This window comes from Peromyscus maniculatus, chromosome 5 (genome assembly GCF_049852395.1).
Source record: "Peromyscus maniculatus bairdii isolate BWxNUB_F1_BW_parent chromosome 5, HU_Pman_BW_mat_3.1, whole genome shotgun sequence".
Classification (NCBI taxonomy): Eukaryota; Metazoa; Chordata; class Mammalia; order Rodentia; family Cricetidae; genus Peromyscus; species Peromyscus maniculatus.
In genome coordinates this window covers 26,809,152-26,926,606 of record NC_134856.1, presented here as the reverse complement: position 1 = coordinate 26,926,606, position 117,455 = coordinate 26,809,152, and the positions used below count along the sequence as shown (strand labels likewise).

At 45.4% G+C, this 117,455-nt stretch overlaps 1 protein-coding gene and 1 pseudogene across 6 annotated transcripts; both read right to left on the bottom strand.

The window, feature by feature from the left end:
- Positions 1-27,237: 27,237 nt before the first annotated feature.
- On the bottom strand, positions 27,238-93,809 carry Smad1 (SMAD family member 1). Of its 6 annotated transcripts, XM_076571947.1 has the most exons (9): positions 93,421-93,809; positions 93,179-93,314; positions 92,701-92,754; positions 65,422-66,000; positions 46,252-46,509; positions 43,548-43,664; positions 39,876-40,097; positions 34,210-34,466; positions 27,238-28,629 (listed from the first exon to the last, which is right to left on the bottom strand). In XM_076571947.1, the coding sequence occupies exons 4-9, from the start codon at positions 65,819-65,821 to the stop codon at positions 28,486-28,488; spliced, it is 1,398 nt and encodes a 465-aa protein (XP_076428062.1). In that variant the 5' UTR covers positions 65,822-66,000; positions 92,701-92,754; positions 93,179-93,314; positions 93,421-93,809; the 3' UTR covers positions 27,238-28,485. The 6 variants fall into 6 exon arrangements, with proteins under 6 accessions (XP_076428062.1, XP_076428063.1, XP_076428065.1 ...); XM_076571948.1 differs by lacking the exon at positions 93,421-93,809 and having other exon boundaries at positions 93,179-93,323; XM_076571950.1 differs by lacking the exons at positions 92,701-92,754; positions 93,179-93,314; positions 93,421-93,809 and adding exons at positions 70,917-70,979; positions 90,868-91,095.
- LOC102928068 (mitochondrial import inner membrane translocase subunit TIM16 pseudogene) lies at positions 50,342-55,580 on the bottom strand (annotated as a pseudogene).
- Positions 93,810-117,455: the final 23,646 nt, after the last annotated feature.

The window sequence follows — 117,455 nt, the reverse complement described above, 5'->3', positions numbered from 1 at the left end:
GTATATTTCATGAGAGGATCTCATCAACCCTTCCCATCCCTCAATGACTCTATCTTTGCTAATTAGATGTGGCCACAGTTGATGGATGCTATATATAGTGATAACACATTGGCTTGTCTTTTTAGTAAGATATATTTATTTTTATTTTATGTGTATGAGAATTTTGCTACTAGTATGTCTGTGCATCCCATATATGCAATAACCTCAGAGGCCAGAGTAGGACATCAGATCCCCTGGAACTAGAATTACATGTGGTTGTGAGCCACCATATGGGCCCTGGGAACTGAACCCAGGTCCTCTAGAAGAGCAGCCAGTGCTCTTAACTGCTGAGCTATCTCTCCAGCCCCACTCCTTGGCTTTATAGAATAATTCTTTGAGGAATAATTAAAAAAGACTCATTTGTGAGACATCTCCTAGCAGTTGACATGACTTTATTCGAGCAGATTGTTGTCTCGTTGTACATTGAACTGCAAATGGTAATTGGCAGCTGTCTTAGTTTGGGTTTCCATTGCTGTGAAGAGACACCATGACCACAGCAACTCGTATAAAGAAAGCATTTAGTTAGGGCTCACTTACAGTTTCAGAGGTTCAGTCCATTATCATCATGTCAGGGAGCATGGCAGTGTGCAGGCAGACATGGTGCTGGAGTATTAGCTGAAGAGTTCTACATCTTGCAGGCAACAGGAAGTCAACTGAGACACTGGGTGGTATCCTGAGCATAGGAAACCTCAAAGCCCACCCCTACAGTGACACCCTTCCTCCAACAAGGCCACACCCACTTCCGCAAGGCCACATGTCCTAATTGTGCCACTCCCTATGAGATTATGGGGGCCAGTTACATTCAAAATGCCACATCAGCTGACACGCAAAGCTCAAGACAAGGAATTGGAAAACAAAACAAGACACACATTGTAGTAGTTGGGATGAGAACGCCTCATAGGCTCAGGCATTTGAATGCTTGGTCTCCAGTTGGTGGTGCTGTCCGGGGAGGTTTAGATGGTGCATCCTGCTGGAGGAAGTGCATTATTGGGGGTGGACTTTGAGATTAAAAGCCTGGAGGCACTTCCAGTGTGCACTCTCTGTTCAGCACTTATGGTTGAGGGTGTGGACACTGAGCTTCCTGCTCCTGCTGTGGTCGAGGGTGTGGACACTCAGCTTCCAGCTCCTGCCACCATTCTTGCTGCTTCCCTGCCACGATGGACTCACCCACCTAGAACCATAAGCTCAAATAAACCCTTCCTTCTGTAGCTGCCTTGGTCATAACTAATGCACACCAAGGAACTGGGCCTCTGAATTGAGATGTGCAAAGAGCACCATTTTCTAAGGACCATCCTGTCTAAATACTTCCATGTACACTTCAAACTCCATTTGCAATTCTGCTCACATGTCAGAGGTCCCTGGGAGAGCCAAAGAGATATAGGACCTCCCTCCACTGGAGGAGCCATTGCTTCCCAGGCAGGAAGGAATGTGGGCTGTAAGAGAGGGAACATCCAGCCCTGTTCCAGGGCTTGTCCCTGCCACCCCTCCGGGGTGTTTCCACTTAAAGGAACCAGCAGAGTCACATCTTCTATGGACTTCAGCTAAAGCACAACAGGTCGTGACAGGTCAGTCGGCCTCCCTGCTGGGGGAAACAATGGACTTACTTAAAATACATGGCCACGTGAGTCACTAACTTGAAACTCCTGAAGAGAGAGGGTTTAGTACCAGTGAGGAATTAAATTATGAGGGGCTAGGAGCACAGCGTTGTGGCAGAGTGCTGGCCTAGTAGGCAAGAGGCCCCTCGGCTTGATCCCAGTACCACAAACAAAATATTAAGAAAAAAACAAAGTATGGATATAACCAAAGACATCTTGAGAATATCTAAGAAGACAAAAGTGTATATCTTCACTTAAAAGTACATGGATAATTAATCTATTCAAAGCTCTGTCTCCAAACGGTGCGTATTACTAATGCAGGGTGAGGAACATTGTACTTAGTTTTTGTTTGTTTTTTTCACTCTTTACTCTTTTGGGGTGCTTGTTACCCAGCTCCCAAATAAATACACACAGAGGTTTATTCTTTCTTATAAATGGCCAACCTTTTAGCTTGGCTTATTTCTAGCCTGCTTTCCTTAACTTAAATGATCCAGTCTACCTTTAGCCTCTGGGCTTTTACCTTTCTCTTACTTCTGTAAATCTTACTTTTATTCTTACTCTGTGGCTGGCTGTGTGGTTGGGTAGCTGGCCCCTGGCATCCTCCTCTCCTGTTTTCTTCTTCTTTCTTCTCCTCCCAGATTTCCCCTTCTATTTATTCTCTGTGCCTTCTAGTCCTGCCTATCCTTTCTCTTGCCTCACTGTTCAGCTCTTTGTTAGACCAAAGAGGTATTTTAGACAGGCATAAACAAATGTGACACATCTTAAAACAATATTCACAGGCTGGGCGGTGGTGGCGCACGCCTTTAATCCCAGCACTCCAGAGGCAGAGGCAGGCGGATCTCTGTGAGTTTGAGGCCAGCCTGGGCTACCAAGTGAGTCCCAGGAAAGGTGCAAAGCTACACAGAGAAACCCTGTCTCAAAAAATCAAAAAAAAAAAAAAAAATCACAACATTTCCCCCTTTTGTCTAAAAAAAAAAAAGGTTTTAACTTTAACGTAATAAAACTATACACAACAAAAACAGTTATCAAGTAAGAATTACATTTACAATATTCAGTCTATTTGTATTCAGCATATTCAGAGAAAATAATGCATTATCTATCCCATCTTAGTGAATCCAAAGTTTTACACCCAATTTACTTTCTTTCATAACTAAGGAAAACTATAACTATCTAGTTGTCAACTCCATCAAAGACCCTCAGAAGGATGTAATATTACCTGAGTAAACAGGAAGTGCAGTGCAAGCCACTTCCAATACTCTAGAAATGACAGAGATATCTGACTGCCTGGACACTCACCCAAAGTTCCTTTGCAACACTGGGGCATCCATCTTCAGCCTACAGGTCTAGAGTATCTGGCAGACTTGTCAGTGAAACAGGAAATTTTAAGGACTGTCCCACCTTGTATCAGCAAAGTTCAGCAGTCACTTTCCTGTGTGTCCTGCATGTCCAGTCTACACAGCACACTGTCAGCAATCAAAGGCAAGAGCAGTTTCTTTGCCCAGGGGCTAACTAAATAAGGAGTTTCCTCAATGCTCATCTTCTCTGAAGTAAATTGGTGCTGCCAAGAACAGATTGTTTCAGTCATGAAAAACCTTATGTTAACAAAACATTTTAAATGTCATATTCTCTAGGTCTTTGAAGTGTTTGAAAACCATTTATCTATCTAAAATATATCTCTATATTATCTTGAAAACATGCCTAATATATCTACAAATTTGATTGTGATAGATAACTAACTACTAACCTATGTTTCTTGATTATCCTAAATAGTTTATAATAATAACTTTAAAAACTAGAATTTTACCTTACATTTTAAAATGAACTGTATAAGTACAATATCTTAAACAAGAGTAGAAACATATATATATATATATATTATATATAATAACAAAATAACTTTAAATTTGTATCAAAAATACTATATTCCCATAAATGATAACAAATATCCATAACCCACCAAATAACCAACAGCCTCCCACACCCCTCTTGGGAATGTAGGCATTGTGTTCTCCAAACTGCTTCCTGCTGTCTGTGGGCAAAGGCATTTTAGGGGTTCCTGAGAAAAATGGAGATAATGGCCAAGTCCTGGGGAGACCAGCAATAACCTTTGTTGAGATATATATATATATATATATATATATATATATATGACATATATATATATATATGTCACCTGTCAAGATTCAGGAGGTTTCCACCAATCAAACATAATCCATATTAATCTGTAAGGAAACCACAGCCTCTCATTTCCTGTGAAAACAAAAGCAAAACCTCTTCTTTAAAGCAATGAATCTTTTAAGTTCCATTTTACAGATACATTTTTTTGACTTCCTCTTTAAAGTTAAGGCATTTCTAAAGTATATAGGCTGGTTTATTTCAATAGTCTCTCTTTCAATTCCATGTCTCTTAGCAGCTGTCCTTTGCTTATCAGCAATCAAAATCAACACAGCAACATACAGGCTCCAGACTCCCTGTGTATTTCCCATCATACATGGCTTTTGTCTTTTATGTTAATTTTATTCTCTTTAAAGACTTTATTTTATTGTTTTCAAACTACTTATTTCTTTCTGCAACCGTTTATATCCATTTTCTTTTCTTTTTTAAGCCTACACACATTGTAAAACACATTGGAACCTGTTTAGAGTTTTTTTTTTCATCTGTATGTCATTTACTGCATATCTCTAATCTTTTTTGTCTGCTAAGTGATAAGGCCAGGACCTTCCCCTTGCTAAATCAAAGCATACTGCACAGCCAAGTGCAGACACTTCCAAACACCTGTTAACCACACCGTGGTCAAATCATCCCCTTGTGCAGCCCTGTTGGGTACAGCAAGCTCAGATGCTCAGACCCTGAGTAAGTTCTCCCTGGGAAGCCTCTGAGGGTCTCACAGCTGCCCTGCTGGCTGAGCAGCAGCACCTCTTAAAGGAGCCACGTCCTTTGACTTCGCTGTCAGCTTTCTCAGACTCTACATGGAAATGTAAGTGCCTCATGTGGGTATGCCAAAATGTGGTTGGTTTTTTTCCTCTTTACTCTTTTGGGGGGGCCCACCACCCAGCTACCAAATAAACACACACAGAGGCTATTTTTTCTTATAAATGCCTGGCCTTAGCTTGGCTTATTTCTATCCTGCTTTATTTAACTTAAATTATCCAATCTACCTTTTGCTTCTAGGCTTCTACCTTTCTCTTACTTCTGTAAATCTTACTTTCACTCTTATTCCGTGGCTGGCTATGGGGCTGTGTGGCTGTGTGGTTGGCCCTTCGAGTCCTCCTGTCTTTGTCCTTACTCCTTGATCCTCTTTCTCTCTCTTTCTCCTCCTATTTATCCTGTCTGCCTGCCAGCCCTGCCTATCCTTTCTCCTGTCTTGCTATTGGCCGTTCAGTTCTTTATTAGACCATCAGGTGTTTTAGACAGGCACAGTAACATGGCTTCACAGAGTTAAATAAATGCAACATAAAGGAATACAACACATCTTTGCATCATTAAACAAATGTTCCACAGCATAAACAAATGTAACACATCTTAAAATAATATTCCACAGCAGAAGACTCACCAAAGAACAAAGGGTCAAAAATCATACAGCTAGTCCATTTCTACAAGTGGATTTTATATGTTGTTGATTTTGCAGCTCTAGGGTTCAAACCCAGGGTCTGGTGCTCTACCTCAGCTCTTGTTGCAGTCTGTTGATCAAGACAATTTTTTTTTCAATTTGTCAGATCATCTGGACAATCTAAGTCACAATTTCTGAGGACTGAACAGAAAATCATCTTATAATTCCCAAAGAGTCTTTTGTTGCTGAAAGCAGCATGCACAGACTCATCCAGCAATGTTTCCACAGGAAGGGTTAGCACTGTCATCTTAATACATTAGACACTTTCAAGTTTGGAATAAACCCAGGATCCCAAGTACTAGGGGAATATTTCATGCCTAAAAACTAATCAAAATAACTTCTAGAAAGAATGAATATGTGTTTGCTCATGTCAAGTCATTTTTAGTGAAAAGGGAAATTATTTTTATTTTATATGTACATGCTTAACTGTTCTCTCTCTTCCCACCTGTGTATAAGGAAACGTGTATACATATGAATAAATAATGGTCAAAATGTTTTTCAAAGAAACTGTATTTTAGAACAGAAAGTACATGTATGTGTGTATACATAAATACATACATACATATATATATATATACATACATACAGAGAGACATACAATGCAAATTTGACTTTTAATGCACACATACATATTTTGAAAGGTAGCTTTATATCTGAAAATTGCCTAACAGATCATTCACTCAGCTTCTTTATTTTACAGAAAAAATAAAATAAAATAAAATAAAATAAAATAAAATAAAATAAAATAAAATAAAATAAAATAAAATATTCCTCCTACCCCTCCAAAGAGCTGAGTAGAACTGCCTGGGCTCACATGGGCTTGGTGTTCAGAGCTGACTGAAAAGACCCCCAACCTCCAGGCTTCCTGATTGTGCCTCTGGTATACTCCTGATCAGGCCTACCTTGTGCAACAATGACATGTACACACATAAAATATACAGTAGCATTAGCTGATATATGCTCTTCTTAAGTCCAGTCACACAGATACATTCTTCTCCACTCGAGTCTGGGCCAGCACTCCCTCTCACCCCAGGCTCCTGCAAAGCACTGACCAGTGATGCTGTTTTCCAGAGGTTCATTCGATTGCAGGGGGAGGTGCAAGGAATCTGTCTGTTTGCTTCAGAAAATAACGTAAGTGGGTTCCAGAGAATAGGTATAGAAGACTCAAAAGATCAGAAAACCATAGGTGCTCTACAGTGGTAGAGGGAAAATGCATCCATTAAGGTTTACAGAAAAAGAAAGAACCAATATGAGATGATGAAAGACTGGGATGGCAAGTAGAAAACCAGGAGATAAGTAGACAGACGACAGTCAGACAGACAGATAATAGAGGACAGACACATAAGGATAAGGTAGAAGACCAATGATTGAGAGGTGGTAGACAGACAGACAGACAGACAGACAGATAGGTTTAAGGCAAGGAAGTAGCTAATGTGATGGTGGCTAGCAATACAGGTCTACTATCCTCAGGCTGGGTGTCTGAGAACGGAAGCTCATGGCCAGTGAGAAATGACGACACATGCTGGAGCCACTGTTCACAGAGGCAAAGTCCTTTTGTCTCTTAGAGAAGCTTTCTCTCTTTCTTAAAGGATTGAGTCAGTTTCCTTTATTTAGAATCAGTTGACTAGAGACTTTACACTCTTCCTGTATGAATAACTGAGGACTCTACATTAGCCAAGATGACAAATCAAAAGAGCCATCATATGAGAGAAAGAAGGGAATCAGAAACGGAGTGTAGTGGTATTCCCTTATAATTCCAGCGTCATGGAAACTGAAGCAGGAGGCTGGTTGGAGGTCAGCCTGGATTACCTACTGAGACTGTCCGAGGCAAACAAAGGAAATGAATTAAAAAAGGGATCTAGAACTGCATGGGGAATCCCATCATCAGTAAGTTACAGTTTATTGATGTTTCATTTCATTTACTAATTAATTAATTAATTTTATTACATTTATTTGTGGCTCTGTGTTTAAGCATTTGCATGTGTGCATGCACACTACAGTACACATGTGTGGTGGTATTCTAATTGTACTGAAATGTGATTTCGATTGTATGTTAATAAATAAAGTTGCCCGGGGGTCAGAGCTATTAGAGCCATAGACAGAGTGTGGCGGTGGTGGCACACGCCTTTAATCCCATAGATCTCTATGTGTTCAGGGATACAGCCAGCATTGGAGACATATGCCTTTAAGACCTAGGGGGCTGTACATTCAGACAGTGACGAGGCAGTCACGTGTTTGGGTTTACAACCAATGAGGAGGCAGAATGACTGGAAAATGGATTTACAGACAGGAAGTAGCTCTCTTTCGGGAAGCTGGGACACCGCAGGCGGAAGGGTGAGATTTTAGCTCTGAGCTCTGACCTCTCAGCTTTCTCCTTTACATTGTTTCTGTGTTTCTTATTTAATAAGATGGTTAGTTACATCTACACACATGTGAAGGTCAGGGGATGACTTACAGGGGTCAGTCCCCCTTTCCACTTTGTGGGTCTTTAGGAATTAAAAGCAGGCTGTCAGGCTTGGTGGCAAGAACCCTTACTGAGCCATTTTTCCATTGGTTGTATTTGAGGCAGGGTTTAAGCAGCCCAGGCCATCTTCCAACTTACTAGATAATCAAACCGACCTTTGTTGTAGAATATTATTTTCAGATGTGTTACATTTATTTTTGCTGTGGAACATTTGTTTAAGATGTTTTGCATTCTTTTATGTTGCATTTGTTTAACTCTGTGAAGCTGTGATTCTTTGCCTGTCTAAAACACCTGATGGTCTAACAAAGAGCTGAATGGCCAATAGCAAGGCTAGAGAGAGAAATAGGTGGAGCTGGTAGGCAGAGAGGATAAATAGGAGGAGAAAGAGAGAGAGAAAGGAATTGAAGAGTGAGAAAAGGAGGAAGACTCCAGGGGTCAGCCACCCAGCTACTCAGCAAGATGTGGAATAAGAAGTAAAGAAAGGTATACAGAAATAGAGAAAGACAAAAGTCCAGAGGCAAAAGATAGATGGGATAATTTGTTAAGAAAAGCTGGCTAGAGAAAAGCCAAACTAAGGCTGGGCATTCATAAGTAAGAATAAGCCTCTGTGTGTGTATTTATTTGGTAGCTGGGTGGTGGGCCGCTCCAAAAGAGCAAAGAGCCAAAAAAGTAAAATAATAATAATAATAATAATAATAATAATAATAATAATAATAATAAAATAACCAGCAGACCTTGAGCTCTGGATCCTCTTGCCTCCACTTCTGAAGTGCTAGGATTACAGGTGTGTCCCTGTCAGGCATTGTGGTCTGAATACAGACTAAACTGAAATGACAATATGAAAAAGTATTTGAACTCAGCTTTGGAAACATTTTTCCATTAAAGGGTTCAGCGGGTGGATCTTGGAGCCAGAGAGGAGAAGGGAGAGTTACCTAGAGCTCACTGCCTGGCCCCAGATGGGCATTTGACATAACTAGAACAACATAAATATTATTTATTGCCTTGGGAGTCTTAGTGTCCACCTGTGGACAAATAACTGAGAATTGGCTTAATAAAAGGAAGGTGGAGAAAATGCCATCAGCCTGGACACCACACATGTAGAAGTCCTGGTACCCGGGCCAGGCATGAACTTTGTATCTTCGTCCCCCAGTGGGGCCAGGCGAAAGAAGCCACCTACAGTGGGTGGTAGGGAAAAGGGTACATTACAGTTGGAGACAGGAAGACAGGGAGGCCAGGAAGGAAAGGAGAACCAAGGAGCAAGCAGGAAGAGGATGTGGGGGAAGTAAGCTAAGTCCCCTGTCACAGGAGGAAATCAGTAAATAAGGTCTGGAGTTAATAAACCAGAAATAGATGGAGAAGCTTATTATCTAGAGCCGAGGAGTTAGAAACCCAGAGGAAAACAATAACAAAGCCGGCCATGGCTCACCCTCGGGAAGCAAAGTTTAACTAGGGGGCAATGGAGCCCAGGATTGTACAGAAATACGTCTTTCTGTAATAATTGGTTGCTAATTAGTCAAACGAATGTCACACCAATACAATTTTTAAATAAATGTATTTTAAAAACTAAAAAGTACTAAACAAAACCAGAGCCACTCGTGATGTGTCAATGATGAAGCGAGGCTCAAGAGCATGTGGGACGATTATCTGGTTACCAAGGACGTCTGTGGTGGTCATTCGGCTTCCTTCCTCACTACATCGGCAGCGAAACTCCCAAGGGTGGTGTCTGGAGACCGGTGGAGCAGGTCAGTGCGGCATGACCCAGCAGGCCTGGACCCTGGGAAGGATGCTGGTAGCTATGCTAGGATCAGGCGATAATAAAGAGGCATTTGACCCCGAGCCGGGGCCATCTGTGCCCTTCACCACTTCCCCTACAGCTTGACAGATGTGTGAGGAACCCTGAGTGAATGGAATCATTTTACCAGGGACCCTGCTTCTGAATATGACCACACGCTGCAGGTGACCGAGGCTCTTGCTGGACTTCTTCCAGGCTTTCCTCCCTCCCTGTAATTTCCTGGCAGCCCTGCACCAATGTTAAATGAAACCTTTCCTCTTGGCAGGGGGTCTCGGTGTGGGTGCACCAAAGAAACACTTGTACATGGAAGAGATAAGGAGAAGAGGCCTCTTCTCTTCTCCCAGGCTTCCCATAGCCTCAATCCCTGCCCCCCATTCCCTCCTCCCCCATCTCTTCTGGGTTGGGGTTTTGCCTGACCGTCCCTGGCCAAGTCCTCTGCTTCTTCTGCATTTGCAATTTGCATGCATTTGTCCCTTATATATGTACAATGCTAATGTTTTATTTTACCACATTTGCATAATGTTCAGATCCATTTTTCTTCTGGCTTTTGTTTCTTCAAAATCTTTTGCATAAAGAATTCTTGGGAAGGGGAATGATTGCTTCTCCCCCCTGCCCCTCGACTTCTTCATAAGAACAGAACTCTCCCCCCCCCCCCCGGCTTTTCATAATAACAGAACTCTTCAGAAGTTGGGCACTTTCTCTCCCTCCCTTGCCCCGTCCGAGTAAGTTTTCAGCAATAAGCCAGCTGTGAGTAGAACTGAGGCAGGCTGGCCAGAATCAACATGACCACTCAAACATTGAAAATCAAGACTACCAACCAGCTGGGACCAGATGCCCCACCAAGATGATCCACAGCCAAATGTTCTTTGTTCCACACTCAGGGCATCTCCATATTGTCAGAACTGGACATTTCCATCATGCATCTGAGGCCACAACTACCCACAAACCCCACACAGGGACAGAGAGGAAAACAAACTCTGTCCTGCACAGATTTGACTCTTCCCAAAATTCCTCAACCTGTCCCCACTTTAGTTCATAAATAATCCTTCCATCATTAAGACTGCCTGTGAGATAGATGCTCCATTTCCCAGGGAAGGCTACTTTCTCTCAGAATGCCAACTTTTGCCGTCAGCAGACATACAGCCCTTTTGCAGTTCCACGTCTCAGAGAAGAAAGAATTAAAGAACGGATTCTGAGAGGAACCGGAGGACTTCCTTGGGGGCTGGGGAGAGAAATCAGCAGCACAAGCTGGAGATTCCAGCAGCTTCCTGGATGAGAGAGATGGCAAAGGGAGAGAAGGAACGCTCTCCGAGCTGGAGGTCAATACAGCCGGCAGGTACATAAATACAAGTCTGCGCGTCTCACTGCACGGTGAGACAGCCTTTGGAGAGCGTGAGGGAGCCCAGCATGCCAGGAAGCCTCAGGCGAGCAGGCACAGGATATTGGCTAGTGTCAGAAGGGAATGAGGAGGAAGAGAAACGCTTTCTAAGCTAGAACTCAGAATTCAAGGTTTTGCAGTTGATTTGCTTGCAATGGCCCGGGGCGGGGCGGGGCGGGGGGGGGGGGGGCGGGGGGGGGGGGGCTTCTGGAGTGTATAAGCCCATACCTACTTAAGGGGTTACTTACACATCCTGTTTTCTTGTCACGTCTGCAGGTGCATCATGTTTCTTTCCAATTCTTTCCAAATTTTGGCTCTAAGCTGGTCATAGGTTGTAAAACAGGATTTGTTTCTTACCAAAGGTCTGGCCAAGGGAAGCACCTGCTGCCCACATCAAAAGGGTATTCTCGGGCCACTAACCAGGCCATTTGGAAAGGGGTTTCTGATCATCCACTAGGCTATTCAAGCCAGAGGATGTTGATGTTCCACTGTCCCCAAGGGGCCCCAATGTGGGAGGCACTTGCTGCCTACATCAGGAAGGATGTTAACAGCCATGGTTCATGCTGTTTGTACCAGAGGGAGCTGACGTAGATACTCATGTGTCCCAAATGGTGCTGGGAAGCAGCTGGCTGCAAATGGCCTTCTCATGCTCCTCTCCCTGCCTAGGATTCCCTATTGCACTTTCACTCTGTGATGAAACTTCCTCCCGATTTCTTACTTTGTTTCTGAATTCTTTCTTCGGCAAGAGCCTAAAATATTAGGCAAGGCAAATATTTTTTAATATTTGCCTTAATCTGAACCATCCCCACCTCTCTCTCTGTTCCTGCCCTAGCTTTTAAAACAGGCCACAGCTTCACTGCAGAGAGGTGCATACCCTGGGAAGAACTTTCTATTATCCTACAGTATGATTCAAAAGCCAAAAAAATAGGGCCGAGGGATGGTTTAGTCAGGAAAGTGCTTGCTGCATAGCCTGAGAACCTGAGTTCAGATCCCCAGTACCCATGTAAGAAGTTAGGTACTACAGTGTTTGCTTGCAATCCCAGCCCTGGGGAGATGAGGAAGGAAGCTTTGTGGGACTCAGCGGCCAACTGGTCCTGTCAAATCAATAATCAATGAGTTCCAGGTTAAGTGGGGAAACCCGGCACAGGTGGAGGGGGCTGAAAAATTTAAGAAGTTACTGAGAAAGGCATGCAATGTCAACCTCTAGCCTCCATACAATGCATGCACATACACACCAACACATACACACATACATAAATGCCATGACGACAGATCACTGGATGGTGGGCCATGTTAGTCACTCTCTTCAGCAAGTGTACCAAGTCATGGCACTAAAGAGACTACATTCGCCATCAACATAATCACACAGCTTCCTCTTTTCTGTATTAGACTAAAACACAAACATGGGACACTGCAACAAGAATCTTCCAAGAACTTTGGATTGTCATTTTCTACCATGCCAACCAATAATAAAATGCATAGACCCTTTAGGAGTTAAAATGGCTTGGCTGGTGCATAAATAAAGCAAGTCATATTTATTTTGGAAACTAAGAGCCTATGAAACAATGATTTTAAAAGCTCAAATACAGCCCAGTAATTTCATTACACATTTTGCATTTTGACAATGTAAGTGGAATTGGAAAGAGTACCCACAGCATTGTGGGGGAAGAAAAATCAAAGTATTATAGTGCAGTTACATTATCTGGTGTGAAATGGGCATCAAATGTAATAAGCATATTGTTTACCCCTGTTTTAAATATTATATTTAATTTAGGATACATAGAACACTGCCAACAATTTACGAAGTAGTTGTGATTTGAATATAAACTGCCCTCCATAGATTCATGTGTTTAATGACTTGTCTCCAGCTAGTGGCACTATTTTTGGAGGTTGTGGAATCGTTGGGAAGTGGGGACCTATCTGGAGGAAGTGAGTCTCTGGGGATAGAGTCTTAAGATTTATGGCCCCACTCTCTCTGCTGAGATCTAGAAACGCAGCCAAGTTCCTGCCGCTGCAGCCCCGGCTGCTCCTGCCACACCATCCACTTCCCTCCGTGACAGGCTGCACCCTCCAAGCTGAGCCATGGGATCCTTCCCACTCACTGTAAGTGCTTTGTCAGGTACATGGTTGCAACGATAGGAAAGTAGCAAATATAGACTACTGGTACTGAGAAATAGGGCTGTTTCTGTGATATGCTGACCATGTTCTACTCAGACCTTTAGAACTGGCTTATGGGAGGAATATGGAACAGTTAGAGGTGTTGTCTTACAGAATATTGTAAGCAAAGCTGAACAGCCAAACAGTGGGAGTGTGGAAAACCAGACTGCCTAGGGAATGTGGATAGTGTCATGGAATATTATTTTAAGGTGTGTTACTTTTGTTTATGTTGCGTTTGTTTAACTCTGTGAAGCTGTGTTAGTGTGCCTGTCTAAAACACCTGATGGTCTAATAAAAAGCTGGATGGCCAATGACAAGGCAGGAGAAAGGACAGGCAGGGCAGGGCAGGCAGAGAGAATATACAGAAGGAGAAATCTGGGAGGAAAAAAAAGAAGTAGACAAAGAAGGAGGAGAGGCCAGCCACCCAGCTACACAGCAAGTCATGGAGTAAGATTTATAGGAAAAGCACAAAGGTAGATGGGATAAGTTAAGCTAAGGAAAGCTGGAAAGAAATAAGCCAAGCGAAGGCTGGGCATTTATAATTAAGAATAAGCTTTCATGTGTGATTATTTGGGAGCTGGGTGGCAGGACTCCCAAAAGAGTAAAAAAAAAGAAAAAATCCAACAACAGGATAGTAAGCAGGGGACTCGTGAGGCTTCAGAGTGAACAGAGCTAGCTGTTTTGTTACTTTCCACTCACATCTTACTGCTGGGGGACGGTCTATATGTCAAATTGCTCTGATTGGTCAATAAATAAAACACTGATTGGCCAGTGGCCAGGCAGGAAGTATAGGCGGGACTAACAGAGAGGAGAAAAGAAAGAACAGGAAGGCAGAAGGGGTCACTGCCAGCCGCCGCCATGACAAGCAGCATGTGAAGATGCCGGTAAGCCACGAGCCATGTGGCAAGGTATAGACTTATGGAAATGGATTAATTTAAGCTATAAGAACAGTTAGCAAGAAGCCTGCCACAGCCATACAGTTTGTAAGCAATATAAGTCTCTGTGTTTACTTGGTTGGGTCTGAGATTTGTCCTGACTGTGGGCAAGGCAGGAAAACTCTAGCTACATCTTACTAGTGTCCTGAGAACTGTAGTGAGGTTGAATCAACAGTGACAGACTAATTTGTTTAGCAGAGTAAATTTCCAGATAGCATAGCAAGCAGGCTGTGGCGTGGTTTTCGTCACAGCCTCTAGTCGGTGTTACTTATGAATTCTAAGCAGAAACAGCACAAAAAGATCCAAATGTGGTGGGTGAGGCCAGGAGCAAGAGCAGCTTGAAGTTACAGAGAAGATGCTGAGCACAAGGCGCCTGTCACTGAAGGGCAATCAACTCTCACAAGTGCTGAGGCGCTCAGGGGCTCGGGCAAACACCGATTGTTTAGGCTCCATTTGTCCACTAAGAAAGAGGATGGGAAGAGGACGACAGTTAGGACAGAGTGTGAGCTTTTATCAGCCGTAGATGGTTTTGAGAATCTAATGAAAGCAAGGGGCCTATCTGCCCCACCTTTTCGGGGAAAATGCACAGTGGTACTTACACAAAACACTGTCTAATCAACTTCTGAGTTGGCTAACACTGCCTGTAGACTATCTAAGGACTGACAGGATGCATCATCTGCCTGGTCCCTCAAGCTTTCCTGTGCCCAAAGCTGTCTCAGCTTAATTGTGAACCAGGTGGGGCAACATCATTACAATTGTATGCTCACAATTATCTTCAATAAAATCTTGCTGTTTTTAATTGCATGCTCTTTACATGCCTTCACATCTCCATGGTTTTATCAAATAGCACTGAAGAGAGAGAGCCCAATGATCCAAAGGAAGGTTAAAGCTGTGTGTTCAAGCTGCATAAGCCCTGTCTGTAGAAAAGGGAGTAATGTTCATCTTTACAAACAGGCCAGAAGGCAGCACCAGATCCAGGAGCTGGGCATCCATGGGTTATGAACTTCCTGACGTTTGTTTGGTGCTAGGAACTGAACTTGGGTCCTCTGGACGAGCAGTAAAGACCCTTAACCACTGAGCCATCTCTCTAGCTCCATGGTCAACTTCTAAAAGATAAAAGATCAGTCTTAATGTAGTAATGTTCAATTGTCATAGATATTTTCCTCAGTGCTGTGGCCAAAATCCTGACAAGGAGCAACGTAGGGAAAGAAGGGTCACTGGGCTCAGGGTCTGCAGCTGCAGGTTCCCGGTGGCTGGGAAGCAGGGCGGCAGGAACGGTTACAGCCAGCAAGCGGGAGATCCGGGCAGCTGCTCACACCGCTCACAGGTAGCGGGAAGAGTGATGGACGCCAGTGCTCAGCCCCTCTTTGGCTTTTTGCTTTTTCCTTCTGCTGACCATAGTTTGGGGATATTCATATTCACGAAGGGACTTCGTGTCTCAGTTGAACCCCTCTGGAAATCCCCTCACAGACTCATCTAGAGTTGCATTTTGTAGGTGATTCCAAGTCCAGCTGAGCTGACATAGAGGTTAACCGTCACAGTGAGTTCCTCTGTGGAAAGCACTGTTGAGCACTGGCTGGTTCATCTGTCTGTTCACACAAGCATTTATGGAGAGGGCTTGTCATCTTCAGGCTCTGGATCCCTGATGGAAGTGAGGTATGGTCTTTCATTCAAACTATAACTAGTAGAGTTGGGGGCTGGGACTAGGAAATCACACTAGGCATATTTATTTCCTGAGATAGTGTTATGTTCTGTTATGATTAATTTTGGTTGTGACTTGATTGGATCAACTAAGAGATTCACCTCTGGGTGGGTCGGGAAGGGTATGTCCTGGAAGGGTTAACAGAGGAAAGACTCTCCTCCAGAGATGGGGACACCTTCTAATGAAGGCATAGATATAAAGAGGTCCAAGGCAAAAGCTATTGGTTTTTGCTTGCCTCCCTTTTCTCCCTATTGGAGAGTGCATCTACTCTGATGCTGTTGCTGCTGCTGTCAGTTTCTCTGGCCTTCCAACATGCACTAAAGACCCACAATTCTCCAGGAATCCTCTTAGGGTTTATCACCAGATTGAGAATGCTGAGCCATCTGGCTTCATGGACTGAACAGATAACAAGTTTCCCATCTCCCTCCAGCATATAATTGGCTATTTAGGGAGAACCAGTGAGTGAGTGTGTGTGTGTGTGTGTGTGTGTGTGTGTGTGTGTGTGTGTGTGTGTGTTTGCGTGTGTATATGCATTTTGATAGTGAATGAGACAGTTTGTGGCTTCTGTAAAGGGGGAGTGATTTTCTGAAATGGAAACTAGACAGAGTTCAGAATAAAACTGAGGATACCTATTTCTACATGGACACAGTATTTGAATCTCTGAAGATCGTATGTTAGTGCCTTTGCTATAAAACACTGAGCAGGGCCCAGGCTTTCCCAGTGATCAACAGGCAGAACAGAGGGTCATCCTGCAGGTGAGGGACAACACTCAGCATTCTTTACTGTGTCTGCTAAATGCTAGGAGCACACCTGTCCCACCCCACCCCACCCCACCCCACCCCACCCCATCTCAATCATGATCCTCCTAGGAAATGCTCCCATAGATTTTGTTCTCTTCCTAGGAATGAGAAGCTCTGGGGGAAGGCTCTATGCACCTTAGGAAAGAGTCTGGAATTTTGTTCTAAGTGCCCTGGAAAGTCACAGAAAGCCTTTATTCTGGAAAGCAAAATAGATGATTTGTTTCCCTTTTCTTCACTTTGTGTGCGTGTGTGCGTGTGCGTGTGCGTGTGTGCATGCGCGTGTGCGTGTGCGTGTGCGTGTGTGTGTGTATGTATGTGTGTGTGTATGTGTGTACATGTATGTGTGTGATGTGTATGTGTGTTTGTGTGTGTATATATGTATGTATGTGTGGCAGGCTTTTTCTTTTGGGCCATCAACCAGCTCCCAAATCATGACATGAAGACTTATTAATGGTTATGAATGCTTGGCCTTAGCTTAGGCTCGTTTCTGGCTAGCTCTTTTAACTTGACCTGTTTCTCTTCATCTACATATTTGCCTCAGGGCTTTTTACCTTTCTTTCCTTCTCTGTGTCCTACTTTTCCTGCTTCTCATGTCTGGCTGGAGGCTGCCTGGCTTCTGGCTCCAAGTGTGTCCCTCTCTACCCTCCCCCCCTTCTCTCAAGCCCAGATTTCTCCTCCTTAGTCTCTCTGTCCACCAGCACTGCCTATCCCTTCTCTTCCTAGCTATTGGCTGCTCGGCGTTTTATTAGACCAATCAGGTGCCTTAGGCAGGCAAGGTGAAACAAATGCAACACATCTTTACATAGTTAAACACATATCCTTACATTGTTAAACAAATGCAGCATAAACAAATGCAACAAAGCTTTACACGGTTAAAGTACTATTCTGCAGCATAAACAAATGTAACACATCTTTCCCTAGCTATAGTAATATTCCACATGTGTGTATGTGTACATGTGTATGTTTGTGTGTGTGTATGCATGTGTGTTTGTGTGTGTATGTATATGGTGTGTATGTGCTGTGTGTATGTGCACACGTGTGGTGCATGCTCAGTGACCAGAAGTTGACATTTACTCTGAATCACTTTTCCATCTCTTTATCAAACTCAAAGCTCACCAAAACACTGATCTCACTAGCCAGCTTGTTTTAGGGAGCCCTTGTCTTCCTACACTGAAGATTCTGGCCAGCTACCTCACGCACCCAGCACTGTTACGGGATTGGAGGACATGAACTCCCATCCACACTTTAGAGCTGTAATCACTGCTGAGCCATCCCCAAGCCCCAATTAACACTGTCACATTGCCCAGGAGATTATGTAAAGAGTTTGCTTGTTTTGAGACAGGGTCTTACTGTGTAGCTCTGATTGTCCTGGAACTCACTCTGTAGACCAGGCTGGCCTTGAACTCAGAGATCTGCCTGCCTCTGTGTCCTGAGTGCTGCATTAAAAGTGTGCACCACACACTGGTTTCATGTGAAGATTTAAGTGTAGTTGAGGGAAGCACACAGGGAGGCAGCCTAGATTCCAGTGAAGATTTAGGCCAGGCTTTCAACTGTTCTGCCTACATCCTTAGCACCTGAGAAATTTTCATGGTCCTCTAGGTAAGCAGGTATATGAAATAAGGCCTGCAAATCAAATATTTACTGATAAAAGAAATTCATTTTAAAACCATTCTTTAGTGTCCCTATTTTTACTGTTTATTGATGACAAAAGCAAATTTGCATACTAATGAGAAATGTGCTTATTTATTTTTACATAAAGAATTAAATCTGGCAGAATATTTGGCATTGTTGGATGTGGAACATCTTCAAAGGTTTTCAATTTTGCTTTTATAATAGCCAAGTCTGAGAACCACTTTGCATAAATACGTAGTACAAGACAGAGGAATATATTTAGAGCATTCTGGTATTTGTACATCCCGTCATAATCTCAAGCCAAAATTTATTGAACGATTATTTCTATGGGACTTAGCATCTCAAACAGCAATTTTAAAATCAAACATTCTTATACAATGCACACACACACACACACACACACACACACACACACATTTGTTCAATACTTTCATTGGAATGCCAATAGGAAAACGTTTAGCACTTGTTTTCTGTAATTAAACCATTATGTTTCTTAAGAGCAGAAAACCGTAGAGCAAAAGCAAAGGTAATAACACTGCACAAACGTCTTGAATCTGAGCTTAGGGGTTTCGGGTCTGTTGGCAGCAGCACTATGGCACGTACTGTGCGAAGTGTGAGTGTTTTGTGATCTGAACCAAGGTTGCAGTGAAGTTACATGATGCAGCAGGGGTGAGCACCACCAGGAACGCCTCGGACTCATTACGCATTCCACTTGGAACTGATTTTTGGTCATTGCACATTTACAAACCCTTTATTGATGCCGATTTTTTGTAACCTCTCCCATTCAGTCATGTGACCACCTATATGGTAGAGACCCACAATTTAAGAAGCTATGGCGGGGTGAGAGATGCTTCCACCTTAGCCAGGGTGGGAGAGGGACATCTGAAAAGACATGGAGGCACTGAGGATGGGTTAAGGGTGGAGGCAGAGGGACTTTCTGATGGTTTTGATGTGGGATGAGTTTCTATATCAACTGCGTAAATGACACTGATTAATAGTGGCAGAGAAAGGGAAGATCACGCTGTGGGTGACAGAGTGATATAGGACTCAAGACTTCAGCAGTACTCAAGTTAAGTTTGAGGTGACACAGGTCAGGAGAGAAACGTCAAGTTAGAGCTACAAGTTCCTGAAAGGTGCCCAGCTGGAGACTCCACCAAGGAGCAGCAGTACATGGGAGGCATTGCAAGCCCCGGGATTGACTGAAGATTGCAGGTCACATTGGGAGAGCGGGTGAATGGCGTGGAGAAGGGCAGTCAGGACAGAGCCTTGGGGACCCTATAATATTAAACAAAGCACTTCTCTATTAATTATTCCATTAAGAGGAACACTGACATTTCACACATTAATTTTAATGGGAATATTTAATGATTGATGACACTAGTTTTGGCTTATGGGTAAAAATTTTGGAACTAATTATACTCATTTATCAAAGCACGAGGATGTATTCCTTTATGTATTTCCAACTACTTCCCAATGCAGAGTATGGATATCACAATAATAGTATGCTATAAAAGTAGTAATTAATGTTTGCATTAAGGGCAGCCTGCAGAAAGGCAGTCTTGGGCTCATGTTCTCCTGAAAAGTGGCAGCTGAGGTTCAGTAATCAATATTTATTCGTCACTTGCAGCACAGGACTGGAGTTTCTCAATTTAAAAGTCACTTTCATGTTTTCTAAGGAATTTTACGGATTCCATTTCGTAAGTCAGAGAAAATCCACAAACTTAAATCTAAGTATAACTTCCACACTGTACACACAACCTTAATATCTGAACTTGAAAGCAATTATAGTAAATTTCCAAACACACACACACACACACACACACAGAGAGAGAGAGAGAGAGAGAGAGAGAGAGAGAGAGAGAGAGAGAGAGAGAGAGAGAGAGAGAGAGTCTTTTACCATACCAGCATAACCAAACATAATAATATGGCTACTATTTAATAGCTACTGAACAGGTACTAGGCATGGACAACAGGATTAATTATTCCTAATCTCTACAACATTCATGAAGGGTAGCTCCCCGCCTTTCCTATAGAAAACACAGTTGCAATAGATCTGGAGAACTTTCCAGACAGTCCTCAGGAGGAAGTGCAGGAGCCCAGATCTGATGCAGGTCTCAGTCCTCAAGCCTTTCCTCCTCCCTTACACATTCTGCTCAGTCTCCTAACAGATGGAAGCTGGAGTCTGGAATACATATAGAGCCTTCCCCCACTCTGAAGATAGATTAATGCCACAATTCATCAATACTAGAGTCATGCGGGTTTGAACTTTAAAGCACTCTACTGTCATACATAGATTAGCTTTAAAGAAATGTCTGAGTGATGTTACACTTAATGCTTACACTAAAGCAGAATTACACAGCCTAGAAACGTTAAATCCACTTATGTTGTCTCCTTCCTCCAAGAAAGCATGACCTACGCTGACTTAAGTTTCTAACTCTGTTTAGGCAAGAGCCACGTCCACAATGGGATATGAGCATTGGTAGGGACAAGTTAATGGATCTCACTAGGTACACGTGGTTATTTATATATGATGACCGGTGACAGAAGAGCGTGCTGTGTATTTAGGCGCTCACCCATGGCAAAGCGGCTGCCAGATCACCTAGTTACGGATCCTACACTTCCAGGAGTAGAAGACTTCCACTTCCTGGCCAGAGGAGGTCGGATTACACAACCAAAATAAACCCTTGCCTACAAAGGGAGAGTGAGAAGTTGGGCCGCAGACCTGCAGGGGAATGACGGGCTTAAGGAATGGTGGAGGTGATACACAGGCTGTAAACTGCAAGTCCAGTGAGGTGAGGAAATGAGTGGGAGCCCGAGAGGCTTCGGTTCTGTGCGCGTGGCTGGTTGACTCCGAAGCTGATCGTGAGGGTTGGGAGTACAGGGTCTGGAGTGCCCATCAAGACAGAACACAGCCCGGGAATCCTCCCTAGCATTCTCAAGGCCAGACTTTCATCCCCTAAACCATAAAAACAGGGAACGGTGGCACACATCTGTAACCCCAGCATTTGGAAGGTGGAGACAGGAGGATCGGAAGTTCAAGGTCATCTTTAGCCACACAGTGAGTTTGTGGCTAGTCTTCTGCAATATATAACCCACTGTTTAAAAAAAAATTATTTTGGGAGTTGTACTTAATCTTTACTTTCAACTTAGATTTAGAATCACCATGGCAACAAACCTCTGTGCATGCATGTGAAGGAAGTAGGAAGACCCACCTTAAATGTGGACAGCAGCATTCCATGGGCTGCAGCGCTCAGCTGAACAAGGAGAAAGCCAGCAGAGCATGGCACTCAGGGCTCTCTGCCTTCTGACTGCAGATGCGGTGTGAGCAGCCGCCTCAGGCTCCTGCCACCGCCCCTTCCCATACCACACGGTGGTGGTAGACTGTGACTTGCAGCCGTGAGCCCACACCCGTCCTTTCTCAAGCTGCTTTCCGCAGGTTTTGACCACAGCAATGAGCCGAGTGACTGAGACAGGCACGGTCACGGCAGATGAAGAGAAGCAGCACAGCCGTGCAGGCATCACCCCATGGTGTCCTTGTTGGCTAGCGTTCCCCAGGACTGCTTCATCAACTTCAGCTCTAGGAACTTGACCACACTCTTGTCCTCTGGCTGTTTCAGCTGTGGAAACGGAGCAACAGCAGGCCTACTGCCCACCTCAGCGATGCACGCAACACTTCCTGAGGGGCCTGGTTGGTTAACCGGTGGCTACCTGCCTCTCACTGCAGCTGCTCTGACTTTCCCACCTCAGCCCAGACACAGCCCTTCCTGTGACGACTCACCGGGGAGACAGGTGTCTCACAGCTGTGCTCACACCTCCTGTCCCAGCACAGCCTTCCTTCCTGTGGACGATGCACCGGGGAGACAGGTGTCTCACAGCTGTGCTCACACCTCCTGTCCCAGCACAGCCTTCCTTCCTGTGGACGACACACCGGGGAGACAGGTGTCTCACAGCTGTGCTCACACCTCCTGTCCCAGCACAACCCTCCTTCCTGTGGACGACACACCGGGGAGACAGGTGTCTCACAGCTGTGCTCACACCTCCTGTCCCAGCACAGCCCTCCTTCCTGTGACCACTCACCGGGGAGACAGGTGTCTCACAGCTGTGCTCACACCTCCTGTCCCAGCACAGCCCTCCTTCCTGTGACCACTCACCGGGGAGACAGGTGTCTCACAGCTGTGCTCACACCTCCTGTCCCAGCACAGCCTTCCTTCCTGTTTTCCAGCTGTTCTCTAACTTTGTCTCCTCCTCAGCAGAAGACTTTTCTAGAACTCAAATAGACCGCTTCCACTCCTACTCAGACTTCCAAACCTTCGCCTGTTGGCTGTGTGTCCCGCCGCTGCCCTGTCCCCAATGGTTAGCTGTCAACCTCATAAAATCTAAAACCACCTGGGAGATGGGCACATGAGCATGCCTGTGGAGGATTATGTTGATTGTGATCTTTGAGGCAGGAAGACACGCCCACTGTGGGCGGCTTCATTCCCTGGCTGAGCTCCTGGGTTGTATAAATGGGAGCCACAGAATCGCATAGATTGCCCTCTGTTCCTGACTGTGGATGCCATGTGACCAGCAGCTACAAGCTCCGGCCTTGACTTCCTCAAAATGATGGATTCCTTGGACTGAGTTAAAATAAGATCTTTCTTCCATGTTATTTTGTCAGCAATGGGAAAAGAAGCAAACGTACCCCCAGAACACAGGTCAGCGATGGCTTTGTAATTCCTGTCTATTCTCAGGCCTCGCTCGCCCTTCTGTCTTGTGTCGGCCCTTCTGTAAATCAAACCTTGCTCACAGAAACCCTGCTTTCTGTGATTCTTCTCTCTTCCTTTCTGGTATCCTTCACGGAGCTGCATCGTGGTGCATGTTCGATCCTCAAGTGATCAAGTCAATCAAGGGGCTATAATCTCAGGAGGAAAACCCCCATCCTTTGGTCGAATGTACCCAAGGTTGTCAATGGTGTGACTCTGTCTAACTCCCTACACTTACCCGGAGCTCCTGCTTGTACCTTTCCATTGTTTGCCTTGTACACATACTTCCCCTCACCAGTCTTTCGTCGGTATAGTCTCTAGTCAGCATGCAGACACTGCAGAAGCATCATCTCCAAGGACTGGGTGTATTCTCAGAGGTCAAGCCAAACAATAGGCATGCCACAGGTACTTTTCATCCAATGCTTCTACCTAGACACTTCTCCAGTTATCCAAATGTTCAACCTTAAACGCCACTTCATCTGTAAAACCTTTATCCATGGCCCTTCAACAAAATCCAACATGATTTCTTCTCTTGCTGTTTTCTCCGTATTTTGCAGTGTTTATGTTTATACTAAGCGACCTTGGACAAGATAGCTTCTGGGCTGATTTATTTATATTCAAAATGATCTAGAGTTTTGATCTTAAACATCACTGTTGTATGACTCTTTCCCGGGGAGGTGAGCACACAAGTCTCCTTACCTCCACTAGGGAACCAAAGACAGGCAAAATGATTGTAGCCACATCAGGTCTGGTGAAGCGATGAGTCACTGTGCTTACTTACAGAAGAGTGAGAAGTTACTGAGAGAAGCATGGGTAACCAGCAAACAGCCGCATCACTGACGCCTCACCCCAGGGTGGATGACTCCCGTGGCTGTGCAGATGAGGTCACTCTACCTCAGTTAGCCTGCCACACTCTATCCCTACTCAAGCAGTAACCAAGACCACATGCACCTTGGGCAGAATTGCCTAGGGCTAGACTCTCAGGAGAGGGTCGAGGACTCTTCCCTCCCTAGCAGAGAACACAGACCTGACTGCGAGTTTCTTGCAGGCAATCTGGGCTGTTCTGCTTAAGGTGGTAACAGCTGTTATCCGACAGCATTTCAGAATGGTCACTCAGTGCTCTGTTGTTTTAAAGGCTTAGCTTGCAGAATCGTGCTATCAGGAGATGGGGAAGTCTTTCAGAGGTGGGAATTAGTTGGAGGTCTTTGGGCCATTGGGGCATGCTCTCAAAGGGGACAGTGGGAGACACCAACCTCACATCCCCCTTGCTGCTCAGCCACGAGGTGAGCAGTTAGTTCTTTTCTGCCCCATGCTCCTGTAATGATGCGCTGCCCCCTTTGTCCCTTACAGAGGTCTGAAAGCAATGGGTCTGCCTCATCAAGTCTCGAATTACCTCCACACTGTGAGCTCAGAACAAACTGTTTCTCTTTATACACGGCCATCGTAATCATTTCGGCAAGGGATAACAAGGGCTGGGGATGGGGTAGGAAGTGTCTCCTGTGTTGTTGTAGGGAAGAGGGAAATGATGTGGGGAAGCTGCTGGCTCGGCGCCGACGGCAGAGACCTGGGCATTCACAGACCACTCTCCCGCAGTCCACAAGCTTCTGTGGACGGGATCTGACCGCGTATGCCCGTGAAGGCAAGAGTCTTCTCCAAATGCAGCTGAGTCAAAGCCCTTTCCCAGGCAGACTTAACCAGATTTAACCACTTATCGAGTTCTATGTGCTTTGCATCCCTACGTGACCCCGTGAGGTTAGCTTTATCATCTCCATTTCACAGACGAGGGGACATGTGCAAGAAACGCAGGGAATTTGCTGGTGAGGTCAGGGCCAGAGTTCCAGTTCTGTCAAACGCCAGGCAGTAGGGCCAGGACTCTCCATTTCTAGTCATCCGGCTACTGTCTCAGACAACAGTCCATATCACCTTTGCCATTTTCTTGAGCTTCGTTTGTTTTCTTGTTATCTAGACAAATAGTTGCTTTGATTTGTCTCATTCCTTTAACAGAATGGTCCCCAAAGACTTGCTCATTAACCTCCCATAGCAGAGGAGAATGCGTTTTCATTAATATTTTACTAGAATTCCATGTAATTGCCCTTAAGCACAAAGGCCTTTTTACACACCACGTGGCACACCCCAGGGATTCCATCTAGTAGGTCTCAATGGGTGGGATGATCTTTGTGTTTTATCTAGCACATCTCCAAGGCATTAATAGTGCCATACCCAACTCACTAACTGCCCAGCAACCAACAAAGAACTCAAGAACAGCAAAAGCAGTTTTCCACCAGGAAAGGGGAGAACGACTGACCTGAGCTTTTTATTTTTAGACAATCTCCAGTTATACGTTATTCTTAATGGTAATTCTATTTATTCCCATTTGTCGTTTCCATGGGTGTATGGTGTCTGTGTGTGTGCATGCATGAGGAGGCCCAAAGTTGATGTCAGGAATCATTTTTGATGGCTCCTCTCCCTTAATCTTTGAGGCAGGGTCTCTCAGTCAAACCTAGAGCTCATGTTTATGGCTCGTCTCTACAGCCAACGTGCTCAGGGCAATCCTGCCTCTACCTTCTCAGGCTGGAATTGCAGGTGGGCCGCCACACCCACCCACTTATGCGGGTTGTAGGGTGTAAACTCTGATCTTCACACTCACCCTTTACCTGCTGCACCCTGTCCCCACTCCAGTTTTAGTAATAATAAAAGCAAACCAGAAAACTGTCTTACCTGTCACCCACTGATCCTGCTCACTGGCACAAGGAATGATACAGGTTGATGGAAAACAGACTACAGAAGGTTCAAGAAAGGCGGCTCCTGTGTCTGTGACACATTTCTAGGGCACTCAAAACCTTAGCTGAATGATCCCCGACAAGTGTGCGATGACGTCATCTCCACTTACTCAGTGAGCATGGAGAGGTCCATGGGATCTAAGTGGCCCAGCAAAGATGGACAGGAGACTGTCACAGTGCAGGTCTCCTGGCCCAGGCTTTCTCTGCTGGCCATTGATGTTTCTGGAGGCAACAATAAACAGCAGAAATTTGGGTCTGGTCATTGTTTATATGGGGATTCATTGTGTGGTTTCAGTGGGTAGGGAGTAAGACATAGTTTTCTTTCAAAGTGGATTTCCAGTGGTGGGGGGCCGTAGATCCTTAAATTTTGTGGTTGTGTGTAGACAGATGTTTCTCCGGTCCCACCCAGCCCCACAGTCCTGCAGCCACTTGTAAATTAATTGCAAATTCTATAGCCTATCAGGTTTCTTGCTAGCTAGCTCTTACAACTTATCTCAGCCCATTTCTACTAATCTATGCATTGCCACGTGGCCACATGGCTTCGTGGCTTCCCAGTACTTTCACATCTTGCTTCTCCCGGTGGCAGCTCGCAGGTCTGCCCCACTCTCCTTTCTTCTCCTCTCTCTCCAGATGGAATGTCCTTCCTAACCTTCTTCTGCCTCACTGTTGGCCAAACAGCTTTATTTATCAACCAATCAGAGCAACACATGTTCACAGCGTACAGAAAGACATCCCACAGCGGCTGTGTACCAAGTCCAGGAAAGAATATGAGGCAAAACAGTGGCATTTATGACCTCACATTGTTTCTTTTTCAAACAAATTAAAAAAAATCCCCTTGGTGGGAAAGGAGAGATCATCCCCATCCCAATAAAACCCACATAATGGTCATCATTTCCTCCGGGGCGGTCGCAGGTCTCGGCCCACATTGGCTACATTCTCCCATGGTTACCCTATGCATACAACTTCAGTTTGGGAATCTATGCTTCCGGTTAACTACGGGCATCCACCGGTAACTATGCTGCCCAAGTTCCTCACAGTAAAATGTCTCCACATCTGTGGGCTGGCGAGAGGGCTCAGTGGGTAATGGTGCTTGCCGCCAAGCCTGATGACCTGTTTGATCTTTGAAACTCACATCGTGGAGGGACCAGCTAACCTGTACAGGTGCACCATGGTACACGCTCCCCCTCAAAAAATTGTTTAAGTTTACACATTTAAATTTTACTATTTTTCTGGCCGGGCAGCGGTGGCACACACCTTTAATCCCACACTTGGGAGGCAGAGCCAAGTGGATCTCTGTGAGTCTGAGGCCAGGCTGGTCTACAGTGAGATCCAGTACAGGCACCAAAACTACACAGAGAAACCCTGTCTTGAAAAATCAAAACAAAACAAAAACAAACAAACAAACAAAACCCTATTTTTTTCTTAATCCCCCCCCCCCCAGTTTTATGGATCCTTTCTCTTCTGATTTTAAATCACTCTGTTCTTTTAGCAAGTCAGGTTCCATGTCTTTGTTTTACTAATTGAGCTTTTTGTATCTGGTAGAGAGTACTCAAAAGAGCACCCTATCTTACTGATCCAAAATTTTAACATGCAAAGAAAGAAAATGACACATTTTTAATCAAAGTAAGCAATGATGACAGGTTTATTTAAAATTTTCCAGTAGAGAAAACCTGCTAGTGTTGGAATAAAAGTATTCAATGTATAAGAGCAGAAGAGAATAGAAAAAATTAACAGAAGAAAACAAAACCAAACAGTACAAAAAACAAAACAAAATAAAAATGTTTGAATGGCGTCCAATCAGGATCTTCTTTAAACCTGTGAATGATGGGCAGAGCTGCTAGGTGTGGCAAACAAGTTACTTGGGATTTAAAGCCTGTGCCTGTATTGTAAACTCCATAAAAACTGCTCAGGAAATTCAAGCTTTCCGTATGCTGGGCACTGAAACACAAAGCCAGTCGATTTGCAAAGAAGAGGAATTAGTCATTTGCTCACAGTTACAGGAATTAACCAGCTGCTTAACTGCCTTGTAGAGTGGATGAGATAGAAGAAAAGAAAGGGAAAAAGTCAGATAAAACTCTAAAAAACTGAAACACAGCAAATTCAGACACCAGCTTGTTCACTTAAGGCAGCAAACTGAACTTTATGGTACAGTCTCCGTTTGCGGTTTCACCTCCTTCCCCCACCCCGCCCTCAGATACTTCCTAGATCCACTAGCCAGTTAGACTATTCATAACCTCCAAATATTCTCCAGTAGATACATATTTAGCAGAGCATATGCCTGACGTCATTCTGACGGCGGTACAGCCAGCATACAGTTCTAGAAAGGTTACTATGTCTGTCATAAAGATGAACCTTTACTTTGAAAACAAACAAAAAACCCCATTCATTTCTAAACAAACAGTTTTAAAATATTATGAACACCCATGAGAAGATGATTCAGTGTGGCTCGGAACCTGATGAGAAGCACACTTGGATAGACTGTTAACGTAACACTCTGCCAAACACTCCAGGCAAAAGGATTGCTTAGGATCATTCTTTTTCTTTTTCTTTTTTTTCTTCTTTTTCTTCTAATAGATAATTTGTCCCTGGCTTGGCCATCTCTTTTTTTAACTATACACAAAAGTCCTGCTAAAAGTTAGCATTTTAGTTGATTATACAACAGAATGTCACAATGTAAACTAAACAGGTTCTTGATATCAACAGCATGTTACCAAGGTTTGTCAATTTCTCAATCCAACAGTTGGTCACAGAGGTCAAGTATTATCAAGACTCCTTTGTCAGACCTCATCTTGTCTGACACATCCATCCTTCAAGTACATGCAAGGCTCACCGGTGTGCAAGAGACCGAAGCCTGGCCCTTTACGACACCGATGAAATAGGATTGTGGGGCGAACCCATCTGGGTGAGGACTTTATCCAGCCACTGCAGCGGGCCATGCAGATGTATCTCAATCCAGCAGGGGGTGCTGGTAACATCCTGCCTGTGGTACTCAGCTCCCCAGCCCTAGGAAAAAAGAAAAAATGGAGTCATTTAACTCTCTCATCTCGGAGACCCAGCCTCCTAAACAAAAAGATCACACCATCAGTTCATATCGTTGTTTGGACTTGTGGCTATGTCCCGCAAGAAAGACAAACACACCACAAATGCATGGGATATTTGGTGGGTAACTTTTGGGGATGGACACTGGTCACTGAAAGTCCATCCAAGGACCCCAGATCACCTATTTTGTCTGGTGTGGTGGTACACGTCTTTAATCCCAGCATTTGGGAGGCAGGAGCAGGCACAATTGTGTGAGTTCCAGGCCAGTAGGTACAGAATGAGACCTTGTTTCAAAGAAAATAAAAATTACTAGTCTTGGATAATTAAAGTTTTAAAATACATTCAATAGTTGTTTGAATAAAGATATTTTAAATATTTATTTCCCATTACATTATTGTTATGTTAAAACTTTATTTACATTTTATTTTTTAAGACATGTTCTTACTATGTAGTCCTGGCTGGCCTGAACTCCCTATTTAGACCAGACTAGCCTTGAACTCAGAGCTTACCCGTCTTATCCCTGAACACTGGAATTAAAAACATGTGCCATCAAGCCTAGCTTTATTTATTTTTTAATATTTTATTTTTAAAAATCATGTATATATGTATGTGTTTCAGTATGGATTTATCTATGAATGTCATGCCTGTCGAGTCCTGAAGGTGTTGGGTCCTGGAGCTGAAGTTACAGGCTTTTGTGAGCCACCCCAGCTGGATGCTGGGAACTGAACCCAGGACCTCTGTAAGAGCACTAAACCCTTAACTGAGCAATCCTTTGCCCCTTTATCTGTGTGCCCATGCCCGGAGAGGACACAGATCAACACTGGCTGTCTTCTTCAATTGCACTCCACTGTATTTTTTGAGATGAGCTCTCTTGCTGAACCTGGGGCTTTTTGCCAATCAGGCTACCTGTCTCCTATGCAGAAATTACACACATCACTGCACCCAGCTTTTTGTTGTTGTTGCATTTTTGTATGTGCATGCACCACAACGTGCATGTGGAGCTCAGAGAACAGCTCTGTGAAGTCAGCTTTCTCTTTTCACCTTTACACATGTTGTGTAGCAATTTCTTCAAAGATAAAACCTTCCATCTTAGAGGGAAGCTCCTTAACTGCCCAATGTTCCATAGGGAGGTGAAACATTCCACCCTATAGGCAAACTCCTTAAAACTCAGGAAGCAAACAACTTAAAAGCTTTAGGAAGTCCCTGAAACTGACAAGATTCACTAGTTCCTTTCCCCCCAAGTTATGATAAGTGCAGTAAGGACGGCTGAGACACTAGACCAGCTAGGCTGCCTGGAAGAGGCTCGGACCGACTGAGCCGGGGAAAGCCACGGTCCAGCCCGTTAAGCTGCCTGCGTATTACGCAGTGAGCTCCAGGTTCTCGGCTTCTGTGAGCTGCCACCTGTGCTGGGGTAGGCTTTGGGGGACACAGAGCTGTCTTTGAGTCATTTCTGTTCCTCTAAGTAACCTCAATGAAGCTCAATGGTTCACCAAGCTGGCCTTCAGTGGTATCCACACTCTGGTCTGTCACTGGTTCCCTATCTGGGGTGAGTAGACATTTGTCAATGTTGCCCCAAGAACAGTGTCACACAGCATGCCTCAGAGGGACTGAACCTGGATTGCCAGGCTGTGCAGTAAGAGCCTTTACCCACTCACCCTTGGCATTTTTTTTTCCCTACGGAATGGGTACTGGGGATCCAAATTCAGGTCCTTTCAGACGCACGGGAGGCATTTCACTGAATACTCTCCTCAGCCCCTGTTTTTTATTTTCAGATGGGGTTTTACTCTGTAGCCCAGCTGGCCTGAAATTCACTACATAGTCCCATTTGGCTGCAAAGCTGTGGCAATCCTCCGGCCTCAACCTCCCATGTGCTGGGATTACAGGTGTGGGTTATGCTTGCTTCCCTTCTCCCCATTTCTGTGACACTGGGAATGAAACCCAAGGCCTCTCCCATGTGAAGCAGCACACTCCACCACTGAGGGACATCCCAGCCCTGTTAAAGCCATCATCCAATTCTCCCTTTTCCCTCAGTCAATACAGTAAAGGTGATGTCAGATGGACTGCCATTCTCCTACCCAACAACAACACAGATCTTTTGATCGTTCAATCTCACGTGAAGCTGACAGAAGAGTTACACATTCTCAAAGTTCTTCCTGACACCTAGTTGCTACCTTGAAAAAATAGGTTCCATTATTCATCAGGCCAAGACGGTGGTTTGTTAGATGGCCTCAGAATGACCAGTTAGGACAACAATGCTCCACAGAAGTCACCATGAAAACCAGGTGGTAGTATATACCTGTAATCTCAGCACTACTGGAAGGCTGAGGCAGGAGGATGACGACGACTTCAAGGTCAGTCTGGGCTACACAGAGTTTGAGGCTAACCTGGGATATTCAACAGTGACAGTCACCACACAGGTCTGTCTCTTTAGACAGTGAGATCGTTGAAGGTGGGGGAGGCCTAACATCTGACCTCCAGCATCCAGGACGGTCACCAGCATGAGGCAGTAGCTCCACAAAAACTTTCTGGGCCAAACTGATTTAGGTTTTTCAGGTAGGTAAGATTTGTTTTTTTTATATTCATAAATTTTATATTAACACCAAAAATCATCTCAAAAATAACATGAGATTGCCTTTTAATGTCAGTAAGATGAACTGTGTCACTTATCCGAGATACTGAGGAGGACAGGTAAACCGAGGCCCCCTCACAGCAGACAAGAGACATTAAGTGTGCAAAGCTTTTGTTGCCAAAATATGATTTCTTGTGATTGTTATGTCACAGTCACTGAGCTTTAAAAAGATTTATTGTTATGTGTACATGTGTGCATCTATGTGCTTGTGTGTGCAGGTACTCATGGAGGACAAAAGGTGTCAGATTTTTGGAGACAGAGTTCCAGGCAATTACGAGCTGCCTGATGTGGGCGCTGAAGAAGGTTCCGGTCCTCTGTAAGAGCAGCAACCGCTCTTAACTGCACAGCCGTCTCTCCGGCCACCACTTGTTTAGTACGATGGGTCTATCCTAAGTCTCCAGCCATACCCATCACACCTTGACTAGTCCTCCACGCTAGTGCTTGTTAAGGTTTTTTTTTTTTTTTTTTTTTTTTGGGTTTTTCGAGACAGGGTTTCTCTGTGTAGCTTTGCGCCTTTCCTGGGACTCACTTGGTAGTCCAGGCTGGCCTCGAACTCACAGAGATCCACCTGGCTCTGCCTCCCGAGTGCTGGGATTAAAGGCGTGCGCCACCACCGCCCGGCTTTGTTAAGGTTTTTATGTTGTGTTAATATTAAACCCATGGGGAGCCACAAGCATTTTGAAGCTAGAGACTTTAGATGCAATTTTTTTTTCTATTGTATTGTCTTTTGGAATAGTGGTAAAGTATTTGCTGAAAGAATGATGTCAGTACATTGTGAAGGTGTGGCTTTGGGCTGCAGAGAGGGCTTATCGGTTAAGAGTACTTGCTGCTGTTCCAGAGGTCCTGAGTTTGGTTCTAGGAGCCCACAAGTGCTCACAACTGCTTGTAAATCCTGCCACAAGAGAGCTGACACCCTCTTCTGGCCTCCACGGATGCGCACGCACGTGCGTGCAAGCACACACATACACACACACACACACACACACACACACACACACACAGACACACAGACAAGAGTAAAAGAATAAATCTTGGGCTGGAGAGATGGCTCAGAGGTTAAGAGCACTGACTGCTCTTCCAGAGGTCCTGAGTTCAATTCCCAGCAACCACATGGTGGCTCACAACCATCTCTAATGAGATCTGGTGCCCTCTTCTGGCCTGCAGTCAGACATGCTGTATACATAATAAATAAATAAATAAATCTTAAACAAAAAAAGAAGAAATCTTTAAATACCTTCTATTAAAGTGAAGGTTGCTTTTAGCTATACAAAAGTAACAGTGAACTGTTAGTCATGTAATTAACAGGAAACAAAGCGAGGAGAAGGCTCACAGGAGCACAGGAGTCAAAGCTGCTCAAAAATCAATAATCACAGCCCCATCAGGGATCTGGAACTATCAAGGTCCCAATTCCACTTGGCCCCATTTTACAGACCAAGAGCAGAAGGTCTGAGAAAGTCCCTGTACCTCAACCAGTCAACAGCCACTTAGGAGATGTTCTTCCTTCCAAACAAAAAACACTTGGGCAAGTTGCTGGACTCATTTTGAAAACTGTCTGAGCCCAAATGCTAAGTCAAAAATTAAATGGCACTTGTGAATGAATAATGAACAAGAAGAAACTCTGTGATCATATTTGCACACAACAGACAGGCCAACTTCTTTAAGGGGTAAAGAAAGGCCTCCCTTAGTGCTGAAGCGGGGCCACATTCGGCCAGGAGGGAAGATACCTTTGATCTGGATGATGATGAACAAGGCTCGGGATCACCCCAGTGATGAACACATCACTGAACAGGCCTAACGAGAAGTCAGAGAGGTTTTGAAGACAGCCGTGAAAGATGCCTGCCTCACCCAGGTTTGTAATTAGCGCTCTTCCTAAGGTAAAGCGGGATAGAGATTTATCTTCGAGACTTCAGAGACAAGTCAGTTACTAGACTGTGCTGTCCCAGATACACATTTAAAAAGTTCTTTTTCAACGGCATCTTCAACACTTGCATTGCTTAGCGGCAGAAGAAGACAGAGATAAGCAACGCCTTGGATGTTCTCCTTTCTTTGATACCACAGAACACTCTGGGAGAACGGCAAAGGCCTTGCTGACTTCTGAATTACAGACCAGCACAAGATTTACTAGAAATACTTAAAAAAATCTGAGCAACTAAAAATAATATCCAGTGTGATTAACTTTTCACTTACTTACTGTTACATTCATCCCTCCCTTCCCTGTGTGTGACTGTGTATATACACATGGGAGGCAAAGGGCAGCTTGAGGGACTTGGTTCTGTCTTTCTATCACATGGGTCCCACTGAGCCACCCCACGGGCCCTAAAAGATCATCCAAGGACTGCTGAACTATAACCGATACGTGCTGGCATCCTGACCACACTGAAAGCAAAGAAGAAGGACAAAGATGCATTTAGTCAGCTCATCTCAGGATGACGATGATTTTAAGCTACATTTAAATACATACCATTTTCTATGGCATTATGGTAGCTACAGGGCCGGGGACATAGCGCAGTGGGTGGGACAGTGGCCTAACATACTGGCGACCCTACAATGGGGTAGTGGAGGCAAACACTAGCTACTCCAGATCTACAGCTGACGCATCAGGATTTCAAACTCGTCCTCAGCCAGCCGGAGGCCCAACTGGACTACACTGGACCCTCGGTTTGAGCAGGAACAGCAAGATGGCTCCGGGTAGCAGGAATAAAGCATCTGCCACAAGCCCGGAGACCTGAGTTCCACCTCTGGGACCTGCACGGTGGGAGGAGAGGACTACAGTCTATGTTCCCATGACAACCTCTCGGACACTGACACCTTTGTTAGATGCTGACAGGAGTATATGCCAGGAAGGCACAACTTTATACACTGTGAGAAAGCAAGGGGATGGGTCTAGCCCCAGCGAGACGGTGGGCGCGGCTCACCTTCACGAAGCTCATTCGAATAGTGCACATTTTGGTGAGTTCGTACACTGTCTCGAAACCATGGTTCACAGACTGTGCCAGGAGCTGAGCAAACTCTTGGTTGTTGAAAATTTTCAAGCTGCACCCGCTGGGGATCTTGCAGACAGTAGTGGGGTGGAAGCCGTGATGGTAGTTGCAATTCCGACTCTGCACGAAGATGCTGCTGTCGCTGAGGCATTCGGCGTACACCTCTCCTCCAACGTAATAGAGGTGGACTCCTGCAGGGGGCAGACCGCGTCAGTCACAGGCCGAAGAGATACTCACACAGGCCTTCGGACAGGCACCCAGGTAACCAGGTCACCCCTGTGTCAACCACTATGTTCAGGAAATAACAAAGTCTCTCAAAAATAATAAAGCATAACACTTTCATTTTGGTAAGTATTTAATGTCCCACTTGGCCAGAGTTGAAAGTATATTTGCACTCCAAAAATAGAGTGCAATAAAACCTGTAGTTTACTGGGGTATCCTGTGGTCTCAAGTCTTCTGCATGCATGCCAGGGCTAAATTGTTCAGAAAACTTCAGAGAGAAAGAAGGGATGACCAATAAACACAGGGGAATGAAAGCCGGGGTGAAGAATTACTGCTGGGAGCTGTAAGACATGAGGTCTAGTTAAAAACAAAAGCCTTTTAAATAGGAAAAAAAATGTACTGTGAAGTAAGAGCTCGCCAAAATAACTACTAAAGATAATAATTGAAAACTTCTTACAACTTAGAATGCTGGAGTCTAGGCAACGCCCTGCCTTCACAGGCAGAAGGGGGCAGACCTGGAGGCCCTCCTAGTAAAGCTGAAGGAGGAGAGAATCTGCAAAGCTGTCCTCTGATGCCCCGCTATCCACTCACAAAAGAAACAAAAACAAGTCTTCAAAAGGGAAGAAGGACCCTCTGGCTAAGCCTCACAAGGCGGCAACAAGTACCCAGCAAACAGGCAGGTGGTGCAGCTTCAAGCCCTGCAGGTGACCCTGGTATGTGAGTATCTGAGGAAACACCATGTGGCATTTCTACAGACACACAGGGCTAAGACTCCAGTACCAGCTCTACCACAGTGGCAGAAATCCATTTTGTTTAGAGATATAGAGAAATATATTTATGAGAAAAAATATAGAGAAAACTATAAGAGGGGGGAAAAACCCTTTCCCTGATAATAAAAATGATGACTTTTCATTTTAGAAAATTAAGGCAATATATGAAAATATAAAGATGTGGAAAATATTACCGTTTCTTCAGTGACAGAGGAAAATGCTTGTTAACTAATGGTGTGCAGCACTGTGCTGGCCTCCCCAGTCACAAAGCTTCGGGTGCACGCTTTCACATTTCTGTGTGACTGCTGCTGTAACTGTTTAACCAGGCTCCTCGGCAGCCAGTGTGGACACTAATTGTCTATTATTGCAGTCATGACAAATGCCACTGAGTGGTTTTTACTAATATCCCTAAGAGAGATTCCTGGAACTTCAATGGCTGGATCGAAGGCCTCTGAATCACTTTGCCAAACGACTTTCCAGAATGCTTGTGCTGGCTCACACCCACATCAGCACTGTGAGTGCCGTGAGGGTCTGACCCTCGCCAGCCCTGATCCTGAGCTTGACCCAAAGCAAAATGCTCACCGCTGGAAAATAACAGAACTGCTTTAACTTGTACATGGAGCTGGGCAAACGCTTGCGTTAGTGGCCGTCTGGGTGGCCCTTGAGGACTCACCTATTTATCGCACTGACTGGATTGTAGGGTTTAATCATTTTTTTATGAGTTGTGCATTTAGGGGTAGATATAAATAATTTATTTTGTATGTTCCAGTTATTCCTTTGTCTTTTCAATTTTAGTCATTTTATATGTGTATGTGTAGATAGATACATAGGTAAATACACAGGTAAATAGATTTAGATATGACTCAACCTAGAGAAGTTTATATGTGTATAGAGACAGATTAATAGATTTAGATGTGTGTTTCAACATGGAGAAGATTAAAATACTTAATTTCTTATGAATTTTGAATTTCTTATGAATTTTGTTGAGGCAGAAAACTACCTTTCAGAACAAATATATTTTCATCCATCTTTTTAATTGTTTGCTTTTTACGGACACACACTAATCACCCACATGTGCTATACACTCAGGACCTTTAGGAGAAGCTCCTGACCCGCTGCCGTCACGGAACTCCCCTCTCACGTCAGGAGAGCATGAGTGTAACTTTACTCCACTGTTGTCTACACACTGACTGATTTACTTGTAGTTTCACAATGTCTTTTTAGCCCTGATGTCTGTCGCAATTTTTCTTTACTCGTCCATTAAAGTTTTTAACTGTTCTTATTCACCCTTTCAAGTAATATTGGCATCACACTGTATGGCTTCCACCAAATGTCACACTGTAACCTAACTTGTTCTAAGTCACAAAATAACATAGGAGGATTTAGTGTCCACTTGAAATATTTCCACAGAATCAAGCCATCTCTTTAATGAACAGAGGCTGCCTGTATGTGCAATTTCTCTCTCTCTTAGTATAGCCCTGGGGGAGGAAATGTCACTAGAGGTGATCTTTCAGAGTCTGAAGTCCTGAGCCATAACTAGTTCACCCTCTCTGTTTTTTACTTGTGGTTCAAGATGTGAGCCCGGCTTCTGCCCCTGCCACCATGCCCCCACCGCCACACTGCCTTGCCATGATGGAACCATGAGCAAAAATAAACTCTTCCTTCTTTGAGTTGTTTTGCTTGTGGTGTTTTGTCAGTGACAGGTCAGGGGAAGTGGTTATACAAACATCTAGGTAAACAGAACGACCTGACAGACATGAAGTCCATCCATGAGCTGTCCAGAGTGAGGGGAAACAGCACATGTCTGTGTCTAGTGGGAGGTACAAGTTAATAGGAACTTTCTCAAAAGTATGTAACCAAGCGCTTCTGACCTACTAGCTTCATTCTGAACATTATCAACTGGTCATGATCTCCACATACCGCCTTAGCTTCCTTCACAGGAATCTTGGCTTCTTCATCATCTCTAATTCAACACTGTCCACTAGTCAGGCATCCGGGGCGACTTCAAGTGCTCCCTTCCCTCCTAACTTCTTAAAGAGGAAATTCTACCGTTCAGTCTTTTTGTTTGCCGTCACGAAACTACCCTCGTAGTTTGGGGGCGTGTCCCATTAAAATGTAATGAAATACACACTTCTCCATCCTAAATGTATCGACAGAGAACGTCAGAGGTCTACAGGCGCAGGAACACGCCCATCTGGGCTAGGAACCCAAGTCCATTCACCTTAGGTTGTCATTTCTATCTCTCCTTGCTCTGGTCATACTAAGAAATGCTTGCCGAGTTCAACAGTTATTAGGTTTCCTCTTTGAATCTAAGAATAAATCTTAAAAATTTTTTCAAATGTCTGTCTGTCTCTCTGTCTCTCTCTTTGTTTTTTCAAGACAAGATTTCTCTGTGTAGTTTTGGTGCCTGTCCTGGAACTCACTCTGTAGCCCAGGCTGGCCTCCAACCCACAGAGATCTGCCTGGCTCTGCCTCCCGAGTGCTGGGATTTAAAGGCGTGCGCCACCATCGCCCGGCTTCAAATGTCTCTTAAGCACCTATTAAAAACTGTTTTACCTAATCCATTGCTGTGGATGTTGATTCCTTTATTTTTGCTTTATTTATTTATTTAGAGACAGGGTCTCATTATGTAGTCCTGGCTGGTCTGGAACTCAAGAACTCAGAGGTCTGCCTCTGCTTCCCCAGCATATGCTACCCATACACCTCTCACTGGTGATGTCAAGATGGGGGATTGATAAATTTACTGACCATGCAGATTTATCCACTGTATAATTAATTTTTATTCTGCAACAATTTTTATTTGCAATTAAAATAGTTTGTGAAGAAACACTTTAAAACATGTAAACACCTCAATTCTCATAAAATCTCTCTTTGTATTTTGCACACATTGATGGTCCTTTGTTTTTATTACATTTACTTGTTCTATGTGTGTATATGATGCGTGTGTGAGGCACGTGCTATCGTGTGTGTGTGTGTGTGTGTGTGTGTGTGTGTGTGTGTGTGTGTGTGTATACGTCAGAGGACAACGTGTAGGAGTTGGCTTTCTCCTACCATGCGGTCCTGGGGATTGAACTAAGCTCATTAGGCGTGGTGCAAGCCCCTTTACCCCCTGAGCCATGTCACCAGCCCTAAACAGATGACCTTATGTGATCCTTACTACAACAGTTACACAGTGATGATGTTTGTACTCGAGCACTGTCTGTTTAGCCACTGGACTTCCCAATTAACTCATTTCTCTATTAGTATGGCTGTATCACTTAGAATCTACTTATTTGGACAGAATCTCACTACGCATATAGTCTACCCTGGCTGTGGATTCTTGATTTTCTGCTTCAGGCCTCCTAAGTGACGACATTCCAGGAGTAATGCTCACCCACACCCAGCAGTATCTTAAGATCCACTACTGCAGTTAATTACAGTTGCTCTTCATTATCTCTGGATCTGGAATCCAGTTTCAACTGTGCACAGATCAAAAATGAGTTTTTAATAGCACCAACATTAACATGCACAGGTTTGCCTTCTCGGGCGTCACTCAGCAGTACAACTATTTACATGACGCGGACTCCGCAGAGCGTGACTCAAAGGGCACCTGAAAGGGGAGGTGTGTGAGTTACACGATACACTACAGTTTTAGATAAGGAAACTGCGCACCCATGGATTTTAGTTCCCACCATGGACAGCTGGACTTTGGTACTTAAATTGTCCAGAGCTGTGTGGTGGGAGCTGGATTCTGAGAGGCACCGCCACTTCCGGCTTCTCTTCACTTTCTGTCACGTGAGATGCGCCAGGCTCAGCCCGTCCCAGCTTTGGAGGCAGCCACAGTTTCCCTCACTGGGGTTAGATACCAGCGATGATCTGGACACTGGATATGCGTCTTGTTCTTTTGTCTCTTTGCCTTTTCAGTATGCAGTCCGAGGGTGCATAGATAGGCTTGCATAAGGACATAAGCACAAGAGCACATCAACACACATCATGTCGTTAAAGTATGATTTTATACTGACATTTTCCAAGGAATGCCACACCCCTTCTTGGCTGCATGTTCCTTACTCCACAGGGAAAACTCAGCTATGAGCACTACCCACACATTTAGTCACTGCCTTAATCATATAATAAATACATGTAAATGTTACAGAACTCTTTTAATCTACCACTAACAAACAGCTAGGTCTATTAAGAAAGATATTTGGGCTGGCGAGAGGGCTCAGGGGGTAAAGGTGCTTGCCACCGAGCCTGAAGACCTGAGTTTGATTCCTAGCATCCACATGGTGGAAGGTGAGAACTGACTCCCACAAGCTGTCCTCTGATCAAGGTACTTACTTATGCACACATGTGTGCATGAACAAAGAATGTAATAAGTAACTGTAAAAATTGTTTTAAAAGATATTTCACTTATAACAAATTTAAGATATCGTAGTGCCCCACAATAACAAGTCCATGTCAGCTGGTACCTATCAATATCAATAAAAATTGGAAAACCACTAAGATCATTGACTGGAACAATGTCCAGACAGCGGCATCTGAACATTTGGCGTTTGCCACGGGAATGACGGAGTCACTTATGGAGGAACACGAGACGAACGTTGGCCAGAGGGGTCAAGAGAAGCTCACCTTTTCCAATATGCCGCCTGGTGTTTTCAATGGTGGAGTTCCGGTTAACGTTGGAGAGCAGCCCGAGGCAGAAGCGGTTCTTATTGTTGGAAGGATCGGTGAAACCGTCCACCAAGACGCTGGTGGAGGAGGCGTGGAACGCTTCGCCCACGCGGTTGTTGAGCTCATAGTACACAATAGAGCACCAGTGTTTTGGTTCCTCGTAAGCAACAGCTTGCACATCTGTGAGAGGGGAAAAAAGGTTCTGTTGGCTCACGGGTTGCGCCTGGAGCACCCCCAACCCGAAACCGCATTGTAAACTGGCTGAGCACTGTGGAATGAAGACAGGCAGGGGCAGCTACGGTGGTCACGTGGATCACCTTCTGTGAGACCTGAAGTACTTCTTGGTGAGGGTGGCATTCCCCTTTAACTGGGGAGCAGTCTTCTCCAGTGACTGGCAGAAATCTGGAATACCAGCTCAGCAAGCCCAGCAAAAGCATTTGCTGAACACTAATGACCTATTCCTGGCTCATTAACATACAGAAATAATAGAAATCCCTCCTGCTGGCACACTACCTACAAGAAATACAAGTGACAGTGACAAAGCAAGCCGTACAGGAACAAGAGGGCCCGGAGATGTGCCGACAGAACCGCTTTTGGCCAAGCCTTGGTAGACCTCTGCTTTCTCAAAGCATTGAAAATCAGCTTCTCCCTATCGTGAAGAAGCTGCCTGGCTACACAGAGCCGGTGCTGGCCGCAGCTCCCGTTTTGCTATAGCTCAGGAAGAAATCGTGCCAGCTGGCCATTCCCCCCGAATGAATCATATCTCTCTCATCCAGACTCCACGCTAACTTCCTTATATTTGCTTCAAGCCGAGCAGGTGTGTTTGTCTCTCCCTTCCCAGAATGGGCCAACAATGGAAACTACCCAGCTTTACTGACAGGATGCAGCTTGTTAGGCCCAATCTCTTAAGACTGATGAATCTCCAAACAGAAAATGCTTCTCAACACTTTCGACCAAAAGGCTGGGAAATGAGCCCTCTGCAGCAAAACCTCCGAGAGCATGCCTCTGAGACCCCAGGGATAAATCACACCATCGCCAACTTAATCATTACTGATCTGAGCCTCACGGGGCCTCGGTGGACAAATGTGAGAAATGGAAAGAAAATCCACCAGGCTTGGTGAAGGGAGAAGGACTTTGATGCTCTTAGCACAACCGCCCGATATTTGCTTGACACACTGGAGCAGGCTGGCTGAAAATACACTGCTACTTCCCTTGTCTTCCAGACAACCCTTCCCTGTCACCCCTCTGCTGTTCTTCAAGGAGCAAAGCTTCAGTCATTCACAAGTGCCAATCCCCAAAGAAGACTGTGCCATAGGTCACAGAGCCTTTTATCAACTATCAGTGTTGTTAAAAATGCTATTCATCTAGCTTACACGTGGACACGTTTTTTCCTATAAAAGGCCAGAAAGATTTTGTGGGACATATGGTCTTTATCACAACTATTCCACTCTACCTTTGTAACAACAGGAACAAACAAACAAACAAAAAACCCAGCCACAGATCATATGTAACAAATGGGCACAACTGTGTTCTAATAAAGCTTTATTTACAAAAACAGATAGTGGGCTGATCTGTCTGTGGGCTGTAATTTGCTGACCCATGCTCTGGGAAAACCACCACAGGTAACAACAGGAGAAAAGCCAGTGTTTTTCCTTTGAAAATACTAGGTGGTTTTTAAATTGGCTCTAATGGGGAACATTTTTAAAGCTATTTAAAAAGAAGAAGATCTTAAAAGTAAGTCTCTATTTGGGGGTCATGGAGCTAATGTTATCAGTACCATAATTGGGTCCACACAGAGCATCTTGCTCCCCAAATAAAAATTCCAAAAATGGGTCAGATGGGGCTGTTCTCTCAGTCAGACGCCTCTGCTTTTTGACTCCCAGCATCTAACGGTGACCAAGACCCGTGAAATATAGAGAGCCTATAACGAAAACTCCAAAACAAAACCACTGATTTAAAAGTTATATGTTCTAATTTACTTAAACGTACAACTAAGTTTCTTTCAGATTATTATCATCATTTTTAAATTTATTTTTAGAGCAGTTAGGGTCATGCAGGGACTTCCCATATGCCCTCTCACCACCAAGATCCTCCATCAGAGTGGTACATTCGGCATAACTCTAGAGCTGCTACATCACCATCCCAAACCCAGAGTCCACACCAGGGCTTGTTCTTGCTGTTAGTCACGGGTGAGCAGGGTCTGCTGCTGTCGTTATTACACTGGCAGCCAGGCAGCATCACACTGAAATCCTTAACAAGCATCAGCAGCTCTGACAACGTCTGAGCTACCTCCCATTCGCTAAAAATGGGGTTAAGAACAAAAGAAGACAAATTCAGCAGGCACATTGCTTTTTAATTTGAATTGCTTCACACCCAGGCTGAGCACTTGGGGGAGGCCTCCTCCGGAAGTTACTGACCGAGTCTGTCTTGCCAGGGCAGCATGGCACTGTAAGCAGGGGTAGTGTGTGTTTGGCGTTGGTGGTGGGGTGTCAATGTCTGATTCTCTGCTCCTGTAAGCAGACTCAGCGTGCTACTGTGGCCCTGGGAAGCAGGTGGAGTCATCCACACACCAAGTCACTCCCAGGCTGAAATGGGCCCGACAGTGAAGACCAGCTCCCCCTCCCCAGAGAGGGAACATGAACTTCAGTTCTACTTGTAAGTTCTTGGAGGGAAGGGGGGTAAAGTCTCATCCTTTAATTTTCTTTTCTTTTCTTTTTTGGTAATGAAGTTAGGCACAAGTCCAGAAAGAAAACAAATGTCATTACTTGTTTCAGTGACAGTTAAGGACCATAAAACAGACGAGGCATATGCCAGTCTACTCTGACCCAAAGGTGCTGCTGTATGGATCTCCCACAGGAGTTGGGTTTGCACTACTGTAGACGGTCTGTTGCTCTTGGCCCGTTTAAAGACACTTCTTGCAGCATGGATCTCAAGTTATTAATTACTGAAGACCTGAACACATGACCATCTAAATAACAGACATATCTGTTACGTAAAACAGGACTCAACCGTTTCCTCCCCACCGTCTCTGCATGCTCAAGAGATCTCTACAACCTCATGGATACACAGGTATGTGAAACAGCTGTACAAACCCACACTTATTGGTGATGAATCATAGATAAATGCATTTTAAACAGTTATTTGATATGTATGCATAAATGTACATATGATAATATTTATCAGTTAAGCATTTACTGAAGGCGAGAGCGAACTGGCATGCTAAGGACATAGACATGCTTGTTTATTTTTACATAAACAAGTCTTGTCTGGATACTCAACATGCAGCATCTCCCATTGTCCTCAGAGTTGACTGACAGTTCAGTTTCCTAACCACTACAGCTGAGGTTAACTTCACCTAACTATGTAGTACAAAATGGCGGAATGCTGCTTACGGCCATTTCAGAGACCAGTGAAAATCTGAGACCTCCACATTCAATTCTGAGATCTCATATGGAATTGTGACAGAGTTTAAGTAAAAAGATGGGTTCTAGAGAATTCTTTCCATTAAGCTTAAAACAACAACCACAGAAAACCTGTTTTCCATGTTTCTCAAATAACGACCTTTTTAAGGTCTACATTTGGACGCAGGGACAACAAACAAAAAAGGGAGTGAGCAGCAGCTTCTCTTACCTCCTCTGTTGACTTCCGAGGGCAGCGAAGGTGCCATCATATTCGTGTCCATTGGCTGAGAGCCATCCTGGGCCATGGGGTCTTCAGGAGGCAGGTAAGCAGGTGGGGGGGTGTCCGCTACAAAGTTTGAAAAAAAAAAATGACATGCTTCGAAATATAAACAGGTGTGTGTGTATACCTGTGCACGTATATGCGGATGCATGTGTGCGCACATGTGTGTAGGGGTCAGAACATAGCTTCAGGAGTTAGGTCTCTCCACCATGTGGGTTCCAGAGACTGACCTCAGGTTTCCACGATGGCAGCAAGTGTCTCTGCCCACTGAGCCATCTGGCCAGCCCTCACTTTTGGGGGCTGGGGTGGGGGAAGCAAGGTCTCTCGTGGCCTGGAGCTCTATAGGCAGTCTAGGCAGCTTGGCCAGCGAGCCCCAGGGATCTCCCTGTCCCTGCCTCTCTGTGCTGAGATTACTAATCACTCACGTTGAAGCCACCCCCTTACCTCTACGGTGGCACCTGCCTGCTATCCTAGTAGCTAGGAAATGGAAGTAGGAAGATGCAGAGGTCAAGGCCAACCTTGGCTACATCAGGCCCTGCCTCACCCCCCCCCCCTTCCAAAAAAGGATAGATGCTAAAGACACTGGACTTAGGGTACAGTTTCTGAAAATAATCGTATCCCCAAACTTTGTTCCCAGTGACATTTCAGTGAGAAGAAAAAAACGTAAGTCGGTCCCAGGAGTCCCCTGCCTACCTAGGAGCAGGTCACTTTAGACCCATGAGAAGAGCATGGAGCACACTCTTCATGAGCAGACTCACTGGTGTAAAAACTGGCTGACAGGATCGGTGAGGAGAAGCTCTCTCAGGCCCCCGGCAGCAAACTATGGGCAAGAATTTGCTCTCTGGGCTTGCTACAACCTACTGATTGAGACTTGGTTTCCCATGGCTTTAAGCAGTCTCTCAGGACACCTCTGCCCCAACCATTTGAGCAATAGTTAGCTCAAAAATCCCCAATAACAGAACACTAGGCAATAAATCAGCTTATCTCAGCTGTCTTCTGTTTCAGAATTTGCATAAGGCTCTTCCGAACAGTTTCCAGCAAATAATATGATTACTGAAACCACACAGACGAATGCAAGCCTGGCATTTCTTACTGTGAAACACAGGGCATTCGTTTTCCTGCTCTCGAAAACCAAGTTCCTCACTGGCTTGTGAGCCCACCCAGAGTGTACAGCAGAGCCTGGAGAACACAATTTACCAGAGGGAGCCATGAATGCTTGGGTAAATACTCAGAAGCACCCATGGAACCCAAATAACCAACTCTGCTCCTTCAGGGCTCCCTGGCAACTCCTCCCACCCACCTCCGACCCAGCGGAGTCAGCGGGCCTCCTGGGTCCTCTCAGACTGTCCCTCCTCACTCCAGCGTCTTGCTGCCGCAGTGAAGTTAACTCCGCTGGCCTGGAGCCAGCAGCGAGGCGGAGCCTCTTCTCAGCAGAACCCAATGAATTTACACCAACAGGCTGGTGAAAAATCTCACTAGCAACCCATGGCACCAACAGGGGCCAGCTCGTAGCTGATGGTGCTCTGCCATCCCTACAGAGTACAGCCCTTCTGTTCTCCTCTCCTGGGCCTGTACTTGAATCCCGGGCAGTCAAGGACAAGACGGAATTTGAGTGACAGTCTTTGATTTTTTTATTGGGGTTGCCCCTGTCAAAAGTCCTCTGAAACGGACCTTTTTCCCACTAACCCGTCCAGTCCACCAGACCCAATGGGCTGGCCAGGAAATGCGTGGATAGGAAACCACCGAATGTTATTAGTTTGGCTACTAAAATAATCTATCTCCCATCTTCATCCCAAACACAAAAACAATGCAAAATAAACCGGCTGAAAAACAAGTGTTTAAAAAGAAAGGAGAAGAAGCAATAAAGCATGGATCACTTTCCAATTTCTGAAGGTTCAGCATGGATGTTGAAGTAAAATTTAATTAAGAGCACTTTAAGTGGCTCTGTAAACATGCCCGCCCAGTCTTTTCCCTAACGAAAACATTCATAGATTTCACGATGTTTTGTTTATCATGTCCTTCTTGATGTCAACTAGCATGAGCTCTGGCACCAATATTTGAGATGCTTGTTCACTAACCTGTAATTTGAAAAATATAATCTTCTAATTAATCACTTATTTTGGTAACTATTACACCATCCGTTACGACTAAGACAGGAAAAGAACTGGTTCTTGTCTTTGCTAAGTTCAACAAGCAGATGGTCTCCAGCACTTTCTGTTGCAATTCCTTGTTGTTAAAAGTACATTTCTTGGGATTACATCACCGGCTAAATGCATCTAATTAAATGGGGGGTGTGATCCCTCGGGAAAGAACTCTTCTGCGGCTGCAGCGATAGCAAGGAAGATCTTCAACGTCGGAAATGCTGGCCGAAGCCACAGAACAGCACTGTGTGACATGACATTTCCCTTCAGAGACTGGGACAACCATGCCACTCCCAGAAGGATGCAGCTGTTTCAAAACTTTTGAAAACAAGGGGAAAATATAGCAGAAATCAAACAGGCCATCCTCTTCTCCGGCTCTATGACTCCCCTCGATACGCTATTATTCTGAAGCACTGGCTCATAGGGGCTTGTCCAGGGCTCAACCTCCGTCCCCTCCGCAGGTCACGCCCACCCACCTCCCCAAGGCGGGGTCCCAGAATGCCCCCTCCTACCTGGCATCTGGAAAGGGCTGCCTGGGTCTGAGCTGGTCGGGGAGTGAGGGTAGGTGCTGCTGCTGCTGCCCGGAGAGTTGGGGTAGCTGCTGTTGGGCGAGTGGGGAAATGGGTGGCTGCTGGGCTGCTGGAAGGAATCCGGAAACGTGGCATTGAGCGGCATGTGAGGCTCATTTTGTCCCAGGTTGCGGAACTGCGCCAGAAGGCTGTGCTGGGGGTTATACTCGCTGTGCCTGGGCACCAGCACTGGAGGAAGGACTGGCATGGGAAGAGAACAGAGACAAGTGAGCAAAGGGAGAACCAGTCATCACCTCACGGCAGGTGAGGCCAACGACCTGACCTCCCCCTGCTGCCCGAGGAAAGTGACCGCGCTCCAGAGCACAGCCTAGATCACAGGACCCCAGCCTGGCAGCGCCACTGGGAAGCCTCAAGGCAGTTTCAGATTAAAATTAGCTGCTTTATTCCATTTTTAATTTTCCTATTCACAAAAAAGCTAAAGCTAATTAACAATATATATCACCAGCTAGCCAGATGGCTTCATGGGTAAAGGGTCTGTCATACAGTAAGAGACTGGATTCGATCCCTGGACCTCAAGTAAAGGTGGAAGGAGAGACCGATTCCACAGGGTTGGTCTCTGACCTCCGCATGTGCACTGTGCATGTACACCCCTACACACACACACACACACACACACACACACACACAGGAACAGACACACACACACAGACACACACGCACACACACAGACACACACGCAGACACACACACACACACACACACACACACACACACACTTGCATACGCTCACGACCCCAGTACTCAGGAGGGAGGCTAAGGCAAAGGGACCCGAGGTTGGAGTCCAGCCTGGGCCACTGTTGACACATGTACATATCGACACCGATACTCTGACGTAACGGTCTGCTCAAAGCTGAGTTGATATGTACTGAATGGTATTATTTACCATTAAGTGAAAGCAGTAAACAATGAGCACGTGACACCGAAGCCCAGGGAAGGCAGGCAGTCAGTTACACAGCCTCTGAGGGTCGGGGATGTCCTGGCAGCCATACTTAGAAGCATCCTTTCTGTGAGGACCTGGATGAATGCACCCACTTCTCCGTGGTCCTCAACACCACACAACAGGGCCAAGGAGGATGCAGAAGGTATAATTATGTTTGCCAGCTGAAAACCCAAGACAGGTCTAAGAGGTCAGTACCTAGACAAAAGCAAAAAGCTGTCTCCGGAAAGCTAAGAGCCTGGGTGATGAAATTAGCCCGGCTAACGGCAGAAAATCCTGGCAGAGCCATCACCATATGGCACCCTAGGAGGGATGGCTGCCTAATGTTGACTTATAGAACCCTACCCTGGGGATGCCGCTAGACCCCAAGGCGTCCTCCAGGGTCACAGGTGGCTCCCCTTAGTGACAAAGACCTTCGGAAGCCCTCCTGTTCTTGTGGTCTCCAAATGGTAGAGAAAAGCAACATGTGTTCAAACTGCATGAGAGAAAGAAGGGGATTTTAAATTGGTCACTGCGAATGGTGACCAGGACCCCAATGCACTTCCCTAAAGGAACGTTCGGTGACATAAGATGTGGAGTTGGCTCTCCAGGAACCCTGGAAGGCATGCACAACACACGGGCTGTCACTGACTTAGCTGAGAACTTGGTAACATGGCTTGGGAAAGTATTAAAATTCCTCACACTACATCTCATTTGTCAATTACTATAAAGTGATAACACTTGTGGATTTCCCTTGCTATTTGAGTATAATAAATATAATGTATTTCTAGCATAGTGATGGAATCTGCCCAAAGCAAGACATTATTTTCTACTTCTACCTTCCAACAGTTAACTGAGGTGGCCACTATGTCAAAGGGATCCCTGGTCAAGGCCTCCTCCTGCCAGCAGAAACCCACCTCATTTGTGCTATGAAATACAGCCCAGGATTCTGAACTACTGATGGACGCACGAACAGTCTTTGTCTTTTAGCCGCTGCAGCCTGAGTTAGCACTTCTGAATTGGCCACCCCGATCACTTGTTCCTTCTCTTCTTTTCTCCCTTTTTCTTTCCTTTTGTCACTAGGCCTCATGGAGCCCATGCTGCCCTTGAACGAGCTAGGCAGCTGAGAACAACCTTCCAGGTGCTGGGACTCCAGGCACATGCCAGCCTGCCCGGCTTTCCCAGCCTGCCTTTCCTGGTCATCAGCTGGAGGTCCAGCTAACTACTTGCAACAAATGCAACATTAGCAGCTTTTTCTTACACTAAGCAGACTCCTTTTCCTAAGGCACCTATCTTGGCAGCTCTCATTGCCTAACAGCTTCAGGACCCGGAAATTAACTGTTCCTACTGCCAGCAGGTGGCGGTGGCCATGGGGGGTAAAATGGACTTCATGACAGGAAAGGGCACTGTACTTCTGTACCCCAAGCTCCGCACAGTCCTGTCGTCATCTTGTTTGGTGGTGATCTGCGTCAGGGCACAGTGCTGAGATGGACCCAGTACATCAGAGATCAATCAGTGTTTAGATGATTGTGGACATGAACTAATGAGCACAGCGAAGACGCTCTAGATCGATGAATGTGACAAGTGGCCTTTTTTTCATCTCTGACTGTTTTATGTTTTCATAGTCCTGTGGGTCAAACTTGGGGCCTTGTATACACTAAGCATGGACATTACCACTGAACTACACTCTAAGAGACTCTGCCTCTGCTGATGGAGGCCCAGGCACCTCTAGTAAACTAAACTATTCTAAATCTATAGCAAGGTGCACAAATCTTCAAATAAACAGATTGTTATCACCCTCTGACTCATCTTTGGCTCAACATTATACTTGTGAGATTCACTCAGTTTTATGAATTATTCTATGTGTCTTTAATCTATCTGATGAGACAGTTTTACCTACAGATGACCTGGGATGTTTCTAGGAAGGGATCATTGTATTAAAGCTTCTGTGACCATTCTGTTCAGTCACTTCTTATTCTGACATAAACTCCTATAGTATTTAACTCTTGTATATCCCCTGTAGCCAGATTCACTCACTTTTATTTTTTTCTTTTACCTTTAAAGCTTATCATTATCACCATCATTATGATGATGACTGTATGTGGGATGTGTGTGTGTGTGTGTGTGTGTGTGTGTGTGTGTGTGTGTGTGCGCGCGCGCGCCATGTGCAGAGTGTGTGGAGGTCACAGGACTTCACGGAGTCAGTTCTGACCTTCTACCTTTGCATGGGTTCTGGGGTTGAACTCAGGCCTCCAGATCTGCACGGCAAGCCCCATTACCCAATCAGCCATCTCACCTGCCTGACCGCCCCCCCCCCATTTTTAAGTTTGCCACATTTACTAAGTCATTCACTCTCTTCCCTTCTCCTGCTCCAAATACTTCCCACCCACCCCAAAAACTCTGAGAGCAGGTAATGTACACTGTCTGCTCCTTAATTCCACAACAGTCAAGAGTAACTGGTACACAGTCGGACTGACGTCCACACACACCTGAGGCCATTACTGACCCAGCAACCACTGATGTATTTATCAGTGATTTTACAGACTGCCTTTCAACATGGGTTCCTCTGACGGTTCTTTATATTAAACCCCGTGGTTCTAGGCTACCATACTATGCAGGTGATGTTACGCCCTTCTCTAGGTACATACCCAGAAGCCAATCATTTGCCTGTTTCCTTTCAACTGCTTGGTTAGACTATTGCCCAGTTCACCTACCATCCACAGCTACTGCGTCTTTTTGTAATTACCAGTCGGCAGACCCTCCAGACTGAGTAAACTTTCCATTTCTCATCAGACTTCATCAACCCTGAATGTAGATCTTTGCTTGAGTCAACCTTTGCTCAGATGGTTGTAACATGACTTTTCTTTCATTCCATTATCCTTATTTTTGAGTCAGAACTCTACCATGAGGAGGGCTTCCCCATCTCCTGCCTCCTGCTCATCTCTAATAGCCACTGGCATGGATTGTGAATTCTTGATAAATAGGCTGAAATGTTCCTATTCTAGTCTATTTTTGTGGCTCACTATGTCCTACAACTGGCCGCTGCTTGCTCTTTACGTCTTCTAAAACATGCTACCACTCTTTAAGCATCCCTGATTTTTTTTTTTTAGACATGGAGAAGACATTTATTACCAAGCTATAAATGGGTGGGGTGGGAGTGGCCAGCAGTCACATTTTGGGCATCTGCCCTTTCTGTCTGTCTTCCTGGGCTTTTATTCGGAGTTCCTCATCTAGACGTTCCTTCGCTTGGACAACCTTTGATTGCAAGTAGAAGGAGCCTCCCGCGGACGTATCGTTCACCTTAAATAGGTGTTCATAATTCTTCTGGACCTGCTCAGGGTTCAGCTTGGAGATGTTGAGAATCTGCTGGGCCTCTTGAAGGCTGAGGCCAGAAAGGTTGGATGCAGTTGCAGACTGGTGCCCAGCACGACCCTGAGCATCAGCGGCTGCCTGGCTTGCTGCAAACTCCTGCCTCAGGGCCCGGGCAAAGGCTCTGCCCCCCACCTGCACACCCATCACGATGGTCTGGGCCAGGTACTTGGCCATGGCAGCCACTGTGCCTCAGGGGCACAGGGTCAGCATCTCTTTGATGTTTGAAACCTGGTGCTTCTGGCTTCTGCCTCACTTCCTCCTCTTCATCTCTGGGTCCCTGGTTCCTTTTAATGAGGAACATCATAGACTCTGAAGTCACACTGACTCTAAGCTGTATGTGTGCACATGGGGGTGTGTGCAGAAGCACTTTGTATGTCCAACCCAGCTCATCTACATTGTATTTCCCTTCATTATTATATAGATAATCGTTTGGAATTTTTGAGACAGTGTCTCATATAGACCAGGTTAGCCTCAAACTTGTAGCCAAGGATGACTCTGAACTCCTGATCCTCCTGCCTCCACTTCCCGTACACAGGGATTATTATAGGCATGGGTCAACATGCCTGGCCCAGTTTCAATACATTTATGAATTCCCTTAAATACACTAATTTCTTCAAAACTACTATATTCATACCAGCTTATAAACTACACCTAGGAATTTGTTTTCCTTTTAAATTTATTTTTATGTGCAAAATACTTGGGCTCATTTTCATTTGCTCAAAGTTTGGGTATGACTCCCACCTTTGGTGTTAGGCTTCCCGGCACAATTACTGCCAGTCCTCACTGATTTCCCCAATTCCCAGATCCAGAAAACACTAGCATGGTTCCGAAGGTCAGAACAATACATCTCCCATCTCTTCTGTTCAGTTCCCTCTTCTAACCTCCTCACAGGGTAGCTGTCCAGCTTCCTGTTCAGTCATCCTTCTTGTGTAGCGTGCGTGTGTGCATGTGTGCACGTTATGAATTTGAAGTTATAAAATCTTGTATGCCCATGCTGAATGGAAGAAGTCATCCCTGTACCTACCCTTCTGGGACATGAAGAGTTTCTCGATTTATTTAGGTTTCTGATCCACTGGTTTTATTTGTGGTATGAGGAATGCATCTAATTTTACCTTTTTTCTGAATGGTTAGCCAGCCACCTTAAATGCCACTGATTAAGAGGCTATCTCTGTCCTGGGGACTGAGCCGCTAACTTTCCATAATGTCCTGTGTCTGTTCCGTTTTCAGACATTTCATTCTGCTCTAGTCTGTGGCCACGCCACTGTTTTTGTTGTTGGTGGTGTTTTTTAATTACTTTTGGTTAACTGTGTATGTGTGTGAGTTTGGTTTTTCAAGACAGGGTTTCTCTGTGTAACCTTGGCTGTCCTGGAACTCACTCTGTAGGCCAGGCTGGCTGTGAACTCACAGAGATGCTCCTGCCTCTGCCTCATGAGTGCTGGGATTACAGGCACGCACCACCCCCACCCAGCCCACACCATCATATTAATAAAGGGTTTCAAGGCCCGACAGGCCAGCCCCTGTTGGTTTTCCTCCTGTGTTTAGCTGCACGCTTCTCTTTCCAAAGAGCTATAGTCACCACCCTACGCCTTCTGGAAACAAAACAGTTCTTGAGTCTTTATTGAGATGCCATCACATCCACAAGTTAACAGTAAAGATCAGCACCTTAGTGCAGAAACGCCTTCTTTAGAATGAGGAAGAGCTGAACAAGAGGTGGAGGCAGGAGGCTGTTGAGTGCAAAGCTAGTCTGGGCTACAGAATGAGTGCTAGGCCAGCTTGGGCAGCTCAGTGAGACTTCAGCAAGAAAAGAAGAGGCTGGAGAGCCGGCCCAGTGGTCAAGAGTGCACACTGCTCTCCATTCCTACACTCACATGGATAACTCCAGCTCCAAGGGATCCTTCTCCTGGACTCTGGTCTCCTGCATGCATGTGCACAGTTAAAGGGGAAGCCATGAGTACAGCTTAGCATGCATGAGGGCCCAGCTTCATCCCCAGGACTGGAAAACAAACAAAAGCACTATGAAGGTTTGTTCACGTCGACGGTGGCTTTGTGATCTGTAGACACTGTCTGTATTAGTTTCCTAGGGCAGCTGTAATAAAATCCCAAAGAGTGGTGACTGAAATAACAGACACTCATTTTCCTGTGGTCCTGGGGGTAAACATCCGGGATGAAGGCAGTGGTGAGCTGGCTTCAGCTGAGACCTCTGTCCTTAGCTCCCCATGGCCTTCTTTCCCGGTGTATCTCGGCACAGCCTAACCCTGTCTTGTAAGGATGTTAGCAGACTACATTAGCACTCCCCACAATGCCTTCATCTCAATTTATCTTTTCCTTCAAGGCCCTGTCTCTAAAACCCACATTCCGTGGTACTTGGGATAAGAGTTCCAACATGAATTTAGGGACACACAACCTGGTCCACGCAGGTGCAGGTGCACAGGGTGCCTTCGGAGTCTCGAATCCCTAACTTCACTTGAGGGCAGCATGCCTGGTTGGGAACTGCTGCAATCCTTGCATTTCTGGAAACGCTTCTTTCTGCAAGACACCTCTGAGAAGCCAGACTCCAAACTTGCTTCCTAAACATTATCAGTAACCTGTTCTTTTTGCTTTGGTCCTGAGGTTTATCCCTGGATGTGGAGCCGGATGGATTTCCTAAGCTTCGTCTCAAAGCTGATCGGGTCCTGTGTTCAGAGAACCCTGAGAACTAACACCCTGACCTGCTTGAGCTTTGGGCCCCTCCTGAAACAGGGGCCTGGCTGAGTGGGGCTTTTCTCACCTAGCTGACAACTGCCTGAGTGAGTGAGTGAGTGAGTGAGTGAGTGAGTGAGTGAGTGAGTGAGTGAGAGTGTGTGTGTGTGTGTGTGTGTGTGTGTGTGTGTGTGTGTGTGGTGTAGGTTCATGTAAACATGTATGTGGAGACCAGAGGTGGACATCAGCTGTTTTCCTCAATCACTTTCCCACTTTACCTTTTGAGACAAGGTCTTACTCAACCTGGAGCTCACCCGTTTGGCTGGACTGGCTGGATCTCAAGCTACAGGGATCTTCCTCGCTCTACCTCCCCAGCGCTGGGGTTCCAGGCACATGCTGCCTGGGAACTCTGCTTTGTGTGGGAGTGCTGGGGACCTAAATCCAGGTCTGCAGGCTTGTGCAGGAAGTACTTTGCCAGCTAAGGAAAGAGAAGCCATCTCTCTGCCAAGTCTTTAAAGACAAAGACGATTTACTTTATGGTTATGTGTGTATCTGTGAACACATCTGTACATGTATGTTAGTGCTGGTGGGATCTGAGGCCAGAGGCATCAGATCCCCTGAAGCTGGAATTACAGGCAATCGTAAGCCGCCCAATATGGGTCCTGGGAATTGTACATGGATCGTCTATAAGAGCAGTGTGTGCTCTTAGCCACAGAACCCTCTCTCCAGCCCCCTGGCTTAAGTCTAAGATGCTCTCTGCTCTTTTGGAAGGATGGAGTCAGATGCTTCCTTTCCTCACCACTGTTGACTCTGCTTTCCAAACTCTGCATCTCCTTCCATGAAAAATTAAAATCCCTCTCCCACCAACAGGAAAACCAAACTAAGAGTAAAGCTGCAGTATGCTGAAGTCTGAGGAGACATGTGTGATTCTGCTGTGGACTCTGCTTTTCTGCGTCACCAAGGCACATGGGAAAGGGACAACCAGGAACAGCTAAAATTATATGGCAGCGCTCAACAGCATTCCTGTTCACCCCGGACTGCAGCTTTGTCCAGACGCAGGCATGGCCTGAAATTCTACACCGAATGGTCAGGGGCAAAGTGTTCTGGTCTACCCTGACAAGTCTTCAGCTGTGCTGACCCTCCAAATGTTCTCCAAAAGGCAGCTGGTTTCTGCTTTAACACACAAGAAAGTTCTCACGATGAGGCTGCCAGCCCTTGTCTGTGTGTCCACGAAGACAAGACTGGCAATCAAGCTACCTAAATGCTTCCTGCCTGGTCCTGCAAGTGCAGGAGGTGTTCAGCTGAGTGACCGGAGCAGAGTGACTGCCTTTGGGGCTCTGAGCAAACCACCAGACTTCTCGGGGTTTCACCCTCGTCACCTTCCATAAAAGAGCACCGCTCTGCTCAGGGAGCGCCACTCCTGATGCTGTGCGTCTGCTATCCTGACCTGTGGACACCTCATTCTAGTTCAGCAGCATGCTGCGCAAAGCTCCACCCAGGTAACATCTCAGGACACTGCTCTGGGGTTGACGAAGAGCAGAGAGGTGGCCCAGCCCGCCCTGTAGCAGTTCTTACCAAAAGGGCAAATTGTCAGAGCAGCTGCCTAGGACAGATGTCCCTGATAGAGGACACTGGGTGACCTTGTGGGCAGAAACCTTTCACATGGGGGGGAGGTGTGAGATGGTTTTTCAATAGTATGTATGCTTGTAAAATAAAATTCCTTACTTCAAGATATGTCTTGGGAACTAAGAAATGGTTCTCTAAATCTTAATCAAGGTTAAATTTTAACAGCAATAAACAATAGCTAAAAACCCTTTATCTTTCTGTTTGCTCACTGGTGGTGAGATGAGGGTGGGCAGGGTTTGAAATCGTAGATAAGGTGCCCTGAGCTGGGCAATAAAAGTCACCGGGAGGGCACGGCTCACCACAGGGTGTCGGCTCCACCACAGGGTGTTTCCACACCCATTCTTCACATCTGCAATCTGTCTTGCGCAGGGAAGCAGACTCAGCCTGGCTAAGTAGATCACTCTGGACCTAGTGTCTGATCAAAGAGGGGCCACGGCTTGAGTCAAAGCCTGTTCACAGCCAGGGTCACTACCTCGTCCTTCAAAACTGAGAGCAGCCTGTGGAAGTCGCTTCAACAAGTCTCTTTCCAGTTGTGCGTGCGTGCGTGCGTGCGTGCGTGTGCATGTGTATGAAAGAGAGGGAGAAAAAGACTGGGCTGTTTCCCTCAATTGTTTCTCTTTCACAACCTTCACTGTTTTGGCTAGACTGGCTGGACCAGCGAGCCCCCATGCTTGCCCCCCCCCCCGCCCTGGCCCCGCCCCGGCCCCACCCCGCCCCGCCCCCCAAGACTGGGATTATAGCCATGTCCCATCTCGCCAGGGTTTTTCTGTGTGCTGAGGACTGAACTCAGGTCCCCGTGTTTGTGCAGCAAACACTTTTCTGAACCACCTCCCCACACTCGTGGTGTTGAGAACCACATTTTCACCAGACTGTTTTAACCAAGGAAGACACCGTAGCGTTTACCTGTAGGAATGCGGCAATCACTCTGAAGAAGTATATTCACAGAGGGCAAAAATGCAAACACAATTCCAGCACAACTAAAGAAATGAATTGTATTCAATACCAGTATCAAGCTTTAAAAAATAAAATAAAATAAAAGCCAAACATTCAATTTACTTTAAAAATAGCCTAAATATAACTTCTGAAAACTCGACTTCCTGGAGAACGGCAGGCCAGTGATTTCTGGCCCACCACTGATGATCCTATGAAATGTGTCTCCACGAGACTGTGCCCACAGCATGTGGGCTACGACTGGAGGCCTGACTGGAGGCCTGACTGGAGGCCTGACTGGAGGCCTGACTGAGGTCCCTGCTCTGACCTGTCTTTGGGGTAAGCTCACCCTCTCCACGGAGCTGTCCCAGGCTTCTGCAGTCTCCCAGCTAACTCCACTCCTCTGTCTCTGCTCACCTCCAACTCCCAGTTCCTTGTCTGTCACAGGCGCCTTCCCTGCTCACCCTCCACCCCAGCAGGAACCCGTTCCTCCCAGTGCCCCGCACAGGCTTTCCTGGTGTTTTACTGCTCATTTGACACCCCCACCTGGCAGAGCATCATGTCCCTGAGGGTGGAACTCTTGTTCCTTCTTGTGTATCTCCCCAAGTCTGACATAAAAAGGTCCTTATGTGTTTTCAGTGAATACGCTTGAGCTTTACTTCAATTCCTGGCCTGTTGAGCCGATGACTAGAGTGCAGCCTTCTCCAATGGCTGCTCCTCAGACTCGTCTCTTCCTGCTCTTAGCCCAGTGCCCTTTCCTTTGTTAAACATCTGTCCGCTTCAGTTCCACAGAAGACAGGTGTAGGTTATAAGTGACTACAGAGGTGTCTGAGGTAGAAAAAAAATCTTAGTGTACAAGCTAAAACTATCATAGCAGGAGCTTAAAAAAAAAAAAAAAACCATCGTGGGCAATGCATGAGAGATACAAAATGGTTTGTTTGTTTGGTTGGTTGGTTTTTTTTGGATTTCCAAAACTTAGGATTTTGCTTAACTATTTATTAGACAAGTATCAGGGGTGGTTTGCTTATTAAACCTTCTTTCCTTTTAACAGTGAAACTGGAACAAGGGCACTTCTCTCCGACACACAGGACATGCTGACTGCTGTACCACGTGTTAACTCATCAAATCCCCCAACAACCCTGCCCTTCTTACACATTACCATGTCACCCCGGCCTCACAGAAAAGAAAACTGAGGGGCTGGAGAGCTGGCTCAGCAGTTAAGAGTGTGGACTGTCCTTGCAGAAGCCTGGAGTTTGGCTCCCAACCCTCATCTGGTGGCTCACCTAGGGGAGATCCAATGCATTTGGCCTCCGTGGGCATCTGCACTCACATGCACATGCAGACAAACATCTGCAACAGGGGATTCCAAAAAGGGTAAAAATAAATCTTAAGATAGCAGAAATGGAGGGAGAGGGAGAGTGAGTAACCTGCCTAAGGACCAGCATCCAGTGGAGTTAGGTTACCTACGGTTATACAGCTACGATCCAGTGGGTCAGGGTTCAAGCCTGGGCAATCTGGCTCCACAGTGAAGCTCTGGACCACCTTAGTCTTAAGGAACTTTCTGAACAGTTGGCTTAGCTACCTAACAGCCCACCAACATGTTCACAATGAGCCCCAAATGGCTTTGCTTGATGAACAACCACAGTTCAGCTTATTCTGAGTTCAAATCGGAGCCCAGCAAACAAGCTCTGTGAAGCTGACATACTGTTTTCTAATGATGAGTACTGATGGATGGGAACTAAACACAGACACAACTTCCTAAGCACCCAAGCCACCACCGCTGCCGCCGGCGCCCACGCTCCCAACTCTCCTCTTTCAGCCAACAGGCTGGCTGCCCACGGGCATTTCAGATCACATGCTCTAATGCTTGTAACTGGGTGTTGGCTCCTGCGTTAAAGAGAAGCCAACTGCTTCCTGGTTCATGGGAAGCAGTCCCACGCAGTGCTCGGTGGCGGATTTGAACTTGGGTTCTAGCTCTCCTGTTTCAGGTTGTTCATTACTCCATCTCAGCAGCCCTTGGCACCCGCTCCTCAGGTCAGAAGTAAAGGAGAATACATGTGTGGTGGAAAACACTGTCTGTCGTGCAAAATGTGGCTACTGAGAGTCACTGTCACTATTTTTATTGTACTAATACCACCAGTGTTCTGGGGCATTCGCTTCATGAAGACTTGTTCACATCAAAAATTTCATGTTATTCTACGATGGTATGGAGACTTCTCCTCATCTTGCACAGGCTACATCATTCTCAAGAATGTGCTAATGCAGAGGCCTCCTCACACACTGGTTAAAAACAACATCACACAACCCTGAAGAGATGGTCAATCTCAACCCTCGGAAGACACGCGAGTGGCCCTCGGTCAAACTGCCCAAGCTGGAAGCCTAAGCCTGATCATCCCCTGTCATGTTTTCACATGTTACTAAAGGAAATTGGTATCTCTTTACATGGCCTTTTCTGTCCTATTCCTAAGGGACTCCACTCTACCGTCTACCTGGGCCGATTCCCTCTCACTGAAATTACATGTGAGCTTTGAGGATTTCTGACCCTCACCACCAACAGTTTACAATCTATTTCTGTTTTAAGGACTTTCTTGATCAAATGGCCTGAAATCTGGGGCTGCTTCTTGTTTCTGCTGTCATGTGGTGTATGCAAGCTTCCGACCAGTTCTTCTAGCTCGCCATGGTACTCCTGGGATTGCAGACATGGGCTTTTTATGGCACTCCTGGGATTGCAGACATGGGCTTTTTTAAGGGCTTCCTGAAGGCATTTAGCTTTAAAGAAGAAACTAAACCCATGGGTTCCAGCTGCAGAAGCCATAAGGAAGACTGTGCCTCAAAAGCGAGGTGGAAGGAGAGAACTGACCCCTGCGATGCTGCCCTCTGACCTCTGCGTGGATGCTGGGACAGGTGCCAGCCCTTCACATTCTCTTACTTTGCCTCCTTCTGACCGAACTTTCAGAGGCGGGGTGCAGCGGGAGGTCTGTAGGTCATCTCATGGTTTGTTGGGATTCTTCTGCTAACACAAACTTCACAGAAAATCAGCTGAAAAGGGGGGATGTTTCTACTTACTTATTTAGGCTCACGGTGCTCGGCGGTTTCAGGTGGGCTGCGGGCCTGTGGTGACATTGGGAGCACACGGTGGAGCTGTGTGCCGGCAGGAACCAGCAAGGAAGGGTGTCGGTCAGTCCCAACACCCTTCAAGAGCGCATCCTCCGTGACCTGCCTTCATTGGGCACCACCAGCAGTGGCACAGGTTGCTGTCACCCCCCAGACTGACACAGAGTGCATCTGTGTGACAGCAAGGCCAACAGAGAACATGTTCGCTCGCTTCCCTTGCTCTTAGCCAGTCCTTTAATGTGTTCTCCTTGGCCTGCTTCATTACAACAGTCATTTACTTTATTCTCTCTACCTGAAACCTGATTACAGTCCTTTGTCCAGGGCTGTCCTATTGGTAAAAAGTGTGGCTTGTGAGCATGAGGACCTGAATTCCATCCCTGGAGCCCATGTAATACCAGGCACAATGACTCGTACTCATAACCCCCTCTCGGCCCCGGGGAGGAAGGGACAGGAGGCGCCCTGAAGCTCACAGGCCAGATAGTCAAGCTGGCGATCATCAACCTTGGTGAGAGACTGTTGCAAAGGAAGTGGACCACTGTGTTCCAGGATGGCACCAAGGCTGTGCTCTGGCCTCCAAATGCACACATACACATAAAAAGTCCTTGGGGTATCAGACACATGTGGACATCTCTGCATTGCACCACGGGCCAGGGTCACTAGAACACAGTGTCCAGGTGTGTTACAATGGAGGAAGTCCTGTCAGTACTTCTGAGGTTTATGAGTTAAGTTCGTCCTCATCCACACCTGTCATTCAATTTAGCACACACTACTATAATTACATGCCAGTCTTTTTGATGGGCACAGTTCCTGTAGAGCCAGCCCTGTGTTTATTATAAATGTCAGAAGGAAGAGAAATTTAGGTGTACTGGAACACAGTGCATGCTCTCTTAATTTTTATAGTTAGTATAGTTAATTTACCTCCAATCTTCAAAATCTTTGTAATGAACATGAATGTATCTGCCTTATGACCTCAAAACCTTCAAGCAAAGTCAATGCTTGCCCCCAACCCAGCAAACCTACTACACAGGCGCTCTGGGATTTAATGGTGGGATTACATCCCAATAAACTCTGAGGTCCAAACACTCTACGCTGAAAACGCACTCTCACCTAAGCTACCTACCCTAAAGCTCACCCTGCAGCACCCTGGGGATGCCAGCTCCCTTTGCAATGTCAACAGACGGTGTGTCTGACTGGAAGTGGCCCTCCATACTTCCCCCACCATCCCTAATGCTCCCTGCACACTGCTGGCCCAGGAAAGAGTCACTAGGTGCAAATCATTTCTGCACCATTACATAGGGTCCCTGGATGTCTTAGGGCGAAGCACTAGCGTGATTGAGTTATGAGACAAACTGATGATCTTTCACAGAACACTTTTACTTGTTTGGTTGGATTTTTTGTTTATTTGTTTGTTTTTCGAGACAGGGTTTCCCTGCATAGCCTGGCTGTCCAAGAACTCACTTTGTAGACTAGGTTGGCCTTGAACTCACAGAGATCTGCCTGCCTCTGCCTCTGGAGTGCTGGGATTAAAGGCGTGCGCCACCACCGCCTCACTCACAGGACACTTTGTAAGTTGAGATTATTACAGATTCACACGCACCTTTATGTGACCACCGGAGTCTGACACCAATACTGTCAACTACCCTCAGGACCCCTGGCTTGCTGCCTGCCTTGCATCTATTTCCCCTGCCCTATTCCTGCTGGGCAATAACTCATCTTTCTCCAGTTCTATAATGTCTGAAACATCCTCTTCCAGGTAAAATTTACCAAGCCACAAATTACAGGATGAACAGACAGCTGGAGTTGGAGCCCATATTCAGCCAACAGGTGGGGAGGATTTCCAGTATTTTTCAATTTTAAGCAGCCAGCAACATTCTTTAACAGACTTCATTTGTTTAGGGGGGTCTTATGAGACAGGCTGTTACTATGTGGCCGCAAACTCTCAACTCTGCCTCAGCCTGAGTGCTGGGAATACAGATATGTGCTGGCACACCTGACAATCTCAGAATTTTAAGCTCAGGTTTGATAAAGACTTCCACGGTGAAGTTCAAAGTGCAAAAAAATAATTTTAAAGAACCATGTGAGGGGAAAAAAGAGGAAACCCCCAGTAAGGCACATTGGAGGCATCAGACAGCAGCCGAACGGTCTTCTCAATACCACAATTAGGTGACTTACTCAGCCTCGGTCAGCACTTACTTTGGGAAAAGAAAAAGAGAAGCAATATTTAATCTGACCACTAATAAGCAGATTCTACTCCAAAGGCTAGTAAAAGTCCAAGCAAACAGTCAGACTGCTACATCAGCGGGAAGCTCAGGATCTCAGATCTCTGAGAACTTTCTGTTTCCTGCAAGCGTCTCCATGTGTGGGGGAGAAAAACCCAACATGTTCTTGTGAGATGTATGTTTCAATAATGGCCAGAGTACAGCCTTTCCACAGAAAGGTCTCCGCTTCACACGTGCCACCAAAGTTGTGGTGAACACGGAGTTAATGTTTCTGAAGTTCTGGGGTCCCCCCCCCCGTTTTCACACTATTTTATCTGTAACAAAATACATACCACAGGTCAACAAGAAACTGTAGTTACTTAAATTGATGGAATTATTTTGGGGTAAAGAAATAGAAAGCAAAGGCAGTCAAAGGAATAATGACAAAATCTGCACTAAGCCAAATGAAAACAGAATCAACTGTCTTTCTCTCAATAACCTTGATGACTACCTGAAGGAAAAATCTAGAAAGATCAGGCCAATTTTCCATCTGTATCAGAACAAGAAGACCCCCAAATGCTGAATGACTTAAAAGACTAATCCATTAGCACCTTGTGAATAGAGAACCTCACCAGGACAGTGGGGCTTGACTGGCCTGGATATTCAACCAGGGGTCAACAATCAGAGTCCCAGCAACACATGGCTGTCACGTGACCACACACATGGCTTCTGAGAGGAGGACACAATACCACTTTACAGCATGAAAGACAAGCGTCAAAACCCTGGTATATTTATACCAAATATATCTCAGCCTTGCCCTCAGGCCTCGTAAGATTCTTGGCTGAAGAGGAGAAAGAACATGAAGCTTGGAGTCATACTTCGCCTCTCCACCTTATCAAACCTTTATGTTAGAACTGCGCCAGGAATGGCGTCCCTTTCTTCTTGCATCAGCAAGGGAACAACCCAAGAGGGGAAGGTGGTTTTCAAAGCCTTCAGACACGCTGAAAACTCATCTCTAGAGAGCAGATGGCCATATGAATAAACTAGCTATCACAGCATTTTCAGTGACCAGCAATAATCCCTGTTGCTGTGGTGGCTGCCGAGACAGAGATGTTAGCGCGTAGGGGGCCTGCCCCACACTTTCTTCCCTCGGAGATTAGCTGGCCAGCACCTGACTGCGATGCACATTCTGAAGCAGCTCGGTTGCTATGGGAAAGGCATAATCTCTCTGGGGCAGGAAAAAGGTGGGATCGAGGATGAGTCCCAACTACACAGATCTCTAGGTTTAGACTTGAAGGAGAAAGAGAAGTGAGCTGGACCATGAGAGGAGGTAGGAGTTACAGAGGAAAGGGCCTGGAGTACCTGCAGAGAACTCAAGCAGAGCCATGGAGAAAATGGAAAAGGAAGTGGGAAAGATGCCAGAGCTCTACTAATGAGCAACGGGCCTTTCTACCGGGACCGCATTTTAACAGGTCACGAGCTGTAGAGGTCACAGCGCCCACCAGAGGGGGATGCAGGGGGCTGCCTGGCGCAGGGCAAATGCTGGCCGCCTGGCGCAGAGGAGAGCGAGGTGGCCGGGAAGGACACATGCCCACAGCATCTTAACAGCGATCTCAGGTGTGAAGCACTTCTCATGTTCAAACCCCTCCGCTTTCCAGATGTCTGACACCTAAGTCCGTGACACGGAGGAGTTACTTTCATTACTTGAGTGACATTAAAATTTTCCCTGTGGACCGAAACATATGTACCCAGAGCCCAATTTGAATGTATTTCTTGCACAGTTCTTTTCATTCTCTGAGACTCCCATCTCCATTTCTGTTTCAGGCTAAAAGAAAATCATGTGTCTGTATATGAGCTCTTCCTAAAAGTAAAGAACAACAAAAACCTACAAACAGTAAAGAACGTTAATACTGAAGCTAATAAGAACCCAGCAAGGTCGCTAGGGAAAGGGGAAAATGTAGTCTTAGCCTAGAGCAACCTGTGACAGCGTCCTTTTCAAAAGGGCCAATAAAAAGTCACCTAGAAATAAAGCCGTGTAAGAAGTGTACAGTGAAAACTTATGGAATACTAAATAATATGTGTGATGGCCTAATTCTACCCATCCTTCCCAAATGAAATTCCAACAGAAAGGGCCCTTCACAGCACTAGACAAGGGAATCATAGAAATGTACATTCTAGAATCACATCATGATACGGAATGAACATGACAATCGGGTCCAGGAAAATCTAATGTCATTATATAATATTTGAAAATACACAAAATGATATGTGTTCTTATGGACAAATGTATTAGTATAAAATATGCATGGCGATAAATGTCAAATTCAGAATGGTGGTTATGAACAGAAATGCAAGCAGAAGGAAACACGTGATTTTAGTTGATATGCTCTCTTTCTTAAATTAGGCAGTGGACACTAATATTAGCAAATTATTCCCTAGTCTTTACTTCTTACTTGACTTGAATATTCCACAAATACACAAAATGCCTTTGGTGACAAACACGTTACTGCATGTCAAGCTGGAAGTTTGCCTTCACTGAAACAACACCTCTACCCTGGGGCCTGAAGTTCCTGAGGGAGGAGGATCACCTGACCATCCAGGAGCAGGAACAAGGAGAGGGGGAAGCCATGTGAAACTGACACCATCCATATCTGGGGACCCTCAGAAACCACCAGCTAAGTGAACCAACCCACCAGCAAAATCACCCTGAACCACAGTAGGACATTTCATGCTTCAATACAGAAACACCTGCCAATTGATCAGCCTGTCCAGATGTGGAGTCAAACTCAAGGGCAAACTATGTAAATTCAAACTGGAGTGGTTTATATCCACGGAAGACCAGGCTCCCCAGGACACCCTCAGCTGCAGATGTTCACGTCCCTTATATAACATGGCGCGGTGCTTGTGTGGAGCCTGTATCTGTTCTCCACTTGAAATCAGCTCTGAACGATGCCTAACATGATGGAAATGCTGGGCAGACAGTCACTCGGCTGCTTGGAGACTAAGAGGGGCTTCTGTCTTCCGCTAGCTGCTGTCACCGAGCCTAGGCATCGGCCATGGTCAGTCACGCGGGCTGCACTGCTCCAGGCTCCTGATCAGGAGGAGTAAGTGGCCATACAGCACCCCGCCCGGTCACCTCTCAAGGCCCTCGACTCCTTCCAGGACAATGGATGGATTCACCTCGAGACTATGGGAGTGGAGTCCATTACTGAGGCAGAGCTATGGTGGCCACAAAGCTGAGATCAGGCCAACGCAAGCCAACCTGTCTGAGGACCTCAGCATCTCTATGTGGTGGCCCTCGAATGTAGTCACAGGCCTGGGGTGGTGAAGAGGAAGCAGATCCACCCCACCAAGAGCTGCTGAACCTTGAGCCCCAGGAAGACTGGAGTCCAAAGAGAAAGTATCAGGAAGGAAGAGTCGGCCTACTAAATATCTTCATCGGCAGCTGATTCTATGTATGGATGCAGAATCCACACAGCCTCTACCACAGCCCAAGACCACACACGTAAAGACAGATATCTAAAGTAACAGCATCAAATCCTCACACAGCAGAACAAAGTCCCACGGGAACACACCACAGCACACTTGAGCACAGATGACAAAAAGCGTGGCCGTGAAGCATGAGGTGGCAGTATTCACAGCTGCCCCACACGGCCCTTCCTTCCGCACACGCAAGAGCCTGTGCATCAGCTGTCCGCTGACGCAGTGCACGGCTAAACTTGCTGGAAAGCTGTACAGAACCAGCGTGGGCCGTACGAAGCCAGACACAAACGCAATCTTCAGAAGCCGATTCTAAGAGACGAGGTCACTCAGAGAGGGAGGCTGTTAACAGGTACGAAACACTCCAGGGCTGTTGAAATTTGGACCAGAATGCACCCCCAAACGTTCAGGTGCCTAGTGGGCAGTCTCCCAGCGACTGGAGGGGACAGTGGGGCCCCAGCTCCGCCACCACTGCACCCCAGGATGCTGAGGTGCCATGGGACAGAGAGCCCCAGAGCCAGTGGGACCGAGGACTGACACTTTCAAAATCATAACCAAAGGAAACCTTTCTCCTCATCAAGTGACTGCTACAGGTACTCGTGACAGTGAACGAAGGCTGCCCAACACACAAGTGTTCCTGTGCTCTTTCTCTTTACACACGCGTGTACAAACACACACAAAATTCCCCCAAATATTTGGAACTAAGCCCACGACAGAAAGGTGCTTTTGTTGTGGTCTCACAGGACTCACGGGCACACAAAGTACACCTCCACTCACCAGGGCTCTCCACTCGCTTATAGTGGTAGGGGTTGATGCAGACCTCCTTCTGCTTGGAGCCGAAAGGAAACTCACAACATTCCAGAGGCTTCAGTTCGTGGTGGCTCTGCAGGTCCGGCCAGCGCCACACGCGGCAATAAATGACATGAGGCAGCCCCTTCCGGTGGGACACCTGCAGCCGGCCGTCCAGGGAGCGGGGGATGGTGACACAGTTACTCGGCTGCCCCGGGCAGCTCAGGGCCTTCTCCAGCTCCTCCATGGCCCCTTTCTTTTTCTTCAGCTTTTTCACCAAAGCGTCCACAGCTTTCTCTGCCCATTTTTCTTCTTCGTCACCTTGTTTCCACCCTAGCAGTCTCTTCACAGCTGGACTTGTGAAGGAAAACAAACTGGTCACGTTCATAGCGACTGTTGTAGTTCTTCACGCTCCTCAGACACAGTGCGGTGGTGAGGTCTCCAGAGGGGGACGAGGCCAGAAGAGATCTCAGCTTATTTACATAGATTCTCTTGAGTTCCTCGGTCGGTTCTGAAAAGTAGAGAACACTGTTCCTCCTGTTCCAAAAGGGGACCCAAAGTTAGCACCTGCAAAAGAAAGGAGAGGAAGCTGGCTTTAAAGTCACCTCTAGACACGTCACAATGAACTAATTATTAGGTGCCAGGGACGGATCACTTAAGTCTTTCTCTGCACAGGTGGTCCCCGGCTCACACTGTTAGCTTCACAATCCCGGGGCTTTGACAGATCAAGCCTTTGCTGCTAAGCTCCTGAGCCTTTGTACTCTATGATGTCAATTGAACTGTGTTCTCCTAAAACTCGTACGTTAAAGCCGAAGTGCCCATGGAGACCCTCTGTACTCGGGCTTGGAGCCACTAAGGAACTCACCAGGGCTAAATTAGATTATAAGGGTGGGGCCTCAAGGCAACAGCATTGGCGGCTTTACAAGAGGAAGAGGACAGGCTGCTAGAGCAGCACCATGCCCTGGACAAAGGTCATGTGAGTGTTTCAGGCACAGCTAGCCACTCAGGCAATTTGCATATCGCCACCTCAAATGTATATGCAAGTGACAAGACTCAACAGACATGGAGCAGAAAACTGCCGAGAAGCAAAACAAGAATTCCAAGCCACAGCCCTGGCGGGGGACGGACATGTTAATTGTTAAGATTCAACGTGTGAAAGTGTGACCCCACTCCTATGAAAACCAGCCTGGAAGGGAGTGCAGTCCCTGGGAATATGAGATACTTGGGGCAAAGGAACCAGCTGAATGCCTAAAGTGCCTGCCTCGCAGAAGCCAGAGGCCTGTGCTCAGAGCCCACACTAAAAGCCTTGCTTTTAACCCCAGCCCCAGAAGGGGACGGGTGGGTCTCTGAACCTGCTGCCTGGCCAGCCTAGGCCAGCCTAGACCAGCTGGCGAGCTCCAAGTCTTGACGGCTGCAGCGTGTGCACACAACCACACGCAACGACAAGAGTTAAGATCTCTTTGCTTAGTATAGCTACGACATCAACAATAACTTGTGATTAGAAATAACCACATTTCAGCCATGATCATGGAGAAATTACAGAGGAGACCAAGTATTTTTTAACTGCATGATTATAAAAATATGACATCAAAAATAGTAAGATGTAGCTGGGCAGTGGTGTCACACACCTTTAATCCCAGGCAGAAGCAGGCAAATCTTTGAGTTCGAGGCCAGCCTGGTCTATAGAGGATAGCAAGGGTTACACAGAGAAACTCTGCCTTGAAAAACCAAAAATAAATAAATAAAAAGTAAGATGTGACAAGCCATAATCATATATAGGAAATTTATAGCTAAAATGCACTTACTGGGTGAAAAAAAGAGTCTGGGTAGGTGGACAATGATTTAAGCCCAAAGAAATACAAGGAATTGAGAAATTATTTTTTAAAGTATACTAGAGAAAACATATATAATCAAAACACTAATAAAATTGTATAATCTCTCAGCAAGACTGATCAGTAAACTAGAAAAAGCACAAATGACCAATAGGAATAAATTGGGGACAATCTTCCTGATCCTCAATCTTAAAATAAAAATGATTATGAATGGTCACTGTAGCAAACTGGGATAATCTGCATTTCCGTCTTCCTGACTAGAGGAAATGACCCGGCCACTCCATCACAGAACGTTCGTATCTTTGGAGCACAGCACGGTACCTGGTACAGACAGATTCTCAGTAAATGTTTGATGACTGGGCTCCAGAAGGACTTACACTAAGATGAAAAGATTGCGCACTCCCTAAGTTCCTCCAAGGGTAAAGGCTCACTTCACTCAGCAGAGAGCTATTTGTCCTTCAGAAAGAGCTTCACCCTAATTTACTAGTTATTTTGAAGTTTTTGCTAAAGAGGATAGAAAAGAGGAAACCAAGTCAAGCCGTTAGCAGAAGTCACACTTGGTTAGCACGCACCTATTGATATGATAATTCACTCTTCATTTCCCCCCAGAACCGGAAAAACTGCTTCCTTCCAGACCCCCAGAAGCAAATCAGAGAGGCCCCGGCCCTTTTCTTTTACCCCCAAAATAGCTTTTTTAATATTTTAACCACTGACTTTCAAATGGGAGGGCTTATTTATCTCAAAATCAGTTGAGGGTTATTTTCTGATGAGGGTTTTTACCACAGGAAGTGAGTGTGTTGGGGTGGAAGGCAATGCCTAAGAGCCAGGATTCTGGATCTTTATTCCCCTCGAAACAGCTATCCCCAGGGCCTGGAACCAGCACTGGGGTGGGGGTGACCAGCAGCCTGAAGGGAAGAACCAGGGCGCAAACATCCACGTTTGGCTAACCCAGTGTCAGCCCCCCAGGACTGGCTGTCCTCTTCTGAGGCTCCAGGCCTCATCCGGAAGGAACGCTGACCAAGTCCCAAGGGTAACACAGTGTGGTGACTGTTGTCCAACACACAGAAGCAAGGGTACAGGCTGGTACGTGCCTGTGGGTCCCCAAAGTCTCACGCTGAAACCCCAACTCCTTAAAGTATTAGGTGTGGCCCCTGGGAGGGGTTGGTCACAGGAACAAAGGTTCCAAACTCTCCCTCCCTTCTCCCTTCTCAGGGTGCTGTGGGAAGATGCTGCCCTGGAGGAAGCCCCCCAACAGTCAGGCTTGGTCTTGGGGTATCACCGGCTACAGTACTGTCTGGTACACACGCTTGAATAGAGCCAAATACCAATGCAGAGTCGAAAAGACAAAAAGAAGTGAAGGGTCAACTCCAGGGATTTCAGGAAGCTTTTCCAGAGTGCCTCCGACGGCCCCTGAAGGGTCTGTGGAACTCGGCAAAAACAGGCGTTCTGAGCACTTCCTGTCACCCAGTTTCATCCTACCAACAAACTCTGAAAGAGGCTTCCATTTTCTTACTTTACACACGAGAAAGCAAAGCTGTGAAAGGTTAAATGTTTTGTTCCACTCCGTGTCTGTGAGAGGCAGAACCAAGGTGGGGACCCCTTTCCTAACTGTACTGCACAGGCTGCTGAAGCAGGGTCCCTGTACTCAGACGTGGGACAGGAGTCCTAGGGGTCAACCCATGGGCAGGTGACAACCGCCACAGCAGCAGGGAGACTGGGCGGGACAGCACCGCCCGCCTCTTCTCGGCCTGTGCAGGGCCCGAGGCTGGAGGGAAGCAACGCCCTTCGAGATCGCAGGGCCTCCGCACACACCGCGCTGCGAGCCACACAGTGGGCACGGGCAGTCAGGTCCTGATGACACTCACAAGAATTCACAAGCCAAAAAGATCGCAAGCATTGGGACAGAAGCATAACACCCATAAAAAACCAGACTGACAACTGACATTTGCCTCCGAGAGTCAAGGCCTTCCCAGGTGCACGTCAAAAGGGAACCCACCTCACGTGAGGAACTCAAAGATGAGTTCCACAGACTCAGCAACACAACCAGACTTTTTTCTGTCCCTTTTTGTACTTCCTGCCTTAGTTTATGTCAGAAGCTAAGTGGCCTTATCAATTTTAAATGCAACATAAAAACATGAGTCAGCATACAGAGATTCCTTTCCCTTCTGTGCAAATACAAACATTTCACACTGACCAAAAAAAAAAAAAAAATCATCCAGTGAGGAACACCCCAGTCAGCCGCTCAGCCACCTCCTCAGAAGTTTACATTTACTTGCACAGAATACTCCTAAGCTGGAAAGGAAAAAAGATTTTCATCAGAATTATTTATAATAGGAAAATAACTATACACACATCCACTGTGTGGACTGTATCAGCTCTGAGCTATGCTCACAAACCCCTGCTGAGAAACAAGATACTGGCGAGCAAGAATGGGCCACAGCGCACACTGTGTGAACGTGCCCAACAGTGACAGCAGCAGCAGTCGGGTTACAGACTAGAAATGTCCCTGTCCCCAAGCTTTCCAAGCAGTCTCTGCTGAAAAAATTATACACAAAAAGGGCTTGAAACTTCACCATGCAAATATTTGCCAATTAAACAAAGCTAGACACCACACACACACCACACACACCACACACACACACACACACACACACACACACACACACACACACACCACACACACACACACACACACACACACACACACACACACACACACACACACACACCAGGAGCTGAAGATGCCCTCATTATGTCCTTAGAAGTCAGATGATGTGAGGGGTAGGACACAGCTCAGTAGTTAAGAGCTGGCACTCTTTTTGCAGAACCCAGTTCGGTTCCCAACACCCACATTCAGTGGTTCACAACTGACAACTCCAATTCCAGGGGATCCAATGTCTCTAGCCTCAAGCCTCTGTGGGTACCTGTACTCACATGCATCCCCCCACACATAACTGGACTGACAGTGTGACCCAGCTCCAGAAATAATAAAAAGCTAATTTAAAAATGGTTCTCAATTCATAACTTCTCTTATAAACTCTCAGTCACAGGACTTCCAATTCAGACATTAGAATATTCAACTTTAAATGGCTAAATTTGAAATTTATGGGGTATTCTTTATCATTAAAGGGGTGAAATTTAAACTACTCTTAATTGCTACATAATTTGCTTTGTATTAGAGGAAACAGAACCAGCCAATTGTACGATGAACAGTTCCTTTATCTCCACCTCACCTAGTAAAGAAACACATCATGACCCAATTGTGTACATATCGGCAAACTAGTCTCTGCGTCCAATGCCCCGAATTCCTTCAGAAGGTTTTAACAGTCATACTGGCTTGTATCTGAAAATACGGGTGATCCTCCACATCTCTGGGTTCTGTATCTGTGGACTCAACCAACAGCTGATGTTTGAAGAAAATGGATCTTGGGCAGGCAAGATAGCCCACAATCCTGGCAATCCGTCCTCTGACCTACACACACACACACACACACACACACACACACGCACACCATGCACATATACACACATTCATCCTTAAAATGCACCGGCGTGTGTCATTTACACTCTCCTTAAGCCACAGGGCAGAACTCTTGACTAAGCAGCCTGACTGAGTTAGACGTGAGCAGCAGCGGAAGACGCGCAGCTTACGGAGGTCCGCGGTGTCCTCAGAGCCCCGGAGCCCATCTCCTCAGGTAGGAAGGCCTGATGGACCTTTAATAAGAGGAAGAGAAATGAGACACTCAGCCTTGGCTTGGGCAGTTCTCACCCTGGAAACCAGTGGACTAGATGGAAAGCATGACTCCACGTGTACTGAGGGACAATTATATTCCTAGTGAGAATGTCTCAGAAAATGGCTGAGAGAAGGAAACCGAAGGCTCACACTCCGTTAAAGAGCTCCTGACAGGTAAGTGCTCAGCTATTCAGGAGGCAGGCCGCCCATCTCTGACCATTCCTTAACTAATGGCACCTAGCAGGGCCTAGCGGTCAAGAGGACTGGGCTGACCAAAAAGACAGGGTATTAATTAACTTTACTTTGAAACTGCGTGAACAGCTGAGCATGTTATTCATGAAAAAAACTTCACAAAGATTTTGTTTGATCCATACCTTTTTTTTTTTTTTTTCTGAGGCAGGGCTTCTCTGTGTAGTTTTGGTGCCTGTCCTGGAACTTACTCTGTAGACCAGGCTGGCCTCGAACTCACAGAGATCCTCCTGGCTCTGCTGTGATTAAAAGCATGTGCCACCACTGCCTGGCTTGATCCATACTTTTAAAGAAAGTTTTTTCTAATAACTCAATAAATCAACTGGGGCCTGTTTCCAGACTACATCATGGCCACTGTTTTACACAGATGGACAGATCCTGTGGACACAGGGAATAAGCAAAATCTGCGGAGAGGCTTGTAGGCCTGCGCCGTTTGTTATTTTTAATATAGAAAACTATCTTGCCATAGACCTGGACATCACAGCAGCATACGTGCCTGGGAGATCCACCGTACAGACCGGTGGCTCGCAGCCTTCCTAATGCTGTGACCTTTAATACCGTTCCTCACGTCGTGGTGACCCCAACCACAAAGCTATTTCACTGCTACTTCACAGCTGTAATTTTGCTACTGTTATGAATTGTCATGTAAATATGTGTTTTCTGGTGGTCTCCTGTGAAAGGGTCATTCGCCCAGGGGTCATGACCCACAGGCTGAGAACCACTGGTCTGGAGTCAACAGTGGAGTTCTGAATCGGCATCAGAGAAAGGCACTGCTAGCCTGCCTACCCCAGCGTCCAATTCACCAGCCGAGGAGGAGAATTCTCACCTCCTCCCAAATATGTAAACTGGAACATCCAGAAGGAGACAAAGAGGAGCATGCCAGGGCCTCTAATCTAACTTCCATTACTCTAAGAAGGATTTAAAAATATTTAATTCCTCACACTTCATGGAAACAACGCGCTAACAAAAAACCAGATGCTGCAGAGTCCAAGGACAATTTCTCTTTCACAAGCTTACTGACAGTAATATATTAGAAAACAAAAAATCCTGTATAACGAGGTGGTTTTTGGTAAGAGTAAGATGGAGAAGCAGAAAATGGGTACCAAAACATCGTTATAATCAGTAAGTCTACATGAAATTAGGCTACTGGAGTCACCAGAACTTCAGAAGGCCAAGAGCTCAAAACTTTCAATAAAGTCAAGTATTTTTTATTTTAAAAGCCAGACAGCAGAATTCTCAATTCTCATGGAATGGCCCGCATAGCCTGACAGACACCGGCTTTGGTAAATTAATCTTGACTGTCAACTTGATTGGGTTAAGAAGTACCTAAATTAGTTACCCACACCTCTGGGCCCATCTGTCAGGGAGTTTTCCAGAGAAGATAAACTGAGCCCTGCCCTGATTGTGGGCAGCCCTTCCTATAGGTTGGGGCCCAAGACAGATTAAAAGGGTGAGGAGAATGGCTAGGCAGAGTGATGTACCCCTTTCACCTCAGCCCTCTGGTAGGCTGAAGTGTGTGAGTCTCTGAGTTCGAAGCCAGCCTAATCTACATACTGAGTTTGAACGACGGCTACATATTATCTCAAAAAAGGGGTGGAGTGTATTAAGTCTGGCACATTTGTCCCCCTCCCCCAACAAGCAGAAGGAAGCCGTCAGGTGGGAAAGTTAGTACTCTCCTAAAGGAAAATGTAAGGCAGCGGGGAGAAAAGACAAGTTAAAATTGCTATACAACTCAATGTCATTACATGAACTTGAAAATGAAGGTGGGCCTCACTATTCTCAGAAAACACCTTCTAACCGAAATGCTAGGACCTGGTCCACGTGATCGGAGGGTCCGTTCTGCGGGCAGAAACAGGTGAACTACCTGCTCACTGCTCCGACTTTAACCAGCAATCAGCTCTCATTTGCCATCAGAGTGAGGGGCAAACCCGGTAAGAACGACTTTCTGCCAACCAAAATAAGAAAGAAAAATCCTAGAACAGAGGAGATCGGAGGTTATACAACCTCTCAATAGTCTTCTATTTTTTAAAGTTACACACACACACACACACACACACACACACACACAGGCCATCTTGTTCATGAAGAGGTCAGAGGACAACTTTCAGAAGTCAGTTCCCTCCTTCCACCATGGCTGGGACTCTGGCCGCGGGCTTGGCGGCCAGCACTTCTACCTACTGGCCCCTGATCCATATTAAAAAGACTTTATTTCATTGCTAAAACGTTAGGCTAAAATGAACTTGTAGTCAAGTCCCAGGAAAAAATATTTTTATAAAATTCCTATGTAAGAAAACAATAGGAAGATGCTCAGAGATCACAGGACTCTCCGCTGGCCTGGTCACTCATGGACTGATGAGGTAGAGTATCTAGTTTGCCATGTTTCATTAAGAAATTTTTTTAAATGCACCATTCCAGAGTTTGGATTTTCCCGAGTGGGGGAGGGGTAGCAGGCGACAAAAGATAAGGGAGCCCAGGCTGGAGAGGGAGCTGGCTGGACCCGGAGCCTTTGAGGGGCGAGCATCGACGCCCTGACGCCCTTTCCAGTCTCGGTGTGACAGGCTTGGGCGCTGCCATATGGTCTCTGAGGAGTGTTGATTAGGTGGGAGACCTGGACGTCATCGGGGTGTGAATCCCAGATCAACACTTACAAGCCCACGAGGACCATGACACTGCAAATGCCGTCAAAAGTAGCGTCCCCTTGATGAAAAAGAACCAAAGAACTGGTCACAGCAACAGGGTCTCTACACTTAGGTGCTCAGGTGTGTGCGGCTCGCCTGTGTTAGAAAACAGCTCCTCCTCCTCCTCCTCCTCCTCCTCCTCCTCCTCCTCCTCCTCCTCCTCCTCCGCACACACAAATCCTCTCCCCGACGGGACGCTGGGTCATGTCAATAGACTCCCTGAGGAACTGCAAGTTTCAGGACTTTTTTTTCCCTTAGATAATTACTCCTTTGGTTGAGGAAATTATCCCAATTCAAAGTTTCCTTACAGTCCCCAACTTCAACCACCAGACTTGGAATTTCTTTATCTCCTTAACATTTCCCCCGAAACTCTACTGGGTTCTTTAACCTGCATGAAGGGATGCTGGGCAGATCCAGGTCCCCACAACCTCCTGAAAAAGCCCACCAGGGTCCTCACCCCTGAAATATAGGAGAGCCTTAGTCATCTCAACAACAACAACAAAAACCCACCATTCTCTTTGAATTGTTATCTTGAACAGCAATTTTACATAGCAAGACCCCGTCTCAAAAAACAAAACTAAAAAGCACAAGAAAGGGAAAAAAAAGTTTATGAATCAGGTTTTTAAAAACAAGTAATCCAAACAGCAAACCCCCAGATGCAGTGGGATTTGAGCCCAGGAGGAAAAGCCATGCCTTCCCCTCCAACCCCCGCTGCCTAGCATCCTTCGGAAGGCCTTGTCTGTTTCTCTGAACTCGCAGGTGCTGTTTGTGAGAGCAGCCACATCTGTGGGCGTGCTGGTGTACCCAGAGCAGGACAGCATGAACTCTCTCCCTATATTTAGATCCTTCAGCTCCCTTCTTAATTGCTTAATTTAATCAGGACCCTCTAGAAGGGAAACACATCCATGTCCATCACGGGATCAAAGGAAACATCTTTACGAGTTATATCCTTTTGCAAACCAACATATGGTCTCACGCCTCTCTCCCGATTGTTGAACCCCTCCTGTGGGAAGAGCATGGAATTTTATTTCTTTTTATCACTTGAAAAAATCACTTCCCTCCTAATTCAGTCAAGCTGGGCGGAGGCCACTTCCTCCACAGGTGAGAGAAATAAAACTTGTTGCTTTGACACTGTCAGGAATTTTAACATTAACCGTTTACTTTATGATTTCAAAATGGAAACAAAAGGCAGACTAAAACCAAATTTAGCCAGGGCCTGTTTTTCAGGCTTTCAAATGAATTCTTTTTTTTTTTTAACCGTTTTATGATAGTTTTTAAATAAAAAATAAGAGTCCTTAACTCAAAAGGGCCTCAGCTGCTGCTCCCACTGTGGAGTTGCTATGTCTTCTGATCCCCAGTTACTTGGCCACAGCATGCTGATGCCACCACCAACCTGACTGGGTTGTTACAAGGATTAAATGTGAATATATAATAAGATTGGTCTGGAAACAGTAGCACTTGAACATATTCCGTTAATGGAGTCATTTGCCAAGTGATGGTCTTTGGGTACTGCTTATATATGTAAAATGAAACTTGCTTATTTCCTTTCTGCTTAATTAAGTTTTAACATTATTTTTTAATACTTAAAAAAAAGAAGGTAACTACCACAGTTATTTAATTCACTCAACAAACACCGAGGATGTGCCAAGAATTATGGTAAGTACCGAGACCAGGACAGTGTTCGGAAACCTATGGACCTGTATTCTGGTGTCAAGGAAACCTCACGGGGCACACGCCCCAAGAGGAGACCCAGGAAGCTCGGCAAACAGGAACAAGCGTGAAGGCCGGCTTGCTGTCCAGAACTGCCTGCCATGTTCCCGGAGAGCAGGGACCAGCCTGAGTGGGAAGTGCTGAAGGTCTGGGCTCCATGGAGTCGCATCTGACTGGCAGTTTAACAGGATTACTGCAGGCTGCTGGGCTGTGACAGACTGAAGGTGGCATCCGTTAAGACATAGGTGTTAAAGGTCTGGGCCAGCAGCATGTCAGAAGTGTTCAGACTCCAGGAGGCTGTATCCTGAGGAGAAAGTCATGGGTAAAGAACACTGCTCGAGCAAATAGAGTAAACAGTTAAACATAGGGAATTCCACTTAATTCTCAGAGTATGAAACCCAGTGTTATGGTGACCAGGAGACTGAATCCTGGAGGGGTAGTCTCAAACCTAAGACAGGGGGAGGTGACCAATGCGCAGTGGGAGTGACTGATGGGGAGGGAGCAGGGAGCCTCTGAGAGTTGGTTCTTCAGGGGGTGGTAGAGAGCGGTCTGGAGGCAGCAAAGGTTGAGAGGGTGCTGAGAGAAACTGACAAGAGCAGAAACTAAAAGAGAGCAGCGTCACCACAGGAACGCCAGCGAGTGAAGATCCGCCTTCCTGCCCAGCTCTAGAGAACAGACATCTAACAATACCAGATATAAACCCATTGGGGGACATGTTATTACTAAAAATGCAAAAGATGAGATACATTCATGAGTCACAGAAAAAAAAAAAGCCTTCACTTTTCAGTTAAAAGATGCTACGAATCAGTGTCTCTCCCATGAAACCTCGTCAAAAACTCAAAGAAACGCCCGCCTCTGTGCAGAGGATGTTTTTGCAGACCTCGTCAGGAGCAAGCAGAACTGAACATCTGTGTGAGCTGGGAGCTGGTAGTGCGGGAGTCAACCACTTCTTTCACCAGATTCTTGTTTTCACGTTCAAACCCACCAATAAAAGCTGAAAGTAGGTAAAAGGTTCATTCTGCAGAGCCTCAGAAGTCAGCATCAGGACCAACGGGTGCTACGATTGATTTTTTACATCTATCAAGGGGACAGGAACTGAAGGGCATCGGCACGACTGGGCACCACTCAACAGGAACTTCAGAGAAGCACAGTGCAACCTGTGCCCAGTTTAGAAACCAGGACTTGCCCAGACAAACAGAACATGGGTGCAAATAAATTATTTTTTTAAGCGATTCTCCTAAATGATCAAAAATTCAATTTTATGAAATGGTATCCCATTCAGTTCTCTTTCCACCAACAGTTCATCAACACCAATATTCTCAACATAGACAATTATTACCCAAAAAAGGGGGGGACTGTTCTCTATTACCTGAACCTCTTCAACGGCAAAGGTGAGTTGGGAAAACCAGTTTGTGGAGATGAACTTTGGAGAGCCCCTGAACCTGGTGCTGAGCGAGTCCCACAGAATGAATGGCAGCCTACTGTCAACCTTCCAGTCTTGGATGACCACTGCACACGTGGCCACTTCAAGCCAGGGTGGTAGCTTCTGTCCTGTCAGTAAGAGAAGCTACCTGAGAGCTAACAGAGGCCGTTTTCCACTATATTAGCAAAACTAAGCTTCAGATACAGGCAAGCATAGACCAAAAGGGCCCCCTGTCCCGTAACTGAGGCCGTTCTGCCCCAGATCAAGTCCAGTCCTGTCCAGTAACCCCCTGTAAAACTTACCAGTCAGAAAGACAGACGCAACGCAATGCTCTCAGGGAGGCTTGAGAACCCATTCCCCCAGGACCTGCTCAATTATTGGAGAGCTCTAGCGCCCACTGGTCCACACTTGAACAAATTCTTGAAGGGCTCTCCACCAACCCAAAAGCCCAGAAGAAAGGAACAAGTACGAAAAAGAGTTCCCACCACCACCACCACCGAGCTTGCAGAGTAAGTATGGAGGGAAGGAAGCGTGAGCCACGCCGTGAGGGGACCGGCGATGGCACAGGCACTGTCTCCTTATCTATAAGGAGCACACTCGGGCGAGAGGAACGGCCAACACCAGCTCTCTCTGCAGCCACACCTCCCCTGGTATCCAAGCTATACGGCGCCCTTACAGTGGGAATCCGAAAGAAGTCAAGGAACCCCGAAGCAGCCACAGGCACCAATTCCCTTCGCCCCACTTTAGAGGCTATAAGACCAAGACCCAAAGGGCCAGGGGCCGAGGGAACTCGCTGAGGCCACACACACACACACACACACACACACACACACACACACACACACACACACACACCTGGCTTCCTGAACACCACCCACTCTGTTTGCTGCACAAAGTGTAAGGATTTGTTTAGATTTGTTTAGTATTTCGTTTTAATTCCTCCGACTCCTTCCCTTCCTAACTTACTTCTGTTGATACTGTTCTCCTTGGTATGTCCCCGTCTTAGAACAAGGACAAATCACAGCTTTTGTCAGGATGGCCATGACAAAATTCAATTCACTTTAACCTACAGAGCTTTGACTAACATGGAGCAGGACGGGAGCCTCACACCAGCAGCCCGCACGGAGGCTCCTCTCCTGGTGTTCCTCTCGTAGCTGTGTGTGGAATACTAAACTCCCTCTTAGAAACTCATTTTCTGGGCTGACAGTACGAGCTGGCAGGCGGAGGCGCTTGCTGCCAATCGTCACAACCCTGGGACCCACATGCTAGAAGGAGAAAAGTGACTCCCGAAAGTTGTCCTCTGACCTCCAAACGTGCGCCATGGCACACATGCACTCACCCACCGACACACATACACATACATAAACGAATAAACAATTATAAAACAGTGCATAAACAAACTACCAGGCTCATTTCCTGATCTTGGGATAACACTTTTCCAGTTGAGCAAGCACAGAGGTGAAGAAAATTTAGTCAAGAACTTTTTCAAGCATCTTATTTTAGTAAAGATAAAAATACTACAAGTCATTGTATGGCCTAGCACACAGCTGCAAGTCCCAGGCTGTCTGGACTCTGAAGGGGGGCGGTAGGAAGTAGGGGTGAAGAGTGGAGGGAAAGGCAAAGACGGTATGGCAGACCCACCCCCTCGGTGACGTCATGTCCCTCATCCTCCTGATCCCCCTTCCATGCTCTGTTCCAAGACTTTCCCACCTCAGCAGGACAACAGTTTAGATGTGTCCCTGGCCTCGGTTCTCACAAGCCAAATGCAGTCCCCATGCCTGGCCTCCAGACTGTGACGACTAGACAGCCTCCCAGACACGGCCAGGGGACCATGCTCGGTTCCACCACACCTCACCTCGTTTCCTCTTCACCATCTAAGCACCTCAGGCCTCAGTGGCTTTACTCTGTGGCACTGCTAACTCTTCAACTTGAGGGGTTTCTGGTTCCTGCTAGGAGAGAGGGAATGATGTCCAATACACACACCCCTTCTCTTTAAATTATGGGTATGTGTGCGCGCGCACGAGTGCAATCCCTGAAAAGGCCTGTGGAGGGCATGGGACCCCCTGGAGTACAGGTTACAGGTGACTGACTTGCCCGAGGCAGGTGCTAGGAACCAAATGTGGGTCCTCTGCAAGAGCAGTAAGTGCTCTTAACGGGTGGTCAATCATCTCTCCAGCCCATATCCTTTCTCGTTCTTCTCTCCTCAAAGAAAAACAGAGCAACAGTCCTCAGTGTCTAAGTGACCTGCTTCAACACTGACAAGGGCCCTACACCCTACCACGGGCTCCCAAGCAGGAAAGCCACCCATGGTCCATACCCACAAGGCACTTACAACATAACATGGCAGATTCCCTAACAAGTTTTCAAAAACATCAACGTGGAAAAATGCACTCAGTACATGGCCAGTGTGCCAGGCCGACACCTGACCGTAACCGGGCTCCCCGGACAGCCAGGTGTCCTGTGTTGCTGGTGTTGACGGACTCTGAGAGGCAGGCCAGTGGGAACCACTGTGCTTTTGCACAGAGATCATGAAGACACCCTGCATACCCTCAAGGAACTCAGGCTAACATGATAACTGAAATAAAAGGTATTACAACAGAGGCTAGACTGGACAAGCAGGTTTGTGCTGTTCCTCAGAGCCACAAGCTCCTTAGTCCAAGTCCTATATTTATGATCCTTTATCCCAACTTTATCAAACTGTATAAGATATGCATTAAGTATAAATATACATTTTAGGCATTCAGAAGCTTGCTAGAGAATTAGCTAAGGGGAAAGGTAGGCTGGCAGGAATCACTTTCCCAGGCAGGCAAGAGAGCTCAAATGGGTTAGGTGCTTGCCTCCGCACCTGATGACCTGAGTTCAATCGCCTGGAGCCAGACAGTCGAAGGAGAGAACCAACTCTTTCATGTTGTCCTCCGACCTCCATAGGCACAGCATGGTATGCACACATGCATGAAAATACACATGCAATAAATAATCAATCTAGAAGACCCTACCAATTGCATCAAACTTCCTTCCCAACCCACCCCTTGATTATGAGAGACTACCCCAAGCATACATGAAGTGCCTTTAAACTCAGCAGCCTGTTACACAGCCTTTCACATTGCTATCGTACCAACTAGACTGCCTCCTCAGGTAGAAACTACACACTTTTCTGTCTCTCTCAAACCACAGTCTTGTGCAGGATGCCAAGGAGAAATGCAGTGTTTGTTGAGTTGGTTAATACTGACTTAAAACCCAAAATCACAACACCAGACATGCCCTCTGAGAAGGAGGCTTTCCTGGAACAAAGAACATCTCATCCCATACAATCTGATGACTCCCTGTTTAAGCACAAATAAAGGTCATCTAGTTTTTGTGCCAATCATCTAGATGATAAGTTCATTTTTTTTTCAGTTAGCAAAAGAAACATTTAAAGCCTATCAAACATTCTCTCAAGTTTGAACAAACTAAACAGAAATTAACTAAAGACAACAGGGAAAACAAGGAGGTTCTTACCAATCCCTTCAGACTGCAAAGCCAGCAAGAGCTGTCCACAAAACAGGAAGCCGGAACAGAGGAGACGGCAAGTACTCACTACCAACTGTCCTGCGCTCTTAAAAGGGGCCACGCCGCATTTCTACAGAGCTATTTTATTTCCCATCAGAAAGAGCTACCGGACCAGGGAGACGGTATAGCGGGTAAAAGTGCTCACCTGGCAAGCTTGATGATTTGAGTTCGATCCCCAGAACCAAGTAAGAAGCCAGCTGTGGTCCTGCGCATCTGTAATCCCGGCACTCCAGTGGTGAGCTGAGAGGTGGAGACACCGTCTCCTGGAAGCTCACAGACAGGAACATCAATGCCTCAAACAGGGAAACAAGGAGGACTGATCCCAAAAGCTGTGCACAGACCTACACACACACACGCACGCACGCACGCACGCACGCACGCACGCACGCACATACACACACACACACACACATACACACGCGCACGCGCGTCACTACATTTACCAAAATTAACATCTCAACATTCATTCTTCCCGTCCAACTTAGCTCCAAGTGTTTGGCGGCACACCTGACCAAACGCACACCCATTCAGCGGGCGTCCCTCCTCCCATCACTCTGGAGGAGGCTTAAAGGATGGGCAGGACTGCAGGCGGAGCCAGGAGCCCACAGGTGAGACGGGAAGCCTTCCTCTCCACCTGGAGACACTTCCAGGCAATTTCCAGGACAGGCGATGGTGAGGAGATAGACAAGTTCTGTCTAGTAGCTATGCAAGAGCCTCGTACCAAATGCTGAGGCAGGACAGAATTTGACTCAGTTGGTTCAGGATCTCACCTATCATCCATCATCAGACCTCCTTCTGGGCAGTGTATGAAGAGTCTGTTAGAACCCCTGACCACTATTATCCGTAACGGGAAACCAGGGGACTAAATCCGGATGCCTTTTCAACTTCGGAAGAGGTTTTACTGCGAGGGGCACCTTCTCTCACTACGATTCTTCATAAACTAGCCCGCCTCCATAATCAAAGCCATACTCCAAGACATCACTGTGTCTCATATAAATGAGTAAACGCCACTGTGAAACCGAATACTACGGCACCGGCAGGAGATAGGGGTAGGTATTTCAAAATGTCCTAGGGAAGATGAGTATCTTCAAGGCTCATTAATCTTGCCAGCTGACTGAGCAATGTGCATGTGCAGGAGCCCTAACAGGGCCAGAAATGTTAAATTCTAGGTGGGTGACCCCTGACCCCAAGGCCTGTCATGGAGGGAAGCAGGCTACTGGGGAGGAAACGTTTGTTTACATGCAGCTTACACCCCCTGTAACTCCTGATTCCAGCAGGTTGCTCTGAAATACTGGGCCCCTTTCCTCTGTTCCCAGACACACACATTCTGATTCACAATGAGAAACTCACTAAGGTCCAAGGCAAGACACTGCTCCCCTGCCTCCCAGTGATGAGCTGGTGCAGGGCACCTTCATCAGCCCATGTTTCATCTGTTTGTGAATTGCTGGCTCTTCTCTCGGGCATTGTTTCTCGCTGCGTCTGGAAGGTTCTTACAGGCCACGGTAACACTGTGGAGACCTGCTGTCAGGTTGTCTGTCAGTGGGTGCACACCCACTGACATGACATTTGTCATACCCAAAGCTTTTCTGCTCTGGTTTGTCCTTTGGAGCCACATCCAGAGGGCTCTGCAGTTCCCTCAGACTGCCATACGCCAACCTTCTTGCCCTGTAACATGCGAAGAATCCTGACAGGAAGAGTCTGTGCTGTCAGAGTGGGACAGCAATCTAACACTAATGAATGATGCAAAGACACCAAAGACTCGGATATTTAATCCCAGTACTGGGGTGGGAGGCCAATTACAAAGGTCATGGATAAACTCAGAATACTAATTTTTAAAGGCTTTGAGCAATTTAAATAACTTAACTTAGCTCTTTAAAGGGATTCATCCCTGAGTTCAGTTACCATACTTTCTAAAACCGTCATCAGCAACTGTCCAGGAAATGCTTTACAAATTCCCAGACTTGGTTCTCACCACGTCTTTCTCCAAGATTCCTGTCTATTCTCGCTATCCTGTAATCATTTAGTTCTTTAGATTCCTCACCCCAGCACCCCTTTAACTGGACTGGATGCAATACTGTCCTCATTAACATTCTCTACTGCAAAAAACCCTGATTTGTATAAACAGTTACCACAGCTGAATGCTCAGGAGGTGGCTGGTCCCACGCCGAACCCTTCATGTGCTCAGCACTTGCCGCTGAAAGACGCAACTCCTACATTTGAACACTAGTTTAATATCTCTAAAGCCACAAAGAGTATGATTCCTGGACTACCATCAACAGGTGCTTTTCCTCGGTAGAACATGAAATAACACCTTAAACTAGATGAAATACAAAAACGTGAGTATCATGTTCATAGCAATCCCTAGGCTGGACTGTCATCTCTTCCTCTTCTCTTCTGCAAGGCAGAACCACAAGCTCACAGCAGTTTCCCAAAAGTTACAATGTGAGCAAGTCTGGGGCATGATCTTACACCCAGGCAAGCAGCTCCCTGCAACGTGAGGAGGGTCAGCATAGACATGTGCTGTGTGCTTTCTCCTGTGACCTGAGTCCCGCTCAGACATTACAGGGTCGGGATTTTGTCGTCTGAGCTTCAGATTGTAATCACACTGTCTTGAATCACTGTCCCTGGTCTTTTCCACCTCTCTATACAAAGTCTCCTATTAAAAAAACAAGGGACTAGCACGAGTCTACGAACCTAGTTCTCACTTCTTCATACATGCATTCTCTCCACAGCTACAGCCACTCAGTTACGCCTTCTCTCCTTCGGCCCAAGCGACAGGCGCGTCCTCTCTCTGACCCTCCTTTGGACTCTAGCATGGAGTCCTGGCTTCTTCAGTCCTGACGCTACGTCTTTCTTCCAGTCGCTTCTGACCACTTCAGACATGCCTCCTCTAGGTGTGAGCTTGGATGGAAAACTGAACCTATGTGCTCTGCCTCCCTGCCTGGTTCCCTCTGGGCGCAGAGCAGGTGACTGGAGGCACCAGCACTCCCCTCACCCGGCACAAAGAGCCCACACAAAGCGCCGAGCTCTGCATGTCTAACCTACCTACACAACCTAGCATGTCTAACTTACCTACACAACCTAGCATGTCTAACTAACTTACCTACACAACCTAGCATGTCTAACTAACTTACCTACACAACCTAGCATGTCTAACCTACCTACACAACCTAGCATGTCTAACCTACCTACACAACCTAGCATGTCTAACCTACCTACACAACCTAGCATGTCTAACTTACCTACACAACCTAGCATGTCTAACTTACCTACACAACCTAGCATGTCTAGCTTACCTACACAACCTAACGAGGCATCCCACTGGAAACCCAACACATCAGTTCTAACTTATCACCTGCACAAGCCTCAGCCTCACTACCGTGTACCGGTGCATCGGTTTCCCAGCCAGAGGTTCGTGGTCATCTCTGGCATCTTTCTCGTAATTAAACAGCAATGGAATGGCCAAGTCTTCGTTAGTTTGTTGTTGTTGTTCTTTGTCAATTTCATCAAAGATTAATCATCATATGAAAGAAAGCTTAAAAAAAATAAGAAAAGAAAAAGAAAAAGAAAAAGCTGCACCCAGCATCTACTGACCCCAGTTCGAAACTCAAGTCCCGGTTCCTGCAGGGACTCCCTGATGCTTCTGCATTCTGGCACACAACAAGCCCTCAAGATGTTCATCTCAACTTTCGCACATCTCCATCCTACCTCGGGCTCCATGGGGAACGGCCACCAAGGTCAGGCAGGGCGGCTCCCTAGTGGGTAAGTCTGTGCTACTCACTCTGATAGCCACACACTGCTAATGCAAAGAGCAAAGCACACGTTCGCTGACCTGAATAAAGGCCGATCCGCAACTGCACCAGCCACACTCAGTGCTGGACAGTCACCTGTGGCTATGGCTCTGGAGGCAGACAGAGGACACCTGCCCCATGGCAGTGCTTCCACTGGACAGGACTGCCGCGGGATCACTCACTCCTGCTCATCCACTGTGCTCCCTACCGACACAGGCCCCATGTACTTCTACCCCACAGGAGTCCTCCATGCGTTGTGAGACAACCCTAGACTGTCTGTAACAATTCTTACAGTGTTACTGATGTTTTTCTTTCATTTTTACGTGTCTTCTCATTAATTACTATAGCTCTTAAAACTAAAAAAAATCATGGGTGAATAAAGCATACACTGACTACAGTAATACACCAAAAATCACCAAATAAGGGGCTTATTTAAATATCCCTCTTCCATTAAAAGCTTTCTTTCAATCTAAACAAATAAAAGCCCTTGCATTTAACTAAATGAATAACTTAATTTAATGCCTAGTTATAGTTGTTGAAGATAATTAGCTAACCTTTTTTTCTTGTGGTGTTTGAAACTGAAAGGAAAAATAGCTGTACGGTACTCTGCATAGAGAAAGCACAGACAGACAAACAGGAAGAATGAGTAGTTTGGATGACTATACCCTGAAACTATCTGAGATTGTAAGAAAAGGAGCCCAGCACAGGAGCCCTCAAAGTAAAGAAAGCTGTAAATAAAGCATCAAACTGTGGTATCATAGCATGTTTCTGAGTCCACAAGTAGCCCTTTTCTCTCTTTCCCAAACATGACCATGAACATTCTCTGACACCTGAGCTAAGGACGTACGGATGTTTAATTGATGGTTCTGTGTTGTGTTCTCCCCTTCCATGCAGGCGTGTCTCTAATAACAACAACAACAACAATAGTGAGTGAGAAGAGGAGGAGGAGGAGGAGGAGGAAGAAACCGCTGCCACCACCAAGCTCCCACACCACACATGTGGGTTCTTCAAAGAGAAACAGGCTTCTTCTAAGACACTTGGAACCACACAGAGATGAGATGTAGGAGAGTCAACAGACAAGGACTCCCGGAGCCTGAGGGGGCTGATGCTTTCTTCTCAGGAGGGAATCCTTTCTCAAACTGTTTTCAGTTTATAATGAAATTGCAAAGCTGAGCTGCTACACTGTCCAAATATGGCAGTTCCCAATGCCTCCTCCAAACTGATGTACTCGCTGAGGTTGAACTGTTCAGGAAAGTTTTCGCTCTTCCCAAGGGAAAGAGAGCGTCCCCTATGCAACTGGACACCCTGGACATTCTGCTCATTTCTGCAAATAGGCCAGCAAGAGCCTCCAATGCTGTTCTGTGGACCAGCTGTGCCCCATCTCAGCACAGGCCTAAAGGAGCCCTTTGGATCTGAATGGTTGCAGTATCATGCTTTTTAGCTCCATCACTTTTCTTAAGAGAAGCAACTGTGGAATTGAGTGCTCAAAACATTTCATGTGTTTTGCTACAGATCAGATCACTGATGACCAGATTAGAGTATTTCTACTACCAGATAATAGCAAAAAAGGATTACAGAGTGAAATGATCAAACAAAGCCTACAATCTTGGTACCAAAATTACAAGACCACACATAAAAATACCAAGATATTTCACCAATCTCAACATCATTTTGACTTCAATTTCCTCCATCCTTCTATAGCTGAACTACCCTCTTCCTTCCCAGACCTTTCCAACTCTCCCCCTACTATCCACGTAGCTCCCTAGAGACCCTAAACTTCAGCTGGTGAGGAAGGATGCTGTTCTAGAAGGTCCAAAGAAGGATTGCATGTATTTCTTAGTATGTCATAACTGTCTGATTTAATTTGAACTTTGGCCACCCATTTCTAATAAGATCTTGCTGATTAAATCAGACATAGGGTTTTTCTTTTCCATTTCTAGAATAAAAAAAATCAATTTTAATCTGTAGAAAGCAAACATTTCTCTATGGTTGTCAGATTTAATTGCTACTTAGCTCAAAAATGTTAGGTATAAAAACATCAATATCATGCCCCCCCCAAAATATTCTTTCTTCCCCTTCCCAAGTGATCAAAGATGTGCTCAGTCCAATACCTTAGGAGCACCGAGTATAACAGGAAAAAAACACATAAATGAACCCTCAATACTCAAGAGGTTCCAGGTCTAGCTTTCGGTTTCAATCAGATAGATGGGAAATAATCACCCAAGCCAGGTAACTTCTCTTGGCCTCAGATTGCCCAACTTGGTAGGAACCGACTGGATTAGAAACCTTTTAAAGTAATGTTTAACAATAAGCATCTTTAGTCTCCGATGCCCTTGGCGAAACAGTCTCAATGGTGGACTTCGCCTGAGCACATAGACTCATGCATACAAACTCACAACTACATATCAGCATTTCTGGATCAGAAGACAGGAATAAAAAGATGTCAGAACCATGCTTCCATCAAATTTGCAAACAGCTCAGACCCTTCCTCAAAAAGGAAGGAGCAAGTAAGTTGTGAGACTTTCTACAAAAGCTGATACCATCCTTTAAAAAAGTCCCCAAGGAATCTGCAGTGAACTATTCTTACCTCAGCTGTTGGGTTTCACTGCTCAGGGGAGGAGAGCGGTTCTGAGGAGACAGAGGAACTAGACTACCTCAACTTTCTTCCATAGCATGGTCAGCTTGGGCTTGGCCACAGACACCCAGAGGGCAAGTAGCAGGAATTACAGAAACGCCGGGACACCACTGACTGGACTTGAAAAGGCTTTGGTGTCAAACCTGTCTTCAAGTCGTGTGCCGGCCTAGAGAAGCGTAAACTTCAGTTTCTCTCTTTTAAACAGGGGTGACAGGAGAAAGCACTCCCCAAAAGAGCATGACACAGAGTGAATCTGTCTAAAGTAGAGTCATGTCCACACGGACAAAGCCTATTGGGTATCCAAATCCCAGCTTAACTGAAGCCGAGGGTCTCCAAAAGAAACAGGCAACATGTCGTAGCCAAACTCAAAATCAAAGGCATAAGGGATCCAAGGTGTTCCTGGCAGCCTCTGCGAACGACATCGAAGCTTTGAAGTGGAACACGCAACAGCTCTGCCTGCTCCTGCTCTCACGCCACACAGTAACACAGAGGGCAGCACGTCAGCTCGGGTCGGAGACCAGCATATGCTAAGAACTGCGGTGGGTTTTTGTTTGGTTTTGCTTTTTTTTTTTTAACCACAGACATGGGACTGCAGCGCCTTGGTACAGCAGGAAGGCTCAGCGGGTAAGGGTGCCTACAGCCTGATCACCCTGAGTTTGGTTCCTGGAGCCCATGAAGTGAAGACGACTCGGTGGGTTGTCCTTAACCTTCACAGGCCATGCACCCACCCCTACACCCCACCCCTACACCCCACCCCTACACACACATACACATAAATGGTTTTTTGAAAGTAATAGTTTAGTTAGGGAAAACACAGATTTTTCTATGGTTTCCTATACCACCTCTCAGCACGTATTAAAATAGTATCCCTGGAATGTGTTGTGTTAGAATGTTTGATTCTAAAAAAATCGATGTTTGAGTGGCTGAGTTGGGTTTTATAAAACATTCAATGAATCTGACTTGGGATTAGGCTAAAATTTCCAATAATTTCTAAAATAGCCCTAAACACACTTCTGCCATTTTATACCACATATTTAGGTTGAAGTGGCACTCTTGCATTGACAATTATAAAATCAAAGTATTGATCCACTCTGAAAAAATCTGTACTATCAAATATCCAGCCAATTTTAATGTAAAATAAACAAGCACATTCATCTGATTATTAGATTCAGTTTCCTCTTTAGTTAAGTTGTAAAATTATATGTATACCTAAGAATTATCTTTAAATAAATTTAATTTTTTTTATATTTAATTTATTTAAGGAGTGTGGGGATCGGGGCAACTTGTGAGAGTGAGTTCTCTCCTTCCTTCTATCACGTAGGTTCTAGGCTCAAACGCAGGCCAGCAGCCTTACTGACATGCTGAACCATCCTGCCGGCCTTTAATAATGCACATCTCTCTATGACTTACTGTCAGTAAGCATTTGATCTGTAGACCTATTTCCTATACCTGTATACTCAGGGTCACAGATAAACTTCTTGGGCAAGAAGGGAGTTTGAGATGAAGCGAGTTTAAGAGGCCCTGTTCTAAACAGAGAACAGACAAAACAGTTCAGAAGGAAGCTCAGGGCGGAGGCAGGTAGCTTGGTTCATACCCCTGCTTAAACCATAAATCACAGCTTGTTAGCTGTGCAGCCTGAAGCAACACAATCACTCTGCCTCAGTTTCTCTACCTGTAAGATGGGAGGTGGGCGGAGGTCCCAGGCTTAAATACTTTAGAACCACTATAAACACTGCTGGCACACAGTAAAAGTTCAGAAAGAAAGGGGAAAAAACCCTACAATAATATCCATCTACTTAGGACTCTCAATCATGGACACAATGACAAATAAGATCTACTTGTCTAAAGAGCAGTTATTTGTACAAAGGAAGGTCCTGGGTCACTCTTTAGATTCTAGGAGTCTAGAAATTTCTGTGAGGATCAAGTCGTCCCATACACATGCCATTCAACAAGGCAGTCACATAAGGTTACCTGAAATATGGGTGGTGCAGGCAACATGGTATCTTAAGTTATGACTCATTACACAGACAAGGCTATTCCACCTTGTTGGACAGCATGTCTAAACTGAATGTTTTATAAAAACGGAAGCAAAAGCGACCTCTTTTCCCCTTGAGTTGCTGTTATGTTTTCAGTAGAAACTTGGTAACTATGACCTGTTAAAGCAATAACATGTTGACTCACATATCAATACAGTGAAAGCTCAGAGCTAATAAATGATCAGAAACAAAGTGTGTGATCCTCTGGTATTTTAGACGATCCAGAAGGCCAAGTTAAATTCACACTGACATAAGCAAGCTCTGATACCCAGATCAGAACTGCAAAGGTCCCTATCCCCACCCCAAAGCATCAACTGAAAAGCTACGTCGTCTTCACCGAGATGCAACATCTCTGCCATTTGCTTTGTCTCCTCTCCCTCAGAAATCACAGTTCAGAATGCTGCTTCCGCTTTCAGAAACACTAGGGTCCTTGACCATCTCCCCTTTCCATTATAAACAAAATCCATGTACCACCCATATTTGAACCATAACGCCAGACTCCGGCTTAGCTGCCCCTGTAATACGGTTTAATTATGATGACTGAACTAACAGGCTGACATCATAGACTTTTACAGGCTGACCCCATGTCATCCTGATGTATCATTTTGCACCAGTTCAGTGCTGTAAATCAATTTAAGATCTCAAGCAGGTTGAAAAGGCTGGTAATGACGCTCTCTCTGCCTCCCTAGAGACTCGACATTATACACAACTTACATTATTTATAAAGTCTCAGCGATGCCTCCATTAGCCCTGTCAGACCACACAGATGAGATCTTTTATACACACACAGCTTGGCCTTGATTATGGAGGCTACCGGGGCTTAAATATGCTCATCTAATTACCTCAGGGTTTATTCTTCTTCCAATCTACCACATTACTGCATTTTATCTTGAGCCAGTATCGCTGGAAATCAAGATTAAAAGCCAAAATTTTGTTTTTAACTAGTATGTGTAGCTGGGACTAAGATTTACTTCCTCTTAATGCTCACATGAACTTACCAGAAAAAAAGAAAAATTAAATGACAAGATGAACAAGAGGTTAACATTTTTAATTGCAAAAAAAAAGACCTGTTCCTCCACAACGTAAAGTCCATCATCTCGCTACGGGTACAAAGCTGGGGGATACTGCAAAGGAAGAATGTATTTGGTTACTACCTACAGTTGCAAGGGTCAAAACTAAATCAAGGACAAATCCCGAGCCTCCCAAGAAACCTGATCTTCCTTGGGAGCCTCTCGAATCCCACCCCCAGAAAATCATCTCTTAAGACTCGGGTTTACATCTTCCTAAAAAATGCAAAATTACACACACGGCACACCACCTTCACAGAAATATCATATAACTGAAAATGAGAAACGCGGGGAAGGGGAGGGTAAACAGTCAGTACAGCCGATTTAGGCCTGGCACCTACATCATAGTAACGCTGGTGGGGGAAAAAATAATTTGCACTAATTGAAAACACCGAGGCAGTGAACATCGGCTCTGCCTCGACTCTGTGAATTGTTCCAGCACAGCTCATCTGCTTCCGGTACAACTAAAGTGGTAATTATAAACAAGATGAAAAATGAACCTGTCAGGGAACAGTTTTCTCATTGTGCTGAGGTGCGGGCACGTTATCCACCACAGGCCCTTGGAGGGAGAGATGTTGTAAAGGGCACGCTGTGATTTCGCTCCAGCAACAGAAAGACATTACACAAACCAAGCAACTCCTTCCAGCCGTGCTCTGAAAACTTCAGATGTCACCCAAGAGCCCAGGAGAGGGGGAAGAGAGAGGCCGGGTGACAACACGATGCTCTCTTACATGGCTGTGGCCGGGGCTGGGTTCTGTTGTGCCGGGCATTTAGAAAAACTGCATGCGCCTCCGAATAAACAAAAGCCGCGACTACCACAGTACCGAGATGTGGCCGCCGCTGGTCCCTCCCGGCTGCCCAGGGCACCCCGGGGAGACGCTGTCCCCGCAGCCCTCGCTCGCTCGCTCGCAGTCCGCAGAGCGGCCGCACAGGCCCGCGCTCTCACGCCCACCGCCCCCACCCCGGACAGAAACACTAACAAAGACGGTCGGGACGAGAACAGTTGTTCCCGGCTCTCGGAACGCAGTGAAGCAATCGAATCCGGTAAAGGGAAAGGAATGAGGCGACACTGGGCGACGCAGGGGGTGTAGGCGGAAGGAGGGAGGGGGGAGAAAGACGCGAGGCCGCCAGACCTTTGAATAAATCAGAGGGAACTGTGCTGCGAACTTTCCTTCACCCCGACCCCCAAAACAGGCTGCCTGGGGACCCCGAGGGGCGCGCGCACCCATCCAGGGAGACCCGAGCGGAGCGCAGCGCTGTCCCAGCGAGGGTCTGCAGGCCGGGGCGGGGACACAATGGGGCTGCGGCCCGATGCGGAACGGGGTCCCCGGAGAGCTGGGCACGCCCGACAAAGACGCGGGGAGACAGGAGAGGAGGTCCGGCGGCAGGTTCGCGGCCGCAAGGCGCCATCATGGGGGGGGGGGGGGGACCGCGTCCAGGAGCTCGTCCCAGATTCCCCCAGAGCGGGTCCCCGAGTCCGCCCCGGATCCTCCCCGGAGCCCGTCCCGGATCGCCCCCCGGAGCCCGCCCCGGATCCCCCTGGAGCTGGTCCCTGTCCCGGTGCGCCCCGCGCGGCGCAGGACAAGTCCCTCTCGAGTCAGCTCGGGTACGCTCGACTTTACCGGCTCGGCGGCGCGCCCATCGGCGGGGACGCACGAGACCGGGCGCTGGGTCCCGCGCTCCGCTCCGCTCCTCTCCGCTCCCGGCCGCCGTCCCCGAGCCTCGGCCCTGGCCTCGCCGTGGTGCGCCCGCTCGCTCCCAGAGCCTGGATTGATCTGGTCGCGCTGGCGTCAGGCAGTCGGAACCGCCCAGCCTCCACAGCCCGCCTGCCAATACCCGGCTCACAACCCGCCCGCCCGCCGCTCGCCCTCGCTCACACGCGCACCGCGCGCGCCCGCTGCCGCCTAGGGATCCTCTCCAAATTCCCGGCCCGCGCCTGCCTCCGACTCTGCGGTCCCTGCCTAGCTGCCAGTCAAGTTCCAAAGCCCGTGTTTCTTTTCGGAAATGTTCTCGAACACGACCACCCAGCCCACCCAATCGTCCTACAAACGCCTTTTAATGGCCCTACAAGCACTGACCCAGTGATTTACAGGCTCTCCAAGTGGCATGTGCCCCAGATTGGGTGACCTGTTAACTACTGCTTTGGCTTACACCAACCTCGCACTGGGTAGATACATTTGTTGCTAGTACGTACCCTTGCTGCGTCAAATGACAGAAGCCATTTGTGTGTTTAATACAAGGTCTCTCGTAGCCCAGAATGACCTCGAACTCGCTTTGTAGGAGAAGACCTTGAACTTCAGCCCCTCATCCTGAGTGCTGCATGCTTTTATTTATAAGGTTCCGGGATCACATCCACGGCCTCATACCTGCCAGGCAAGCACCTTACAGCTGAGCTTCACCCCAGCCGTTTTGTTTGCTTGCTTACTTGCTTGCTTGCTTGCTTGCTTGCTTGCTGTGCGACAGACAGGGTTTCTCTGCATAGCCCAGGCTGGCCTTGAAGTGGGAAGTATCCTCTTCGTGCTGTAAATTTTTGGTGCAATCTTTTAGATAATATAGTGTATTACCTCTGCTCCCCGCAAACAGCAACAGCAGCACAAAGGAGCTCACATCTTCCTGATCTGTTCAGACACCAAAAATACATTCTTTAAACAATCCACTTCTCTCTCGGTCAGTTTCTGGAAGCTGGCATGAAATCTTGGACATTTATCATAATGTTGAGTTATGTTCAGAGAAGAACTATTGTAGGAGTAAATGCCCCACAAACCAAAAAAAGAAAAAAAATTATTGCCAGCAATATAAAGAAAATACCAAAGGCCACTACAAATTAATGGTACTCTCCAATTATTCCTGTACCTTTACATGCTTAGCATTCCACTTAAAATTCTTATTAATTATTTAAGTATTATATCTGTATTCCATATTTAATTATTCAAAGGAAATGCAACAAATCCCATAAACCCATAAAATACCATTTATAAATTATACATAAGAATATTTCTGCTAATTAAATTTATTTCTTCATTAAACTATTTGAGCACTTACTGGTCAATTCTTGGATCTCATCTTATTTTCCTTAAAAGCAGCGTTTGACGTAGTTGGTTATTCTCCAGTCCCTTGTGCGACAGCTGTGTGAGCCTGGTTAATGCCTCTCCGTCGTTCCCCACCTCCTACAGGACCTCTTTTGATGAAAAGAATGAGGTATATCCATACACAGGAACATTATTCAGCCACAGAGAAGGAGTGGAGTACTCAGCACCAACTCAGCCAGGTGGGATAGCGCTTACCTGCTATCTCAGCAAAAAGATGAACTTCAAGGTCATCCTCGGCTGTATAGTAACTTCAAGGCCATCTTGGCTTGCGTGAGACCATCTCAAAAACAAAACAAAAGCAACCAAACAACAAGGCATTCTGCCAGACCGAGAAGGAAAGACCATACTTTATTTGCTTCATTTGTGTGAGATGTTCATAGTAGACAAATCCACAGGGACAGAAAGTTGCCTGGAATTGGGTGTAGGGGTGCAGAATTGAGGGACCTAGGATGATCACTAAAGGCTATAGGGTAGTAAAAGGATTCTAAAATAATAAAAATCTGATGGTTATGTAACTGTATGGATATAGTAAAAGTCATAGAATTTTATATTTTGAATGACTCCGTTATATGATTGTGAATTTTATCCCTATGAAAAGCTGTTTTAAAAAAGAAAGAAAGAAAGAAAGAAAGAAAGAAAGAAAGAAAGAAAGAAAGAAAGAAAGAAAGAAAGAAAGAAAGAAAGAAAGAAAAGGCAGAGAACTAAAGGCAGTGAATGGTTCTTGATTAAATCCTAAAGAGAGGGGTGGAGAGACCGCTTAGCAGTTAAGAGTACTGGCTGCTCTTCCAAAGAACCTGGGTTCAATTCCTAGCACCCACAAGGCAGCTCAAAACTATAACTTCAGTTCCAGGAGATCCAACACTCTCTTCTGGCCTCCAAGTGCACAGACATGCACATGATACACACATGTCAGCAAATATACCTATACACATATAATAAAAGTGAATTAAAAAATCCTAGAAGAGAGATATACAGTGGCATTATATAATTGTCCATTAAAATAATTTGTAATATTACAGATAGCCTTTCTTAGTGTAGTTCTGGTATCCCTAAATGATAAGTATTAATGTTATACACACTATTAATTTTTATCTGATCCTGTACAAGTTATTTCTTTAAGTGACAATAAAAATTTGGATAGTTTTTCAAAAGGTAATTTTTGAGACAGTTGTAAATTCTGACTAACCTCACTATTAAAGTCATTTCATTTATTAAAAAAACAAAAACAAAAAACACTTGGATTCCCATTTCACTCAGAATAAAAGCTCACAGCACATGTAGAGGCCCTGTATGATCTACCTTCTCTACCATCCTTTCTCCTCCAACCTGGTTTTCTCTCTTGCTCTCTTCCTCATGTCATCCTGGCCACCTCCATCTTCCTGATGGCCGGGGCTCTACCTCAGTTCTAATATAGTGCCATCACCTCCCTGAAAAGCCCTGCCCAGAGATGTCCATGAAGCTTTCCCCACGGTGTGTGTCTTCACTCACATCATGTAGAGGCCTCCCCGCTCCGGGCCCAAGCCTCCTGCTCTCAACTCCACACTCACACGTTGCTTGTCTCTATCTGGAGCTGTCATCCCTCTGTCCTGTAATAAATATCTTAGCTAACCAGAGACTCGGGTGGGCTCACGGTTTTGTTTGCTTGTTTGTTTATTTTGCCTGCTTCCACTACTCAATGCCATCAGAATCTAGCTGCTTTGGCCTTCCAGTGTGGACTGAAAACCAGCATCCTTCGGGTCTTCAGCAGCAGACTGACCATGCTGAGGCATCCAGCCTCATGAACTGGCAGCTACTGGACTCTGTTGTGCTGATGACCATGGTTGGATTACCCAAGCCCTTCATGTAAGCCAATCTAATATGCCCCTTTCATAACACATATTCATCCTATTTATTTCTGCTAGAAAACCTTGACTAATATGGTTTCCAACCCTCCCAGCAGAGGAAAGCACAGTCTGCTCCATAGACTCTTGGAAGATCAGAAGCTAGAGCAGTGGTACAGGGCGAGGAGGGAAGACAGGGAGGCTGGGATGCACCCAAGCTGGTAGCCGCAGGGATGTGAGCCCCAGGGAGCTCTCTTGGTGCTGTTCTCTACTCTATGAACTGTCCCAGGAATGCTTCCTGAGAATGGGAGAGGGTAGCCAGGAGGCCAGAGGGTAGAAGAGAGAAGAGTATTCTAAACACTCATCTTCCGGGAGTCAGGAAGCATCCGAAGTGCGGAAATGTGGTGGGGGTACCAGGCCACACTGCTAAGTACCCATCTGAGGTTGGCAATCATAACTTCGAAGCACACCCAGTCAGCCAGGTTCAGTTGACCAAAGGAGGCTGAGCTGGGCTTCACAGAGCAGGGGCTCTGCAGGTGAGTGTGATGGAGAGGGTAGAAGAGCCAGACACTAGAAGGCATAGACAAGGGAGGCCACATGGAACCGGGTGGTGAGGATCGAAGAGAGATCACCAGATGGTAGGGTCAGAGGACTGGCAGAGTCCAGTGGGCTTTGTGAATTTCTAGAGTTGAGGGGCATTCTCAATGCTGGAAAGCAGTTTGAGAAAGGGCTGCTTGAGATTCACAGTCGACAGAGCTGACTAAGCATGGGGGCACAGGACTGAACTCTGAAACATCCTCCATGAGGTGCAAGCCATCCTCATCATCTTTAGATGACACCAGAACCCATTTGATTAGGGTTTGGGAGGGGGAGGGGAGAGGAGGAGGAGGAGGATAGCTAGGCTTTGTGTTTGCTGGTTGCCTGCCCTTGTTCCGAGCCCTTCACACAGTTATTAACCCCTTAGTCCCTCAAAACAACACAGTAAGGACCGGAACGTTGGCTCACAGTTAGGAGCGCGTACTACCCTTGCAGAGGACCTGTGTGGGGTTCCCAGCACTCACAATGGTAGCTTACAGCTTCCTGTAATTCCAACTCCAGGGTAGTAGATGCCCTCTTCTGGCCTCCACAGGCATCTACATGCAAGTCTATGTACCCTCCTACCTCCATACATGTAATTAACAATAAAAATAAATCTTTTTTAGTATGGATGACACTATTTCTGTTTTTTATATGAGACACTAAGGTGCCAACTGCTAAGTGACTAGCTGCTGGTCACACAAGTGTGTTGACGCCTCTCTGGTATTCAGCGTGGCCTCTACCTATAGCAGATGCACTACAGGCATGCCATGTTCTTTTCCCCAAATATTCACAGTTTCTGTCTCCAAGCCAAGAGTTCTAGGCGAATTCACATCGAAGGAACAATGAATTTTTGAAAGTGACTGTATGATTTTTTTTTTCAATAGTTTTTCTTCTAGCAGCAATCTGCTTTTGGTATGTTTGTATCCACACACCGGAAGAATGACTTTGCCTGCTTTTAACACAAAACCTAAATAAGCCATGGCTTAAATAAGACCCCAGGGAGGGTTTTAGGACTGCAGGACAACTCAAGGCTCTAAAACAAAGTCCTCTGCCATTGTCTTGGCTTTTCCTTCATGGCTAGTTACAGATTAGCTGCTGCAGCCTCTGCCGATCTGAAGAGCTGATCTGAGCCAGAAGCTCTTTAAGCAGGACACTGCTTACTGCAGGCAGCAGGTGACTGACGTCACCACTCCCTCAGCCTCTGTGAGCCCTCGCTGATGACAGTTCTCCTATGATCTTTCCTATCTGCAAGCAAGGCCGGAGAATGTCCTTTTTAATCTGGCTCCACGTCCCTGTGAGGAAGAAGGGCAGGGTGAAGGCAGCAAGCTCGGATGGCTTGCACTGGCTCATGAGCCCTGAAGGACGTTATGCGGAAGGGGTGGCTGTGTGTGATGTGTGCACACGTTGGTGTTCAAATGTGCTTCCAGGAAACTCACTGTTAGACGTCTTTATCACTCTCAGCCTTGTGTTTTGAGACGGTTTTTCTCACTGAACGTTTCAGCTTTGTTAGCTGGCCAGCAAGCTCTTGGGCTCCACCTGGTTCTGCACCCCACCCCCACCCCTAGTGCTGTGGTTACCTGTACGTACAGCCGTGCCCTGCTTTAAATGGATACTGGAATTCAGACTCGAATCCTCTTGCACAGCAAGCACCTTACCCACCAACGCATCTCCCAGGCCCAGTTTTCAGGTTTTTTGCAGACTTATGTAGCACGTGCATGTGGAAGTTACTCATGGTGGGAGCATCTGCAACAACCACAGCAAAACTGGACGAGCACCACGAGCTGAGGCTCTTCTCTCTCTCTGTGGAGAGCCAGTTGTTAAACATTTACCCGTACTCCAGAATCGGCCAGCAACCGGGACTTCCTGCTACAGAGGCCTTCCCCTCCTTACCTTCCTCGGTTATTTCTGACTCATGAGTCAGATTTATTAATGATTAAGCAGGTAAATGTTTAAGTGCTCGCCGTAATAACTTCCCACTTCTTCCTTCCGTGGTGGTTCTAGGTCACCCATTTCCATTCGCTCCTATCCTCTTAGAGAGTGTGCAGCATTCTTTGCTCGTGGGTTGGAAAGCTGTTGATATTTCTGCTCAAGTCTTATTTTTAAATATCCTGACATGTTAGTCTAGTAAGATTTGGACATGTTCAGAAACAGTCTCTGATTTTATATTCCAGCTGTCACTAAGACAATCCACTTTTCTAAGGGATAATCTGACGCAAGCATGCCACTTGCTATAAAATAATTCCTGCTTTCAAAATTAGTCTTGTGCCATGCACTGGGCCTGGTAGTGCACGCCTTTACCCCAGCACTCAGGAGCAGAGGCAGGCAGAGCTCTGTGAGTTCGAGGCCAACCAGAGCCACATAGTGAGACCCTGTCACACACACACACACACACACACACACACACACACACACTCACACACACACGCACACTCACATACACGCTCACACATACTCACTCACACATACACTCACACACAAATCTGTGTGGAAAAAGAAGGTGCTTGAAGTGCTATTGTTTCACCTTGGTAATAAGAAAAAGACAATGGCTGCTGCTGCTGTTGTTTGTTTGTTTTCTGGCTCCTTGAAAGTTAGTGTTCATGGAGGAGGTCTTCAGGTCAGTTCCAGCTCAGGGCCTCTGGGCCCACGTCAGAAATGCATGCTGTCCTCCACATAGGGACTTACCTTCCACCTCTGGGAGCAACTAAGGGCAATAGCAATAGTCTATCATGTTTGGGGAGTCTGTTGGACAATCCTGACCAAAAACTCAAGAGGAGACTTGTCACGCCTGCTGTTGGGGTATTTGATAGACGGTCTTTGGCTCTTGGTGGGAACATTTTCAGCACAGATGGGAAAATTTCATTTAAACTATACATGTATATCTATATACTGGTTTACAGGTAGTACTGGTATTTTTAGGTAACTAGTTAATAGTTTGATTCCTCCTGACTTTTTCAGACATCCATACTGTTATCTTACCCCACCCCCACCCTGTCCCTAATTAGAGCTCTGCTCTGTTGTTCCCATTTTCTACATGTGCCTTGCTACCCCCTTTTACCCCCTAGCCCCCACAATGGTCCCCCTAGATCCCCCAATGATCCCCTGTTGTCCCCAAGTCCCAGCAATGGTCCCCTTAGACCCCCGATGGCCCCCATTGCTCCCCTAGCCCCCATAATGGTCCCCCTAGACCCCCGATGGCCCCCATTGCTCCCCTAGCCCCCACAATGGTTCCCCTAGCCCCCACAATGGCCCTTTTTACTTTCCTGGTTTCTATAGTTACTCCAGGTTGAAGATGTAAGGCTTAATGTGAGGCCCCACGGCTGCTGTTCCAAATGCCAGTTCTAACTGTTCATCTCCATGCACGATATGATTATTATATTAGCAAGGTTTTCATAATAAAATTTTAAAAAAGCAAACATGCATACATACATTTGCTTGCTCTCCTAAGTGTAAAGTCAAATCAGAAAGCTAAGGTGGACGTCTAAATGAGACTGTCACCCATGTGGTGTCTTGAAGATGTGGCCTTAGCTCTGTGGCCAGCTTGGCCCACCTGTCATGCCCCCCCTCCCCCCCGCCCAGGTACAGTCAGCCGAGTTCCATCTCCAGCAGTCCCCTGCCGTAGGTTAGAGGCAGAAGGACAGGCTACCTCCTGTGTGGTGGGAAAGCAGGATAGTGTCCTTCTCTTGTCTTCCTCCAGGCTTTCCCACAGAGGGCCTCATCTCCCTAGAGGAAGGCTAGCATAGGATAGCACAGGCTAGCACAGACTACCACTGCACTTTTCCATCTGAGACAAATTTAGCAAGTTAGTTTAGTTGTGTTTTTCCCCCAGATGAACCAAGGGATGAACTCTGTAAAGTTTGGATTTTTAGAAGCTCAAACATGAAACTTATTACAGTTGTATCACCACAATAGCAATCTATATTAAATTAGAGAAAGAATAGATAGGAAAGTTATTATAGGAAATCCTGAGAAGAGAGAGGAAAAGATCTATCTAGTGAGCACTGGCCTTGGACTGTCGATGACATACAGAGGCTTCATTTTGGTGACCACTGGGGACACATGAGCAAAGGACATAGGCTAAGCTGTGGTCCTTTAAATGCCAAGAAACATCACACAGTGAGGAACAGGGATGTCAGAGGCTGGGTGGGGGTCTGTTTTAGCAGATGCTGAGATAGACCTCTCTGAGGCCTCTGAGCTGAGGTACAGAAAATGCAGATACCGAACAAGCTACAGATCCTGCCTGAACCCTTACCAGGATTTTGGATGTTATTCTAAGCATGATGGGAAATTATCATGCCAGGGAAAGAAGGACTAGGATTACTTCTCCAGGATCCTTAATAGAAAAATAAGAACTACCAAAAAATTTGCATTGATCCCCAAAAGGCCATGGCTGTTAAATTTGAATGCTTTATGTAAACCCACAAGAGAGACAGTAAATAGACAGGCTACCCCAGAGAGCAGTGGGTGTCTCACTAGTCCCTTTTGTCGTCAGTGTGATCAAATACTGTTGAAGCTACGGAAGGGAGGTAAGGTTTGTGCTGCTCACAGTTTGAGGGGACAGTCCGTGACGGTGAGGAAGGCCTGGAGGCCAGAGAATGAGGCAGTGGGTCACGAGGCGTCTGCAATCAGGAAGCCCTGAGAGGTAATGCTGGTGCTCCACCTTGGCATGATGCCCCCACACTTTGAGTTTTTCTTCCTAACCAGTTAACCTAATCTAGAAACTCCTGCACAGATAGACCCTGGACATTATCTCCTAGGTCTCTAGATTCTATCCAGTTCACAATATTAGCCGTCACACTCGGGTGGGCCAGTGCTTGGTGGCCACAAACAGGAGGTGCTTTGGGCAGGGGCTGTGGGTCGAAACAGTAGGGCACTGTGAGTAGATTAATGAGAACTTCAGCTGGACTGCAGTTAGGCAAGGACGCTTTTATTATTTTATTTTTATTATTATTTAGAGTACTCCCATGCTGTGGCAAGTGTGTGAGGGTCAGAGATTGAGGTACTGGAGTCTGTTCTCTCCAACCACGTAGGTTCTTCCCAAGGTCAAGGCCAGGCTGTCAGACTCAGCAGCAAACACTTTAATCCACTGAGTCATCACTGGCCCCAGGAAAGGCAGCATTGAGAGATGTTCATCTCACATTTCTATCTCCTAGCCATTCTTCCCACAGCTGGAAAATGAAGAATAAACAATAAACATGCTCCAATATCTTCCATATTAAAAATACAGATATAAAACATTATAAAAATATAGTCTGTACCTCAAGGCTCCCACTTACCTCCCGTTCTCTGCTGTGACCGGCACATTGTCCTGTGACAAGGCTCTTCCCGGGGGACACAACGCACACATCTGCTCATCCCAGTTAAGGATCCCATCACAGATCAAAGCACAGATACCACCAGAGTCCAACTTGGTGACCAGTGAGTTTTCTTGGGGTTATTTCAGGAATACGGATGAGGGGTGACTTACATGAGGAAATAACTCAAAGGCAGCTGCGTCACCAAAGCCCACCCCAGCATGGGTGACAGCTCACAGAGCTGGGAACCTGGTGCACACTGTACACCCTGCAGGCAGCTCCACAGGCTGGAGAGTGTCCGCTCCGGTGCCTCAGTTGGTCTAAGCCTCTTCCAGGAAGCTGGTCTGATTCCTGCTTCTTCCAGGCAGTTGGTCTGGTCTCAGAGTTTTCTTGGCAGCTCTGTTTGTCTGAGAATGTCAGCTTTTATTGCTTACTCCGACAGGGAGAGGTCTAGTGGATCTGGTCACTTCCAGGGACTTCCTTAAGCTGTTTTGAGCAGTTTACCTGCCTGCTTAAGGAGCTTCCTACAAGATGGAATGTTCTCATCTCTGAGGACACTGTTACACAGCAAACAGACACCACATGCCCTTCCCCACCGTGATGAACCACATCCCTTCTTAGACTGTGAATCAATGTAGACCTTGATCTCCCCAAGCCGCTTCTGCCAGGCATTTCATCACAGCAAGAAAACTAAGGAAGACACTCATCTCCTCAGCACCATTGATAACCCAGCTTCTGTTTATGCCATGCTGCTTGAGTACTCTTAAGGAGCCAGGCACTGCACCCCGCTAGATGGACTCTGTGTACAGTTATCCCTGGCTACAATGTCCTAGGCCTCCATACTACCAAATCTGAATTCAGACTTTTCAGTCTTTGTTTTACTGAATGGCCCAGATTCACTATACGTTAATCCTTCATTCACAGTCAGAAAGTTTGGCTTTTTAAAACACTGGAATTAAATCATCTGTTCATTCCTAGAGGACTAGTTAACAAATGGAATATTTTGGAGGCATGATAAGGAATTAAAATTGTTTCTATGCTACAGGGTATATTAAGTGAAGAAAGTAAAGTAGGAAAAATGTGTATACTATGATATTGTTTATCTTTAAAAGGTGGAGGGCTGGAGTTGAAAAGATGATTCAGTGGTTTGGAGTGCTTGCTGCTCTTCCAGAGGCACCACATTCCGCTCTCAGCTCCCGTGTTGGGCGGTTCACAACAACCTGTAACTCTAGCTCTAGGGAGTCAGACTCTCTCCTCTGGCCTCTGCTGTTGCACATGTGCATGCGTGTACAGATACACACGCAAATAAACCAAATCTTCACAAAAGCTTGTGGCCTGTGAAGATATAAACATTTGCCCTCAATTTAAAGGATGGTGAAAAAATAAACCAGAACACATTTAAAAGTTGCATAGGTTTGAAAAAGAGAGAAATAGAATGGAAACTGGACTTTTCTGACTATAACATGTTCTGTAAATGTAATATTGAACCATGGTTATAGTTTACACAATTATAAAGCAAAACTATTCTTTTGAAGAAGTAAAAAAATAAAAATAAAAATGAAACAAATCAACCTGTGGATGCAGCCTGTGACACAGAGGGGAATTATTTTAAGTGTCTTATGAAAATACGGTCACCTTGCTAGGCATGAAAGCACACACTTTTAGTCCCATCACTTGGGAGACAGAAGCTGGCAGATCTCTGTGAGTTTGAGGCCAGCCTGGTCTACATATAAAGTTCCAGGACAGACAAGGCTATGAGACCATGTCTCAAAAAACCAAAAACCAAGCAACAACAAAAAAGATATAGTTACCTGATTTAATTCTTTAGTAGGATATAATCTAAGGACAAAGAGAACTGAAAAAGAAGAAAAGAAAGAAAGAAAGAGAAAGGAAGGAAGAAAGGAAGAAAGAAAGAAAAGAGAAAGGAAGGAAGAAAGAAAGACTATTTTCTATAGTCATGTCATTAATAATACTTGACATTTTGAATTTTAAATTGTAATAAAATATAAGACAAAACTAATTATTTTAACATTGTTACAAACCATGATTGGGACATTTCCAGGACTCTGGAGCCAGATGAGCCATGGGGGTTCATCCATAAACTTGCACTCTTTGCTTCATCTCTAGAATTCTTAGCCCCCACATCACAAGCTTCTGAGAAGTTAGGAGGTTTACATATGCCGGGCTGGGTTGTCATGACTGCAAAAGTGGAGACAACACTTAGCAGGTAACGATGTTTACAATTTATATGGATTTCCTTGTTAGTGGAGGGCCATTTGGATGTCTGAAAAGCACTGTGCCAAAAGGAAGAGTTTTACATAACAACATAGTTAATGTGGAGGAAATGTAGACAGGTAGAATAAAGTCAACCAAATTATGATGTGTATTCAACATACTCTTGTGTATGTGTAACATATGTATATATCACACACATACACCACATTAACAATAAGTTACATAGTTTGCAACAAAAACTTGAGTCCTACTCATTTGAATTTTATTTGAATTTAAACCAACAGCAAAGACATTGATTCATTCACAAATATTTATTGAGCACTGTCTTTAACTGTCAACTTGACATAGCCTAGAGTCACCTGAGAAGGAAATCTCAGTTGAGGGATTGTCCAGGTCTGATTGGTGTGTGAGCATGTCTGTTTGTCTGTCTGTCTGTCTATCTGTGTGTGTGTGTGTGTGTGTGTGTGTGTGTGTGTGTTGGGGTGGGGTGATTTCTGTTTAATGTAGGAGGGCACAGTCCACTGTGGGCATCACCATGCCCTGGGCAGGTGGGCTTAAGCTGCCTTAGAAAGTTAACTATTAGCCAGCCTGCAGGGGAACCAGCGAGCACTATTCCTCCATGGTTTCTGCCCTGACTTTCGGCAATGATGGACTGTGACCTGTACGCTGAAATAGGCCCTTTCCTCTGTTAACTTGCTTTTGGTCAGAGTGTCTTATCACAGCAGCAGAAAGGAAACCAGAACAACTCTAACTGTGCACGGTGTTTTGAACACGTTCCTACCCTCCAGCAGCTCACAGGGAGGAGTCTCACACACAGGAGATTCATACAGATGGGTAACACCGGGAGCCAACGCCAAACTAGCACGTATGTAATTCCCAGACACCCCTCGCCATTGTTTTGAATTGCCTTTGAGTGTGGCGTCTCCTCCCTATGAGCTACCTGAGGACAGCAATGTATTCAAAACATCTTAGCACAAGATCTTTGCAGGGTATCATTTTTTTCAGCTTCCCAAACGCCTGTGCTTTGAAATCCCCCTACTAAAAGGCCTCCAGTTGATTTTGGCTTTTTGGTTTTTGGTTTTTCTTTCCTGAATTAGATATAAATGTTTTTGTCTTTTAAATATGGTCTCCTATGCATCCCAGGCTGGCCTCAAACCTGTGATCCACCTGCCTCAGGTTCCAAAGTACTGGAATATAGGTATGCACCATTTCCAGGTATAAACATTTTCGCCAAGAGAGGCGCTGTGGCTTTTCAAAATTCTACTCTTTCAAAACTCTTCCGCATACCAAATAGCAAGAACTATTTCTGGCTACTTTATTTATTTATTTAGGTTTGTTATGTGATGATAAATGTCAAAATAAGAAAATGTGATAAGGAGTCCCAGAAAACCCCATCAATATGCTTTCCCACAATACAACAATCTTTTTTTTTTTAATCAAATAAAATGCATTCCTTCACACAGACAAAATGACTCAGCATGTAGAGGCACTTGCTTCTATACCTGATGACCCAAGTTCGATTCCCAGGTGAGACCCAAGGGTGGAAGGAGAGAATTGACACCTAAAAGTTGTCCTCTGGCCTCCACAGACATGTTACCACATGAGCCCTTCTCCATCTCTAATAAACATTCTTCCTTCTCCATAAGTATGGGCAACCCTGCCTCTTTCAGTTACTCTTTGGTGAAATAAAAATGACAGTGAATTTTCAGTGCAGGCGTCCTGGGATCAGAAGCAGCTTCCTTCACCTGGAGCCTCCCACTCCTCCTTCCTCAGCAGCAGGCAGACTAACGCAAGGGTCTCTCCTAGTGCTGGCCCTACGACTATAGAGTGCTGGGCTTAGGAAAGTCAACACCGGCTAACCCACAAATGAAGGGCAACGTGGTCTGGAATGAGTCTTAGGACGCCTCTTCTGTTGTACGTTGTGGTTAATGTGCTAGAATATCTGGCATCAGGCCCAGAAAATCAAGATCGACTTCCTCTCCTTCAAAAATTTCACTTCCTCTCTGTGGGGATATCCTCCGTGGGAGAATTCTCTTTGCTTCAGTTTAGCTCACAGGACCAGGACGGAAGCCCTCTGCCACACAGGCCTTCTTCCCAGAGCATGCGGACCAATGCGCTCCTGCTTCTCACTCCCCAGGGAGATTCTTAGTGATCAGAAATGAAGCAGGATTCATCTTCAATCCCCTTTGTCCTGCTCGGATGCTTCCAAGTCCACTAACTCACTGGATCACTTTTTCGTCCAATAAATACAGCATCTATGAGGCCTGCTGTAGGTGAACAAGCCACGCAAGACTCCTGCTTCCGTGGACGTGATGTCCTGTGGATCCCAGGAATACCCGGAGGTGGCTCCCAAGAGGCAACCTGCTAGTGTTGGAAAAAGCACCTTGAAGAGCCAGATTGCATAAGACTGCTTCTTCCAAGGACTCCCACACCTCTCCTCTGGGTCCATTTTTCTCACAGATGAATGGTGTGCTTTCTTTTCGTCACCTCCTCCCCACGTGCAGGAAATATGCACAGAATGAACTGCATGCAGGTGTTGAGAGAGTACATCTAAGAAAATTCAGCGGAGACCGTGAGGGGATGACTCACTCTGCAGAGATTCATGTCACCCATGTGTCTGGAATGATCTTTATTAGCCTGCAGTGCAAACACAGTACTCCACTTTAAAGTGTTTGAGCACCCACCTGCCCTGAGTGACAGGAAGTCCCCTCATCCACCACCCTACAGTTTACTGAGTTCAAAGGATCCCAGTCTTCCTACAGAAAGCCAGGAAGAGAGAGAAAATGGAAGTGTCTTTGCCACCGAAGTTAAAGACAGACCCCGAACATTGTAGTGCTAAGGGCGTTTGCTCCTGGGTACTGGACTCAGTCTGTTTTCTCCCATGCCATCACTTGAGCTCTGAGGCCACATCCGTTTCAGATTGTACGTGCTCAGTCATTCCCCATAATGCTTAGCACTTTACCAATTGGGCCAAGGCTAGAAAAGAATCAGCCACAGTATGTCATGCTGGAAAACACCATTCCCACAAAAAACTGGTTTCATCTGTCTTAGCATCTTGGGCCACACAGGCACATCCTGCCAGGAGTCACACCAATGCACACATACACAGGGGAAAGGTGACATTTCTTACCAACAAGAACACTCAGTCGGGAACAAGGACACCTACACACAAATGCTCACAGGGAAGGATTGTCTCGCTGCCCGATGTTTTCAGGGCATGGAGGGCTCTTAACTGCTTCGCTTCAATGAAGCACTATTCTTAAGAGAACGTGTCCTCCCTCCCAACCTCTGCTAACAACTATTCTACTGTTGAGTCCTGGACAACCACTGTTTTAAGATGTCATATTGGTGAGATCATGGAGTGTTTGTCCTTCTGTGTAAGGCTTATTTCACTTAACACAGCATCTTCCAATTCCATTCATGTTCTCACAAACTCAAGGATTTCATCCTTTCTTGTAGCTGAACAGATTTTTATCATGTTTATTACTGGATTCTCTTTACCCCATCCATGACTTGACACTCACATTGTTTTTATTGAAAGCCTTACATGCTTAAAGATTATGAAATAAGTTTGCGCACAGTAAGAAATTCTAGGAAGCTAGAGAAATGCTCAGTGGCTAAGAGAGCATACTGCCAATGCAGAGGACTCAGATTTGCTTGCCAGAAGCCATGTTGGGTGACTCATAACTAGGGGATCTGAAACCCCGTTCTGACCTCCAAGGGCACTCACAAGTGCACGTACCCACATAATACAGATCACTTAAAAAGAAAATAAGTCTTGCCAGGCGGTGGTGGCACACACCTTTAATCCCAGCACTTGGGAGGCAGAGCCAGGCGGATCTCTGTGAGTTCCAGGCCAGCCTGGTCTACAGAGCAAGATCCAGGACAGGCACAAAAAACTACACAGAGAAATCCCGTCTCAAAACAAATAAATAAATAAACAAAATAAAATAAAATAAAATAAATCTTTAAAAAAGTAATTCCAAAGTACAAAGGTATTCTACTCACCTGCCAGTAAGTGTCTTTTGGAGTTACTGAGCCCACACTCATTCCCTAGCCCTGTGGCCTGACTCATCCTGCACTATGCTAGAATCCCCTCTGAGGTCCTGAGGCAAACCTTCCACACAGACATTCTATCAGCCTCTCACTCTGTAGCCTTCTGGCTACAATGACCTCTTCTTTGACAAACATTCCTGCTCTCTTGAGCTGTTGCAACATCCTGGTCCTTCCTCCGCCTTCAGGAGTCTCCTTTATCCCAGGGCTGCCCAGGGGGCTTTTGTCTTTCCCTTCCTTCTATCTGCTCAGGGATCTCCCTGGAGGATGTCTTCAGCTCCCAGGACTGTAAACTTGTTGACTTCACCTGTCTGACATGAACTCACCTCTGGAGTTTCGAAGTGCCGGCTAGCTGGCTGCTAGTCATGGCTGCGATTTTATTTCAAAGTCAGCTTGTCACAGCCACAGCCTCCTCCTTACATCTATTTCTTCTAATGTTCGTGCACTTTGGGGCCAGAGAGGTGACATGCTGGTCATTTTTCCTCCAGTGCCCTGTGGATTCCTCCAAGGATCTGTCCCTGCCTCTTCCTTCTCTGTTCTAAGCTCATTCATCTCCCTGCTGTTTGGCTGCAGGATTTATTTATGTTTTCTTGTTTGTGTTAAACCAAAGGACAGAGCACTAACTCTCATGACAGCCTTTCAGACAGGACGTTCTTGGTCGATTTTCCTTGCCCTTTTGTCCCCTTCCCTCCCCAGCACCTTTTTCCTTCTTGACCACCTTTTTAGCTCTTTGGTTTTTCAGCCTTTCCCACGACTCAGTGGTCTGCAGATGAGAACGAACATTCAATTTTTATCTTTCTGGGTTTGGAAAACTCTGCTTGAGATAGAATTTTCCTTCAAATTTCATAATTTATTTTCCTTTATAGCTAAATAAATACAACATTTTCATTATCTATTCATCTGTTGATGTACATCCAGGCTGTTCCATTTTCTTGCTACTGTGAACAGAGCAGCAATAGGCATGGCCAGGCAACATCTCTGTGGCAGGATGCAAGTCCTTTGGGTATATACCCGGAAATGGGGCAGCTGGGTCATACTGTTATTCTAATTTAAATTTTTGTGGAAACTTCATAATAATTTTAAAACATAATTTCTATTATATTTCAAAATTGTGTGTGCATGTGTGTGCAGGTGTCCACAGAGGCCAGAGGCATCAGATGCCCCAGAGTTGGAGCTACACATATTTATGAGTCACCTGATATGGGTGCTGGGAACTGAACATGGGTCCTCTGGAAGAGCAAGAGGTGCTTTTAAGCACTGAGCCATCTCTCTAGCTCTCTCAGTCCTGGTTCCTGTAATGGGTATTAGTTTACAATCCCACCAGTAGTGATCAATGTTTCCACGTCCCCAGATTCAGCAGCACTTGCTGTTAGATTTCTGGAAGCTAGCTATTTGACTGGCATGAGATGGGATTGCAAAGTATTTTAATTTGCATTTTCTTTTTTTTTTTTAACTTTCTTCTTATTCATTCAATGTGTCACATCATGCATCTTAATCCCATTCATTTTCCTGTCCCTTTGCATCTGACCTCTGCCCCTGCAACACCCTCCCACACACACACAAATAAAAAAAATTAAGAGAAAAAAAGAAAAGGAAAAAATTAAAAATCTTATCATGGAAGCTGTAGTGTGATACAGTGAGTCATTCAGTAAACCCTCCCTGTCCATGTATCTTTACTTGCAAGTGTTCGTTTCAAAGAATCATTAGTCTCATGAATTATTTGTCAATAAAGATTTTATAAAACATGAAACAAACACACACACACACACACAAAACAAACAGAAAAAAAAGATTCATTAGTCTCATTTGAGGTCTTTGGATTTGCATTTTCTTAATGTTGAACATTTTTTAAAACACTTATTGGCCATTTGTATTTATTCTTTTGAAAAACTGTTCATTTTATTAGCCCGTGTTGATTGGCAGTTTTAGTGGAAGAGTGATGTTTAAATTTGCAGTTCTTTATGTAAATATTCTACATATTAGTCGCCTGTCTGATTTTCTTCATATTGTGGGACATCAGTCCACCTTGCTGCTAGTTCCTTTTGCTGTGCACAAAGGTTTTCATTTCATGTAGTCTCATTTGCTGATTCTGAGGTATTTCTTGTGCCATTGGAGTCCTGTTCGGAAAGGTCTTGCCTGTTTTCTATGCTTACCTGTAGCAATTTCGGTGTTTCAGATTTTAAATCAAGGTCCTTGGTCCACTTTGAATTGATTTTTGTGCAGGATTAAAGATGTGGACCTAATTTCATTCTTTTGTAGGTTGATATCTAGTTTTGCTGAAACAATTTGTTGAACAGGGTCTTTTCCCACTATCCATTTTCGACACCTTTGTGAAAAAAATTAGGTGACGAGAGCTGCATGGGTTATGTATTAGTCTGTGTGTGTGTGTGTGTGTGTGTGTGTGTGTGTGTGTGTGTGTGAGAGAGAGAGAGAGAGAGAGAGAGAGAGAGACAGACAGACAGACAGACAGACAGAGGTGCTCATACCATGCAGATTTTGTCACTATAGCTCTGTAGTATAATTTGAGGTCAGGTGTTATGATAATTGCAACAGTATTCTGCCTGCTTAGTTGTTCCAGTTGTTTGTGATCTTCTGTGTTTTTACATGCTCTGTGATCTTCTGTGTTTTTACATGTTCTGTGATCTTCTGTGTTTTTATATGTTCCTTTTTCTTCTCCTCTTCCAGTCAACCTCACACCATTCTCCTTCACTTGTGTTTCTTTTTGAACAGTTTCTGCTCCTACATTTTTAAATTTATGAGTTTTTTCTGTAGTTTCCACTCTTCTTTCAATCTCAGGAATGCATTTTTCATCTCAACCTTTTTATTTATCTTTGCTCTGTTTGGATCTTACTGTTCGTGTCTGTTCTAAAAATGCTTTTTGTTTTTGTTCATTGTTTTCTACCTTCTAGAACATCTGGAGAGCATTGCTGTGCCACCCTCACACCCTCAGCCTCCAATTCTCCTCCACATTGTAGGTTATACTTGTCTTTGAGCTATTTTCTTCTGGAAATTTTGATGGCATATGAGGCATTGTGAATTTCCTGATGCTGTACTCTGGGTATTTCTTCAAATATTCTCAGACACTATTCTAGGATTCATTTAAGTGCCAGGAGACAGGCTGACAGTTTCCAGAACTTAATGTTAAGATTTCTTAGGTAGGGCCAAAACAGACTTTAGGGCCAGTTTGGCCCTGTTACTGAAGCTTTTTCAAATACTCTATATTGAGTGCCTTGTGCAGATTGTACCACTGTGTGTGATCTGTGGGGAATTCTCTGTTCCTGTCTAGTGACTTTAAAAAAATTATATATTTACTCACACACATGTGTAGTTGGACTTTTTCTGTCCTGTCAGCCAGCTCCCAAATAACCACATGGAGACTTATTATTAATTATGAAAGCTTGGCTGATAGCCTAGGCCTGTTTCTAACTAGTTATTCTAACTTAAATCAACCCATTTCTGTTGATCTACATTCTCCCACATGGCTTTTACCTCTATCCTATCTGTGTGTCTGACTCATTCTGCCTCTGGATGGCTTCTCTCTCTGTCTCTGCCCTTCTTCTCAGCATCCTCTCTGCCCTAAAAGTCCTATCTAGCTATTGGCCATTCAGCTTTTTATTAAACCAATCCAAATGACAAATCTTCACAGTGTACAAAAAGATTATTCCATGACACATATGTGTATGTGTAAGTGCATGTGTGTGTGTGTGTGTGTGTGTGTGTGTGTGTGTGTGTATGTATGTATGTATGTATGTGAGTGTATGCACCATGGTACATGTTTGGAGGTCAGAGGAAAGCTTGCAAGCCATTTCTCTCCTTCTACCACGTGGGTCCTGAAGATCAAGCTCAAATCATCAGGCTCAGCAGGTGCCTTTAAAACCACCCAATCCATTTCATCAGAGCTCTGGTGGCCCTTTCTGTGGCTCTCAGCATAAGCACGCACAGATGAGTAATTCGCTTAAAACTCATGGGATCCCCTCTGCAGATATCTCAAACTCTGTCTGAGTAACCATCTGTCTGGTATGTGAGCCTACAGATTCTGGCTACCTGCATACCCATCTGTGTCTCCTCAACTCCAGGAGCCACTGGGCTGTGATTTGTTCATCCAGTACTCCAGCCTGGCAACTTCTAAACTGTGATCATCCTGGGACTCACCCTGATGATTTCTCTCTCAGGGATTGCTGTCCCATGTCACCTTATGTTCAGTGTCTTCAAGTGTTGTGTTTAACAATGAATCCTTGGGTGATCTGGAATGCATTTTTCCTTTGAATTGGTACACAATAGGAGTTATGAATGGGACTATGTCTTCTCTCCCATTGTGACTGAATTTGGAGGTGGGCATAAAGAGAAAACTAAGGTCAAATGAGGTCATCAGGGCAGGTACCTGATCCAGGAAGGCTTGGCCTTTAAGAAGAAAGTAACACATCACTGATGTATGTGTGCAGAGGCAAGGGGCTTTGAGGTCAGTGGCCATCTGCAAGCTGAGGTTGGAAGGGTCTCTGGAAATGGACCCTGCTAGCACCTGGATCTTGCACTTCTAGCTTCCAGAACTGAGAGAAAATAAATGTATAACATTTAAGAAATCTGGCTTATAATACAGAATTATTGTAGCTCTAGGATATTTATGTAGCAATACTCCAATTTTATTGGTAGATAACCAGTATACTAATTGTTTTTGTTTTTGTTTTGAGACAGAGTCTGAATATGTAGCTCTTGCTGGCCTGGATTAGGCTACTTTCCAACTCACAGAGATCCATCTGCCTCTGTCTCCAGAATGCTGGTATTAAAGGTGTGTGCCACCAAGTCCAGCTGAACCAATGGTCTTATTTTTCTGCAATGCAGCCTCTGTCATACCCCACTTCTCTGGTTTCTGAGCTCTCTATTCTAGCCCACTGATCAATACGTTGACTCTTACACTAAAACGACACTATCCCAGTTGCTAGAATCTTCAATGCTTTAGCACCAAATGGGAAATGTATCTGATTTGTTCTGTATCAATACTACTGATGGCTCTTGGTTCCGGGGAGATGGCTCCATGGATAAAGTGTTTGTTGCACAAACATTGGGACCTGAGACCAGATCCCCAGAACCCACATAAAACCCAGGGGCATCATTACACGTGTACAGCCCCAGCACTGTGAAGGCAGAGACAGGTAGATGCCAGGGCTCACTGGCCAGGTATTGGAGTCAAATCAGTGAGTTCTAGGTTCAGTGAGAGACCCTGTCTCAAAACATACGATGGACAACAGAGGAAGACACTCAGTGGTAACCTGATATCCACTCCTGCACACACACACATGTGCTGATTCATGCCTCCCCCATCATACCTGTGTACAAACATGCAACACAGACACACATACAACACACACAGGGGCAGAGAGAATACTGGTGATTCTCCTGAACAGGTATTGGAATTAGTAGCCAAAAACCACCAAAAGCATAATGGGGGTTTCAATTATGCTACATTGAAACTGTAGATCAATTTGGAGAGTGTTAATATATTTAAACCATTGTTGTCTTGTGTTAGCCTGGCTTTTTGTCTCTGTAACCTAACATCTGGGATAACAGTTTCAGGGAAGAAAGATTAATTTCAGCTCATGTTTACAGAGATCTATTCATGGACATCTGGATTTATTGTTTGAGGCAAAACAGTGGAGTGGTATAAAGCTGTCCACATCGTGGCAATCAGGAAGCATGGCAAGAAAGGACACCTGTGCTAGCGGGGTCCCCCTTCACCTTTTCCGTCACCCAGTTTACTGGATAGTGCCACCTACATTCAGGGCAGCCCCCCATCTCTGGACACACCATCACAGACACACCCAACACTGTGCTGTACTGATCTCCCAGGCCCTTCAATCATCAAGATGAACTGTACTTCCTTTTCTTGAATGTAGGATCAGTCATTATGCATTGAGATTTTCTTCAACATTTTACAATACAATTTTATAGGATAGCCATGAAAGTTTTGCACTTTTTGTGAGATTTATTTTTAAATACATTTTAATTGTTGTTATAATTATAAATGGATTTTAAAAAGTTTTCAATTTCAATTTTTAATCAAGCTGCTTTCTCATAGTTCATAATTCTATCCAAATCAATAAAAAGAACAAAAATTGTGACTTTATTTTCTAAGAATATCATTAGGTAATACAGAAAAAATAAAGAATCAATCAAAGTAAAATAGTCGTATGTGATGTACTGCAACATACAGATTGTGCTCCCCAATCCAAGGTCATGTTATAGTACATACTAGTCAACACAGCATGTTCCGTGGTAACTTAGGCACATAGACTAACAAAGCCTTTTGAGAATTCTGTTCAGATCTCTAGCTCATAAATTGGTCTCACTGTCTGTTTCTTGATAGGTTACCTTTTGAGTCCTTATGTTTTCTAGCTACAAACCCTCTGTGGGGCCGGGCGGTGGTGGCGCACGCCTTTAATCCCAGCACTCGGGAGGCAGAGGAAGGCGGATCTTTGTGAGTTCGAGGCCAGCCTGGGCTACCAAGTGAGTTCCAGGAAAAGGCGCAAAGCTACACAGAGAAACCCTGTCTCGAAAAACCAAAAAAAAAAAAAAAAAAAAAAAAAAAAAAAAAAAAAAAAAAAAAAAACCCTCTGTGGGATACGTGGCTTGTAAAGATTTTCTCACATTCTGTGGGCTGTCTTACTTGAGTGACTGATTGTTTTCTGGACAGAAGCTTTTCAGTTCCACGAGGTCCCATCTGTCAACTGCTTGCCTCATTTCCTGGGTGGCAGTCTTATTTAGAAAGTCCTTATCTGTATCTACATCTTGTGAAGCACTCTCTACCTTCCCTTCCAGCAGTTTCCAAGTTTTTGGTGTATGTTGAGGGCTTTGGAGTTGATTTTTTGATAAGGCTGGGAGCTAAGGGTCTAGTTTTTATTCTTCTACATGTCCACATCCAGTTTTCCAACACTGGTGAAGATGTCTTTTTTTCCATTGTATGTTTTTAGCATCCTTGTTAAATGTGGCTGTATTTGTATGGATGTAAGTCTGGGTCTTTTGTTCCAGTCCACTACATTTCTGTTTTTATGCCAGTTACTATGGTGTTTATATCTTGAGACTGGGTATGGTAATGCCTCTAGCGTTATTCTTTTTGATTGGATTGCTTTAGTTATCCAGGGTCTTTTGTGTTTCCATATGAATTTCGAGATAATTTTTTTCTTTGAAGAATGACACAGGAATTTTGATTGGGATTATATCAAATTATATCAAATCTGTATAATGCTTTTGGTAGTATGATCATTTTCACAATATTAATTCTACCAACCCACGAGCATGGGAGGCTTTTCTATATTGTTTCTATTTCTTTCTGAAGAGTTTTAAAGTTTTCATTATAGAGGTCTTTCACCTCCTTGGCTAGATTAACTCAAAGATATTTTTCAAAGCTACTGCCAATGAGATTGTTTCCTATTTTCTTTCTCATTGTATTTTTGTTGTTGTTGTTGCTGCTGCAGGATATTTGATCGCACTATGAAACATGGAGACTTTGTTAATAAAATCAACATTGGATTAGGGGGTGGAGCCTGCAACTAGATGACAGGAATTAACCATAGAGAGTCTGAGAACCCAGGAAGAAGGATAGAGACGCACAGGAAAGAGTAGGGAAGGACTTAGAGATTTGCAGTCTTTTTGATTTGGGACACATGGAGAGACGTTCTCTTGCTGGGTCTCTGGCCAAAAGGAAGGTCAACTGTTTGCTTCTCAGCCCTTCTGAGCTATCAGGTTTTCACCCCAACATCTGATTGCAGAGCAATAGTTAAAATATCAATAGATTCGTGTGTAGCCACTAAGCCAACAGGAAAACAACATTTTGTATGTTAATTTTGTATCCTGTCAGTTTGCTGAAAGTTCTAGGAGTTTTCTGCTAGAGTTTTTAGGGTTTCTTATGATCATATTATGTGCAAACAAGATAATTTTACTTATATTCTTATTTGTATCCCTTTTATGTCTTTCTCTTGTGTTACATGGAAAAGAGGGGACAATGTTACTTCTTTGAGTTTTTCTCCATTTAGCATGATATTGGCCATGAGTTGGTTGTATATAGCCTTTATTGTATGTTTCCTTCAACACTAGTCTTTCTAGGACTTTTATTATGAAGGGATGCTGATTTTTGTCAAAGGTTGTTTTTGCAGCTATTAAGATGATCATGTGATTTTTGTCTTTATTTCCATCTATATGATTTATTATTTTTAGCCACTTGGACAGGCTAAACTATTCTTGCTTCTCTGGAATAAAGTTAACTTGATTATGGTGAAAGATTTTTTTTTATGTGTTCTTGTATTTGGTTTGCAATTATTTTGTTGAGAATTTTTGGATTTTTGTTTATGAGGGGGTATTGGTTTATAGCTCTCTCTTGCTTTGCTGTGTGTTTATCTATTTTTAGTGTTGGGGTAGTAATGGCTTCATAGAAGGAGTTTAGAGTGCCTCTTCTGTTTCCATCTTGTAGGACACTTTTAGAAGCTCTGGTGTAGCTCTTCTCTAAAGGTTTGGAAGAATTTTGCTGTGAATCTACCTGTACCTGAGCTTTTTGAGTTAGCAGATTTTTTTAAGATTTTGAAACTTTATTTTATATGTATGAATGTTTTGCCTGCTTGTATGTATATGCATCACTTGCAAACTTTATGTTCTCAGAGGCCAGAGAAGGGGGTTGAATCCCCTGGAACTGAAGTAACAGATGGTTGTGAGCCACTCTACAGGTGCTAAGAATCAAACCTGGGTCCTCTACAAGAGCAGCGAATGCTCTAAACCATTGAGCCATCCATCTCTCCAGCCCCAGTAGATTCTTTTTATGATTGCTCCAATTCCCTCTCTTGTCGTAGGTCTGTTTAAACTGTTGATGTCATCTTGATTTAACTTTCATGAGTCAGTCAGATGAATCTAGAAATTTATCTATTTCTTTCAGGTTTAACAACTTACTAAAATATAGATTTTTAAAGTATGCCCTTGGGATTTTTCTGCATTTCCTTGGTATCTGTTGTGATGCCTCCCTATTCATCTTTAATTTTATTAGCCTGAATCTTCCTTTCCTTCCTTTGGTTAATTTGATTAAGGGTTTGACAGTCTTGTATATAGTTTCAAAGAGCTAATTCTTCATTTTATTAATTCTTTGTGTTATCTTGTTTGCTTTCATTTCATTAATTTTCACTCATGGTTTGATTATTTCTTCCCATCCTCTGTTTTAGGTTGAGATTCTTCTTGAAGCACATCACTAAGTTGTTTATTTGTGCTCTTTCTGATATTTTTAAATGTAGAAACTTAGAGGTACACGTTCCCTTATAGGACTGTTTTCACTGTATCCAAGAGGTTTGTATATTGTGTAAATTTTTTAAATTTCTTTCTTGATTTCTTCAATGTCCCATTTAGTAGTGTGTTGTTTGTCTCCACGAGTTTGTGTATTTCATGGAGTTTCTTTTTCTGTTTATTTTAATCTTTATTACATGGTGATCAGATAGAATACATGAAGTCATCTCAATTTTTCTAATTTGGGGAGATTTTCTTTGTGTCCCAGTATGTAGTCTACCTTAGAGAAACTTCCATGGGTTTCTCAGACGTGCCTTCTGTAGTGTTTGGGTAGAATATTCTGTAGGTATCTTTTGGGTTTGTTGTCTATGATTTATCTAGCTCCAATGTTTCTCTATTAATTGTTTTCTGGATGATCTACTCATTGACAAAAGTAGAATATTCAAGTCACCATTTGAGTTTAGTGAGTATATGTTTAGAATTGTAATGTTCTCTTGATGAAATGTTTCCTTGATCAGAATAAAGTGACCTTTTTATTTCTTCTGATTAGTTTTATCTATTTTACCAGATGTTAGATTGATGTTGCCTGTTTATTTCTTGGCCCCATTTGCTTGGAATACCTTTTCTATCCCTTTGTTCTAAGGTAGTGCTTATCCTTGACAGTGATGTGTGGTTTTTGCAAATGAAAAAAAAAGTTTCCTCTTTTTTTTCTTAAAGAATTACATTTATTTATTCATTTACTTGTGCATATATATGTGCATATGTGTATATGAATGTGTGCCATTTGTGTGTGCACACACATGCTGCAGCACATTTGTGGAAGTCAGAGAAGAAAGTATAGGAAGTAGATGCTTCCCTTCAGGCCTGGCAGCAAGCCTTCTTAGCTGCTAAGCCACCTTGCCAGACCTCCATCCTGTTTTCTTGTCTTTTGACTAGGAAATTGAAGCCACTAACAGTCGGCATTCTTCTTGAGAGGAGTCTGTTCATTGCTGTCCTG

Coding starts and splice junctions, on each gene's coding strand:
- Smad1 (XM_076571947.1), bottom strand. CDS start 65,821: ATGAACGTGACCAGTTTGTTTTCCTTCACAAGTCCAGCTGTGAAGAGA. Junction 43,665..46,251: donor CAGCCCTTTCCAGATGCCAG/GTAGGAGGGGGC, acceptor CAAACTTTGTAG/CGGACACCCCCCCACCTGCT. Junction 40,098..43,547: donor CTCGGAAGTCAACAGAGGAG/GTAAGAGAAGCT, acceptor CCCCTCTCACAG/ATGTGCAAGCTGTTGCTTAC.